The sequence below is a fragment of the Bombina bombina genome, chromosome 3 (genome assembly GCF_027579735.1).
Source record: "Bombina bombina isolate aBomBom1 chromosome 3, aBomBom1.pri, whole genome shotgun sequence".
NCBI lineage: Eukaryota > Metazoa > Chordata > Amphibia > Anura > Bombinatoridae > Bombina > Bombina bombina.
Genome location: NC_069501.1, coordinates 201,774,257 through 201,918,435, shown reverse-complemented (window position 1 = coordinate 201,918,435; position 144,179 = coordinate 201,774,257).

Sequence of the window (144,179 nt, the reverse complement as noted above, 5' to 3'; positions counted from 1 at the left end):
GGGTCTGTTTTCTTTAGAAAAAAGGCGCTTGAGAGGTGACATGATTACTTTATATAAATATATTCAAGGCCCATATACAGAGATGGCAGAAGCTCTGTTTATGCAAAGAAAATTGTTTCTGACAAGAGGTCACAATTTAAGGTCGGAGGAAAGGAGACTTAATCTCCTGCAGCGGAAACGTTTTTTCACTGTAAGAGCAATAAAACTGTGGAACTCATTACCAAAGGAGGTAGTGAATGCCAATACCCTAGATACATTTAAGAATAGTATGGATACATTTCTGTATATAAACAAAATTCATAGATATGATTGCTAGTAATAAATGGGTCACCTTTTAGTGCGGTTATTTAAGCTTAACTGGAGCTTTTTGTAAGTATTTTAGATTTGTATAGGCTGAACTCGATGGAATTTTTTCAACCTTATCTACTATGTTACTATGCTATAGCTATTTCACATTTATTCATCTCGTGTCTATCTCACATCTATCCATCTCCTATCTATTGTGTCATATTTATCTATCTCATATCTATCTATCTATCTATCTATCTATCTCATATCTATCTATTTATCTAGTATCTATCTCATATCTATTTATCTTGTATCTATCTCGTATCTATTTATCTAGTATCTATCTATCTATCAATCTATCAATCTATCTAGTATCTATTTATCTATCTAGTATCAATCTATCTAGTATCAATCAATCAATCAATCAATCAATCAATCAATCAATCAATCTATCTATCTATCTATCATCTATTTCATATCTATCTATTTATCTCATATCTATCTATCTATCTATCTATCTATCTATCTATCTATCTATCTATCTATCTATCTATCAACATGTATCCATCTGTCCAGTTTTTATCTTTTATCTACCTGTCTTGTATGTATCTATCTACCTACTCATCTTCCCTCATTTCAGTGTGTAATACTTTTATGGATAAACTTTTCATAACTTAATATTTTTTAGAAAATCATCATATTTGAAATGTTGACAAGCACATTGTAATATTGATTTTTTTTTTTATTTGTAATCTCAGTCAAATAGATTTCCATGAATAAAAGGTAAGATGATCATAATTGATCAAGGATGCTAAAGCAAAGTAAATATTTTGTTTGTATGAAACCCCCATTGTGATAGAAACATTTATGTGACAAAGATGAAAGGAGGATGTTTAAACTGTCTCAACTATTTGAGTGGCTATAATTTATTATTACACTGTGATCATTACATCTTCATGATAAAACATCTTGACATTGAGTATTTCTTTTAAGCTTATGGATGACAAAGTAAAGTATAAAATGTAAGTAAATTCAGTAGTACACGTATAATTTAAAATGTGAAACAGTTTGACAGTTGCAAAAAAACAAACAAACCTTGCCTGTTAAAGGGATATAAGACTCTTTTTCCTTTCATGATGCAGATAGACCATACAATTTTAAACAACTTTCCAATTTACTACTATTATCTAATTTGTTTAATTCTCTTGTTGAAGGATCAGTAATGCAAAAATGGGAGCTAGCTGAAAGCCAATGACAAGAAGCATATATGTGCCACCTCCAACCAACAGCTTCCGAGCCTACCTAGGTATAATTTTCAATGAAGGATAGAGATATAGGGGTAGATTTATTAAGCAGCAGAGGCTACTTTCTATGGCCATCATTTCAGGCTCTCCTGAAATGGAAGCTTTTAGGTGGCGGACTGAAATCATCCCAACCCAATAAGATTGGGATGATTGACACCCCCTGTTAGAGGCTGATTGGCGGCTGGTGAGCATGGGGCAGCATTGCACAAATATTTCACTAGAAATGCTTGTGCAATGTTAAATGCAGACAGCGTATGCTGTCAGAATTTAGTGAGGTCGAGCAGACATGATTCGCTACAGTGAATCCTTTCAGCTCGAACCTTTAATAAATCTACCCCATAGAATTATTAAATAGTAAATAAGCAAATCTAGACATGTGTGCCTGATTGCTATACCCCAGAAATACTCTGTATACACTGTCATCAATGCATCAGAGAACTCTGGGTAAGATATGCAAAATAGATATTCAATAGCTCAAGTTTTTTGCTTCCAATCAGTTTTAAACACAGCAATTTCCTAATTGGGGTAGGGGGCAGCAAGAAAATCACTTCTGAACACAGATGGCAGTGCTGGTGGGGGCCCAAAAGTGTTGCAGTTCTGAAAATCAGAAAAATGGTCACAACAGATAAAGGGATGATTAGGAACCATACAATAAAAATCTGCCGACAGAGCATGCTAAAGTGAATTAGGTCTGTAATTGTCTATTATAGTGCCTTGCTAGACAGCACCAAAACAATCAGTATGTGGACTACCACGACATGCCAGTAATGTAATACTGTAATACAGTTGTAGGTCCCATGACTAACAAAAGGTTATATCTCCATTTCGGTGAAGATAACATGCCAGTAATGTAATACTGTAATACAGTTGTCGGTCCCATGACTAACAAAAGGTTATATCTCCATTTCGGTGAAGATAACATGCCAGTAATGTAATACTGTAATACAGTTGTAGGTCCCATGACTAACAAAAGGTTATATCTCCATTTCGGTGAAGATAACATGCCAGTAATGTAATACTGTAATACAGTTGTAGGTCCCATGACTAACAAAAGGTTATATCTCCATTTCGGTGAAGATAACATGCCAGTAATGTAATACTGTAATACAGTTGTAGGTCCCATGACTAACAAAAGGTTATATCTCCATTTCGGTGAAGATAACATGCCAGTAATGTAATACTGTAATACAGTTGTAGGTCCCATGACTAACAAAAGGTTATATCTCCATTTTGGTGAAGATAACATGCCAGTAATGTAATACTGTAATACAGTTGTAGGTCCCATGACTAACAAAAGGTTATATCTCCATTTCGGTGAAGATAACATGCCAGTAATGTAATACTGTAATACAGTTGTAGGTCCCATGACTAACAAAAGGTTATATCTCCATTTCGGTGAAGATAACATGCCACCATGAACACCTCTTGCTCAGGATCAACCACTATGAATTTAGGTTGATCAAAGAAATTCATCAAACCTGTAATCTAACAGAAATTGGTAAATTAATGTATTTTTGGGGAAGTAAAGTACCCCGTGGAGTTAGTACTGTGTATGGATCGCTGCTCTGTAGAAGTGCCTGGTACATGAATAGTGTTATTGGATGTGATACATATCTCAGTGGAGTGGCCAGCTGATGGGGTGTTACTTGCAGGAGAAATGTCTTCATAAACAAATGAGTTATGTGTGAGAGTAACCTCATTGCTCTCATTTATGCAGGGGGAGAGTTTGAGGCCTGCAAGCTCTGTTGCAGGGGATTCATTATTAATGCAGGAATGCTGAAAAGAAGATAGAATCCAAGTTTTTCAGTTGGGTTGCTTTTTAATGTATGTAATGCATAACATAAAAATATGTAAGGATTATTAGTGTATTTAACTAAAAAATCACACTGGTTACATTTATTGTAAATATAGTAGTGCTTTTCATCGACACATGGAATAGGAGTGTGTATTATTGTATAACTTGATAATAAGGAACACATTTTCCTTTCTGGTATCACATTAAAAAAAAAAAAGAAAGAAAAGAAATTAAACTGCTCATTTTTTGCTAGGAAGAAAGGATAAGATCCTGAAAAATATTAGAATTAATCTTTTTCTATCACTGATTTTACATAACCAATCAACCCTAAAGTTGTACAAAAAATACCATTACCAACTGTAGCTAATCCCTGGCCTATGTTAGATATTACATTGCCTAAAGTTGGCATTATATAGCTTAGAGACTTACATAAAGTCTTAATCCAAGCAGGAAAATCTCCATCATGCAAATCTACTCTCAATGTCGCATGAACCCTTTTATCAAATTCTTCTACTGCCTAGTGGGAGGAGCCTAATGTCACTTGCATGTTATGCAAATGAGCCTAGAAAGAAATTATGTATAATATTTGCAATGTAATATGGGGTGTCTGTATTGCTAAATGTTCACATATTTCAATATAGGTGATGTTAATATTATTTCATAAGATTCTACTGTCTGATTCACAGTTACTATTGTAGCTTGTAACATAGGAATATTACAATCATCTTCACTAGTTATTATAACATAAGATCTATTATTAATTGGCTCGATGTGAGTATATGGTACAGATATTATTGTAATATTTTTTTATCAATAACACAGGGTTTTTGCTTTAACATATTATAACACACCAAATATCCTAAATCAATAAATGTATCTGTACCAATATATTCCGAACTATCACACGACTTATATGTACTGTTATGGTTGTTGAAGCTGTAATAAAGCCATATGGTAAGATGAATTCATTAAATGTCAAAAATTTACAATTTCCCAGTGTAGTATAAACCTCTCCTGGTATTATAAAACATAGACAATCTTCTGGGTTATCTGTTAACCTGTGCTATATAACTCCCTTATATTATAAAAAAAATGATTTTAAAAAATAGATCATAATTTCTGTTTGCTTAACTCTTAAACCCAGTTGTATAGAAATATCAGTAACATTTACCAAAGCTGTATCAATGTGTTCCCCTTGGAGGGCTAATCTCAAAGCAGTCAAATAATTAAAGGGATACTGAACCCAATTTTTTTCTTTCATGATTCAGATAGGTTTTAAATTCTCAATAGTGACAATTCCGTCTTTGCCTTGTTTTTTACAATCAAGCGTGGTACTTGCTGTGGCAATTTTTACAGGATATAACCATGTAAACCTTATACAAGCATCAACTCATACTAGAACATATTTGTATCCATGTGAAAGAGGTAAAGGTCCTGGAAGCCCTTTTATTTCTCGATTTGCTTTATCCAGATTTCTGGCTTTATTTTCTGTTCAGTTTGGTAAAAGTTTATATATCACTTCTTTCTATGGTCTGTTATTTTGTTATGTTTCTGTAAGATTGCTTTTTTTTAGGTGAAACGTTGTTTCTTCTTATTGTCTTGTTACTACAATAATTAATTGGTGTGGCCTATTTGTTTTTAATTCTGTCACAGCTTTTAGTGTTATATTGTCACTACCAGGGATTTTTGGACTTTCAGTTTGTTTATTTTTCCCCTTCTGCAGGGTTTTTAATGTTATTTTCTTTACCTGTTAAAAGGGACAGTTTACTCCAGAATTGTTGTTGTTTAAACAGATAGATAATACATTTATTACCCATATGCCTAACCAACACTGTGATAGTAATAAACTTTTTAACTCAGTGACTACCTTGTATCTAAGCCTCTGCAGACTGCCCCTTATCCCAGTGCTTTTGAAAGACATGCATTTTAGCCAATCTGTGCTGACTCCTAAAAACCCCAGGAGAGTGAGCACAATGTTATCTATATGACACACGGGAACTAGCACTGTCTAACTGTGGATCAACTGTCAAAATGCACTGAGATAAGTGGTTTTAAACGGTTTAGAAATCAGTTTGAGCCTACGTAGGTTTAACTTTCAAAAAAGAATACCAAGAGAAAAAAAGCAAATTTGATGATAAAAGGAAATTGAAAGGTTGTTTAAAATGTCATGCCCTATCTGGATCATGCAGGTTTAATTTTGACTTGACTGTCCCTTTAATTGTGGAAAATAGTTCCTATGGTGTATGAGAGAAAGTTTTTCTCAGACTAAATTTTCCTTAGCAGAAATATTTTTTCTATTGACTTGGGGATAGAATCAGTTCTTTGTTTCTGAACTATTCATTCAGTTTCTGAGTTTCTTTTTTTAGGCTTGCTAGTCTGTTATTTCAAGGTCTGGAAGCCCTTTTATTTCTCAATTTGCTTTATCCAGATTTCTGGCTTTATTTTATGTTCAGTTTGGGTAAACGTTTATATATCACTTCTTTATGTCCTTATTTTGTTATGTTTCTGTAAGATTGCTACTTTTTAGGTGGAACATTGTTGTTTCTTCTTATTGTCTTGTTACTACAATGATTAATTGGTGTAGCCTATTTGTCTTGAATTCTGTCACAGCTTTTTAGTGTTATATTGTCACTACCAAGGATTTTTGGACTTTCAGTTTGTTTGTTCCTTTTTGCTGGTTCTATGTTTTTCTATTGGGGTTATGGATTTAGTGTCTCAGTGAAAGATGTTTTTTAGATTCCTCCCTTATTATCTCTGTTTGTGAATACACATAAAATAGAAGTGCTATGGGGATTGTCTCATTTGCATTATATAGTCTAATATACAATGCTGTTGGTGATAATGTATACTGAAAGAGCTTTAGTACTACTCTGTTTTATTAACTGCTTGTAATATTACATTGTGCATCCTCTTCCTGAGTTGTCCATTGATCATTCAGTAATCCAATAATACTACTTAATTGCTTTTCAAATCCCCAAAAAATGAACAGTTTGCCTAGCAAGTTGAGATTTCTTAAGGGATACAACATAACCTGCATCATGTAATATTGTCAATCTCTTATCCAAGATCTCTATGTGTTCATCTTCACTATCATCCACATACATCATCCACATATATTTCAGCTTCTGGAAATTGAGATATGAATTTCACTATATCTGAAGTAAATAATGCACTCAAATTCAGAAATCCTTGAGGAAATCGGGAGAAAACAAATGTTTTGCCCCTCCATGTAAAACTTGTTATCCAATAACTTCCTGGAGTAATAGGATGACTCCAAGATCCATTAGCTAAGTCTAACTTTGTTTTATAAGTTTTCCTTTGCAAAATTTGAAATATAGATGGTGCATGTGTATTTTGTGCTACTACCCTTGGTGTTACTGTGTTACCTTCCCTATAATCTAACACCGCCATCCAACTTCCGTCTGGTTTTGGCATCGGATAGATCGCTGAGTTCTTCTGACTGTATTGTTAGTTTAGTACTCATTGTTTAAGTAAATCGTCAATGACTTTCTGTATATATGTAATAGCTACACTATTAATTTTACACTGTGCTTGTTTCTTAGAAACTGCTGTTCCTGTAGCTATATGATGACTGATTCCTTTACGATGTTCATCCTGTTTTTCCCATTTCTGAAATCTTTTAACATGTTTCTTCAGGTATAATTCTAACCTCCTAAGATTAGATAGTGCAGTAATATTTAATTGCATTTTTATCAAAGCATCTACATCTATTTGTGTAGTTAACGGAATTTCATCTGCTTGCTGCAACAAAATAGTGTCCTATATCATTATAAGCGATTTGTAAAAGAGAAACAAGTGTAGGATGTTGAACTAATTCTAATTGCACTTTTTTACCATTTTATTTTCTTGAGTATTATATGTGGGATAAGTACCTTAACCTTCTAAAGTATCTATAGTTATATTTCCTAATGGTTCATCTTTTAAGATATGTGGCTGTACTTGTTTCTGCTTGTGTTTGTGTATATATATTCATAAGTCTTTCCCTTATATTGTATGTTTATTTTTACTTCATTCAACTTTAGGATCTTTTGAGATGTTTGGTAAAGATTTCTTTATTTTCCCTACTTTCTTAGTAGTAGCTGGGGTAATAGAAACTGCATCTCGTTCTTCAGTACGAGTTTTATTATTATTATCTGATATTGGAGAGCGCCAACAGATTCTGCAGCACTCTTGATTTCTATCTTGTCCCCCTGTTTCTCAATATATCACATTACCATTTCCAAATCCATCTATCATTAGTTCTTATAAATGGCATCAATGCCCTGCAAGTTGTTTCTTCAGAGGGTAAATCTGAAGATTTGCTTTGTCTTGTTTTTTTAATAAACTGAGCTCTGTTTCACCATGGCTGGAAAACCTTTTCTTCTTTCCTTTCTTTCTCTCAGACATTTGAAGCTCCAATTGCTGCTCTAGTTAGGTCATTTTCTTGCAAGTATGTCTTAATATTCCAGGCATTCTTTGTGCTCGCTCTCCTACAGGTATACAGCTTATTTGTCTCTCTATAGCTAAAATTAAGCCTTGCCGTCTAACATTTGGCTTTAAACATATCATGATTATTGTCTGTAAATCTCAATCCTAGTAAATATGCTGCTACAAGGTCACTATTCTTTTTCACCATTCCTAAAGTATCATGAGTCTTTTCATATAATGCGCTAGTCACTGATTTCCAGGGGGAATATATAAGGTTGAAAAGAGACTGCTCAGAGGCTGATGCTTTTCAGAGGGAAGGTCTGGAACTTAAACAAAGGTTCCTAGACAGAGGTTATAATAGTGAGGTCATAGACAGAGCTATAGTACAAGTAGTAGATTTAGAGAGGAAGCTTTTGTTGATGATGACAAAAAGTATAAGAGAAGACACAATAGAGATAGACCAACTTTTATTACTAATTACAGTAGTCAGTATGGGTAAAGTGTTAAGATAGTGAAAAAACATTTTTCCATTCTCAAAGGGGATAATGTTCTGTAAGATAATGTGAAGGAAGGATGCTGTTTTGTTTGTAAACGCAATCGTACCTTAGGCAATTATATTTCACCAAGTGTTGTTAGCACCAAAAAGTCCAAGAGGAGCAGTTGGCTCCTATGTGAAGGACATTATAAGTGCAATAATGCAAAATGTAAAGCCTGTGGTCATGCTGTAATTTCGAAACAGTTCCAATCCCATGTGTCGCAAAGAGTATATGAAGCTGTGAGCTGTACTAATTGTCAGTGTAAATATGTGATCTATATAGTTCAATGTACAGTGTAAGATGCAGTATGTGGGTATGACCACTAGGGAAGTGAGAGCAAGGATAAGAAAGCATTTAAATGATATCTCCACCTCTACCCCCTGTTCTGCACTAGCTGAACATTTTATAGATAAACATAATGAAGATGTGAGATCATTTAAATGGCAAGTGATTGAGAAAGTCAGCCTAACTGAGAGAGGAGGAAACCTAGATGTGCTGTTGTCTAAACGGGAAGCATTTTGGATTTTTTCTTTACAAACGAGATTGACGTTTGGTTTTAATACTGAAGCAGGTTTAATCAATGTATGGAGATAACTTGAAATAAATATTGTTTCTTTTAGAAATCTCCAAAAAAAAACAACACTCCTCCTTATATCTAATGCAATCTTTTACTGTCCATACTGTATGCTTTGATCCAAGCTTTACCTTAATAAGATAAGAATGTACCCTAATACGCGTCAAGCCCCTTGTCCCAATACTTGCAAGTGTGTTTTTATCCTATGTCTATGCTGTCAATGCTGTAAATAAAGTCCTTTTTTGAACATTCCTGAAGCACCACTTTTCTAAGTTTTTAATGAATTCCAGTGCCTTGCCTCAACTAAAGAAATTTACAAACCACAAGGTAGTATAGCATCTCTTTTTTGGTGAATTAGGAGTTGGATTAACTCCATTTAATGCATGTGATTTACAACAGTAATTATTTTGCCACAATGCTATGTGTTTTGGATTTTGTGGTGCTTTTCCAATTGTTGCTTTTATATTTGACATAAGAATTCTTGCAACTTGTGCTAGAGGAAATTGTAATCCTGACATTCCACCTGAAATTCCAGTTATTCCACTATTCAAAACCTGTGTAAGAATATGACCTAAAATCTTAAATTTTCCCTTTAAGGTTATCTCTCTCAATTTGTTCATTATTTGCAATTGGTAGTGTTTCATTTTCCTTTACTGGACTGTACAAACTAGATATACTGATACCCACATTTAAATTTTCGCTATAGGGCCATGTCTTTGTATTCCTGCAGGAATAACAGGAGGTCTGCCTAGTATCTCTGTTACATTTTCATAAAAAACATTTATAATTCTATGTGTCGTTGGATTATAATCCTTTTGTATGGTGCGATTGGTTGGCTGTTGCAAAGCTACGCCAGCAACATTTGTTAAAAACACAAATTAAACTATACCTAGCCCCTAAGGCTATAATTAATTAATTATTTTAACAAGTATATAAAAAATATTTTCTCTCAATCATCCAGGGATTATTATTATTATTATCATGTATTTGTATAGTACCAAATTCCGTACAGGGATGCCAAATTATAGTGGTTCACACCTTTTATCTTAGAGAAAAGTTATTTTGAAATTTACAGATAAAATATAATAAAAGAAGGCGCCAACATAGTGCACAATCAGTAAGGTATGACACGCCACTGTTGCAAGTGTTATTGTACTTACAAGACAGCAGATACTTGAGAAGTGTCACAATCGCCTCCTGGACTCTTAGAGTCGTCCAGCTAACTCCCACTCCTGTGTTATCTGGATACCGGATCCGTATCTATCACGTCCTCTCCTGTATACAACCAGTGCTCTCCTGGGCTGTATCTAGCACATCAAGCCAGTGTGTGTATCCAGCAGGGCTCCAAAGACGGCAAACAAGCAGAATAAGCACACTAATCAGACCCAGACTGATAACTGAGACAAGTGTGCAAATAAGGCAAAGTGTCCGTGGTTAAAATAATTAAAACAAAGTTCGTGGCACAAAGTCTTAAAAACAGTAACAAGACTTTATTAGCACAACGTTTCTCGGTCGTACGTGACCGTTTCCTCAGGTGCATATACATAAAATGAAGTAGCCACGAACTTATAACACCGTGTTTGGCGTCTTCAAACATTAACTGCACTTGCGCGTAGGTATGTCAATATTCTGGAGTTCCGATTGGAGTTTTAAACACCAATCAGGTATTGTATAGTAAACAGACCTCCATAATCTCGGAGGTAAATATATTAACATTTACAACATTGTAATGGCCAATATATCCGTATTTATGACAGCCATATCGGTTACGTAAAACTAATTATGTGTTGTTATGCTGATAGAACTCCAAAAAGAGACATCTACTGCTGCAGCGTAGTCCTGAATAAAAACATTAAAAACATTATAAAACATATAGAAAAATCATAAAATACAATATCTAATACGTACTTATACAAATGTGAAAATGTGACAATTAATCCCCAAATCTCAATGTCATACACGGTTTGGGGACCATAGAGCCATATAAAAATACAATAAGTAATGATGACCAATTCATACAATTGTTTAACAAAATACCAGATAAAATTTATAAACATATACAATTATATATTGCACAACTATATATAATAATAATTCATAACGATAATATGAACCTAATGTGACGAATCTCACTATAATGGAGACAGTGTGATAGTTGATGATACAAGGTGAACTACCAGACACCAATAATCACAATGCATATAAAAAATACATATAAAAAAAATACACACTCTGACGAGTGAGGTCATAGATAGATCATGACCAATAGATAGGTATAGCCCTGTGAAACATAAGATTCACAAGGACTATAAAAGCATATGTGGAGGGGGACGATGACCTACAAAGGTGTATATAAATATAAGATCAAAAACCTCAATATATATGGTGTGTGATAGGGTAAACAAAGTGGGGTGTTAATAGAATGCTGCCATATCAAAGTGGGGTTTCAATTGAATGCTGCCATATCAATATTTGCATTTAGGCCATAGGGAGACAAGGTTCAAAGTTTCCAGATCCAAAATGTCTCCCTCTGCCTCAAATGCAAATATCTATTCCTACCCCATTTGGGGGGTTACCATTTCCAATGGAAAAATACAGATTGAATCTGATTAACCTAGATGGCATTGATTAGCATGTCTTGGAACACTGTGATTTAAAATGTTCTTCGCAATGTTTCTTTTATGTTCCCCCCATCTTTTCTTTAGGCTTCACAGGCAATCAGTGCAGGGCTGCCTGGGCTCTTGTGCTTGTCAGACAGTCTGGGTTCCACTCAGTTGGAAGGGTTAAAAGTAATTCCTATGAATCTGAATCAATCTAAGATTTTAGAGGGAAAACTGCGCCAAATAAAAGTAAAACCTTTTATTCAGTCAGGTTAATAAAACATGCAACATGTTTCTCAGACATGCAAGTCAGTACCCAAGATGGCGGCAAATATGTAGCGGGGAGGGATCATGGAGGTTGGGGGCTAAGGTGGGATGCTACACTGCAGAATATATATATATATTTAAAAATAAAAAAATAAAAAAAATAAAAAAATCCTTTTATTTTAGTACTGGCAGACTTTCTGCCAGTTCTTCAGATGGTGGGACAATTATGGGGTGGGGGAGGGAAGAGAGCTGTTTAAGAGGGGTCAGGTAGATATCAGTGGGTAGCATGTGTCAAGTGGGAGGCTGATCTCTACACTAAAGCTAAAATTAACACTACAAGCTCCCTAATTAACCCCTTCACTGCTGGGCATAATAAACATGTGGTGCGCAGTGGCATTTAGCGGCCTTCTAATTGCCAAAGCCATATATATGTCTGATATTTCTGAACAAAGGGGATCCCAGAGAAGCATTTACAACCATTTCTGCCATAATTGCACAAGCTGTTTGTAAAAATTTCAGTGAGAAACCTAAAGTTTGTGAAAAAGTTTGTGAAAAAGTGAAAAAAAAGATTTAGTTGATCGCATTTGGCGGCGAAATGGAGGCATGAAATATACAAAAACAGGCCTAGAAAAAATGGTTTAGAAATAGCAAAGTGCTACTTGTATTTATTGCCCTATAACTTGCAAAAAAAGCAAAGAGCATGTAAACATTGGGTATTTCTAAACTCAGGAAAACATTTAGAAACTATTTAGCATGGGTGTTTTTTGATGGTTGTAGATGTATAACAGAGTTTGGGGGTCAAAGTTAGAAAAAGTGTTTTTTTGTTGTTTTTTTCATCATATTTTATATTTTTTTATAGTATATTATAAGATATGATGAAACTAATTTGTATCTTAGAAAGTCAATTTAATAGCGAGAAAAACTGTGTGTGGGTACAGTAAATGAGTAAGAGGAAAATTACAGCTAAACACAAACACCGCAGAAATGTAAAAATAGCTCTGGTCCAAAACGGTAAGAAAATTAAAAAGTGCTGTGGTCACTACGGGGTTAAAGCACCTTCCATTACTACCCAGCACATGCACAACCTTAACAATACAATTATCTCTAAGCAAACTCAGCAATGGTTAAATCCCACAAATAAAACATACATAGACAACTGACAACACTGATGCACTCCAGACTCAATCACCACTTCATCAGTCAGAAAACCATTCACTACAGACTTTCTTACACACTAAACTTAAAACCATGTATCACTCTATAAAAGGCCTTCAAAACCAACAGCCACAACAGCAACAGACTGCTTCCGATCTTTACATAACCACAAAACATCTCTCAAACAAAAAACAAACCCTGCAATCTTCCTCCCAGGAACTGCACACACTTGTTCTTTAACAACTATTCTATCAATCACACCTTTTAACCTATTCACAATCACCTTCATTTTTTTATAATCTATATTCAATAATGATATAGGTCTTGCAATGCAAAGATCCTTTCGACCCCCTTTCTTATATAAAAAAACCAAAACAGCTTCTCTCATTGATAAAGACATCTTACCATTATCTAAAACTTACGTAAAAACATCAAAAACATCCTTTTTAATCAAATCCCAAAAAGCTAAATAAAGTTCAGCAGTCAAACCATCACCCCGGGAAATTTTCCTTTCTTCATCCCATTAACTACCTCCTCAATATCAGACAAAGTCAGATATTTTTCCAAATCAATACATTCACCCTCAGTCAATCTATTTCCAATCCTCCCTAAAACAATTTCATCAACACAAAGACTTCTACCACCCTCTAAATACAAATTATTATAGAACTTCAAAACTTTCCCCAAAACTAAATTTTTACCACTAACTTCTCTACTATCCATAACACTCAGCACACCCTCTTTACTGCCAAACACTCTCTTGAAAAAATACCTAGTACACTTCTCACCTTTCTCTTTTCCTTCCATTCTTTCACACATAATACTTCTACCCTTCACATCCATATATCTTGTAATCACTTCTTTTGCAGCTTCCAGTTCATCACTTACTTCTAAACATAAATCCCTAAAAATCTTTCAAATATTGCAATATAACTTGCCCCCTTTTATAACCCTTATGTTCATTACATACTTTCTCACAACTCCTTAAAATAAAAAATAAATATTTGATTCAAATGTAACCCATTCCCACAATCCAAAATAGAATCAAATTCCCACTTTTTACTCCTCATCCATACAAACTTTACATATGTTTGTTTAACACATTCATCCTCCAACAAATCATTATTTAACTTCCATACCCCCTTACCATCTCCGCATTCACATCAACACTCACTGTACATTCAATACAGGTGCGATCCATGAAGGGCATTCTTGTCAAAACAAAATCATTGACCAAAAAATGTCTAGAAATAAAAATAAAAACCAATACGTAATTTGAAATTTCCACACACACTAAAAAAAGTAAAAACTTCATCAGAAGAATTACTAATTCTGAAGTCATCTCTTAAACCAAAATGTATTAAAAATTTCTAACAAATCTTAACTTGACTCATTTAAAGTAAGATCCGTCTGTCCCTCTCTACCACCAGCATCTAAAATACTATTGAAATCACTCATAACTTAAGTAGGTTCCCTCAGACCAAGGAAAAACTAAGCTTCACAAATAACTAATTTATCTTATTCTAAGGTGAAACATAAACATTAACAATATGAAAAACAAAAAACCATACCGCAAAACAAAAAATAAACAAAAAACTAACAAAACCCTCTCCTTAACAAAATGCTCAATCCTAAGAATCTTTAAACTATACCCTCTAAACAAAATTTCCACCCAATAATTACGATCCTTACTAAAGGAACAAAAAGCAGGACCTACATCCCACTCAGCTGCATATAAAAAAAATATTATTATTAACAGATTATAACATTTGAAGAATTCTGGCTCTCATGGTAACACTTTGTACATTACGAACATTTAAGGAGATAACCTTCAGCATCTAAAAGAGAAACAAAAACAAACATAGAACACAATCAAGTAGGATAAGAAACATCAGATCTCTTCTTTTTTCTAGCAGACTAAGATGGTCTACCTTTTTTGGATTTTACAGGCTGAAAACCCTGGGATGACACTTTCGGTTTTTCAGCAATCACTCCAAAAGTAACAGAAAATCGTCTTAAAAGCTGATTTATCCAGGATGGAGTTTCACCAACAGAAGAAGAAGTATATGACAATGTATCAGGGTCCTCAGAGTCCCCAGCTTCAGGACTCTTAAACTCCTCAATTTTACTAGAAAAGTCACTCTCCCCCAGAACCTCCTTTCTCTTTAGAAATTTTTGTACGACATCCATAGGTTCATCTTCTCCACGATCGACAGCAGGCAGAAGATATGAGACATTTTATTTAAAAGGACATAAAAACAATATATTATGATGCATTTAATGCAAAAATCTGTCTAAGAATAATATATAGATGTGTTTTTTAATGATATTAATTGTTTAAATAATGAAGAAATATATATAGAGTTTGAGTTTCTATAAAGTAATAAATGATGCCATTTCGAAATATTGCATCTGCTTATCTCTTATGCTAAGGTACATTTAGGGCAACAATAAAGCATTATTAGAGTAAACAATTTGAACAGTATCAGACTTTCAATTATATTATTTAAAACAATTCAGGGACAAATTACGAGTGGTATGCTATTTCGTACAAATAATATTGGTTTTATCGTGGCCGTTTGTGTGCGTCAGAAGGAGCACTCGTGTTACAAGTTGAAAGTAGATGTGAATTTTTGAGCACTATCGTGATTAACGCTAGAATGATTACCACAACCTCAGCTCTGGTTAATTGTTACACAAGACAAAAATGTATCACAAAACACATCAAAAATACATTGAAAACTAAAGTTACACTCATAATAACACTATCTGCTAAAAAAATATTTAAAAAAATATGGTACAAAAAAGTTATAAGGGCTTAAAGATATAAGGTCTCAGGTGATAGAAAAAAAAGGACTGCAAAGGGTTTTAAAGTAGAGATACATATACACTCATTGGCTACTTTATTAGGTATACCTTTTCAATTGCTTGGTAACACAAATTGCTATCAGCCAATCACACTGCAGCAACTCAATGCATTAAGGCATCTAGACGTGGTGAAGACAACTTGCTGAAGTTCAAACCAAGCATCAGAATAGGGAAGAAAGGGGATTTAAGTGATTTTGAACGTGGCATGGTTGTTGGTGCCAGGCGGGCTGGTCTGAGTATTTCAAAACAGCTGATCTACTGGGATTTTCACTCACAACCAAGTCTATGATTTACAGAGAATGGTCCGAAAAAGAGAAAATATTTAGTGAGTGGCAGCTGTGTGGACGAAAATGTCTTGTTGATGTCATAGGAGAATGGGCAGACTGGTTTGAGATGATAGAAAGGCAACAGTAACTCAAATAACCACTCGTTACAACCAAGGTATGCAGAATACCATCTCTGAACATTGAAGCAGATGGGCTACAGCAGTAGAAGACCACACCGGGTGCCATTCCTGTCAGCTAAGAACAGGAAAATGAGGCTACTGATCGCACAGGCTCACCAAAATTGGATAATAGAAGATTGGAAAAACATTGCCTGGTCTGAGGAGTCTTAATTTCATCTGCAACATACAGATGGTAGGGTCATAATTTGGTGTAAACATCATGATGATAGAAAGGCAACAGTAACTCAAATAAACATTCGTTACAACCAAAGTATGCAGAATACCATCTCTGAACTTTGAAGCAGATGGGCTACAGCAGAAGAAGACCACACCGGGTGCCATTCCTGTCAGCTAAGAACAGGAAAATGAGGCTACTGATCACACAGGCTCACCAAAATTGGATAATAGAAGATTGAAAAAATATTGCCTGGTCTGAAGAGTCTTAATTTCATCTGCAACATACAGATGGTAGGGTCAGAATTTGGTGTAAACATCATGAAAGCATGGATCCATACTGCCTTGTATTAACGGTTCAGGCTGGTGGTGGTGGTGTAATGGTGTGGGGAATATTTTCTATGCACACTATGGGCCCCTTAGAACCAATTGAGCATCATTTAAATGCCACAGCCTACCTGACTATTGTTGCTGACTATGTCCATCCCTTTATGACTACAGTGTACCCATCTTCTGATGGCTACTTCCAGCAGGATAATGCATCATATCACAAAGTTCAAATCATCTTAAACTGAGAGTTCACTGTACTCCAATGGCCTCCACAGTCACCAGATCTCCAAAAGATCACCTTTGGGATGTGGTGGAACGGGAGATTTGCATCATGGATGAGCAACCGACAAATCTGCAGCAACTGCGTGATGCTATCCTGTCAATATGAACCAAAAGGTCTGAGGAATGTTTCCAACACCTTGTTGAATCTATTCCACAAATAATTAAGGCAGTTCTGAAGGCAAAAGGGGGTCCGACCCGGTACTAGCAAGGTGTACCTAATAAAGTGTCCGGTGAGTGTATATACATGTCTAAATCTGTATATATGTGTGTACAGGTCTATTTATGTATTTATGTATTTATATGTGTATATATGTTTTTACAGAAATATAAACACATACATACATATGTACACATACTCTATAGACATGTGCATTGCATCCCTTTTCAGTCAAGTAGATGAAAACATGTTAAAGCATATTTATGCAATATTAATTTTTAATAAAGTGTTATTTATTGTAAATCTCTCTCTCTCTCTCTCTCTCTCTCTCTCTCTCTCTCTCTCTCTCTCTCTCTCTCTCTCTCTCTCTCTCTCTCTCCCATACATAGAATAGGACATATCCTGTCATGTGAAGAACATTAGAATGTGAAATATTAATATGTTCATGTTGAGCACTTGAGAAAATACAATTAGATTTGTACACGAGTAGGGTGTCCCCCCCCCCCACTTTTCTTACTTCATTGATTTCTATGGGGGGGGGGGGGATACGTTAATATGGTCATGATATTCTAACTTTAGCTTTTTATGCGCGCTGGGTTAGCACTCGTGCAAAAACTTTTTACTTTCAACTTGTAATAGGCGCTACCTACCAGCCCAAAAAGCTTACTTCTAGTGCAGTTAATGCACAAGTGGGAGAGCAAAATACATCTTCGCTCATAATCTATCCCAAATGATTAGAAAATAATTTGTTTCCTATCAGTGGGTCAGAATTTTCTCTGCCTGTGTCTTTGTTTTAGTTTTTCTTGTTTTAAAATGCAAAAAAAGTCTAGATTTATTTAAAAAAAAAAAAACTTTTATTTTTTTGGTTACAGTACTGTGTTATCTTTCTGTAAGCACTATGTATATATATATATATATATATATATATATATATATATATATATATATATATATATATATATATATATATATATTATTAAAACAAATATGTATAACTTCCTTTAGCTTGCATGTAAAAGCTTTATTATGACATGTAAATATTACCTAAATTACATAAGATATTGTTGTTTACATTTGATCCCATTCTCTCAAAGCTGCTTAATCTGAAATACAAACATGTTGTGGCCCCAAGCAGTTTTTTTCTACCTGTGTAGCAGTGTTAGGCTTGTGAAGTCTGGAGACTCTTCTCTCATGAGCGTATATTACAGGATAAGGAGATAAAATAAATAAATAAAATATATTGGATTTTTTTCCACTACATATGATTAGATATTTTATATTGTACCATAAATAAAATTAACTCATTTGAATTTTTGTTAACATATATTGTATAGCTGTAACAATAATGCTACCCAGCGAAGAATGAACTGTTTCTATCATATTAGAATGTTTTAAGCATCTGCTGCTAGTAGCACTTACATAACTCATGCAACCTCGTATGAGGGCAACACACAATGTCAGGGCTTCTTAACCTATTTATTGAAACTTTACCAATTTACAGACAAATCTATCTGTTATAGAGAAAAATACCGGATTTTTAGTCTTAATATGAGAAAATATTGCCATAGAGTTTATTACAGGTTGACCTGGAATTATAAGTACACTGAAGAGACAAACATATCTAACCAGCATGTGACAAATCCATCCTCTTTTATAACAGTATAAAGTGTTTTATACTCAGATATAAATATACCACTTACGTCAGTATCTTTCTATAAAAAAGAAAAAAAAGAAATAGAATGTCTGTCACTTGCAGCAACATATATAAGATTCTCTTCTGTAGTTTGATGTATAATCCTTGACCCATTTTTACAAAATATGCACTTTTCCAACTGTCTGTCAGATTTCCTAGTGCTCTCTTGGTCTATTCAGTGTTGTAAGCTACTCAGGATCTTACATCTTACATTTCTTGCTTCATGACATACAAAAAAAATAAATCAGTTTAATTGCTTAAGAAATGTAGCTAAACATTGTCTGGCTGTTAGCTAAATAATAATAAAGACTATATATATATATATATATATATATATATATATATATATATATATATATATATATATATATATATATATATATATATATATATATATATATATATATATTATATTATATTTATTTATAATCCAACAATGTTGACAAATTTAAACAATTGACATTTTGCCTTTTCAATGCACCTCGCAGGGTATCTTAGGTACGTTACAATAAACAAATCATGTCATATTTATAAAAATATACAAAACAGAGTGACTCACCCAGGTCCTTCTTGGACCATAATATCAATACAATATAAATCCAACAAGTGCTTATTTGGCTATGATACAGAGAAAAAGTGATAAGGACTCTATGTAGCGTTTTACTCCTTAAACCAAAGTACACTGTTGGGGTATTTTATTTAAATAAAACAAAGAACACAGAACAAAAAAATATATATATTCTCTCCTCTTAATTGTTTTTCTCTCTCCAGTACAATGGGAAGGTATAAGATTGAATTAATTGCAAGAAGAAGCATGAATTACGAAACAGAAAACTGACCTGTAGTGGAGACTCCATAGGTAATGACAGGAATCAAATAATCAAATAATCATTTGGTACCACATGTTTTGGATAAAAGTTGATATAGACGGAGAGCCCTTACGTATCCATGATTTAAGAATGGCATGCCTAGCCATCATTAATTAATCAATCAAGTGTTTATTTTAAAAGGGGAGGAACTCTTGATCAAAAAAAATATTTGTCTAGAATTAAATTTGATATTTATGGTAAGAAATGTATTCAACCAATAAGCAACCTTATGCCAAAACCTTTGTAATTTTGGGCAGGACCAGAAGACATGGATAATGTCTACATTAAGTGCTAAACACCTAGTACAACAATTAAATTGTTGGTTAGAGCATTTAGACATAATGTTTGGGGTGATATAAGATCTGTTCAGGAGTCTAACATGCAATTCTCTCAATGAACATAAGCGGGTGTACTTGAATATTAAAGAGAAGCTCTCTTTAAATTCGTCAAACCGGAGATCACTTACATCTGTCAGTCATTTGTTATAGAGCTTTTGAAGATTGGGTTTAGCAAGTACGGTAGCAAGTAGTCTATAGAGTGGGGCGATGGCATGCAACCCTGCTTGATATATATTTATGACTGAGTCCAGCACATATAAAAGACTATTAAGGTCACTAGGCACAAAGTATAATGATATAGCTTCTTCAGTCCCCCCGTCACACATTACCAGTACTATACAACATTATTTAATGAATATATAAATACATAATCATCAACCTATAATGGATATAAAAATATAAGTACATGATAAACTTAAGTCTATACTTTAAAACGTCTAAGCATATGCATCTCTGGGAAACACCATTTATTTCAGTGTGCACTTCCTAAAGTTACAATTTAATAGCTTCATTACCATGACTCTAAAGCCGTAAACCAATACATGTAATGTGTACCAAATCCCTCCCAGAATTCAATCAAGCACAGCAATCCCTTATCAACATATTTTCCTCTTCCCCCTGTCCTCAGTCTGTGTGATATCCCTTTAAGACTTTCTGACTATCAGCACTTCCTCCTATTTAAGGAAGTGCTTCTCCATTACTCAGTGCCTGAAAATTAAAGTGGATTCTCTCATCCTTTGCTATTGCTCATTTCAAGCAATTTATTTTCCCTTTCAGGTCTAAAGTATTTAATAATTTTTGAAGACTGTTTGTACTCAAAGTTTGCTGCACTTCTTTCCTGATTCCTTTTTTGGGACCGTTACTTCTAATCATATTCCTACGCTTCCGGAACTCTATCACTCACAGCTGAAGCCGCACTCACACATGCTGCTACCGGACGCCGCTTTCTAATATTCTCCGGTTTAGTATATACTCTGCTGCTAATACCGCTCTCCACGCTTCACCATCGTTTCTGGGGAAATCTGGTCTTATCACCACGCTGGTATTGGTATCGTATTGTATACGAAGTTTAAGGTTTACAAATATAACGCTAAGTGTCATTACTTACCTGAGCTGTATTTTCACTGAATTAACCTCCTCCTTGCTGCTCAATATTGCGTGTGTGTTGGATCATTGTATATATATTTTAGAGTGTTTGTGTGAGTGCGTGAAACTAAAGGAAAGTTATTTGAACATTACTTTACTAAGATTTGAACTTTATCAACTTATTTCATATCCTGAATTTAAAGGAATTTTTTCTCATTTTTTCTTTGATCATAAACGAATCATTGTTTATAGAGTAGAAGCTATATAAGCTTCTCACATAAGAATTATTATTAACATTCATAGAGGTAGAGTCCATACTTTCATTTCTATTACTAAAGTAAATGCTCACCTTGTGCATGCGAGTATATTAAGTTATATATATTTGCTGTTTACAAGAATAGAGCTACATTCCCTTTATTTTATTTTTCTCTAAAGTTTGTGAGACAAATTTATTCACACATATCACAGAATTTTCAGGCCATAAAAAGAAAAGTTTTTTTTTTTTTATTTTTTGGAATATGGATCCTAATGAAATTAAAAATGAATTTTCTAATATTCATCAGAAATTAGAATATCTTGCTAGAGCATTAACAGAGGTACAAACTGAAAATAAAGCTCTCAAAACTATAATAAAAGATTGTATGTCAGGGAAAGAAACAGGAATTGCTGAACCTCACATACAATACCCACAACCATTTTCTGGAAAACGCAGCGAATTCAGGGATTTTAAAAGTGCATGTAAACTTCTTTTCTCACTTAGACCTAAAACATATCATAGTGAAAGGATAAAGGTCTGTACCACTATTTCCTTCCTACAGGGGGAGCCACGCTCCTGGGCCAATAGATTTTTTGAAAGTGAACATTCAATATTGGATTCGCTTGAAGAATTTTTTTTTAGCTATGACTGCCTTGTATGAGGATTCCCACACTCAAATAACAGCTGAAAACAAATTAAGATCTATGAAACAAGGGAAAAGAAACATTGAAGAATATATTACTGAATTTCAAATGTGGATAGATGACTCTCAATGGAACGAGATCAGTTTAAAGAATCAATTCAGATTGGGTCTCTCTGAATCCCTTAAAGATGAATTGTCACGTCTAGAGATGCCTGACACACTGAATGGGTTGATGAAATTAAGCACCACCTTGGACCAAAGGTTACGTGAAAGAAAGGCTGAAAAAGCTTCCTATGAAGTGGTACCCAGACGTTCATATCCCTGTTTTACAACCATGGAAAAAGCTGTTTCAAACCAGGTTCCTATGGAAATTGGAACTATAAGGGGTCCTCTAACCCCAGAGGAAAAAATTAGACGTAGAGTAGAAAATCTCTGTCTTTATTGTGGACAAAAAGACCACTCCGTCACAAATTGTCCATCTCTATTGAGACAGAAAAAGGGTAAGGGTAGTTTCAAAAACAATATTTTTCACATTTCTCAAAACCCCCATCTCACTCTCACTTTTTCTTTACAGTGAGATCAAAAAAACGTGCGCTCTAACGCTTTGATTGATTCTGGGGCGTCAGGAAACTATATAGACATAGCATATGTTAAGCTCAATAAAATTCCAACTGTTGTCAAGACACATCCTGTTTCTGTTAAACTTATTGATGGTTCTATTATACAACAGGGCCCCATTACTCATCAGACAATCCCTTTACTCATAACAACTGACCAAGGACATTCTGAATATATTACTTTTGACCTCATACCTATCTACATGCATATTATTATCTTAGGTTTCAACTGGTTACAAATACATAATCCTCATATTGACTGGTCATCACAACAAATAAAATTTGACTCTGATTATTGTATAAAGACTTGTTTTCCCTATCAGGTAATCTCTACTATAGAACATGAGCTACCACAAATTTATCAGGACCTGGCAGAGGTATTTGACCTCAAGGAGGCAGAAAATCTCCCACCACATAGGGAATTTGACTGTCCCATTGATTTAATACCGGGATCTCAGATACCACATGGTAAGATTTACCCTCTTTCGCAAGAAGAATTGGTATATCTAAGATCATATTTAGATGAAAACTTGCGAAAAGGGTTCATCTCACACTCAACATCCCCTGCTGCTGCAGGATTATTTTTAGTACGTAACAAAGATGGGACAATAAGACCCATTATAGACTACAGGGCATTGAATGAAATAACAATTAAAAATAGGTATCCTTTACCTCTCATACCAGAGTTACTCGAAAGATTAAATGAGGCCACAATCTACTCGAAATTAGATCTAAAGGGCGCTTATAATCTTATTCGCATAAAGGAAGGGCACGAATGGAAAACCGCGTTCAGAACCCGCTATGGTCTTTTCCAGTATAACGTAATGCCCTTTGGTTTGAGCAATGCTCCCGCAACCTTCCAACATTTTATCAACGAGATTTTTCATGATCTAATGGATATCTGTGTCATCATATATCTAGATGATATTCTGATTTATTCGAAATCTCCCATAGAACATGAAAAACATGTTAGGTGGGTTCTTACTCGACTCAAGGAGCATAAGTTATATGCTAAGCTAGAAAAATGTGTTTTTCATGTCTCAAAAATAAAATTTTTGGGTTATATAATTACCCCAAACAAAATAGAAATGGATCCTGAAAAAGTATCCGCTATTAAAGACTGGCCTAAACCCACTACAGTAAAAGCATTACAGCGATTTATTGGTTTCGCAAATTATTACCGTAAATTTATAAAAAACTTCTCCTCAGTGATAAAACCATTAACACAATTAACTAGCATAAAACAGCGATTTAAGTGGTCTGAACAAGCCCAGAAGACTTTTGATAGTCTTAAGGAAATGTTCACAACAGCTCCAATACTAACACTGCCTAAATTTGATCAACAGTTCCTGTTGGAAGTTGATGCATCTAATACAGGCATAGGGGCTGTTCTTTCCCAACAAAATAAGGAGACAGGTGAAGTTCATCCCATTGCGTTCTATTCAAGAACGTTGACTTGTGCTGAAGCTAACTATAGTGTTGGAGACAAAGAACTCCTTGCTATTAAGTGTTCTCTAGAACAATGGAGACACCTACTAGAAGGATCAGTAATTCCATTCCTTATATATACTGATCATAAAAATTTAGAATACTTAAAAAAGAATAAGACTTTAACAGCAAGGCAAGCAAGATGGTCACTCTTTCTAGATCGCTTTAACTTTCTAATAACTTATAAACCTGGGAGTCAAAACACAAAGGCAGATGCACTTTCACGTATTTATGAGTTACTTCCACATGAACAACCTAACTTCACTATTCCACCAGAAAAGATAATAGGTACTTTAACACCTTTAGAAGAAGAGATTTACAACGCTCTAAAACATGATTCAATACCATTACAAAATTGTTCCAAAGATCCTACTACAGGTCTTTTTTATCATGAAGAAAAGTTATACATACCTGAGAAAATAAGATCTTCCATTCTCACACATACCCATGATGACACCATATCTGGTCACCCAGGGATACAGAAAACCATTGAACTTACCCGTCGTAAGTTTTGGTGGCCAGGAATGAATAAATACATTTATGATTATGTCTCTAGGTGTGAGAATTGTGCTAGAAATAAAATTGAACATAAAAAACCCATAGGGTTACTTAGACCTCTGCCCATTCCAGATAAACCATGGAGTACTATTGCCATGGATTTTATAGTTGAGTTACCTGCATCACAACAATATAACACTATCATGGTAGTAGTCGACCATTTAACAAGACTGGCTCATTTTATTCCACTTAAGGGATTACCAACTGCCATGACTACAGCTAAAGTATTTCTTGATCAGGTTGTAAGACTACATGGTTTACCCTCTAATATTATTACTGACAGGGGTACCCAATTCACCTCTTCGTTCTGGAGATCTTTGTGTAAATTACTGAAAATTGATCATCGCTACACTACTGCTTTTCATCCTCAGACAAATGGCTTGACAGAAAGACTCAACCAGACTATTGAACACTTTTTACGTTCTTATATTTCACATTTACAAGATGACTGGCTAATTTACCTTCCTATGGCTGAATTTACTCATAATAATTCATTCTGTTCCTCAACCAAAACATCCCCCTTCTTCGCAACTTATGGGTACCATCCTAATACTATAACCTTGTCCCACAAAACAGTAAATTCCCCTTCAGCTTTAGATTTTTCTTCCAAGCTTCAAGATCGATTAAGAGTATTGAAAAAACATCTAGCTGAAGCTAAGGAATACCAAAAGAAATACTATGATCGGAAACATTCAATTGGACCTGAATATAAAATAGGTGACCTAGTATTACTCTCTACTAAAAACCTCAAACTTCAGGTCCCTAGCAAGAAATTGGCTAACCAATTTCTGGGACCTTACCCTGTGGAGCAGGTAATAAATCCCAATGTGGTCAAACTCACGTTACCCAAGGACTACAAGTTTCATCCCACTTTTCATATTTCATTACTAAAACCTTTTGATTCAATGACACGTACGACAGTTGATCTTCCACCTCCTATCTCAGTGGATCTTCCAGAGGAATTTGAAGTTGAATCTATATTGGATTCTAGGATTCGACGACAAAGATTAGAATATCTTATCAGATGGAAGGGTTATGGTCCAGAGGATGATTCCTGGCATCTTCATTCGGAAGTTCATGCCCCTCGTCTGGTGAAGTCATTCCATCATCGTTACCCCCTTAAACCTGGTCTGGAATCCCCGGGGGTGATTCCCTGAGAAGGGGGGGATGTGATATCCCTTTAAGACTTTCTGACTATCAGCACTTCCTCCTATTTAAGGAAGTGCTTCTCCATTACTCAGTGCCTGAAAATTAAAGTGGATTCTCTCATCCTTTGCTATTGCTCATTTCAAGCAATTTATTTTCCCTTTCAGGTCTAAAGTATTTAATAATTTTTGAAGACTGTTTGTACTCAAAGTTTGCTGCACTTCTTTCCTGATTCCTTTTTTGGGACCGTTACTTCTAATCATATTCCTACGCTTCCGGAACTCTATCACTCACAGCTGAAGCCGCACTCACACATGCTGCTACCGGACGCCGCTTTCTAATATTCTCCGGTTTAGTATATACTCTGCTGCTAATACCGCTCTCCACGCTTCACCATCGTTTCTGGGGAAATCTGGTCTTATCACCACGCTGGTATTGGTATCGTATTGTATACGAAGTTTAAGGTTTACAAATATAACGCTAAGTGTCATTACTTACCTGAGCTGTATTTTCACTGAATTAACCTCCTCCTTGCTGCTCAATATTGCGTGTGTGTTGGATCATTGTATATATATTTTAGAGTGTTTGTGTGAGTGCGTGAAACTAAAGGAAAGTTATTTGAACATTACTTTACTAAGATTTGAACTTTATCAACTTATTTCATATCCTGAATTTAAAGGAATTTTTTCTCATTTTTTCTTTGATCATAAACGAATCATTGTTTATAGAGTAGAAGCTATATAAGCTTCTCACATAAGAATTATTATTAACATTCATAGAGGTAGAGTCCATACTTTCATTTCTATTACTAAAGTAAATGCTCACCTTGTGCATGCGAGTATATTAAGTTATATATATTTGCTGTTTACAAGAATAGAGCTACATTCCCTTTATTTTATTTTTCTCTAAAGTTTGTGAGACAAATTTATTCACACATATCACAGTCTGTTTACATATATGGACATTCAATATTATTTTTTTAAATTAATGCTGCAGAAATGAATCACTTTATTGCATACTTTCTGCATAGAAAATATACATGTTAAAAAATAAACATTGTTTTACAGAGCTAATTGCCTGGCCAATTAGGGAGAGATCTAAACAAGTCCCTTCATATATTAACCAATCATTTTGCAGCATGTAAGAGTGTCAGAGTTTTGCATGCCACAGAATGCAGGAAAGGCTCTCTTGGGGAGAGGAAACATCACTATTTTGAGAGTAAACTTACAGGAAGAGCAGGCAAAATAAATAATGAAGGTGTGTTGCAATTTTTAAAAATAAAATATGCATAATGAAATATTTTGGGCTAGATTACAAGTGAAGAGCAATCAACAGCGCAGGCTGACCTACCATGCGCAAAGAATATCATGCAACCGACCAACCAAGTAGGTGGTAACAAATGTTAAGCAGAGAATCTATTTTAGCATGCCCAATACTTTTAATGTATAGTGCAGGGAGGGCTATTAGTGATCATATTACAAGTGGTGAGTTAAAAAAACCCATAATTTATGTTTACCTACTAAAAAATGTTTTTTCCGAATCATAATAGTCCATAGGGCTCCATAACATGTGGGATATATTTCCCTCCACTAGGAGAAAGCCAGGAACACTACATATATCTGATTTTTTTGGTACAATATATATCTATACATTATATAAATCTATACATCATATATATATATATATATATATATATATATATATACATACAGTATATACATAAATATACACACACATACATATACACACACACGGTTATTTATATATATATATAACAGTACTGTGCAAAAGTCTTAGGCCACCATTAGATTTGTTTTTTTTATCAATTTAATATCAATTTAATAACAATATATAATTATTTCTCAGTCTATTAGAATACAACCAGAAAATACAGGATATTTGTATGCAATAATAAAAAACAGGAAATAAAATCTGAAAACAAACAGAAATAGCAGGAACATGGCTCTCGTAAACCTATATTGGAATGGAACCATAATTAATGTCATTGCTGACACTTGTATTTTTCCTACTATTTAATGTCAAAATTATTGCTGTGAAAAAAGTCTCTTACACCAGGTTTGTGCAAGATATGCTTGAGCATTACATACATATATGGTATGAGTTTAATTCATTGGAAGCTTGCTAATAAGACCAACTTTCAATCACATCATTCCATTCACAATTCCAAAAATAACAGAATTTGACGGACATAAAATCATAATTTTTGTGCTTGGGATCATTATCATGCTGAAAAATAAAACCATTCCCAATCGGGCATGGATTGGCATGATGAATTAAAATCATTTCGGATAATATCACCAACACCGCTGGCAGAAATGCAGCCTCAAACCAGGACAGACCCTCCCCCATGTTTCACAGAAGGCTGCAAGCATTTATTGCTATGCTAATACACAAGTATAATTTTTTTTCCAGTAATGTGCACTACAAAAAAAAAAAAAAAATCTGCACTAAAAAAGGTTAAACTTTAAAGTTATGTGAATTTAAAAAAAAGAGTATGCAGGCCACAGGCTAGGCGCCAAAAGCAATAAAATAAAGTAACCATGAAGTTTAAAACTAACTGAAATTAAATTAGAAATGTTTCTGCACACAAAGGGTTGAAGCTTCATTAAAAAAAAAAATAAGCCCCTCAAAAAGCAAGATGGCCTTCCTATCAGTCACAGGCTATGCCCCCACAGAATTATTATTATTATTATTATTATTATTATTATTATTATTATTAATAATAATTTCAATGTATGGCCCAGCAGAAAATGTATACATGCAATTTTTAAATAAAATTCTAACTGACTGCAATAAAATAGAATCCTTTTTCTACACACAAAGGGTTAAATATTAATTATAATTTTTTTGTATCCCCAAAAAGCAAGGAGCCCAGTATTATATTGCAGTTCACTGCTAGAAAATAAAATTGGTTTTCTGCACACAAAAGGTTAAAGTTTAATTTGAATCAAGACAGTAGAGTCACATCGTATGGCCCCACAGCAAAAGTATATGTGCAGCTTTTAAATTAAAGGTTAATGGACTGAAATAAAATAGAACTATATTTCTGTAAACAAAGGGTTAAAGTTAAATTCTAAATTTTTCGTATCCCCAAAAAAACAAGGAGCCCAGTACAACTTTTAAATTAAAGTTTAACTGGCAACAATAAAATATAACTGGTTTTATGCATAAAAAAGGTTAAAGTCTAATTCTAAGTTTTTGCACCCCCCCCAAAAAAAACAAGGAGGCCATTAAAGTCTAAGCTCCACAGCAAAAAGTATATGTGCATCTTTTAAATTGTAGTTTAACTGACTACAATAAAATAGAACTATATTTCTGCACAAAAAAGTTAAAGTTTTATTCTACATTTTTGCACCCCCAAAAAAGAAAAGGAGGCCAGTACAGTTGCAGGCTATGGCCCCACAGCAAAAATATGCGTGCAGCTTTTAACTAAGAAGTTTAACTGACTGCAATAAAATAGAACTTGTTTTCTGCACACAAATGGTAAAAGCTTAATGCTAAATTGTTTGCACCCCAAAAAGGCAAATAAGCTCTAAGGTTAGGATTACTTTTTGCAGATAGGAGCTCATTTGCAGCAATATTTGAGGTATCAAGAGACACATAAGCCTCCTTTTTGGCCTTACCCCCCTTATGCATCATAAACTTTACTTCTGAGTACTAGGGTCAGCAATGCCAGCAAGCTACAAGCCCAGAGTTAGCAAGCAGTTCAGTGATGCAGATAAGATACAGTTCAAAGTCAGGGACACCACAGCAAAGGTGCTCACAGGGTACAGGTACTGGATACAAATACAGTCCAGAGGTAAAGGCCTGAGTCAAGATTACTGTGGCAGCAGTCAGTGGAGACTCCTCCATATGCGCCTAGCCGCACGTGAACCTCCAGCCAAAAGAAGAGAAGAAATTTTATTTTTTTTGGCTGAATAAATATAATTTTTCCAATAGCCCTTTATTGGAAAATTTATATTTATACAGCCAAAAATGTTCCAGTCCAGTTTTGTTGCAAAAAAGACAAAACATTTTTTGCCATTTTAAATTCTATCACACTGCACGTGCGATAGATAGAAGTATAGGGCTGTGCTTTTGATTAAAACATCATCAACATAAGATAAGGTCCCCCTTTCCAGTGCATCAGGCATAGCCTTATGCATGAATACAGCAAATTCATGTCCGGAATTTATGTATCCAAAAGGAAGTCTTTGAAATGCATATTGGACCTTTTAGAAGGAGAATGCCAGCTTATATTGGTCCTCTTCATGTACCTTTATGGTCCAATATCCCTGTGCACAATCAATGGCAGTGAATATTTTGGATCCCTGCATCTGCACTAGGCACTGGTCAATGTATGGTACAGGCCAACCAGACATGTACACTCGTTTGTTTAGCTGTCTTAAATCAGCACACAAATGCCATTGTCCATTGGGCTTAAGGACACCTAGAATAGGATTATTATAAGAGCTGTGCACCTGTCGTATGATACCCCTTTCTTCCATGTTCCTTATGATTTCTGCGAGAGAATCATATGAGGCTAAAGGAAGTCTGTATTGTTTAACAAAGACAGGTGGTGCATTGGGATCTGTTTGTATTCTTGCAATGTGCAAGTCTGTAGTACCACAATCGTAAGAATCCCTAGCAAAAATATCCTTGTACTCCATCAGGAGTTCTCGCAGCTGTTGGCGTTCATCATCGCTGGAACAGCCATTAGCTAAGGATATTTGCTCTTCAACTATTTGCTGAAATCCTGGAAAGATTTAAGGCTGTCCTATTTCATAGGCTACTTCCAACCTAGAGGTGAGATCCCCTTGATTATAATTTACATTGCTCCCATGACTCTGGGTATTGGGGTAATCTTGCTGTTTGATTGGCTGATCAAACACTAGAGAGGCTTCTTCAATTTTACAGATGCCTTCCTCTGAGCTGAAGGGATAAATAGACTGAACATTAAATAGACCCTCTGGCATAGATGCAAAGGATTGTTCTATTAATTGTTCTTCAGTTAGGTATCCTTCAGGTATTAGCCCAATTACATCATTCTGGAATCCAAAAGTGTAATAACTTGATTCCAGTGCATATCCTATGGTAGTTCCCTTGGATAATGTTATATCCTGTGGGGTCATGTTATGTACAATAATATGTATTGGAGCAGTTCCAATATTCACCATAGGAGTGTAGGTTACTGTGACACCCAGATTTTGTATTCTATGGCAGAGGCAAATCAGTGTTTCAGAAGTTTTTAATTTCTGACCTCTCTTTACCTGTAAGGGTAAAAAATTTATCAGCCCCAGCAGGAATTATAACTAATGCTAGATATCTGCATATTCACAGCATATGGCAATTGCTGGTTTGATTTCAGGGCTGCATTTCCATCTTGAAATACTTCAGGGTCCCCCTTTAACCTGCTCCAGAGACAAGAGTTAATCAAATCTATTTGTATGGCATATCTATGTAAGATATCATTGCCAATGTATATTTGATTATGGGGAGTATTTAAAACTAAAAACAGGTGCTTCACTGACTTATTTCCTATAGAGATAGATAATAAGCACTTAGCTGTGATGTTATAGCTTTCAGACCTGCTATCCAGGTTGTGGACACAGTGGTCTTGGGGAGAAAGATATTTAATCACTTTAGGTTCAGCTATTTGCACTAATAAACCTTTGCTTATATAGCTAGCTTCCTGTTTTAAGTTTAATTTAGCATACTTGGTTTTACCAAGGTCATGCACTTGTATAGGTATAAATAGATCCTCTTTAACTCTCTCAATCCCTGTGAGGTATTGAGCGTGGCCTCCCCCCTTAGGGATTTTATAATCCCCCTTGTGGAGTGATATGGTTAATACATTGCCCTCTAGGGAAATATTCGCTATCTTTCCAGGCGAAATTTTAAAAGTATTACCATCAGAGCCACTTAAAGGAGTCTGATCATCTTTTTGTAGAATAGTGATTTCAGGTACAGAGTTATTCCTGAAATGAATCTCCACAGCATCTGGTTTCTCTTCCACCACGTGACAGCTATGTCGGGCGTGAGATATACCAGACTTTTCATAATTTATAGGCCTTTTAACTTGTGACCAAATTACATTATTTATGCAATCAATTATGGTGCTTAATCGCTTCAGGAGATCACTACCAATAATTAAACGATCAGTAGGCAGATCCACTATAATGACAGGGTGTCTTATGACCCTGTTCCCCAATTTAAATTTTAACCAGGCCGTACCGTAGACTTTTAGAGAATCACCCCCAACTCCTATTAGAGAACCATCAAATTCTCTTATTTTAGGTTTGTGGGGTGTTAGCTCATTTAGCTGTGTGTAGTACCTGTGGGATAAGATAGTTGCCTGAGATCCGTTGTCAATTAATCCCATGATAGGGTTGGAGACTGAATCTTGCAGTTCAACTAATACATAATACCTTCCTGCATTTTCTACCATTTCACACATAAAGTTGGCATTCTCATACATCTGTGGGCTTCGCCATGTGTTACCTGAATTTGCCACGTTTTCCTGTGCAGAGGAAGCTTCATACCTACCGGCCTCCTCCATGACAGGGTCAGCTGGATTCTTGTGTACTGTATCTGTGGAAATAAGGTTAAGAGAGTTCTGCAAAGGAAGGGATTTGTTAATTTTTCCCGGATGAGGTTTGCTTGTCATCACGGCTAAATCGTCCGTTTCCGGTCTGTGGGGAGAGAACATGATTAGTATCATTGACATTTATTATTTCATTTTGTATATCTCTCCCCTCCCTTTCAGGTGATACCGCAGTATTTATGATTGTGCCTGTGGTCCACTGCTGACCACTGGCTGTACCCCTAAAAAAGTATTGTTCGGTTGCTGAGCCGTAAATTTTTGACTCATATTAGCGACTTGTTCGCTCAACCGAATTAGCTGGGTACTAAGCTGATCTACTTGATTGTACAAGTTACCCCTACTTCTGGGCCTATCTCTTGATGCCCCATAATAATGATTCTTGGACCATTGGTTCCCCTCAGAATTAGAGCTGCTATTTCTATCCTGGCATGGTTGCCCCTGGGGTTCAATTTGTTCTGCATTATTATTTTGGGGAGCATTATTTACTTGGGGTTTCTGGTTATCCTGAGAATACCTTCACCGTCTATTGTATCTACCTTTGCGGGGGTACCCATTATTCTGTGGTTATTCTCTTTGGGCTTAATTATTCGCCTGAGTATGTCCCCCGCTTTGGCTATAGTCTCTTTGCGCCTCATCCCGTGTTGGGGGAAGGGTAGAGTTAAACCTCTGTGGAGATGGCCCGTTTTCTCTGGCCACTTCCGTGTAGGTTTTCTTTTCAGACTCCAAATTTAGGGGTTTAGGTGACACCCTAGTTTCGGCCACTATTTTAGGATTGGGCTTTTTCTCCCTTTTATCCCCCTGTTCACTGGACTGCTGAATAGAGTATAATTTTGTACTCTCTTTGATCAGCCATTCCAATGAACAGTTCTCCTTAAAATCTCTAGCTAAGTTGATTTTGATGGGTGTGGGTAGCGCTTCAAAAAATATATTCACAAACGCTGAACCTTCAAATACGGGATCATCTTCAGCCATGCTGTACGCATTCTTCAATATAGAAAGGAATTCGATTGGACTTTGATTTGCACTACATTTTAAACCATATACAGCTATTCTCGCTGCCGTTTTAGTGCGATGTTGTCCGAATTATTTTCTGCATTGTCATTTTGTTTCACTCCAGGAACGAATATTCATATCCTTTAGTGAAGCAAAGAATTTGTGATGCTTACTTTCAAATACCAAGGGTAGAAATTCAATTTTTAACTGCTCACTTGTAACACTCATTATAGATAATGCTTTTTCAAAGGCCTCTAAGTGGTCAATTATGGAAGTGGCCCCCCTTTAGAAAACTGTATTCTTTAGGAATTTAATTATTGTGGGGGTGTCATACACTTTATTTGATATATCACTGGATCTTACTGGGGACTTATTGTTTGAGCCAGATTGTCTTTCATCTGAAGCGTAATAATTTTCTGGTCCCCCAGAGTTATGTAGTTGCCTAGGGGAAAAAGTTACCTCTGGGCCTGAATTAGGGCTATAGTTTGGGTATCTTTGTCTATCCTCCCGCCTGGGATCTTGACTCTCATTTCTGTCCCAGTCCTTATAGCTGCTAATTTGTCTCTGTAATTTATTTATTGCCTGTTCGTATGCTTTTTCAGCCTCATGATATCTAGCTTTTAAAGTTTTATTTTCATCTTGGCACTTTTTATATTCTTCTTTGAAAGCTTTAAAATCAGCCATTAGTTCCTGATTATATTTATCTAAGTCAGAAGCCTTTTGGCTAGCATGGAAAACCTCTGTCTTTGCCTGAATAAAGGCATCTTGAAATTCTCGTAATGAATTATTTTCATCCCTTAGCCGCCCTAATTGTCTGTTCTAACCTGCCATTTGGTTAGACATCTCACAGCTCAAATACATTAGGATCGACCAAGTTTCGAAAATTAATTCATCATGCCCCCTAAGTTCCGTGCATCTATTAAGTTGCAGTAACATTTGGTACAATTCCCCATCTTCAAACCACATATCTTTAACTAAATCTTTGGCCTTATCTTTACACTCATTAATATACCTGGAGACATCGTCCCCAATATCAAGTCTAGTCATGATGTGATTCATGGCGTCTAATTTGAGCATTTTTTTTCTGAATCACTTCATTGACGGAGGACCTTGGGGAGGACACAATTTCATCTTGCACAGAAACGCTAGCATTACTTTTTGCTGAAGACATCGTTATTTGAGTGTTGTACTTAATACGATAAAACGCTAATACAATTTTGACCAATAAGAGAGAGGGAAAAAAAATTATATCTTCAAAATATCAATATCAATTTTGAAATATGACAAAATTAATATTTTTATTAATCTTGAAATCTGAAAAATCAATATTTTTATGAATTTTGAAATATGAAAAAATAATATTTTTTATTAATTTGAAATATGAAAAATAAATATTTTTATGAGTTTTGAAATATGAAAAAATTAATATTTTTATTAATTTTGAAATGTGAAAAATTTATATTTTTGATTATTTTTTTTAATATGAAAAATCAATATTTTTATTATTTTTTAAAAAAAATATTTTTTAATAATATTTCAAAATATTAATATTAATCTTGAACACGAAAATCAATATTTCAATTTTCAAAAAAAAAAAAAAACTTTTATATTTTCAAAATATCAATTTGAAATATGAAATTTTTTCTCTCTTCTATAATAATTTCTATTTACCACAAATATACTATATCAATATGATAATTATTTATAATATCTCAGCAGTGCCTCCAAATAATATGTCAGTATATTTATAGAAATCTTAGCAGTATTCTCCAAACAATGTGTGAGTATATGTCAGGGAATATATTTAACAATCTTTCTTTAGACTGAACCCACAATCAATATACTTCTACTAAGACAAAAAAATTAATATAAGTATCAGAATTCTTTATTATTAGTAAATAACTATGAACATGTTGATACATAAATATTTGTAATAATTAGAATATGAGTCAATATTATATGCGTTAAAACAAAAACTATTTAAAATATGCTATCCTGCTTACAAAGCCCAGAAAAATTTACCTTAAAAAATCAGCCTTATTTACAAATAGCCTTTCATTCAGTTGCATTTAAAATATTACAATGAGATTTAAAATAGCAGCTACAAACATTCAGCAATGCGATTTACAGTGCTAATTTAAACAATAGTACAGTATACACTTCTATTAAAACATCAGAAATTGTATATATTATTTATACAAAAACCCAATTCTGAGTTATAACTATATATTTGTACAGATAAAACAATTTAGCAGTAAGGATTTGTTTAACCATACACAGTAAAATGCAGACTGCTCTCTTAATCTATTGAATACAAATTGACTATGTTCTTACCAATAAGCTTTGTTTCAAGTTTTTAAAAATTAGAACAATTATACTTTACCAATTTGAACCAATTTGTAGTGGTCTTTAGGTCATCTCATTTAAAGGAAAGTTATTGCATAGATCAGGGATAAGCTTCCAGTTCCTTGCTGAAGTGAAATGTATTTCCAGGCAGCGAAAATTAAAAACACTTTTGTCTCAGCAAGTCACAAAAAAACTGTCCCCTTTGCATTGACTAATCCTGTTTTTATAATCATTGATGACCTGTTTCGTTCACGCCTTTTTTGCTTGTCCCTTCTCATTGGTTCACCCTGTGAATGCAGGTTGCCAAGGAGATGCATTCTTTAACAGCCAATTAACTCCTGGCTGTAATACCTGTGTTGCAACACCGTACCTTGTCCATCGGGTGGCAGTATTACAAACAGACACAGCAATACATGCAGCATGACAAACAAATACAGCTATACAATTAAAATCTTTCTTTAAAATGTGTAATAACTGCCATAATTTCTTGCATGAACCCCTCAGAATATCAATCATAGATGAGGTAAATTTACATCACCTCTCTGATCATTTTGATATCAAACATGTTATATTATTTATATTAAATAATTTATATTGCTAACTATTTATTTATTTTTCCTATTAAACATACCACAATTTACTTCATTAGCAAATTTCTCTTGTTAGCATTTCTATTTCATTATCAGATGTCAATATTTCATAGTCATATCACATCAAAGTAACTTCCATATATCCATCTCACTATATTTCAAGAGATGTATTTAAAACTTTATAAACATTTATTGCTCATTCATATGATATGACTTATTTCATCCCATGTATCGTCCTGTATGTGTCATCTTTTAGTTCCACCTGGAAAAATAGGAAAGCATGTTATATATACATGTAATTCAAATATGGTATTATAAAAATTGTTATTTAATCTATAATAATTCTGAATTTATTTCCTATATAAATGTGTCATGCAGCAGTTATTTATTTAATATAAAACATACTATTTCAACATATATATACATATATGGGCTATTTGAATCATTCCAAACATATATGGAAAACTGGCATTGTTCCCTTTGCAAAATGTATTTAATTCTATTTGTGTCATCTTCCCCCCAGCTGTATGTCTGCAGCACATGTCTTTCTTTGAATCCGCAAAGATTTAGGTGACAAATTCCAGAGGGCTCCCGAGCATATTCTCCACCCAAAACACAGATCATTTATTCTAAATAATCAAAGGGGTTTCCTGTAAGTACTATGCTTATCCAACTATTTTAGATTTTATCCTTTCATCACCAAATGTCTTGGAGTTATAGTTCCTTTAGGAAAATGTGTGTGTGCTTTACACAGCAGGAGGGTGTGCTACAAAGCTATGCTGATTTTCAATCCTGATAAATGTGCATTCACCCAGCTAAACCCATATGGTAGGGGGTTGGGACCCACAGTGGATTAGAAGCTGTGTTCAACAAACTCATGTTCAATTAATCCTGAGGTCTCATCTAACATATACAGTGTATAATATATATATATATATATATATATATATATATATATATATATATATATATATATATACATATATATGTATACATATGTAATATTCATCATAATATTCATATACTCTGACAACACTAAAAATAAGAAAGATCTTTCTAAGAGATGGGAAGGGGGTCAATTAGTAAATATGATTAACTTTCCAAAAAATGACAACCATTCATTAAATAAGTTGAAAAAAAAATGGAGAAATTATCCTTAAAGGGACAGACAAGGGTGAAGCAACCCCATAGACATGGACAAGTCATATTATGTAGAGGAAATCAAGACACAACTCAGTGATTCAGAGACTTACAGAAAAATCAGTGCTAACCCATTCTGTAAGATCCAGAGCGAGATACAGTCCATATTGAAAGTAGCAGTAGAACAGGGCACTATAGATAAAACATTGGCAGAATATCTTTATGTTGTGACCCCACGTAACCAAATATTTTATACGGTCCCCAAGGTCCATAAAGACATTAAAAAAAAACAAGGAGACCCATTGTCTCAAGTGTCGACTCAGTGTTTACAAACATTTCTATATTCATAGACAGAATATTGCAGCCTGAGGTAGATAGGATGTCTAGTTACTTAAAGGACACTAGTCATTTTTTGGAAAAGGCAAGACAACTAGAGTTTCCATCATATAGATACCTGTTGTTCACCATGGACTTCAAAAGTCTTTATACCTCTATAAAAAAATGAATCAGGTATAGCTATTATTAAAAAGACACTCATGGTGAACAACAGATATACACAAAGTGATTTTATTGAGCAATTGCTTAAGTTGATATTATATTGGAATTATTTCCTTTTCCAAGATGAGTGGTTTGTGCAGATAAAAGGCATGGCTATGGGTTCCAATGCTGCCGCATCATACGCCAATCTCTTCATGAATGAGTTTGATTAGAGAATAGTGTATGAAAATAAGTAATTTAGAAAACATGGTGCAGTGTGGTGGCGCTACATCGACAACGTGTTTGGCGTGTGGTGGGGTAACATTGGAACTCTCAATAACTTTGTTGGTGACATTATTGAAATATGACAGCTTTCACCCCAAGAAACTAATTGATTCATTACCTACGAGTCAACTACTTAGAGTGAAAAGGATAGTAAGTAGTGAAACTGACTGTGAATTGAGGATGAAGGAGATGGTGGAGAAATTCTTAGATAGAGGGTATCCCTTTAATCTTATTAACAAAAAAATGGAGGAGATAAAACATCCAGTCCCAAAACAACAAAAAAAACCCGATATAGGTAACAGAATTGTCTTTGTGTCCCAGTACAGCCCACTTAGTGAAAGAATTTCCAAAATAATACGTAAAAATTGTCATGTCCTCAGGGAGTGCAAACAACAGGTAGCCCCCACTTATGGCATATAGGTGCGTAAAAAGCATCAGGGACCATTTGGTTAAAACGGATGTAGGACCCAGTAAGGGGTATAAACAAACATACATGGGCAGTAAACAGAGGGGTAGCTTACCTAGGGACCAAATTTGTTTCATCCACATAGTGGCAAGAGATATGATATAAATGGGTTTTATACCTGTGAAACCACACATGTGGTGTATCTAATAAAATGCCCATGTTCCCTAGTATATTTAGGAGAGACCACACAGAAAGTTAGAGAGTGTATGAGCCAGCATCCCTCCAACATCAGACGCAAGAACTTCCCCTGTCCAAGCACTCCCTGGTAATCAATGTAAAAATCATGCTGTTGGGGTCCATTCACTAACCCCATATAGTATCAGCGAATAAAGTAGCAGCACCAAAATGTAGAGATTTAGTAACTTGTAATTAGAGACATACCAATGACATGACATGTTTTTTTGGTATGTCTCTAATTAAAAGTTACTAAATCTCTACATTTTGGTGCTGCTACCTTCTTTATTCGCAAGCACTCCCTGGAGCAGGGCCATGGCATTAGCCAACTAAGATGGCAAGTCATTGATCAAATAAAGAATTTATTCTTTTTGTGGTGTGCTTAACAAAAAACCCTCTTTTTGTATTTCTTGAATAGGGAGTTGACCAAATCCCCTCCTTTGGTTAATGCACACCACCCAGCCCAGGTGTGTTCCAGACAATTTAATTTTGGTATACATTTAAAGCTAGGGAATTTCACTCAGTGTGGGAATTCTGTATTTGAACATTAGAAATGAATTATTCCGCCTAGCTAAGCTAAACTGATTAGTGTTAGGACCAGTCTATTGTGGGACACCTTGTAAGTGGTGACTGGCTTAGCAGAATATGATCATATTGTGTGACTAAGATCCCATATTTATTAAAAATGTAAAAGCATATTTAATAAATATAAGTCAATAAGAATTTATGTGAGATGTTTATCCCAATCTTATTTGAACTATGTAAGTATATTTAGCAGACAGAAGTATATATACATATGCTATAAATATGTGGACTTAAGTGGTTGGATGTGCACCTATACTTTTTTGTTGTTTTTGTAATTGTTTTGGTCACTTTGGTAGCACTCCCACAATATGTGTGTTAAGATATAAACAGTCTTTTTGTGGTGTGCTTAACCAAAACCCCTCTTTTTGTGTATGTGTATATATATATATATATATATATATATATATATATATATATATATATATATACCTGCATATATCTGTGTTTATATATATATATATATATATATATATATTGTTTTTTTATGTTTTGTAAAGTAAAACACTTTTTTTTGGGGGGGGGGGGGGTTCATGAAACCTCTGCAGAGCAGGTGAGGTGTTTGGCCAGACAGGTTAGCAGATTCATTAAACAGAAATGCAGAGAGGTCTGTAACACATTGTAAAGCAATGCTAAGTTCTCACTGGCGATCAGAGGGTCCCATCATGTGTGACTGTAAGTACAATATCTAATAATTAACTGAGAACCCAGAGTGACATGTAAATGCTTGTAAACTAGAACATCCTAAACGGTTAAGACAAGTCTATAGGAGGACAATAGTGAACTATTAGTGATATAGACAGGATAACTTTATAATAATTAGTATATGTTCAAGTGTAATGCTAACGAGTGAGTCTTTGCACAGAGGACAATCCAGGGTCTCATAACAAACTTAAAGGGACATGAAACCCAAAATTTATTTCATGATTTAAAAAGAGCATGCAATTTGAAACAGCTTTCTAATTTACTTCTATTATCTAATTAGCTAGAGAGATGTTTAAGAATGATTTAATAAAACTTGAGGGGGGAAATGAATAACCCCCACCCCCCTGGAGTTAGCTCCTTTACCTTTATTTTGTCATTTGAAGTAGCTATTTTTGCCGGTTAAAGCCACCACCTATACAGATAATATGAATACTGCTGTATTGCACTATCTCCACTGCTATAGTTGAAACCAATTAGAAAATACTTGCTAGGTGGTATTTAGCCCCAGTTCATGTATTGTGAACCCCTTTTTGAATAACCCACGAGCCTCCACCTGCAGTAGGGCAGGTGACTTACAAACCAGCTCAGAAAAACTATTGCCTAGATTTAGAGTTCTGCGGTAGCTGTCAAAAGCAGCGTTAAGGGGTCCTAACGCTGCTTTTGGCTGCCCGCTGGTATTTAGAGTCGTGTAGGTAAGGGTCTAACGCTCACTTTCAAGCCGCAACTTTTCCATACCGCAGATCCCCTTACGCCAATTGCGTATCCTATCTTTTCAATGGGATCTTCCTAACGCCGGTATTTAGAGTCTTGGCTGAAGTGAGCAGTAGACCATCTACCGACAAGACTCCAGCCGCAAAAAAAAGTCAGTAGTTAAGAGCTTTCTGGGCTAACGCCGGTTTATAAAGCTCTTAACTACTGTGCTCTAAAGTACACTAACACCCATAAACTACCTATGTACCCCTAAACCGAGGTCCCCCCACATTGCCCCCACTATATAATTTTTTTTAACCCCTAATCTGCCGACCGTACACTGCTGCCACCTACATTATCCCTATGAACCCCTAATCTGCTGCCCCTAACATCGCCGACACCTACATAATATTTATTAATCCCTAATCTGCCCCCCCCAACTTCGCCGCTACCTTACCTACACTTATTAACCCCTAATCTGCTGACCGGACCTCGCCGCTACTCTAATAAATGTATTAACCCCTAAAGCTAAGTCTAACCCTAACCCTAACACCCCCCTAAATTAAATATAATTTTAATCTAACGAAATAAATTAAATCTTATTAACTAAAGTATTCCTATTTAAAACTAAATACTTACCTGTAAAATAAACCCTAATATAGCTGCAATATAATGAATAATTATATTGTAGCTATTTTATGATTTATATTTATTTTACAGGCAACTTTGTATTTATTTTAACTAGGTACAATAGCTATTAAATAGTTAAAAACTATTTAATAGCTACCTAGTTAAAATAATTACAAAATTACCTGTAAAATAAATCCTAACCTAAGTTACAATTAAACCTAACACTACACTATCATTAAATTAATTACATAAATTACCTACAATTACCTACAATTAAATAAACTAAACTAAATTACAAAAAAACAAACACTAAATTACAAAAAATAAAAAAAGATTACAAGAATATTAGGCTAATTACACCTACTCTAAGCCCCCTAATAAAATAATAATAAAAAATAATAAAAGTCCCTACCCTATTCTAAATTAAAAAGTAACCAGCTCTTTTACCAGCCCTTAAAAGGGCTTTTTGCTGGGCATGCCCCAAAGTAATCAGCTCTTTTGCCTGTAAAAAAAAAACACAATACTCCCCCAACATTACAACCCACCACCCACATACCCCTACTCTAACCCAAACCCCCCTTAAATAAACCTAACACTACCCCCCTGAAGATCTCCCTACCTTGAGTCTTCTTCACCCAACTGGGCCGAAGTCTTCATCCGATGGGGCAGAAGAGGACATCCAGACTGGCAGAAGTCTTCATCCTATCCGGGCAGAAGAGGACATCCGGATAGGCAGACATCTTTATCCAAGCAGCATCTTCTATCTTCATCCATCCGACGAGGAGCGGCTCCATCTTCAAGACCTCCGGCGCGGAACATCCTTCTTCTCCGACAACTACCCGACAAATGAAGGTTCCTTTAAGTGACGTAATCCAAGATGGCGTCCCTCGAATTCCAATTGGCTGATAGGATTCTATCAGCCAATCGGAATTAAGGTAGGAAAAATCTGATTGGCTAATTGAATCAGCCAATCAGATTCAAGTTCAATCCGATTGGCTGATCCAATCAGCCAATCAGATTGAGCTCACATTCTATTGGCTGATCGGAACAGCCAATAGAATGCGAGCTCAATCTGATTGGCTGATTGGATCAGCCAATCAGATTTTTCCTACCTTAATTCTGATTGGCTGATCGGATCAGCCAATAGAATGTGAGCTCAATCTGATTGGCTGATTGGATCAGCCAATCGGATTGAACTTGAATCTGATTGGCTGATTCAATTAGCCAATCAGATTTTTCCTACCTTAATTCCGATTGGCTGATAGAATCCTATCAGCCAATCGGAATTTGAGGGACGCCATCTTGGATGACATCACTTAAAGGAACCTTCATTCATCGGGTAGTCGTCGGAGAAGAAAGATGTTCTTCGCCGGAGGTCTTGAAGATGGAGCCGATCCTCGTCGGATGGATGAAGATAGAAGATGCCGCTTGGATGAAGATGTCTGCCGGTCCGGATGTCCTCTTCTGCCCAGATAGGATGAAGACTTCTGCCGGTATGGATGTCCTCTTCTGCCCCACCGGATGAAGACTTCGGCCCGTTTGAGTGAAGACGACTCAAGGTAGGGAGATCTTCAGGGGGGTAGGGTTAGGTTTATTTAAGGGGGGTTTGGGTTAGAGTAGGGGTATGTGGGTGGTGGGTTGTAATGTTGGGGGAGTATTGTGTTTTTTTTTTACAGGCAAAAGAGCTGATTACTTTGGGGCATGCCCAGCAAAAAGCCCTTTTAAGGGCTGGTAAAAGAGCTGGTTACTTTTTAATTTAGAATAGGGTAGGGACTTTTATTATTTTTTATTATTATTTTATTAGGGGGCTTAGAGTAGGTGTAATTAGCCTAATATTCTTGTAATCTTTTTTTATTTTTTGTAATTTAGTGTTTTTTTTTTTTTGTAATTTAGTTTAGTTTATTTAATTGTAGATAATTGTAGGTAATTTATGTAATTAATTTAATGATAGTGTAGTGTTAGGTTTAATTGTAACTTAGCTTAGGATTTATTTTACAGGTAATTTTGTAATTATTTTAACTAGGTAGCTATTAAATAGTAAATAACTATTTAATAGCTATTGTACCTAGTTAAAATAAATACAAAGTTGCCTGTAAAATAAATATAAATCCTAAAATAGCTACAAAACAATTATTCGTTATATTGTAGCTATATTAGGGTTTATTTTACAGGTAAGTATTTAGTTTTAAATAGGAATACTTTAGTTAATAAGATTTAATTTATTTCTTTAGATTAAAATTATATTTAATTTAGGGGGGTGTTAGGGTTAGACTTAGCTTTAGGGGTTAATACATTTATTAGAGTAGCGGCGAGGTCCGGTCGGCAGATTAGGGGTTAATAAGTGTAGTTAGGTAGCGGCGACGTTGGGGGGGGCAGATTAGGGGTTAATAAATATTATGTAGGTGTCGGTGATGTTAGGGGCAGCAGATTAGGGGTACATAGGTATAATGTAGGTTGCGGTGGTGTCCGGAGCGGCAGATTAGGGGTTAATTGTGCAATGCAGGGGTCAGCGATAGCGAGGACAGCAGATTAGGGGTTAATAAATGTAAGGTTAGGGGTGTTTACACTCGGGGTTAATGTTAGGGTGTTAGGTGCAGACTTAGAAAGTGTTTCCCCATAGGAAACAATGGGGCTGCGTTAGGAGCTGAACACTGCTTTTTTGCAGGTGTTAGGTTTTTTTTCAGCCCAAACTGGCCCATTGTTTCTTATGGGGGAATCGTGCACGAGCACGTTTTTCAAGCTAGCCGCTACCGTAAGCAACGCTGGTATTGAGAGTTGAAGTGGTGGTAAATATGCCTTTACGCTCCCTTTTTGGAGCCTAACGCAGCCCTTCAGAGAACTCTAAATACCAGCGTTGTTTAGAAACAGCGCTAGAAAAAAAAGACGCGTAGCTAACGCACCCCTTCGGCCGCAAAACTCTAAATCTAGGCGTATGGTAATAGTCAGGGGACAAGAAAGCAACAAAGTCAGAAAGATGCAGAGAGTGACACGAAAGCAGCAGCGATAATTCAAGGAACTAGCAAAGGTGAAGTCCAGGAACAAAGCAGTGAAGAGACAGGAGGTCACAGATCAAACAACAAAGAGTTCTTGCAGGAAACATTTACAATGCCAGAGTACAGATGACTGAGTGTGGCTGCCTTATATAGCAACGTTATGTAATGAAATGCACCTGGTAAAAACAAGTTTGTGCAAACATTAATCAGGTACTCTAGAAGCAGACTCCTAAATCTGGTGTTTTTTATCCGGTTCTGAATAGCTCAGTAAGTTGCTTAATAAACTAAAGACCAAAAGACACAGGTTCAAATCCAACCCAGAAACTATTTACAGACACACCACACAAGACAAACATAGAACAACATACAGAAAACCTGGATCAGTTAAAGGGACAGTCTACACCAGAAATTTTATTGTTTAAAAAGACAGATAATCCCTTTATTACCCATTCCCTAGTTGTGCACAACCAACACAGTTATATAAATATACTTTTTACCTCTGTGATTACCTTCTATATAGTCCTTTGCAAACTGCCCCCTTATTTCAGTTCTTTTGACAGACATCCATTTTAGCCAATCAGAGCTGGCTCATCTGAACTCCACTTTCGTGAGCACAGTGTTATCTATATGACACACATGAACTAACACCCTCTAGTGGTGAAAAACTTTCAAAATATCCTGAGAGAAGAGGGCTTAGAAATTAGCATATGAACCTCCTAGGTTTAGCTTTCAACTAAGAATATCAAGAGAACAAAGCAAAATTGATGATAAAAGTAAATTTGAAAATTGTTTAAAATTACATTCTTTATATGAATCATGAAAGTTTATTTTGGACTAGACTGTCCCTTCAATTGCTAGTCCATGAAAAAGTGAAGCAGGCAAAGCATGTTAAGCTTTTTCATAAGCCAAATCTTATTTACAAACCATAGTACCATCCAAAGCCAAGGCAAACTCAGAAGACTTAGAGTAAGTAGCAAAAGGTAAAGGAACTGGAGGGGGTAATTATGCCACAAACCATGGTTGGTATACTGTAGTCTTTATGTGTTACCTGTGATGATACTACAGAAGCGTGAGAGGTTCTTCCTGAAACTGTGGCACATTTCTTGCAAAACCGTGCAGAACAGGAAAAGTCAGTGAGTGGTGTTTTATTACAAACTGCATGAATGGGTCTTGGAGATTTCACTGGACAAAGGTGATCAATTGTCCAGAATCTTCACAATAAAAACAAATTATTCTACATTTAATTTCAGAGCGAGAGTGATGATCAAGGTAAACTGCAAGGCCTGGTGGCACGCCCTTTTACAACCTTGATCTTTAGAGCAGAAACAGTTCTTTGAATTGTGCCCACAAATTTTTTGGAAACAAAATCAGTAGATGCCACAGATGTCTGGGGACTTGACAATAAAGGTTGAAACCAAGAAGAAAACATATCTGGGAGATCCTGTATTGCCTAGAAAATTTGCAAGACTTGCTGCATCAATACTGGAAAATCTTGCACCGCTGTACTTAACCCCTTAGTGACCAGAGCACTTTTCCATTTTCTGTCCGTTTGGGACCAAGGCTATTTTTACATTTCTGCAGTGTTTGTGTTTAGCTGAAATTTTCCTCTTACTCATTTACTGTACCCACACATATTATATACCGTTTTTCTCGCCATTAAATGGACTTTCTAAAAATACCATTATTTTCATCATATCTTATCATTTACTATAAAAAAATTTATAAAATATGAGGAAAAATGGAAAAAAACACACTTTTTCTAACTTTGAACCCCAAAATCTGTTACATATCTACAACCACCAAAAAACACCCATGCTAAATAGTTTCTAAATTTTGTCCTGAGTTTAGAAATACCCAATGTTTACATCTTCTTTGCTTTTTTTGTAACTTATAGGGCCATAAATACAAGTAGCACTTTGCTATTTTCAAAACATATTTTTTTCAAAATTAGCGCTAGTTACATTGGGACACTGATATCTTTCAGGAATCCCTGAATATCCATTGACATATATATATTTTTTTTTAGAAGACATCCCAAAGTATTGATCTAGGCCCATTTTGGTATATTTCATGCCACCATTTCACCGCCAAATGCGATCAAATACAAAAAATTGTTCACTTTTTCACAAATTTTTTCACAAACTTTCAATTTCTCACTGAAATTATTTACAAACTGCTTGTGCAATTATGGCATAAATGGTTGTAAATTCTTCTCTGGGATCCCCTTTGTTCAGAAATAGCAGACATATATGGCTTTGGCATTGCTTTTTGGTAATTAGAAGGCCGCTAAATGCCACTGCGCACCACACGAGTATTATGCCCAGCAGTGAAGGGGTTAATTAGGGAGCATGTAAGGAGCTTTTTGGGGTATTTTTAGCTTTAGTGTAGTGTAGTAGACAACCCCAAGTATTGATCTAGGCCCATTTTGGTATATTTCATGCCACCATTTCACCGCCAAATGCGATCAAATTAAAAAAAACATTACATTTTTCACAATTTTAGGTTTGTCACTGAAATCATTTACAATCAGCTTGTGCAATTATGGCACAAATGGTTGTAAATGCTTCTCTGGGATCCCCTTTGTTCAGAAATAGCAGACATATATGACTTTGGCGTTGCTTTTTGGTAATTAGAATGCTGCTAAATGGCGCTGCGCATCACACGTGTATTATGGCTAGCAGTGAAGGGGTTAATTAGGTAGCTTGTAGGGAGCTTGCAGGGTTAATTTTAGCTTTAGTGTAGAGATCAGCCTCCCACCTGAAACATCAGACCCCCTGATCCCTCCCAAACATCTCTCTTCCCTCCCCTACCCCACAAATGTCCCCGCCATCTTAAGTACTGGCAGAAACTCTGCCAGTACTAAAATAAAAGGAAAATTTGTGCATTTTTGTGCATTTTGTTTTAGCATATTTACATATGCTTCTGTGTAGGATCCCCCTTAGCCCCCAACCTCACTGATCCCCCACCCAACAGCTCTCTAACCCTCCCCCTCTGACATAATGTGCGCCATCTTGGGTACTGGCAGCTGTCTGCCAGTACCCATTTTAGTGAAAATATGTGTTTTTATTAAAAAAAAATCCTTTTTCTGTAGTGTAGCTTCCCCCCCCCAATACCAACCCCCCACCCCTTCCAGATCGCTTAAATGCTTTATTTTTAAAATGTTTATTTCATTTTTTTAATACACTTACTCTTTACTTTTTTTCTGTAGTGTAGCGGTTCCCACCCGCTCCCGCCCCGTGCACGCGCCCGCCCGCCACCCACCGTGCACGCGCGCGCGCCCGTGCGCGCCCCCGAAGGCCCCGCCCCAGATCCCGCCCCCCTCCACCTTCCAGATCACACCGATGGCCGCCCACCCGCCTCCCAAGTCGGCTCCCACCCACCAACGATACCGGCCATCGATGTCCGGTGCAGAGAGGGCCACAGAGTGGCTCTCTCTGCATCGGATGGCCAGAAAGTGTTATTGCAGGATGCCTCGATGTCGAGGCATCACTGCAATAACCGGAAAGCAGCTGGAAGCGAGCAGGATCGCTTCCAGCTGCTTTCCAGACTGAGGACGTGCAGGGTACGTCCTCAGGCGTTAACTGCCTTTTTTTAGAGGACGTACCCTGCACGTCCTCGGTCATTAAGGGGTTAAAAGCAAGATCTGCTTTGCTATCACATCCATTTGTGAAAGTGGACAGAGCACTGAATACTACTAAGAGTTCCATACGGCTAGATTTAGAGTTTTGTCGGTAACGACCCGCGTAGCTAACGCTGGCTTTTTTCTGGCCGCACCTTTAAAATAACTGTGGTATTGAGAGTCCACAGAATGGCTGCGTTAGCCTCCAAAAAAGGAGCGTAGAGCATATTTAACGCAACTTCAACTCTCAATACCAGAGTTGCTTACGGACGCGGCCAGCCTTAAAAACGTGCTCGTGCACGATTCCCCCATAGAAAACAATGGGGCTGTTTGAGCTGAAAAAAAATCTAACACCTGCAAAAAAGCCGTGTTCAGCTCCTAACGCAGCCCCATTGTTGTCTATGGGGAAACACTTCCTACGTCTGCACCTAACACCCTAACATGTACCCCGAGTCTAAACACCCCTAACCTTACACTTATTAACCCCTATTCTGCCGCCCCCGCTATTGCTGACCCCTGCATATTATTTTTAACCCCTAATCTGCCGCTCCGTAAACCGCCACTACTTACATTATCCCTATGTACCCCTAATCTGCTGCCCCTAACACCGCCGACCCCTATATTATATTTATTAACCCCTAATCTGCCCCCCACAATGTCGCCTCCACCTGCCTACACTTATTAACCCCTAATCTGCCGACCTGACTGCACCGCTATTATAATAAAGTTATTAACCCCTAATCCGCCTCACACCCGCCTCAATAACCCTATAATAAATAGTATTAACCCCTAATCTGCCCTCCCTAACATCACCGACACCTAACTTCAAGTATTAACCCCTAATCTGCCGACCGGAGCTCACGGCTATTCTAATAAATGTATTAATCCCTAAAGCTAAGTCTAACCATAACACTAACACCCCCCTAAATTAAATATAATTTAAATCTAACGAAATTAATTAACTTTTATTAAATAAATTATTCCTATTTAAAGCTAAATACTTACCTGTAAAATAAATCCTAATATAGCTACAATATAAATTATAATTATATTATATCTATTTTAGGATTTATATTTATTTTACAGGTAACTTTGTATTTATTTTAACCAGGTACAATAGCTATTAAATAGTTAAGAACTATTTAATAGCTAAAATAGTTAAAATAATTACAAATTTACCTGTAAAATAAATCCTAACCTAAGTTACATTTAAACCTAACACTACACTATCAATAAATAAATTAAATTAAATACCTACAATTACACCTAACACTACACTATCAATAAATGAATTAAAAACAATATCTACAAATAAATACAATTAAATAAACTAAGGCCTAGATTTGGAGTTTGGCGTTAGCCGTGAAAACCAGCGTTAGAGGCTCCTAACGCTGGTTTTAGGCTAACTCCGGTATTTGGAGTCACTCAAAAAAGGGTCTAACGCTCACTTTTCAGCCGCGACTTTTCCATACCGCAGATCCCCCTACGCCATTTGCGTATCCTATCTTTTCAATGGGATTTTTCTAACTCCGGTATTTAGAGTCGTGTCTGAAGTGAGCGTTAGAAATCTAACGACAAAACTCCAGCCGCAGAAAAAAAGTCAGTAGTTAAGAGCTTTCTGGGCTAACGCCGGTTTATAAAGCTCCTAACTACTGTACTCTAAAGTACACTAACACCCATAAACTACCTATGTACCCCTAAACCGAGGTCCCCCCACATCGCCTCCACTCAATTAAATTTTTTAACCCCTAATCTGCCGACCGCCACCTACGTTATACTTATGTACCCCTAATCTGCTGCCCCTAACACCGCCGACCCCTGTATTATATTTATTAACCCCTAATCTGCCCCCCACAACGTCGCCGCCAGCTACCTACAATAATTAACCCCTAATCTGCCGACTGCAAAGCGCCGACACCTACATTATAGCTATGTACCAATAATCTGCTGCCCCTAACACCGCCGACCCCTATATTATATTTATTAACCCCTAATCTGCCCCCCTCAACGTCGCCTCCACCTGCCTACACTTATTAACCCCTAATCTGCCGAGCGGACCGCACCGCTACTATAATAAAGTTATTAACCCCTAATCCGCCTCACTAACCCTATAATAAATAGTATTAACCTCTAATCTGCCCTCCCTAACATCGCCGACACCTAACTTCAATTATTAACCCCTAAACTGCCGACCGGAGCTCACCGCTATTCTAATAAATGTATTAACCCCTAAAGCTAAGTCTAACCCTAACACTAACACCCCCCTAAATTAAATATAATTTTAATCTAACGAAATTAATGAACTCTTATTAAATAAATTATTCCTATTTAAAGCTAAATACTTACCTGTAAAATAAACCCTAATATAGCTACAATATAAATTATAATTACATTGTAGCTATTTTAGGATTAATATTTATTTTACAGGCAACTTTGTAATTATTTTAACCAGGTGCAATAGCTATTAAATAGTTAAGAACTATTTAATAGTTACCTAGTTAAAATAATTACAAAATTACCTGTAAAATAAATCCTAACCTAAGTTACAATTAAACCTAACACTACACTATCAATACATTAATTAAATACAATACCTACAATTACCTACAATTAAACCTAACACTACACTATCAATAAATTAATTAAATACAATATCTACAAATAACTACAATGAAATAAACTAACTAAAGTACAAAAAATAAAAAAGAACTAAGTTACAAAAAATAAAAAAATATTTACAAACATAAGAAAAATATTAAAACAATTTTAAACTAATTACACCTACTCTAAGCCCCCTAATAAAATAACAAAGCCCCCCAAAATAAAAAATGCCCTACCCTATTCTAAATTACTAAAGTTAAAAGCTCTTTTACCTTACCAGCCCTGAACAGGGCCCTTTTCGGGTCATGCCCCAAGAAGTTCAGCTCTTTTGCCTGTAAAAAAAAAACATACAATACCCCCCCCAACATTACAACCCACCACCCACATACCCCTAATCTAACCCAAACCCCCCTTAAATAAACCTAACACTAAGCCCCTGAAGATCTTCCTACCTTGTCTTCACCATACCAGGTTCACCGATCGGTCCAGAAGAGCTCCTCCGATGTCCTGATCCAAGCCCAAGCGGGGGGCTAAAGATGTCCATGATCCGGTAGAAGTCTTCATCCAAGCGGGGCAGAAGAGGTCTTCCATCCGATTGAAGTCTTCATCCAAGCGGGGCAGAAGAGGTCTTCCATCCGATTGAAGTCTTCATCCAGGCGGCATCTTCTATCGACATCCATCTGGAGCGGAGCGGCAGCATCCTGAAGAACTCCGACGCGGAACATCCATCCTGGCTGACGACTGAACGATGAATGACGGTTCCTTTAAATGACGTCATCCAAGATGGCGTCCCTCGAATTCCGATTGGCTGATAGGATTCTATCAGCCAATCGGAATTAAGGTAGGAATATTCTGATTGGCTGATGGAATCAGCCAATCAGAATCAAGTTCAATCCGATTGGCTGATCCGATCAGCCAATCAGATTGAGCTTGCATTCTATTGGCTGATCGGAACAGCCAATAGAATGCGAGCTCAATCTGATTGGCTGAGGGACGCCATCTTGGATTACGTCATTTAAAGGAACCGTCATTCGTCGTTCAGTCGTCGGCCAGGATGGATGTTCCGCATCGGAGGTCTTCAGGATGCTGCCGCTCCGCTCCAGATGGATGTCGATAGAAGATGCCGCCTGGATGAAGACTTCAATCGGAGGGAAGACCTCTTCTGCCCCGCTTGGATGAAGACTTCTACCGGATCATGGACATCTTCAGCCCCCCGCTTGGGCTTGGATTAGGACATCGGAGGAGCTCTTCTGGACCGATCGGTGAACCTGGTATGGTGAAGACAAGGTAGGAAGATCTTCAGGGGCTTAGTGTTAGGTTTATTTAAGGGGGGTTTGGGTTAGATTAGGGGTATGTGGGTGGTGGGTTGTAATGTTGGGGGGGGTATTGTATGTTTTTTTTTACAGGCAAAAGAGCTGAACTTCTTGGGGCATGCCCCGCAAAGGGCCCTGTTCAGGGCTGGTAAGGTAAAAGAGCTTTTAACTTTAGTAATTTAGAATAGGGTAGGGCATTTTTTATTTTGGGGGGCTTTGTTATTTTATTAGGGGGCTTAGAGTAGGTGTAATTAGTTTAAAATTTTTGTAATATTTTTCTTATGTTTGTAAATATTTTTTTATTTTTTGTAACTTAGTTCTTTCTTATTTTTTGTACTTAGGTTAGTTTATTTCATTGTAGTTATTTGTAGATATTGTATTTAATTAATGTATTGATAGTGTAGTGTTAGGGTTAATTGTAGATAATTGTAGGTATTTTATTTAATTAATTTAATGATAGTATAGTGTTAGGTTTAATTGTAACTTAGGTTAGGATTTATTTTACAGGTAATTTTGTTATTATTTTAACTAGGTTACTATTAAATAGTTCTTAACTATTTAATAGCTATTGTACCTGGTTAAAATAATTACAAAGTTGCCTGTAAAATAAATATTAATCCTAAAATAGCTACAATTTAATTATAATTTATATTGTAGCAATATTAGGGTTTATTTTACAGGTAAGTATTTAGCTTTAAATAGGAATAATTTATTTAATAAGAGTTAATTTATTTCGTTAGATTAAAATTATATTTAATTTAGGGGGGTGTTAGTGTTAGGGTTAGACTTAGCTTTAGGGGTTAATACATTTATTAGAATAGCGGTGTGTTCCGGTCGGCAGATTAGGGGTTAATGTTTGAAGTTAGGTGTCAGCGATGTTAGGGAGGGCAGATTAGGGGTTAATACTATTTATAATAGGGTTAGTGAGGCGGATTAGGGGTTAATAACTTTATTATAGTAGCGGTGCGGTCCACTCGGCAGATTAGGGGTTAATAAGTGTAGGCAGGTGGAGGCGACGTTGTGGGAGGCAGATTAGGGGTTAATAAATATAATATAGGGGTCAGCGGTGTTAGGGGCAGCAGATTAGGGGTACATAAGGATAATGTAAGTAGCGGCGGTTTACGGAGCGGCAGATTAGGGGTTAAAAATAATATGCAGGGGTCAGCGATTAGGGGTTAATAAGTGTAAGGTTAGGGGTGTTTAGACTCGAGGTACATGTTAGGGTGTTAGGTGCAGACTTAGGAGGTGTTTACGCATAGCAAACAATAGGGCTGTGTTAGGAGCTGAATGCAGCTTTTTTTTCAGCTCAAACAGCCCTATTGTTTCCTATGGGGGAATCGTGCACGAGCACGTTTTTGAGGCTGGCCGCGTCCGTAAGCAACTCTGGTATCGAGAGTTGGAGTGGCGTTAAAAATTCTCTACGCTCCTTTTTTGGAGCCTAACGCAGCGATTCTGTGGACTCTCAATACCAGTTATTTTTATGGTGCGGCCAGAAAAAAGCTGGCGTTAGCTACGCGGGTCCTTACCGACAAAACTCTAAATCTAGCCGTTACTAAAGTACAAAAAATAAAAAAGAACTAAGTTACAAAAAATAAAAAAATATTTACAAACATAAGAAAAATATTACATCAATTTTAACCTAATTACACCTACTCTAAGCCCCCTAATAAAATAACAAAGCCCCCCAAAATAAAAAATACCCTATTCTAAATTACAAAAGTTCAAAGCTCTTTTACCTTACCAGCCCTGAACAGGGCCCTTTGCGGGGCATGCCCCAAAGAATTGAGCTGTTTTGCCTGTAAAAAAACACATACAATACCCCCCCCCAACATTACAACCCACCACCCACATACCCCTAATCTAACCCAAACCCCCCTTAAATAAACCTAACACTAAGCCCCTGAAGATCTTCCTACCTTATCTTCACCATACCAGGTTCACCGATCGATCCAGAAGAGCTCCTCCGATGTCCTGATCCAAGCCCAAGCAGGGGGCTGAAGATGTCCATGATCCGGCTGAAGTCATCATCCAAGCGGGAGCTGAAGAGGTCCATGATCCGGCTGAAGTCTTCATCCAAGCGGGATCTGAAGAGGTCCATGATCCGGCTGAAGTCTTCTATCAAAGGCATCTTCAATCTTCTTTCTTCCGTATCCATCTTGCAGACCTCCGACGCGGAACATCCTGCTGGCCCGACGGACTACCGACGAATGAAGGCTCCTTTAAAGGACATCATCCAAGATGGCGTCCCTCGAATTCCGATTGGCTGATAGGATTCTATCAGCCAATCGGAATTAAGGTAGTGAAAATTCTGATTGGCTGATGGAATCAGCCAATCAGAATCAAGTTCAATCCGATTGGCTGATCCGATCAGCCAATCAGATTGAGCTTGCATTCTATTGGCTGTTCCGATCAGTTAATTTTCCTTCATGGTCGTATTTAGGGATGGGTGAACGTGTTTTTATTCAAATTCGAATGTTAGAATGAATGTTATTATAGAAATTCGATTTACATAATAGAATGTTGATAAGAACGAATATTCTTAAAAATTCTATTATCGAATGTTATTTACAGTTTTCGAATGTCACTTTTTCGAATTCAAATGCGACATTAGAATTCGATTGTGACATTCGAATCGGAATGTCACATTCAAATTCAAATATTACATTTATAGAACACGGTATTAGACTAGAAATGCCATTCTGAATTTGAATGTTACATTCAAATTCAAAAGTAGCATTCAAATTCGAATATTACATTTATTAAACAGTTGTAGACTAGAAATTCTATTTCAAATTCGAATGTCATATTCAAATTTGAATATTGCATTTGAAAAACACAGTATTAGACTAGAAATACTATTTCGAATGTGAAAAAATTTGAAAACAAAAATTTGAAAATAGAATGTTATATAAACATTCAAAATTTAATTTGAACAAACAAATGTATCAAAATTCGTTTTAAATTTTGAATATTTAGAAACATTTGCCATTCCTCCCTAGTCGTATTCATTTCAAATAATTTTTTTAGAAATTTTAACTAAAATTTTCATTTTGAGCTACAGTGCAGATTTAGGCCATTGTGAAACTGTAATCATCTTTTTTAGCTTTAGTTTTGTCATCTATGTTCTTTTTTTAATTCTTTTATTTATGCATTTAATTTTTAACTTAGTACTGAAAACAAAAAATGCCCCTTTATGAGACACCAAGTGTAAATTAAACCACCAGCAGTCGCTAGCAACAATGCAAGAAAAGGTAAGACAAACTTTTTAAAATTACAACTCGTATAACAACTTAGTAAAAAACAAAGAATTTTTTTTTTTTTTACTATTACAAAAATGTCCCTTTAAGAGACACAGTGCAAATGAAACCACCAGCAGCTGCTAGCAGAAATGCAACCAAAGGTAAAAAACATTTTTAACTTATAACTAATGCAAATTAATAAAAGACAGAGAACTAGTTTTTTTAAAATATTAACCTAGTACTGAAACAAAAAAATGTCCCTTTAAGAGACGCTAGCAGCCGCTAGAACTTTTTAAACTTAAAACTTATATAAATAACCTGTTTTAAAACTCAAACTATTAGTACTAAACTGCTGTACTAACTTTTTAAAATGAAATACTTAACAATTTACAAACACAAATATTGAAATTTACAACTAATCTGCAGTCCTGCAGATAAAAATAGTTAAAATAATTAAATTATAACTGTAGATTAGAGATAAATAAATAAATACACAAACACACAAGGTGCTGGTATATTATAATCTCTTTAAAGCTGGCAGTGGCACAAGCAATAGCAAATGTCTCACAGTAAGGGGTCCCAATCAAACAGGTGATTCTAGAACACTGATACACAGATCTGAGGCTGAAAAACATTAAGCAGTAAGTTAAAACTCCCTCTTTCACTACACTCCCTCCCCCTGAGAATGCTGAATGGCCAGAAAAACGTCACAAACCTTCACTGACAGGCTGATGGAACCTGTCAATCTATTTACTGCTTCTTCCTGGTTTTCATCCATTGGTTGAAGCCTGCATCATAAAAACAGCATCCGAAAACTAAAAAAGAAAACAATGCACATTTATTTTCTTATTTGTTTCATTTTGGTTTTTGGATGTTTCCGTTTTCAGTATACAAAGAAAATAACAAAAGTTTAATTTTCGCTATTTTCTTTAATTCTTTTGAAAACTAATGCACATCCCTAATTGCTATTTCACATGTTCTTAACAAATATTTGATAATTACACTATCAGTGGGAATGCTGATTGGATAAAGTATAAACTGTAACACTAATAACATTGTTATTTATGGGCAATATATCACATAAAGTGGATCCACAATGCAGACATTGAGGAACGTGGAAGGAACCAGGGTATTGGTATATGAGCTTTCTGGGCAGCTCCTAAAGACCGAGCCTGCTGTTTCTGCACATTCTAATGCAACATTAAATGCGAGCACCAATTTTGTTGCTTTTAAGGGTTCCTGTGTTGTGAGACTACACCATTGGGGCGCCCTCTTTTTATTTTGTCTATTCAAGATTTTATTGTCTTCCTTGTGTGGAGCGATTGTTTTGAAGAGAAGGCAGCCTAAGGTCCTCCAGACACTTGTACCCTTCCTTTAGAGAGGAATACGAACAACATGACTTTATTGTGGAATGCTGTGTTAATTACCTTTATTCTATAAGCATTTGGCAAATCCAGTTTGGAATTTTTTTCCTTTGGTTTGTTTGTAAAAAAATGGAAATATAAATGTTATTTTGTGTCAAAATAGAAATGTTTCTTATAGGCATATGAAAATTGTGCTTTGGTAATAGTTGAATAAACTCTGGTATTAATAATAATAATAATAATAATAATAATAATAATAATAATAATACTAATAATAATAATATTGTTTAACAATTTATAATTCCTATATTAAAAGACACATAAGAAAAATACATTTAATTAGCAAATGTATTTAACAGAGTGTGACGTGAATACAAAAAAAATCTTTCAATGTTTGAAATCAAATTATCCCATATAAGTTGTGCCCTAGAGACTTGTTAGCCAGGTTAGAAAGCCCTGTTTGTTCAATATTCTGCTCTCTGGGCTGAAAATACATGAGACCTCATTTACTTTAACCAGAAAAAAAGGTGTAAAAAAAATGAAACACGGTTAAGAAAATGTATTATAGAAATCTATAAGAAATATAAGAAATTACAGACAAATTACTTTGAGTTTGGAAGTTATACTTGGGAAGAAAAATGTATATATATATATATATATATATATATATATATATATATATATATATGCAGGGAGTGCAGAATTATTAGGCAAGTTGTATTTTTGAGGATTAATTTTATTATTGAACAACAACCATATTCTCAATGAACCCAAAAAACTCATTAATATCAAAGCTGAATAGTTTTGGAAGTAGTTTTTAGTTTGTTTTTAGTTATAGCTATTTTAGGGGGATATCTGTGTGTGCAGGTGACTATTACTGTGCATAATTATTAGGCAACTTAACAAAAAACAAATATATACCCATGTCAATTATTTATTTTTACCAGTGAAACCAATATAACATCTCAACATTCACAAATATACATTTCTGACATTCAAAAACAAAACAAAAACAAATCAGTGACCAATATAGCCACCTTTCTTTGCAGGGACACTGAAAAGCCTGCCATCCATTGATTCTGTCAGTGTTTTGATCTGTTCACCATAAACATTGCGTGCAGCAGCAACCACAGCCTCCCAGATATTGTTCAGAGAGGTGTACTGTTTTCCCTCCTTGTAAATCTCACATTTGATGATGGACCACAGGTTCTCAATGGGGTTCAGATCAGGTGAACAAGGAGGCCATGTCATTAGATTTTCTTCTTTTATACCCTTTCTTGCCAGCCACGCTGTGGAGTACTTGGACGCGTGTGATGGAGCATTGTCCTGCATGAAAATCATGTTTTTCTTGAAGGATGCAGACTTCTTCCTGTACCACTGCTTGAAGAAGGTGTCTTCCAGAAACTGGCAGTAGGACTGGGAGTTGAGCTTGACTCCATCCTCAACCCGAAAAGGCCCCACAAGCTCATCTTTGATGATACCAGCCCAAACCAGTACTCCACCTCCACCTTGCTGGCGTCTGAGTCGGACTGGAGCTCTCTGCCCTTTACCAATCCAGCCACGGGCCCATCAAGACTCACTCTCATTTCATCAGTCCATAAAACCTTAGAAAAATCAGTCTTGAGATATTTCTTGGCCCAGTCTTGACGTTTCAGCTTGTGTGTCTTGTTCAGTGGTGGTCGTCTTTCAGCCTTTCTTACCTTGGCCATGTCTCTGAGTATTGCACACCTTGTGCTTTTGGGCACTCCAGTGATGTTGCAGCTCTGAAATATGGCCAAACTGGTGGCAAGTGGCATCTTGGCAGCTGCACGTTTGACTTTTCTCAGTTCATGGGCAGTTATTTTGTGCCTTGGTTTTTCCACACGCTTCTTGCGACCCTGTTGACTTTTTTGAATGAAACGCTTGATTGTTCGATGATCACGCTTCAGAAGCTTTGCAATTTTAAGAGTGCTGCATCCCTCTGCAAGATATCTCACTATTTTTGACTTTTCTGAGCCTGTCAAGTCCTTCTTTTGACCCATTTTACCAAAGGAAAGGAAGTTGCCTAATAATTATGAACACCTGATATAGGGTGTTGATGTCATTAGACCACACCCCTTCTCATTACAGAGATGCACATCACCTAATATGCTTAATTGGTAGTAGGCTTTCGAGCCTATACAGCTTGGAGTAAGACAACATGCATAAAGAGGATGATGTGGTCAAAATACTCATTTGCCTAATAATTCTGCACTCCCTGTATATATATATTTATTTATTTAATTTCCTTTGTTCCAATGTCTTTGTGTTTTTGTTTTTAAACTCTATAGCTTTCAAAAGGATCTGCCATGGATCATGTTGAAAATAATGCTGTTGGAAATGGAAACATCAAGCAATTACTTCATCATATTCCCTATTTATATTGTTATGAAAAGTATGAAAGTCTCTAGTGACAAGATAGCTCTACAAACAACATAAGATACCAAGATGCTACCAATTTAAAGAGGTTTCTTACTTGTTGTTGCTTACTTGTGAAGGACTACTTATTTTATTGTATATGACAAAAATATATAAATTAGAAACTGATTCATTTCTAAAAAATAAAAAGGTTAGCTTAGACACACTTGCTAAATTCATTGTCAGGACTATCAAAATAGGTAGATGCCTAGGGGCATTCATATTTCAGATGACAGGGGAGTAGTATACTACTTAAAAACATACCAAGCAATGGATTTCTTGGCTACTAAATGCTGTTTCTTCCAGAATCAGATGTTTTTGTAATGATTTTATTGAATGTAGAGGATTGGAAAATGTATTTGTAATATCAAATGTCATCATTTTATCAAACATTCAACAATAATTTATAACAGAGGAATGCAGCCAATATTTTCCATTGTAAATAAATGTATTGAAAGTGAAACTTTCACCCAGAGGGCACACAGCAAAGGTGGAGGGTGGTGACCTAATGTAGTTTGATAGTAAGGCAGTGGTAAAAAGAGAGATGGAATTAGTCTGTAAGGCTGCCAATAAAGCTGAAAGATAATAAAAGATGTATGTTTTAATTAATTAGAAGAGCATGTATACAAGTTCCTTATCAAGTGCCAGTCCTCTAGGGGGAATAAACACTGATATTTCATCCAAACTCAAACAACCTGGTAGGATAACATTAAAATGATCATTGTGAAACACAATGTGTAAAATAGCTCAAGAACATGATGCTTTCCTTTAAAACATTATTATTGTCACATTTTGTACAAAATAAAGCAAATATGTGGAAACAGAACATGAACTTTATTATAGTTAGGAGAAAAGGTAAAGTATAACTGCAAATATGCTAATAATTCCTTAGTAAAGGCAAAACCCCATTCCCCTATGGCTTACAGACAAGCAGCCAGAAGAACAGATTTGCTGAAGAAGACATAAGCTGGTGCTGTGGGGAAAGATAAGACAATGGCAAGTAAACACAGGCTTGTTGGTGGGATACCAGGGGATATGGTTGTTGTTGGAAGTCTAGATGTCATGAACGTTCTGTTAAAGGGATAGGAAAGACAACATTAAACTTGCGTGATTCAGATAGAGCATGCCATTTTAAGACACTTTTAAATTCATTTCTAAAATAACAAATAAAAAGCTCAAGTGCCCTGATGTCAAAAACAAATAATTTTGTTATAAAATGTCTCAATGAAAAGGATATAGATTGCATAAAATTATGCTTGCCGCTAGTGATGATCCTTGTTGGAGTCGCTGCTTTCTTAGAGCTCAGCACTGGAGGCTGGAAGATTGCGAGACAAAAGACAGAAAAAAGAACAGAGCAGACTCCTCTAAGTGTAGTAGTTAAAAACAGTTTATATACATTTATTGTAGCACACTAAATTCCCTTCTATTTTCAAATGTGCTTCATTCTCATAGTATCCCTTGTTAAAAAATGCTGTTCTATAAGCAATACTCTGAATTTCCTTTAGGAATATAAGAACCATAATATAACATCAGAAAGTGAATAAGAAACAAAATAATAAGTCAAGTGATGTTATCAGCCACCAATACAATGACAATGTGTTAACGTCTTCTTCCATAGACTTCAATGGAGTGAGCTGTTAACCTCCCCCCCCCCCCCCGAAAAAAAAAACAATTTTCGAACTTCATGGCAAAATATTTTTTTTCTGATGACATGAATATATGTCTGTTTGCTTAAATACCTGTTAAATAAATTATTATTAAGTAACGTAGCTGAATCAGTGCTAAACCACCTCAAGGTAAGCAAACCCCAGTCTCTTTTCTTAACTGCACATGTGTTGCTCATGCTTTATGCGTGTATTAGTTTGTAATTGGATAGCAAGATTTATTTTGTTATGGGGGAAAGGAAATCAGAGAAAAGATAAAAAAACAAACAATAAGCTAATTTCACAAAACAAAGCTGCATTATTCACTGCAAAATATGTCTCAGATATGAAGGTACATTATCGTGCAGTTTACATTTTGTCTTTAATGTCCCTTTAAAAAACTTTCCAAACTACTTCCATTATCAAATTATGTACACAGCTCCTACTAGGCATGTGCAACAGTTTGCAGTACATAAGTATAAAAGTCTGTGATTGGCTGATGGCTGTCACATGATACAGGGGGCAAGGAAATGGAAGGAAATATTTACATTTGTCATAAAATTATCTACTGCTTATTTGAGGTGCTGTTACATTGTCTTTTTATTACGCTTTTGTTGATGATGCAGTTACACTATATTTAATGGCCATTTAAACGAAAGGCTTGAAAAATATTTGCAACCCCATTTCTACTGTTAATGGAGATTTCTTCATCACAAAACCAATTTACTGGCTGCATTACAAAGCCCCTTTTTTCTGCTAAGGCTTTTCACTAAAAAAACAAAACATGAAGTGTCCGATGTGTACTAATAATAAGTAATTATGTTAGTGCTTTTGACAGCAAAATTGTAAAATATATACAGGTAGCCCTCAGTTTACGCCGGGGTTAGGTTCCAGAAGGAATGGTTGTAAATCGAAACTGTTGTAAATTGAAACCCAGTTTATAATGTAAGTCAATGGGAAGTGAGGGAGGTTCCAGGCCCCTCTCAAAATTGTCATAAGTAACACCTAATGCATTATTTTTAAAGCTTTGAAATGAAGACTTTAAATGCTAAACAGCATTATAAACCTAATAAAATAATCAAACAACACAGACTTTACTAGCATTTTTCTGCAAACAGTTCTTTCTATGCATATCAATCTGGACTGATTTATAGACAGAAAGATCTTGTTCCTTTGCAAGATGCTCGATAGCGCAGGTCTGGTTAAACTGATTAATTTCAGCTTGCTTGGCTTGCATATCTTTGCTGCAACACATTTATTATGAATTATTTTTGGTAGAGGAACAGAGTAATGCAGATAACATCAAGTCAGATTTCTACTTATTAGCATTTCTATTTATTACCATTATTTACACATTGACAAGGTTTTCTGCTATATTCCTGTTAAAAATTACATTGATACCCTTTTAAACATTATAATACAATAAATAACTATGAAGAATATTACAGTGTTTATATGGAACAGTCATTAGTTTAGAATGTCAGAAAAGTTTCCCATAAATGAATCATATTTTTATGATTAATAAAGAAGTCAGGGCTAGTGTCACATAGGTACATTTTTTTTTTATTCTAACTTTTCTCTCCATCATATTAGCTATATAGTTTTAGTGCATAATAAAAGTACAAAACATTTGCTTTGAAAGGGTATCCTCTGTAATGCTATATTCTTAAACAGTAGCTGTGCAATTAAAAAAAAGGCTACAAGTTTTGTAAATAATATTTCAAAGTTCAGATTACAAGTATAAATGTCAGAATCTGTTTTATAAATGAATAATGCATCAATAGAAAGTAAACAGTTCATACTGACAACAGAGTATGACACATTATTAAATTGACATATTTACAATGCAGTAGAAAGCTACTGAGACTTTTTTCAGTTATCTAATTATCTCTGACCTATCATACAAGCAAGTCCACCAATTTTAGCAAAACATATTTTGACTGCATTTTTTGTTTAACTTAGTTAAGTATTTCTAGTTTAATTGAATAACATTTGATTTTAAAGCAATGTCTTGATACAATAACTGCTTCTTGATTAGTTTCACGGTATACTACAATATTGTCATTAGATATTCTGAATAATATTTGTGTCATGAATGTCATTGGCACCTTGGTGTGTTTTTCTGTTGAAGCCCACTCATTTGCTTTTTAAATATATGCAGAAGTAATCGGCAGAGTACTTTTTTATGCAGTGACTGCTGTCATGCTATTCTGCTACGACCTTGTTTGTCATAGTTTGCATGATTAATAACAAAATAACTTCTATTTCAGTTTTTGTGAAACAGCTTCATTCATTTTAATAACTAAAGGCCACATCATGAGTGGAGATCAAAATTGCGCTTTCGCAAGCTCTATATTTGCTCTACACTCGTAATACCAGGGCACGCAATGGTATAAGAAGTGGCCCGCAATGCGAACGCAACCTCATTCTTATGCCAACAGACACTGCAAGATTGAATTTAGCGCATCGAAGAAGGTAAGTCGCACAGCAAATCTAAATATATATGTATATAAGCATATACATATTTATTTATAGAGAATACACAGTCCCCCTAGACCGCAATGTAAAGGCACTTTTCCGTGCTGTTTTTTTTCTAGCACCCCAGATTGACCAACTTTAACCCCTCATTTCTGCTTTTGCAGTAATTTTAATAAAAAATAAAAATGCTACAATTTTGTATTTAATAAAAACTACACTACACTATATTTTGAGGCAATTGGGACACATTTTGAATATTGACCTCTGGTTCATTTTTTGGAGCGCTAACTTGTAATGGCTGGTTATTAATTAGCACTCCACTTCTAATCTAACCCTAATTGTTTAGATTTTCTGCAGTAGTAAAAATTTGTATCACTTCACTAGAATTCCAAAAAAGGGCTACATTACGAGTAGTGCACAATAGTTTAAAATCCGCTCTTATTACAAGTGGAAAGTAAATGCAAATGTGTGAGCGCAATCACGATTTACTCTAGAATCATTGCCATGACTTCAGAGCTCTGGTTAAAGGGTTATGAAACCCACAATTTTTCTTTTGTGGTTCAGATAGAACATGCAATGTTAAGCAACTTTCTAATATATTCCTATTATCAAATTTTCTTTGTTATCTTGGTATCTTTATTTGAATAGCAGGAATGTAAGCTTAGGAGCCAGCCCATTTTTGGTTCAGCACCTGGGTAGTGTTGCTGATTGGTGGATACATGTAACAAACTAGTAGATTGCCTAAAATCCTTAATAGCCTTGCTATAAAACTTTAAAGCTATAACTACATCAAGTTATGTAAAAGTCTTTCCTTAGAATTCTGAGGATTAGGACAAAGAAGGTACCACAATTTCTCAATTGAAGTTATCTGAGGAAACTACCATTGGGAAAGGAAATCTAATTTAGTTCTTAAATAGAATGCATAGGTTCAAAAACTTGCAAGACTCTTAAAAGCAAATTAAAGGGACATTAAACAGTAAATAAATGCTAGATAGAATGATGCATTCAAAGAAAAGATTAGTCCATGACTAACATGTAGATGTATTTTTTAAAGTTTCATTAGTTGTTTAAAAAGTGACAAAATAAGTGTAAAGTTTTAGTGTCTATAAAACACTAAGAGCTGCCATGTTGTAACTTGTGTTACCTTCTCTGCTGTGGCCAATTATGGTCAGTTATAAATAGGTCACTAGAGTGTGCAGCCAATGGCTGTGCTGGATTTAACAGTGTTCTGCACTTCCATTTCTAACAGGAACTGAAAAGCTCACAATTTCAGAATGGAATTACAGGCAAAGAGGACAAAGTAAATAATAAAAGTATATTGCAGAGTTGTTTTATTATATACAATTTATCATTTTATATTACCATCTCAAAGTGTTTAATGTCCCTTTAAGGTCCCAAGGGGGAGAATTAAAGGGACAGTAAAGTCAAAATTAAACTTTTATGATTCAGATAGAGCATGCAATTTTAAAAAAACTTTTCAATTTTCTTCTGTTCTCTTGGTATCTTTTATTGAAGAGTAAAACTAGGTAAGCTCATAAGAGCTCAGGAATGTGCACGTGTCTTTAGTACTGTATGGCAGCAGTGTTTTGCGACATTGTATAACAAAGTTACAAATGATGTTGCAAAACACTGCTACCATACGGCTAGATTTAGAGTTTTGTCGGTAACGACCCGCGTAGCTAACGCTGGCTTTTTTTCTCCTGCACCTTTTAAATACCGCTGGTATTTAGAGTTCACAGAAGGGCTGCGTTAGGCTCCAAAAAGGGAGCGTATAGCATATTTACCACCATTGCAACTCTCAATACCAGCGGTGCTTACGGACGCGACCAGCTTCAAAAACGTGCTCGTGCACGATTCCCCCATAGAAAACAATGGGGCAGTTTGAGCTGAAAAAAAACCTAACACTAGCAAAAAAGCAGCGTTCAGCTCCTAACGCAGCCCCATTGTTTCCTATGGGGAAACACTTCCTATGTCTGCACCTAACACCCTAACATGTTCCCCGAGTCTAAACACCCCTAACCTTACACTTATTAACCCCTAATCTGCCGCCCCGCTATCGCTGACCCCTGCATATTTTTTTTAACCCCTAATCTGCCGCTCCGTACACTGCCGCAACCTACATTATACCTATGTACCCCTAATCTGCTGCCCCTAACACCGCCGACCTCTATATTATATTTCTTAACCCCTAATCTGCCCCCCACAATGTCGCCACCAGCTACCTACAATAATTAACCCCTAATCTGCTGACCGGACTTCACCGCTACTATAATAAATGTATTAACCCCTAAAGCTAAGTCTAACCCTAACACTAACACCCCCCTAAGTTAAATATAATTTAAATCTAACGAAATAAATTAACTCTTATTAAATAACTTATTCCTATTTAAAGCTAAATACTTACCTGTAAAATAAACCCTAATATAGCTACAATATAAATTATAATTATATTATAGCTATTTTAGGATTTATATTTATTTTACAGGCAACTTTGTATTTATTTTAACCAGGTACAATAGCTATTAAATAGTTAATAACTATTTAATAGCTACCTAGTTAAAATAATTACAAAATTACCTGTAAAATAAATCCTAACCTAAGTTACAATTAAACCTAACACTACACTATCAATAAATTAATTACATGAAATACCTACAAATAAATACAATTAAATAAACTAACTAAAGTACAAAAAATAAAAAATGCTAAGTTACAAAAAATAAAAAATTAATTACAAATATAATAAAAATATTACAAAAATTTTAAGCTAATTACACCTACTCTAAGCCCCCTAATAAAATAACAAAGCCCCCCCAAAATAAAAAAATGCCCTACCCTATTCTAAAATTAAAATAGAAAAGCTCTTTTACCTTACCAGCCCTTAAAAGGGCTTTTTGCTGGGAATGCCCCAAAGAATTCAGCTCTTTTTCCTGTAAAAAAAAACATACAATACCCCCCCAACATTACAACCCACCACCCACATACCCCTAATCTAACCCAAACCCCCTTAAATAAACCTAACACTAAGCCCCTGAAGATCTCCCTACCTTGTCTTCACCATGCCAGGTATCAACGATCGTTCCAGGCTCCGAAGTCTTCATCCAAGCCCAAGCGGGGGCTGGGGATCCATCATCCGGCTGAAGTCTTCTATCAAGCGGCAAGAAGAAGTCCAGAAGAGGCTCCAAAGTCTTCATCCTATCCGGGCAGAAGAGGAGATCCGGACCGGCAACCATCTTCATTCAAGCGGCATCTTCTATCTTCATCCGATGACGAGTGGCTCCATCTTGAAGACCTCCAGCGCGGATCCATCCTCTTCTTCCGACGTCCTAAGTCTGAACGAAGGTTCCTTTAAATGACGTCATCCAAGATGGCGTCCCTCGAATTCCGATTGGCTGATAGGATTCTATCAGCCAATCGGAATTAAGGTAGGAAAAATCTGATTGGCTGATGGAATCAGCCAATCAGATTCAAGTTCAATCCGATTGGCTGATCCAATCAGCCAATCAGATTGAGCTCGCATTCTATTGGCTGATCGGAACAGCCAATCAGATTTTCCCTACCTTAATTCCGATTGGCTGATAGAATCCTATCAGCCAATCGGAATTCGAGGGACGCCATCTTGGATGACGTCATTTAAAGGAACCTTCATTCGGACTTAGGACGTCGGAAGAAGAGGATGGATCCGCGCTGGAGGTCTTCAAGATGGAGCCGCTTGTCATCGGATGAAGATAGAAGACTTCAGCCGGATGATGGATCTCCAGCCCCCGCTTGGGCTTGGATGAAGACTTCAGAGCCTGGAACGATCGTTGATACCTGGCATGGTGAAGACAAGGTAGGAAGATCTTAAGGGGCTTAGTGTTAGGTTTATTTAAGGGGGGTTTGGGTTAGATTAGGGGTATGTGGGTGGTGGGTTGTAATGTTGGGGGGGTATTGTATGTTTTTTTTTTACAGGCAAAAGAGCTGAATTCTTTGGGGCATGCCCCACAAAAAGCCCTTTTAAGGGCTGGTAAGGTAAAAGAGCTTTTCTATTTTAATTTTAGAATAGGGTAGGGCATTTTTTTATTTTGGGGGGCTTTGTTATTTTATTAGAGGGCTTAGAGTAGGTGTAATTAGCTTAAAATTGTTGTAATATTTTTATTATGTTTGTAATTAATTTTTTTATTTTTTGTAACTTAGCTTTTTTTATTTTTTGTACTTTCGTTAGTTTATTTAATTGTATTTATCTGTAGGTATTGTATTTAATTAATTTATTGATAGTGTAGTGTTAGGTTTAATTGTAGATAATTGTAGGTATTTGTATTTAATTAATTTATTGATAGTGTAGTGTTAGGTTTAATTGTAACTTAGGTTAGGATTTATTTTACAGGTAATTTTGTAAATATTTTAACTAGGTAGCTATTAAATAGTTATTAACTATTTAATAGCTATTGTACCTGGTTAAAATAAATACAAAGTTGCCTGTAAAATAAATATAAATCCTAAAATAGCTACAATATAATTATAATTTATATTGTAGCTATATTAGGGTTTATTTTACAGGTAAGTATTTAGCTTTAAATAGGAATAATTTATTTAATAAGAGTTAATTTATTTCGTTAGATTTAAATTATATTTAACTTAGGGGGGTGTTAGGGTTAGACTTAGCTTTAGGGGTTAATAAATTTATTAGAGTAGCAGTGAGGTCCGTTTGGCATATTAGGGGTTAATACTTGAAGTTAGGTGTCGGCAATGTTAGGGAGGGCAGATTAGGGGTTAATACTATTTATTATAGGGTTAGTGAGGCGGGAGTGAGGCGGATTAGGGGTTAATAACTTTATTATAGTAGCAGTGAGGTCCGGTCGGCAGATTAGGGGTTAATAATTGTAGTTAAGGTTGCAGCGACGTTGGGGGCGGCAGATTAGGGGTTAATAAATATAATATAGGGGTCGGCGGTGTTAGGGGCAGCAGATTAGGGGTACATAGGGATAACGTAGGTGGCGGCGGTGTGCGGTCGGCAGATTAGGGGTTAAAAAATTTAAATAGAGTGGTGGCGATGTGGGGGGCCTCGGTTTAGGGGTACATAGGTAGTTTATGAGTGTTAGTGTACTTTAGAGCACAGTAGTTAAGAGCTTTATGAACCGGCGTTAGCCCAGAAAGCTCTTAACTCCTGACTTTTTTCTGCGGCTGGAGTTTTGTCGTTAGATTTCTAACGCTCACTTCAGCCAAGACTCTAAATACCAGCGTTAGAAAGATCCCATTGAAAATATAGGATACGCAAATGGCGTAGGGGGATCTGCGGTATGGAAAAGTCGCGGCTGCAAATTGAGCGTTAGACCCTTTCCTGACTGACTCTAAATACCAGCGGTAGCCCAAAACCAACGTTAGGAGCCTCTAACGCTGGTTTTGACGGCTAACGCCAAACTCTAAATCTAGCCGATAGACTACTAAATATATGTGCACACTCCTGAGCTCTTATGAGCCTACCTAATTTTACTCTTCAATAAAAGATACCAACAGAACAAAGCAAATGTGTTAATGGTAGTAAATTGGAAAGTTGTTCAAAATTGCATGTTCTATCTGAATCATACAAACAGTTCAGGGTGTCGTCCTCCTATGTAGGTGCGCTCAGGGAACAAACAAAGATGGTGGTCGACGGCTTCCAAAATCGTAGAAACCAGGCTGCTCTTCCGATGTAAACAGGGTAAGTGGTATCTATAGCGAAGGAAAGAAGGCGCCGAATAGGGTGATATCGCTAGAAACAAATACAGAGGCAAAGTGACAAAGACTATTACTCACAAGCCAGGCGGCACTGAATTGTGCCTTCACAAGTGGACTGGGACCTCAGCATCGCCCGGAAGACCATCCAAGGCAAAATCTAATCGAAGGATCAGGAACACGCTGCCGACAGCCAATCAGGGCCCAACGCGGCAACACACCTTCCTTTCAAACCTACGGGTCTCTACACTCCCAGCTGGGGATAGATGATACACCACAGGTGCCGGGAATTTGCTCCGATTCCTCGGTAGTGATAAAGGAAATATAATATTGGATAAAGGGGAGAACGAACTCCAGCAGGATATAAAAACAAGTTTATTAAAATGTTTTTTTAAAAAGCAACGCGTTTCTCGGCTACACAGAGCCGTTTCATCAGGCTATAATACATCTTCTAAACAGCCTGCTGCTTATAAACCTCCTCTATCCAATTAAAACAGTCCTAGTACACACACCCAATTAGTGGATTCTCTGTAACTTAATACTCTTGTTAACTCTTGAGTGCTTGGAAATAATATAGTGCTATCGTATTAAAAGCAAAACATATATAAATAAATGCATTTCATACAAATAATCTGTAACAATCAATTTCGTCTAATACACAAAATGTTATAAAATGGATAAAATAGAATTACTTACACATTAGTATATAAAATTGTAAAAATACCTTGAAGCACAGACTTCCACCCATATCAGTTCATATACCATCTATTTATATATCATTTACAGCACTTGGTGGATCTAACCAATACTTCCATTATCATTATATTTAAACAGTAAGACTGGCACCTTATATACCCATGTGTTGAAGGAACCTAAAACTGATAAACAAATTACTATTTATATGTAAGAGTCCTATTTTTTAGTTGATTATAATATTTTAATTTGTTTTAATTTGTTTTAAATTGTTTTAATTTGATCATTTTAACAACACTATACATGATGATTACTTTGGACTCCCTAAAGCCTACTCATATACATACAGTTGTTTTATGTGCCAACCATTCCCATATCAATCCTAGGTATAATCTATTCTATTTCTCTTATTACTACAAATTATATATTTGTGTATTCGCTTGTAATAAGTAAAGATATTACTCGACAACTGGGGTGTCCCACCTGATAGGTGCCGATTGATATTCCCTAGAACTTTAGCTCTATATACAGAGGTCACTATAGACCAGTCTTATTGAATGAACCCCGCTGCCATTAGAATGTACTTAAAGGCTACCATTTTTTAGTCTTGAAATGCAGCAAGATCAATATTCATATTTAGGCCTGAGGGATACAACGTTTGAAGTCTATAAATCCAAAACGTCTCCCTCTGTCTTAGCCTAAAAAAGCGATTGTAGAAATCAGATCTAGGGATATATTCTATAGGTGTAATTTTCATACAATGCAAATTCCCACTGTGTTTTAGATTACAATGTCTGGACACACTATGTAGCTTAAAGTTAGCCTTAATGTTTCTAAAATGTTCAGACCATCTCAAACTCAGACGCCTACAGGTACGCCCCACATACTGGCTCCCACAAATACAAGACAGAAGGTAGACTACGTAATTAGATGCACAAGTCATCCGGCTCCCCATTTTGTATGTTCTGGATGTTACAGTGGACTGAAAAGTGTTCACATTGTGTGTTATATACTTACACATTTTACATTTCTTATTATGGCATTTATAACTACCCTTTCTTTGTGTCCCGCAAGTTGTATTATTTTTTCTAACGCTTCCTACATTAGATAAGTTATTTCTATCTGTGTTTTTATTTTTATTCTTCACTATTTTACTGGGTGCCAGAATTCTTTTTAGATTGGGTGCTCTTTTGTAGACAATCTTAGGTGTAGGGTCTAACATTGGGCCCAATATAGGGTCTTTCAATAGAATTTTCCAGTGCTTGTTAATACTCTTCTTAATCACATCATAGTTGCTATTGTATTCTGTGATGAAGAGTGGCTGGTTCCTATTATTATCCTGATACTGTGTATTCACTTGCTTTTTTTCAAAGTATTTATTTCTATCATCCTTCTTTGCTCTTTCGTAGGCACTATTAACAATTTCTTCTGGGTATCTTTTTTCTTTAAATCTATCCTTTAAGATTTTGCTCTGTATTTCCTAATCTTGTGGACTACTACAATTTCTTCGAACCCGTTTGAACTGACCGTATGGTACGTTCCTTTTCCAGGGGAGATAGTGGTTGCTTCTATAATCTAAGTAGCTATTACAATCTACTTGTTTAAAGTGGGTATTAGTAATAATCTTATCATCATCAAAGGATAGATTGAGATCCAGAAAAACAACCATTTTTGTGTCAATTGTACAAGTAAATTTAAGACCTTTATTGTTGTTATTGAGGTGTCTCACAAACTCCTCAGCTGATGACCTATCGCCCCTCCATACTACTACCAAATCATCTATAAACCGGCCATAGTATACCAGGCTCGCCCCAAATCTGGAGTCATATATATATTCCTGTTCAAATGACCCCATAAAAAGATTGGCGTAACTTGGGGCGAACCTGGTACCCATGGCCGTCCCTTTGACCTGGAGAAAATACTCATCCTGAAAGATAAAATAATTATGATGTAAAATAAATGATATTAATGAAATGATAAATTGTTTTTGAGAATCTGGCAGGTATAGATCTGTTTCAAGAAATCCATATACGGCCTTTATTCCTAAATCATGTATAATGTTGGAATATAGAGCTTGGACATCACACGTGATCCAAATCAGGTCACGTGTGATGTGAATCTGTTCAAGTTTACTGATTAGATCTGATGAATCTCGTATATAGGAGTCCAGGCCAACGACATATTTCTGTAAGAAGAAATCCATGTATGAGGAAGCATTGTCTGTTAAACTGCCAATTCCTGATATTATCGGGCGGCCAGGGGGACATCTAGGGTCCTTATGCAATTTTGGCAAGTGATAGTAGAATGCACGATTAGGTTCTGTGGGAACAAGGTATTCTTTTTCTTTCTTATTCACAATACCTTCCTTAAAGGCGCATTCGACTATATCTCGCAAAGCTGCCAAATATTTCAAGGTGGGGTCAGATTTTAATTTGATGTAGTAGGTTTTGTCATTCAGGATCTTTTCTGCCTCCGCCAAATAGTCAGTCAGATCCTGAATGACAACTCCTCCGCCCTTATCGGCCTGTCTGATGACAATAGATTTGTCATTCTTTAGGGTTTCCAATGCTTGTTTCTCATTCCTATATAGGTTACCCCTTTTGTTCTTATCTATACCTTTGGGGATCCGATCAAATTCGTCACTCACAAGTTGTCTAAATATTTCTATATGGGAATTGTTTACTGGTTTTGGAGCATAGTTAGATTTGTTCCTGAATGATGTGTGGATAAATCCTTCACACAATTGATCCACTAAAGATTCAGGTTCAAAAACCGGGAGAATTTGATTATTGAGCCTAGGGTCCATATTATCTGTTAGAATTGGTAGACTAGATTCCTCTTTTAATCTTTTCTCTGCAAAATATTTTTGCATAGAAAGCTTCTGGGTAAACCTGTTCAAATCCACAAAAAGGGAAAATACATTGTGCGAATTAGACGGGCTGAAAGACAATCCCTTCCCTAAAACCCTCACCTCATCGTTGGTTAGGTGATGGGAAGACAAATTAAAGATTCCACTGCTCAGAGCCCGTAATCTAGCACTGGAAAATTCTATTGAAAGACCCTATATTGGGCCCAATGTTAGACCCTACACCTAAGATTGTCTACAAAAGAGCACCCAATTTAAAAAGAATTCTGGCACCTAGTAAAATAGTGAAGAATAAAAATAAAAACACAGATAGAAATAACTTATCTAATGTAGGAAGCGTTAGAAAAAATAATACAACTTGCGGGACACAAAGAAAGGGTAGTTATAAATGCCATAATAAGAAATGTAAAATGTGTAAGTATATAACACACAATGTGAACACTTTTCAGTCCACTGTAACATCCAGAACATACAAAATGGGGAGCCGGATGACTTGTGCATCTAATTACGTAGTCTACCTTCTGTCTTGTATTTGTGGGAGCCAGTATGTGGGGCGTACCTGTAGGCGTCTGAGTTTGAGATGGTCTGAACATTTTAGAAACATTAAGGCTAACTTTAAGCTACATAGTGTGTCCAGACATTGTAATCTAAAACACAGTGGGAATTTGCATTGTATGAAAATTACACCTATAGAATATATCCCTAGATCTGATTTCTACAATCGCTTTTTTAGGCTAAGACAGAGGGAGACGTTTTGGATTTATAGACTTCAAATGTTGTATCCCTCAGGCCTAAATATGAATATTGATCTTGCTGCATTTCAAGACAAAAAATGGTAGCCTTTAAGTACATTCTAATGGCAGCAGGGTTCATTCAATAAGACTGGTCTATAGTGACCTCTGTATATAGAGCTAAAGTTCTAGGGAATATCAATCGGCACCTATCAGGTGGGACACCCCAGTTGTCGAGTAATATCTTTACTTATTACAAGCGAATACACAAATATATAATTTGTAGTAATAAGAGAAATAGAATAGATTATACCTAGGATTGATATGGGAATGGTTGGCACATAAAACAACTGTATGTATATGAGTAGGCTTTAGGGAGTCCAAAGTAATCATCATGTATAGTGTTGTTAAAATGATCAAATTAAAACAATTTAAAACAAATTAAAACAAATTAAAATATTATAATCAACTAAAAAATAGGACTCTTACATATAAATAGTAATTTGTTTATCAGTTTTAGGTTCCTTCAACACATGGGTATATAAGGTGCCAGTCTTACTGTTTAAATATAATGATAATGCAAGTATTGGTTAGATCCACCAAGTGCTGTAAATGATATATAAATAGATGGTATATGAACTGATATGGGTGGAAGTCTGTGCTTCAAGGTATTTTTACAATTTTATATACTAATGTGTAAGTAATTCTATTTTATCCATTTTATAACATTTTGTGTATTAGACGAAATTGATTGTTACAGATTATTTGTATGAAATGCATTTATTTATATATGTTTTGCTTTTAATAAGATAGCACTATATTATTTCCAAGCACTCAAGGGTTAACAAGAGTATTAAGTTACAGAGAATCCACTAATTGGGTGTGTGTACTAGGACTGTTTTAATTGGATAGAGGAGGTTTATAAGCAGCAGGCTGTTTAGAAGATGTATTATAGCCTGATGAAACGGCTCTGTGTAGCCGAGAAACGCGTTGCTTTTTAAAAAAACATTTTAATAAACTTGTTTTTATATCCTGCTGGAGTTCGTTCTCCCCTTTATCCAATATTATATTTCCTTTATCACTACCGAGGAATCGGAGCAAATTCCCGGCACCTGTGGTATATCATCTATCCCCAGCTGGGAGTGTAGAGACCCGTAGGTTTGAAAGGAAGGTGTGTTGCCGCGTTGGGCCCTGATTGGCTGTCGGCAGCGTATTCCTGATCCTTCGATTGGATTTTGCCTTGGATGGTCTTCCGGGCGACGATGAGGTCCCGGTCCGCTTGTGAAGGCACAATTCAGTGCCGCCTGGCTTGTGAGTAATAGTCTTTGTCACTTTGCCTCTGTATTTGTTTCTAGCGATATCACCCTATTTGGCGCCTTCTTTCCTTCGCTATAGATACCACTATCTGAATCATGAAAGTTTAATTTTGACTTTACTGTCCCTTTAAACTTAATAACTGGTTTCAATCTGACTAAAACCTGAACAAAACTGTCAACATCATGGAGTTTAGCAATCTTTTTATGATATAAATCCAAAAGAGCAGAAATTTGATCCTTTAAAGAGCTAGCAGATTAGCCCTTGTCTAAACCTTCTTGGAAAAATTGCAGCATTCTGGGAATTTTGATAGCATGCCAATTAAACTGAGTTTTTAAAACCAAAAAAGAAAAACTTTCCAAAAAAATGTGATAGATCTTCCTTGTGATAAGTGTTCTAGCCTGAATTAAGGTATTTAATGTTGCTGTTTCAAAATTATGCATTCAATCTCTAAGCCGTCAAGTTGGAGACTCGAGATCTTGATGACAAAATGGACCTTGAGATAAAAGGTTGTGACGAAGAGGAAGAGACCATGGAGGAGAGTTAGATATTTGTATTTTGTGAAGATGGCACTATTAAGATTACTGGCGATAGCTCTTGCTTGATTTGAACTATCACTCTTGGAAGAAAAACAGTTGGAGGAAATATGTATGCCAGGCATTGTTTAAATATTCCCCTCGATCAAGGGATTGACAAATCAGAAAATACACTCCAGTTGGAATAATACAGCAATTGGTTTTGGTTTTTCCTTGATGATTAATATATGTTCATACATGATGATTGAAAATTAAGATGAGACTCTTCCTTCAAAAGGGGTCATCTCTAGAGATCCCTGAAGATCAAATTTAGCTCTAACACATTTATTATTATCCAAACTTCCTGCACTCTCGTGGACCCCATACTGCACCTCAACCTGAGAGGCTTAAGTCTGTTGTGATTATTGTCCAGGTGGTTTGTCCACCACAAAAGAAAATGCCTTGTTATGGTATCCAATAGAATCTTCTTAGGAAGCTGATTGTAATCCAATCCTTGCACCATTGAATCAACATGCAAAGTTGAAGAGGTCTCATTTGAATCTGAGCAAACGGAATGGTCACCAGACCTAGTATTTCCATACAGAGAGCTACAGTAGGGTTGGGAGATGACTTAAGATTCAAACAAAATTACTAACTTTAATTTCTTCTTATCACTCCCAGAAAGGAGGCCTTCGTCTGTGGAGACAAAGAGCAATTTAGAACAATGATTCTCCAACTATGTTGTTGAAGAAACGAAGAAAGATTGTTGGTATGATAAATTGTTAAAGGTAAAAATGGAGCCTGAACCAAGATATCATCCAGGTATGGAGCCACCGATATACCCTAAGCATTGATTACAGATAACAGGGTTCCTAGAACCTTTCTGAAAATTTTGAGAGCAGTAGCCAGACCAACTGGTAGTGCTACAAACAGAAGATTTTTGTCCAGGTAAGCAGATCTGAGAAACAGAATATGCTCTTTGTGAATAAGGTAATAAAGGTAGGCATTCTTCAAATCTATTGTCGTCACAACCAGTAGCAGTTTATATAAAAGACCACAATTGCAGAATAGCTTTTTTGCAACAGTTGTTAGAGAGGTTGCAGTAACTTAATATTAAAGTACTTATATTAAGTCTCTGTGAAATAACTGGTGAGTACTTTGCAGATATATATGTGTATGCTGAGAGTGAAAGCAAACAGGAACTGATATCCAGTTTATACACTCCCTGCAATTGCTTTAAGTGGTAAAGCTGAATATACAGCTCCTAGGAGAGAAGCAGCTTATTATAAGAGGGTGTGACAGAGGCTCAGGAGCTGAGTTGGTAAGCTGGAAACAAACTGATAATGCAGCATACAATGAACAGTTCTTTAGGAAAGGCTCACCTCTGAATAACAGGATCTGTTTGTTACTGTTAATGCTTGTCCTCTTACTGAACAGCAGGCAGTTTAGAGAGAAATGATGTGGAGCTGAGATTGCAATTTTAGTAAACATCATAGGAGGCTGAGATAGGAGAGGTTGGATAGACTGCTGAGTGAAATGACAAAGGCAAAGGTGAAAAATGGCAAAGGAGGGATTGTTCAAAAGGAAGAATACTTCCAGGACGTTTTGGAAGACTCATTCTTTTGTGAAGAAGAATAAGAGGATTTTTGGTTCCTAGAATGACGAAAGGAAACAATTAGTAGCCCTTCCATTCCCCTTGGATTTCTTGTCCTGAGGGAGAAACGCACCTTTACATTCAGTCACGGTAAAAATAATAGCATCTAGACCAGGCCAAATAATTTCTTACCATGAAAGTGAAGAGTCAAAAGGCTGGTCTTAGAAGCCATGTCAGCTAACCAAGATTGAAGCCATAATCCCTTCTAGTCAAAACAGCTAGCGCCATATTCTTGGCATTAATCCTGATAATGTAAACAATTGCATCACAGATGAATACATTAGCTGACCTTAACAGATCTAGGCAATGTTAAAAATCCTCATCCATAGAGTTGTCAGTAATCTGATCAGACAAACTGTTACACCATAGAGTAGAGGATGCCACGACACAGGCAATACTAAAATCCGGTCTGAATAAAAAAAAATATATATATATTTATATATATATAGTAGCACAGGAGAGCACTCTCACTTAGTCAAACAGCCGCCAGGGTGCTAGTGTGGTGTAGATACAGTAAAACAAAAAACTTGCACTCTCTGGTCTTTTTTAGAAACAATATTTTACTGTGGAAAGTGACGTTTCGGAGACAAAGTATCCCCTTCCTCAGAATCTGGTCTGAATAAAATACCAACTTGCTGAAAAGCCTTTATATGGTAGGACTTTAATTTACTGTCAATATGACGTTTGAAAGAAATACTGTCCTCCAAAGAAATTGTAGTACGCTTAGTCAAGGTAGAAATGGCTCCCTCTACCTTAGGGATGGTCTACCAAAGTTCCAAATTCGAGGATTGTAAAGGAAACTTAATTTTAAATTCCAAAGCTGGACTGTAAGGAATACCAGGCCTAGCCCATTATTTGTTAATTATTTCAGTAATAACATCTTGTACAGAAAGAAATTCAGAAGCCTTAGGAGCAGGCTTGAAATTAGATTGAATTGTTTAACAGACTTTTGCTCAGCTAGTTTAGAATCTTGTACTCCTAACGTACATAATACTTCTTTCAGTAATGTACAAAGGTGTTCCAATTTAACCATGAAAGAAGTCCTTCAGGATATCTTTAGATTACAAATGGCATGCTTAATATTTGTTTTCATTTGCATGCAAATATCGATAAAATGGTAGGTTAGGGAAAATTCAAAGGGTTTGTGGCATTTAAGCCAAGTGCTGAATTAGGCACTATTATATTAGATAGAATCAGTTAAAATTAACACTTTATTTAATATTTATACAAAGACAGACAATTCACTTAAATTGGATCACACTAAAGAAACAGGTTGTCATCAATTTTTTCTATGTATGAGTCATTGTGAGTGATCCAACTAAAACATAATAAAACCAAAAGGTTAAAAATAAGGGCAATGTGCTCTAGTGACAACTAGTGAAGTTGTGATAGAATGAGTCTAGATGTGGTAATCTGGGATATATTAGAACCAAGCGCAAAACACACAGGCTATGCGTTCAAAGGCGTCCTCCTACCTGCGTACTGCTGGGATTTAACTCCTTAATACTACTTAATCCCTATCAGTAAGTAACACAACATTCATACAGTATCAATATGTCTGTAGTTATATAAATATACATATGTGTGTGTGTGTTCTGTGTACTGTATATACATATATAAACACATAAATGCACATGTTTATACATGTACATATATATATATATATATATATATATATATATTTATACACACACATACACACACACATATATGATTTTTGTATTGCTGCATTCTCCCTATTTGGGAATCACTGTGTGTTAACACAGTATGAAGCAAAAAATCTGAGATGTTGGATATCTAATTTGCCAATCTTACCCAGAATCCTGTTGTGCGTTGGTAACAGTGTATATGGAGTGATACTGGGTAAAAGCAAGCAAGGATACTTGCCTAGATGTGCTAATTTCCTATGCAACAATTTATATTGATTTACTTTTGAGGCATGGAGGATTTTAATCTCAGACTTTTATCTACATCATACTTTAATTATATGTGCAAATGCAATTGCAATAAGACAGGACTGCTGACACGCACACTGAAGACAGGTAACTTCATTTTTTGAGACCTTAAAAACGTGTATGACACGTATATACACCTATCGTTACTACAGAGGAGGAATAATTGCAACCGCAATAAAAATTCACTTTGCCACACTGGAAACAAAGTAACCGGTATACTCAGAGTGACGTATCACATACAGCTAGACTTGACAGCCAGTCACGTACCGGCTATCACCAGATCACAAAGAGGCTGAATCCTGTACATAAACCACAAATTGAGCACCTTAGAACGAACTCTGCTACAACGGACAATTGTATTTGCACATATAAGGAGTTTAAGAAAGCAACCAAACACCACAGTGAGTTGTCCTGATACGGACAAATGATTTTTCATACTGTTATAAGGTACCTATAAACTAAGACTGTTTTGATAAAAGATATCTACTTATTACTTATTATATAGGGAGACGTCCCTATTTCTCATGAGAAACTTTTTATTGATAATAATTTTGAAAAACTGCATAGCGGAATTGTTTTTATAATAAAAATATATTTGTATAGATCTAACCTTTCATACTGCATAGTGATATTTATTGATCCATACACTAATATCCACATAAGAACTTTATACTTAGATTAAGATCATTGTTGAGATATAGCGATTCACAAGCTTTCAATCTACACATATGCACTAAGAATTTTCTACCTCAGATTAATATATCTTACCTTGTTTTTAACATATCCCCTAAATTAGAGGGATTTTCCTTGAATCTTGGATCCAAAACATCCTGTATATCTGTTCTTTAAATAAAGAATAGAATATCACCTTAGTTTTTTTTAGCGCCTGTTCTAAATCTTTTCTTTTTAGTGTTACCTTTACCATCATACTTGGGAGGAGTGTGATTCTCTAAGAACGTGGCATAGGTAATTATTACTAGCACCTTAGACTATCTCGCCACAAAAACTTAAAGTGCAGTCTCTCAGCTTTAATTTGAAGGAATTCATATCCAAATTCGAGGAAGGGTTTAGAAATTACAGTTTCTTAATATCCAGCCTCCTGTTTTTCCTCAAAGGACCAAAAGTAATTGGACAATTGACTCTAAAGCTGTTTCATGGAAAGGTGTGGGCTATTCCTTCATTATTTCATCATCAATTAAGCAGGTAAAAGGTCTGGAGTACCAAGTGTGGCATTCACATTTGGAAGCTATTGCTGTGAACCCACAACATGCGTTCAAAGAAGCTCTCAATGCAAGTGAAACAGGCCGTCCTTAGGCTGCAAAAAAAAAAAAAAAGAAGAAATCGATCAGAGAGATAGCAGGAACATTAGAAGTTGCCAAATCAACAGTTTGGTACAAACTGCAACACAACACATCTCAACCCGATGACGCATGCATTTTACTTGCTGAAGACAGAACTTAAAGGGACAGTCTGTTTAAAAAGATAGCTAATCCCTTTATAACCCATTCCCCAGTTTTGCATAACAAACACAGTTATATTAATATACGTTTCACCTATGTGATTACCTTGTTTCTGAGCCTCAGCAGACTGCCCCTTATCTCAGTGCTTTTGACAGACATGTAGTTTTGCCAATCATTGCAGACTCCTAAATAACTCCACAGGAGTGAGCACAATGTTATCTATATGACACTGTCTAACTGTGAAAAACTTTCAAAATGCTCTGAGCTAAGAAGCAGTTTTCAACGGTTTAGAAATAATTTTGAGCCTACCTAGATTTAGTTTTTCAAAAATACCACCAAGGGAACAAAGCAAATTTAATGATAAAAGTCAATTGGAAAGTTGTTTAAAATTGCATGCCCTATCTGAATCATGAAAGTTTAATTTTGACTAGTCTGTCCCTTTAAGGCAGAAAGACCTACGAACAAACAACAACTGAAGACAGCTGCAGTAAAGGCCGGGCAAAGCATCACAAAGGAGGAAACACAGCATTTGGTGATGCCCATGCGTTCCAGAGTTCAAGCAGTCATTGTCTGCAAAGGATTCTTGACAAAGTTAAAAATTAACATTTTATTTATGATTGTGTTAATTTGTCCAATTACATTTGAGCCCCTGAAAAAAAGGGGACTGTGTATGAAAATCGTTGCAATTCTTAAATGTTTCATATAATATTTTTGTTCAACCCCTTGAATTAAAGATGAAAGTCTGCACTTCAATTGTATCTTGGTTATTTCATTTTAAATCCATTGTGGTGGTGTACAGAGCAAGAATTAGGAAAATTGTGTCAGTGTCCAATTATTTATATATGTCAAAGCCCTTTGCAGCCCTTTTTTTCAAACAACTTATACCATCTATCTTTGAGCCCTTATAACTTTTTTTTATTAATTTTTGTTTTTAAATAATTTTAAATAATTTTTATCAGGCAGTGTTTATATGAGAATAACGGTACTTTTATATCTATTAATGTTGTGTTTAGTACAGCTTTTTTTCTTCCCCTAACCTCTGAAGTTGCACTAACCTAACGAGTATAAATCACGATTGTAAACTTCTAATACGTGCGCTATTTCTGTTGTACGCAAAAAGCTGAGAAAAACACAATATCTCTCATGCGCAACAGTTGGCGCGCCACCCGTAATCTAGCTCAAAATCTTTAAAACCTGGAGCAAAATCTGACAAACTCACTTGTAATGAGAAGACATAGGGAAGACTGACTCCTATAGAGGCAAGCACAGCATGAGATTGATTGGCACGCATCAGATGATCTATACAAGAATTACCAAGTTGTGTTGGGAATATATAACAGTAATAAATTTGCACATTACATATTTAATGCAAAATCAGAGGATCGACTCTCTAAAGGATGAAAGTGAACAGGATTGGGGACAGTGACAGTATACTCCATAGTATGTAATTTAGTAATATGCAACAGATTAAATCTGAATGGAATTCAGAGCAATATTAATTCAGGAATTTTTACTTAAAGAATAACATAAGAGAGCTAACAGGTAGAAGAAACTGAAGGTCCTTACAGTGCAATGACTAGTCAAAATATAACTAAACGATAGCCCAAAGATATATAAATAATTTGACAGTATGTAGAAAGAAAGTAATTAAACTCTTTAAATAGTTGCCAATCTTACCCCCTCAAAGTAAAAGAAGGAAAGTTTAGGAGTGCAGGAGATGAGATGCGGAAACAGTCAATCTCCTCAGATCAGTAGCATGCTCACATTACAGGGCGGGAGAATAGCGCAGGAAAACATTCACTTGAACACTATCAACTAATTTTCAGTACTCAAACATTTGTATGACAGAACGAAGGGCACTGCCCAGAGAATGCAGTGAGATTCGGTAATGCGCTGGGGATAAATGCAGGAAAAATATTAACCTGAGCGTTGTCAACTAAGTCTTATTACTCAAAAAAATGTATATGGCAAAATGAAGTAAGCTATCCCAAGTCAGCAGCATAGTTCCCTGGAGACATTAGCTGCAACTCTTAGTCAGTGAGAGGGCACAGATAGGATTGCGCTTGACCAGTGCTATAGTTGGAATACAAAATGCAAAAATCCCCAAAGTTGTGTTCCATACAAAAATACACTTGTCAAAGCGTTATGAGCCACCCCCCCTCCTCCAGCAGAGCCCAATCCGATTATACAGAAGACATGCATAATCTAATTAAATGTAGTGGTGTAGTGTAGTCCCCTGGCTATGATGTACTGTGTAAAAAACTGTACTTACTAATAGCCGGTGGGCTATGTGAATGCAAAATGAGAATATCTACTTACCTGAAACTGTACCCACTCTACTGAACTCACCACAGAGGATCACTGTAAGGAGTGTCTCCATAAACCAATGTGAGGAGGCTTAGGAACTGGTGCCCACGACAACTGTAGCAGGCTTGTGTTTAACTCCTACACCAGGAGTAATTATGTCACTAACTTATACTCCAATATCCTTCTGTCAGTAACAGATCTCTGAAGGGTAAATGAGCCTCAAATCGGTCTAAGGACCTCTCTCAATTAAGATTCTGTGGCACCTCTGTTCTTCACCTTCCTCCTGGAACACAAAGATTAGACCGGCTTATCAGTGAGGTGGGAGGGATAGTTTTTGGGAATCTTTGCCTCCTCCTAGTGGCCAGACGTTGAATCCCAAGAGTAATGGACTTGTGAACTCTCACCACCTTCCAAAATAAAAGCATTACCCAGGGGGCAGCTACGGGTGCAGGTAAAAGACATTTATAGCAGTTAAAAATATGATTTAAAAATATTTTTTAAAACCGTTTCATACAGGTGGTGTGGTTAGATTGCAGTTAAGAATTAGATACTGCAAGCTTTGGATTAAAGGGTCAGTATACTGTAAAATTATTCTCCTTAATGTGTTTTCAATTACTTGTTATAACTGCTGCATAATATAAATGTATGGGAAATTGGTTGTTTAGCTTTATTTTTTGTATGAAATAGGTGGTTTTGTTCTTTGAAACCACAATACATAAAAATGTGTTGAGCTTGCAGGGAAATAAGTTCTCCATATTTTATCACATATGCTTATATTAGCTCTGTCTGTATACCAAAGCCCAATACTTATGGCTTGATGATCTAATCCTCTGCGCTCTAGCAAGATGATCTATCAAATCTCATCTGTATCGCAAGGTCCCTCGAAGACTTTTAAAAAGGAGATTTTTCCATTGAGAGTTGTTTATCTCTCTATGCAGAGTTCTGGATGTGAAGAAGAGACACCTACACTTCAAAATAATACTCAAAACAATTACCCAAAGATTTGGCGAGATTTCTCTCCATGCTGGTGAGTTTTTGATCACCAAGCCCTTACAGAGCATAACTGAAAATTAATATTTTATTACTTATCTCTCCTACCTTCTACTGGGAGTGTAGTTTGTTCTGATGGCTATATTTCACAGCTTTTTTATAGCCTATACTTTCAGTAGAAATTTTCAGCATATGTACAGATACAACAGGCAACATAAGCTATTTTAATGCCAATATAAAGGTAAATGATATATTTGGAAACAATTTAATGCACTCCAGAATGTAAAATGGATCATTCAGAACAAATTAAAGGGGAGAAAATTTTAGAGTAATCTGTCCCTTTTATGCGGACTGTCCCTTTAAAATAAATCAAATATGTTATTTTATCTTTAATTGTAACTCTTTCTACATTCAAAATCCAAGATATGTAAGTTAATTTCATACCATACAAATTGTCTAAGTCAAAACCTTAGTTTCTTGTAACAGGAAGCTGTCACATTTGTAAGTACTGAATAAAATGTCTAACAAAATTCTATGATTATGTAAATGAGCTCCTTAGAATATTAATGAATTAGGGAACTGTCTCCACCAAATATAACGCTATCACCCTAGTGACATATACAGAAACAAGCATTTAACATAAATCAAATGCATTTTAATCTATCAATTTCAGCTGTGATCATTTTCAGCAGGCTTTTTTTCCAACTAATATATTTTACAAAAATACTAAACTTGGGCTCTGTTCCAATCTGTTAGATAAACCCTTCAGGTTTTTGAAGCCTTTCAACCTGAAAGAAAACTGTATTTTCTAACCGCTAGATTTAGAGTTTTGTTGGTAAAGACTCGCGTAGCTAACGCTGCTTTTTTTTCCAGTGCACCCTTAGGACAACGCTGGTATTTAGAGTTGTCTGAGTGGCTGCGTTAGGCTAAGAAAAGGGAGTGTTGAGCATAATTTACCTTCCCTTCAACTCTCAATACCAGCGTTGCCTACGGTAGCGGTAAGCTGGAAAAACATGCTCGTGCACGATATCCCCATAGGATACAATGGGGCTGAGCTGGCTGGAAAAAACCTAACACCTGCAAAAAAGCAGCGTTCAGCTCCTAGCGCAGCCCCATTGTTTCCTATGGGGAAACACTCTCTAAGTTTCAGCCTAACACGCTAACATGAACCCCGAGTTTAAACACCCCTAACCTTATTAACCCCTAATCTGCCGTCCCCGCTATCCTTGACACCTGCATAATGTTATTAACCCCTAATCTGCCAACCGGACATCGCCGCCACCTACATTACCCCTATGAACCCCTAATCTGCTGCCCCTAACATCGCCGACACCTATATTATATTTATTACCCCCTAATCTGCCCCCCCCCCCCATATCGCCGCTACCTTACCTACACTTATTCACCCCTAATCTGCCGACCGGACCTCGCCGGCACTATACTAAAAGTATTAACCCCTAAACTGCCGCACTACCGCCTCGCAAACACTATAATAAATTGTATTAACTCCTAATCTGCCCTCCCTAACATCGCCGCCACCTACCTACAGTTATTAACCCCTAATCTCCCGCCCTCAACGTTGCCGCTACTACAGGGAGTGCAGAATTATTAGGCAAGTTGTATTTTTGAGGATTAATTTTATTATTGAACAACAACCATGTTCTCAATGAACCCAAAAAACTCATTAATATCAAAGCTGAATAGTTTTGGAAGTAGTTTTTAGTTTGTTTTTAGTTATAGCTATTTTAGGGGGATATCTGTGTGTGCAGGTGACTATTACTGTGCATAATTATTAGGCAACTTAACAAAAAACAAATATATACCTATTTCAATTATTTATTTTTACTAGTGAAACCAATATAACATCTCAACATTCACAAATATACATTTCTGACATTCAAAAACAAAACAAAAACAAATCAGTGACCAATATAGCCACCTTTCTTTGCAAGGACACTCAAAAGCCCGCCATCCATGGATTCTGTCAGTGTTTTGATCTGTTCACCATCAACATTGCGTGCAGCAGCAACCACAGCCTCCCAGACACTGTTCAGAGAGGTGTACTGTTTTCCCTCCTTGTAAATCTCACATTTGATGATGGACCACAGGTTCTCAATGGGGTTCAGATCAGGTGAACAAGGAGGCCATGTCATTAGATTTTCTTCTTTTATACCCTTTCTTGCCAGCCACGCTGTGGAGTACTTGGATGCTTGTGATGGAGCATTGTCCTGCATGAAAATCATGTTTTTCTTGAAGGATGCAGACTTCTTCCTGTACCACTGCTTGAAGAAGGTGTCTTCCAGAAACTGGCAGTAGGACTGGGAGTTGAGCTTGACTCCATCCTCAACCCAAAAAGGCCCCACAAGCTCATCTTTGATGATACCAGCCCAAACCAGTACTCCACCTCCACCTTGCTGGCATCTGAGTCGGACTGGAGCTCTCTGCCCTTTACCAATCCAGCCACGGGCCCATCCATCTGGCCCATCAAGACTCACTCTCATTTCATCAGTCCATAAAACCTTAGAAAAATCAGTCTTGAGATATTTCTTGGCCCAGTCTTGACGTTTCAGCTTGTGTGTCTTGTTCAGTGGTGGTCGTCTTTCAGCCTTTCTTACCTTGGCCATGTCTCTGAGTATTGCACACCTTGTGCTTTTGGGCACTCCAGTGATGTTGCAGCTCTGAAATATGGTCAAACTGGTGGCAAGTGGCATCTTGGCAGCTGCACGCTTGACTTTTCTCAGTTCATGGGCAGTTATTTTGCGCCTTGGTTTTTCCACACGCTTCTTGCGACCCTGTTGACTATTTTGAATGAAACGCTTGATTGTTCGATGATCACGCTTCAGAAGCTTTGCAATTTTAAGAGTGCTGCATCCCTCTGCAAGATATCTCACTATTTTTGACTTTTCTGAGCCTGTCAAGTCCTTCTTTTGACCCATTTTGCCAAAGGAAAGGAAGTTGCCTAATAATTATGCACACCTGATATAGGGTGTTGATGTCATTAGACCACACCCCTTCTCATTACAGAGATGCACATCACCTAATATGCTTAATTGGTAGTAGGCTTTCGAGCCTATACAGCTTGGAGTAAGACAACATGCATAAAGAGGATGATGTGGTCAAAATACTAATTTGCCTAATAATTCTGCACTCCCTGTATAATAAAGTTATTAACCCCTAAACCGAAGGCTAACCCTACCACCCCCTAACTTAAATATAATTTAAATTAAACGAAATAATATTCCTATAATTAAATAAATTATTCCTATTTAAAACTAAATACTTACCTATAAAATAAACCCTAATATAGCTACAATATAACTAATAATTACATTGTAGCTATTTTAGGATTTATATTTATTTTACAGGCAACTTTGTATTTATTTTAACTAGGTGCAATAGCTATTAAATAGTTCATAACTATTTAATAGCTACCTAGTTAAAATAAGTACAAAATTACCTGTAAAATAAATCCTAACCTAAGTTACAAATACACCTAACACTACACTATTATTAAATTAATTAAATAAATTAGCTACAATTAGCTAAACTAAAATACAATTAAATAAACTAATCTATAATACAAAACAAAACAAAAACTAAATTACAAAAAATAAAAAAAAATTACAAGAAGTTTAAACTAATTACACCTAATCTAAGCCCCCTAATAAAATAAAAAATCCCCCTAAAATAAAAAAATGCTCTACCCTATTCTTAATTACAAAAGTAATCAGCTCTTTTACCAGCCCTTAAAAGGGCTTTTGCGGGGCATTGCCCCAAAGTAATCAGCTCTTTTACCTGTAAAAAAAATACAACCCCCCCAACATTAAAACCCATGTATTGAGCTCGCATTCTATTGGCTGATTGGAACAGCCAATAGAATGTGAGCTCAATACGATTGGCTGATTGGATCAGCCAATTGGATTGAACTTCAATCTGATTGGCTGATTGGATCAGCCAATCAGATTTTTCCTACCTTAATTCCGATTGGCTGATAGAATCCTATCAGCCAATCGGAATTGAAGGGACGCCATCTTGGATGACGTCCCTTAAAGGAACCTTCATTTGTCGTTCAGTCGTCGGTTGAAGAGGATGGCTCCGCGTCGGCTCCTTTGAAGATGGCTCCGCTCTGCTCCGGATGGATGAAGATTGAAGATGCCGCCTGGATGAAGACTTCTACCGGATGAAGGACCTCCTCTGCGCACCTTGGATGAAGATTTCGGCCTAGTTGGGTGAAGACGGCTCAAGGTAGGATGATCTTCAGGGGGTTAGCATTAGTTTTTTTTAAGGTGGGTTTGGGTGGGTTAGAGTAGGGGTATGTGGGTGGTGAGTTTTAATGTTGGGGGGGTTGTATTTTTTTTTACAGGTAAAAGAGCTGATTACTTTGGGGCAATGCCCCGCAAAAAGCCCTTTTAAGGGCTGGTAAAAGAGCTGATTACTTTGTAATTTAGAATAGGGTAGGGCATTTTTTTATTTTGGGGGGATTTTTTATTTTAGTAGGGGACTTAGATTAGGTGTAATTAGTTTAAACTTCTTGTAATTTTTTTTGTAATTTAGTGTTTTTTTTGTATTATAGAATAGTTTATTTAATTGTATTTTAGTTTTGCTAATTGTAGTTAATTTATTTAATTAATTTAATGATAGTGTAGTGTTAGGTGTATTTGTAACTTAGGTTAGGGTTTATTTTACAGGTAATTTTGTACTTATTTTAACTAGGTAGCTATTAAATAGTTATGAACTATTTAATAGCTATTGTACCTAGTTAAAATAAATACAAAGTTGCCTGTAAAATAAATATAAATCCTAAAATAGCTACAATGTATTTATTAGTTATATTGTAGCTATATTAGGGTTTATTTTATAGGTAAGTATTTAGTTTTAAATAGGAATAATTTATTTAATTATAGGAATGTTATTTCGTTTAATTTAAATTATATTTAAGTTAGGGGGTGTTAGGGTTAGGGTTAGACTTTGGTTTAGGGGTTAATAACTTTATTATAGTAGCAACGACGTTGCGGGCGGGAGATTAGGGGTTAATAATTGTAGGTAGGTGGCGGCGATGTTAGGGAGGGCAGATTAGGGGTAAATAAAATTTATTATAGTGTTTGCGAGGCGGGAGTGCGGCGGTTTAGGGGTTAATACATTTATTATAGTGGCGGCGAGGTCCGGTCGGCAGATTAGGGGTTAATAAGTGTAGGTAGGTGGCGGCGACGTTGGGGGGGGCAGATTAGGGGGTAATAAATATAATATAGGTGTCGGCGATGTTAGGGCAGTAGATTAGGGGTTCATAGCTATAATGTAGGTGGCGGCGGTGTCTGGTAGGCAGATTAGGGTTTAAAATGTTTTATTAGAGGGTTGGCGATGTGGGGGTGGCTCGGTTTAGGGGTACATAGGTAGTTTATGGGTGTTAGTGTACTTTGTAGCACAGTAGTTAGGATCTTTATGTTCTGGCATTAGCCCATAAAGCTCTTAACTACAGACTTTTTTTGGCAGTAGGAGTTTTGTCGGTAGAGGCTCTACCGCTCACTTCTTCCAAGACTCCAAATACCAGCGTTAGGCAAATCCCATAGAAAAGATAGGATACGCAATTGATGTAAGGGGATCTGCGGTAGCCTGGAGTTGCGGAAAGGAAGTGAGCGGTAGACCCTTTCCTGGCTGACTCCAAATACCAGCGGGCGGTTAAAAGCAGCGTTAGGACCCCTTAATGCTGTTTTTGATGGCTAACGCCAAACTCTAAATCTAGCCGTAATTGTTTACAAGTGATTTTGCCCAGTATAATCTGCTAGGTACCTGTATTTAGCACTGAGACAGCTCATCAACTATATTCCAATGCATCTGTAAACACTTCTTGCACCAAAGATCTGTATCACCAGTTCTTTAAATAACCTCTCAAAATAATAGAGAAACTTGATTAATGGGACATGGATGTTGTTTAGTGTCTCTTCCATTAAAATCCACAATGTAAAATCTGTAACATAGTTTTTCGTCATGCAGAAAACTACCTAAACCATTTGTTGCATTTGCAGGTAACATAATCTGTTTGTTTTTTATTTTTCAAAAGTTTTATTAACTTCAAAGAATACAACAACCAAACAAAAATAAAAAGTAATTTCACATACAATGATGAAAACATATTGAAGTAAGGTGCATACAATATTTTGAGATGTTAGCTAACAAGGGGGTTGATCACAATCCTTTAGAAAAATATATCAAATGATTATCAACAGTATATTTTGTAGATAAATAATTTGATACATTTTTCTAAAGGCTTGTGATCGATCTCCTAGGACTAGTAATAACTATTGCAAATCAAAATGTAAATACAGTCATAAAATGTCTCCAAAACTGGTAACCCAACAAAAAAATATATCAAAAGTGCTCAACATGATGAGTCTAAAAATAAAGAGGTCTTGAGTTCCAACATATATATTAAAACCACAAGGGTAGTGATAAAGAACGGGGAACATTATCAAACTATTGAGTAATGGGACCAACAGAGATAAAAATTCAATGATGATAATAAAATCACAATGAAAGATTAAAATAACTGTGATAGTAGATATCAGATCATAACAGATGGTCTTATGTAAGGATAAGGAGAAGGGCAATAAAATAAAATAAAAAAGTAGTTAAAAGATTTAAGGCCTCCCCTAAAGGAGGTAGAACAAAAAAGAGAAGTAAGTGAGTGATCAAATAAGAATACACAATTTGCGTTTTAGCCTCTTGAGGGAGTGTGGGACAAGCACAATTTATTCACAAAAGCAAGAAGTGTTTTATGTCCTTTTAAGCAGTGTTTGGTGAAGTCATGTTAACCCCCTCAGTCCCTGAAAACTTTCTGTAGCTCCCTGTTATATGCTAGGGAAAATGATTCACAAATAGGTTTCAGGTTGTTAGCACCAAGGAGAGCACTAAGGTAACTATCAGTACTAAATAAATGGAGGACACAGGAAATTTGTAAAATAGTTAATTTTTATTGACAACTTATGCTAAACAAAGCAATGATTATACATAACCCAATACTTAGCTGTTATTTATAATGGCGTGTTAGTTGCTAAAGATGGCATGTACTGACATGGAAGAAAATAACAGCCATCACTCAAAGAAAGAACTCCATCTCATCAGGTGACACTTTGTAGAAGATGTTCAGACAAGTCTCATCTCAACAGTAAAAGTCCAGGTTCAACACATTGATAATACCCAGAAGCAACACCAACCCAAACTTTCAATCTGCATCTTTCTCTGCCTGCATGTTGTCAAAGAGACCATTGACAATCAGCCACAGCTTTCCCCCCTTCCACAGTATCAGGGAACTAACTTTCCTTTTTTTTTTTTACAAGTCTGTGAACAAAATATTAACTAGCAGTGAGGTAGCTACTTCACTTCCAGTTGTTTAAAAACATTATGGACCAGATTATGAGTGGAGCGCTAACAGTTATGCGCCAGTGATAAGGGGTATAATAATTCAAGTCAACGCTCCTCGATTTAGCGCATCTTCAGAGATCTGGCTAAACTGTTTCACGAAACAATGATGTAGCATAAAACACATCAAAAATATATTACAAAGTACACTAACACTCATAACACCTTCTAATAAAAAGTATTCAAAAAATTATGCATACATGTGTCAGGATGCCAGGAATCAGACTGAGACGAGAAGTGCAAAAATAATCACACCTTTATTAATAGAAAAAAATAATAAAAAGTTCACAAATCAAATAACAAGCCAGGGATCAAAACCAGAGCTGGTAGTCAGACAAGCCGAGTCAGGAGCCAAAGCAAATAGTCAGACGAGCCGAGTCAGGAGCCAAAGTGAGTAGTCAGATGAGCCGGAATCAGGAACAAGGAGAACAACAGAGTCAGGAACAAGCCAGGGATCAGGAACCAGGAGGGACGTCAGACAGCCAGGTAATACACAGGAGCTCTCACAAACAGGTCTGAGACAACGCAAGGGCAAAGCATACTGAACAGAGACCCTTTAAATAATAAGTGATGACATCACAATTCTGAGACTGCATCCTGTCTCACACGGATGATGTACACCAGTCTGGCCATAAAAGGAAGTGCAGGAAATGAGCAGCATCACACAGTATGCACCAGAGTCAACAAGAGAGGTGAGTAAAATGGCTGCCAGCAGCACATGGCAAACAAAACAGGGAAAAAACCCTGACAGTACCCTCTCCTCAGTGACCCCTCTCCCACGGGAGGACAAAAGGCTTATTGGGGAAACGGGCATGGAAGGCACGGAGGAGAGCGGGAGCATGAACATCAGAGGAGGGAACCCATGAACGCTCCTCCGGACCGTAGCCTCTCCAGTGAACCAAATACTGTACGCAGCCCCTAGACATACGAGAGTCAATATTGCTGCTGACCTCATACTCCTCATGGTTGTCAACAAAGATAGGACGGGGATGAGGCAACACAGGTGGTAAATTGATTACAAACCAATGGTTTCAAGAGGGAGGCATGAAAAACATTGGAGATGCACATTGCAGGAGGAAGGTCAAGAGCATATGCCACAGGATTGACCAGTCGGAGTATTCAAAAAGGACCAACATAACGGGGAGCCAGTTTATTGGAAGGCACACAAAGGATCAAGTCAGCCAAACTCTCTCACCAACCTGGTAGGAAGGAACGGACAGACACCTATGATCAGCCTGGAACTTTTGGTGCTGCATAGAATGATGAAGGCAATCCTGAATCTGCACCCACGTGGAACGGAGTTGCCGGAGATGCTCCTCCAAAGCCGGAATACCCTGAGACATGAATGAATCAGGCAACAAGGATGGTTAAAACCCATAATTCGCCATGAACGGGGATAACTTGGAGGAAGCATTAATAGCACTATTACGAGAAAACTCTGCCCAAGGTAACAGTTCAGACTAATTATTGAGGTGATCTGAGACATAGCAATGGAGGAACTGTTCCAGAGCTTGATTAGACCGTTCCGCAGCCCCATTGGATTGAGGGTGATATGCTGAGGAGAAGGAAAGCTGGATTCCCATTTGAGCACAAAAGAAACGCCAAAATCTGGAGACAAACTGGCTACCCTGGTCCGACACTATTTCCTTGGGTAACCCATGTAAACGGAAGACTTTTCGGGCAAGCTCCTGAGCGGTAGGCAACTTATTCAAGGGAATGCTTTGTGACATTTTAGAAAAATGGTCAACCACCATAAGGATAACAGTATTGCCATTGGAAACAGGGAGCTCAACAATGAAGTCCATGGAAAGATGTGTCCAAGGACGCTCACTATTAGCAATAGGTTAAAAAGACCCACAGGAAGACTGTGAGTAGTCTTACTCTGTGCACAAACTGAGCAGGAGGCAACATAAGCAGCAACATCAGAACGAAGACCTGGCCACCAGAATTGTTGAGTGACAGACCAAATCATTTGGTTCATGCCTGGGTGACCTGCAGCTTTAGGATAGTGGTAAGTGTGCAAAAGTTTAGTTCGAAGATTCTCAGGAACAAAAAACTTACCACTAGGTTTCTCCGGAGGTGCATTGGTTTGTGCAGCCAGGATCTCCTCCCCCAAGGGAGAAGTCAAATTAGTACATATGGTAGCCAAAATATGGTCAGGAGGAATAACTGTAGTAGGTACAGACTCCTCCTTGGACAGAGGCGAAAATTTTCGAGAGAGGGCATCAGCCCTAACATTCTTACTACCAGTCACAACATAACATACACACCCCCTGCCTATAATTCTGTGACTGGCTAAGAGCTTGACCTAAACACGCCTCCCAACTCACACCCCTTTAGTACGTAGAAGAGCTCTATACATCAGAGCTTGTTGTAATGACTGACAGATCCAAGAACGAATTGGATCCATTTGAATCGTGGGTGGCAACCAATCAGGGTTTAGAGGTGGGCCAATTAGCATTACAAGTAACGCTGAGTAGCAGCGGCCCGCACCCCCTCTGAGGAAGCGTTCTGTGAAACACGCATCAGGGGTCCAGCAGGAGCAGCTGTGTCTCTCCTGTCTGTCACTTTTAAACTTGCTTGCCTAAGTTCAAATAAGAATTTGTGCCTTAAAACTTTTTATAATTCATGGTGTCCACTAATATTACGAGTTAATATTTAAAAGTAATTTAGCCCTCGGATTGTAAGGGCTTAGCTTACTCTAGATTATTCTTTTGTGGGCCCATGTTGATTAATACTTTTGGCTTATTCAGTGAATCAATAATTATTTATGACTGGGCTTAAGTGTTTTTAACTTTTTTCTTGCTACTACTGTGTGAATGCATGTTCCTAGTATAATGAATAAAGACTTAAAGTATGAATGATATGGAACTTTTTAATATATAGAGTAACCTTATATCCAATTCATCATTTGGAGTTAATAATAATACTATTTTTGTGGAACTCTTTGCTATGAATTCTAATGTATTCTCTGTACAATTAGTATTTCTAGTTGGTTAATTCTTACTACCAGGCAGGTAGGAGACCACATAATTAAACCGAGACAAAAATAGCACCCATCTGGCCTGTCGGGGCGACAGACATTTTGCTTCAGATAGATAAGTTAAATTCTTGTGGTGAGTAAGAATGAGCACTGGCACGCTAGTACCCCCGTTGGAGACAATTTCTTAGAGAAGAAACCACACGGATGCAAGGAACCGTCAGGCATAGGACATTGAGACAAGAGGGCACATACTCCAGTCTCAGATGCATCGACCGCAAGAACGAAAGGCAGGACAGGGTTAGAATTCAAGAACTGGAGCGGCAGCAAAAGCAGTCTTAAGACTATCAAAGGCCTTAATGGCAGTTGTTGACCAATGGAGTGGATCATTCTCTTTACGGGTCATGTCTGTGATAGGTTTGACCAAGGAAGAATAGTTTTTAATAAACTTTCTATAGTAATTGGCGAACCCCAAAAAACGTTGAATAGGCCGAAGACCAACTGGGCGAGGCCACTGCAGAACTGCAGATAACTTGTCAGGATCCATGGAGAACCCTGCAACAGAGATAACATAACCTAGGAAGGTTACTTGAGTCTGATGGAACTCACATTTCTCAAGTTTACAAAACAGGCCATTCTCACGTAGTCTCTGAAGAACCCGTGTAACATCAGAACAATGAGCCTCAAGTGTGGGTGAGTGTATGAGGATGTCGTCTAAGTACACCACAACACACTGTTGCAACATATCTCATAGGACATCATTAATAAATTCCTGGAAAACAGCAGGAGCATTACATAGGCCAAAGGGCATTACAAGATACTCATAATGCTCGCTCCTGGTGTTAAATGCTGTTTTCCATTTGTGGCTCTCCTTGATCCTAATGAGATTGTACGCTCCTTTCAAATCAAGTTTAGTAAAGACCGTAGCTCCCTTGAGTCAAAGAGTTCTGTAATGAGTGGAATAGGGTAAGCATATAACCCCTATTATCGATGCATGGTCTTAATTTGCCACCCTTTTTCTTCACAAAGAAGAAGAGAGCCCCTGCAGGAGAGCAGGATTTGTGGATGATCCCTGTGACAGAGCATCAGCAACATACTCCTCCATAGCACAATTCCCGCAACAGACAGAGGGTAAATCTGACCCCGAGGAGGAATGGCTCCGGGTTGCAGGTCTATGGCACAATCGTAAGACTGGTGAGGAGGCAACATACTGGCACGCACCTTGTCAAAAACATTTAGGAACTCTCGGGACTCCTCGGGCAATTGAGATACTGAAGAAGTGCTCAAGACTTTAACTGGTTTCTGAAGACAAGTGGAAATACATTGCAGAGACCACGACAAAATGTCTGAGCTGCGCCAGTCAAGACTGGGATTGTGCTTTTGGAGTCAGGGATAACCCAGAACAACCAGAAAATGCAGAGAGTTTATCACCTGGAACTGGAGGGTTTCAAAATGGAAAGCCCCAACAGCTATGGATAACGGGGCAGTTTCGTGAGTAACGAGTGCGGGCTGAAGGGGCCTGCCATCAATGGCCTCAATAGCAAGTGGAATAGACCGAGGCAAAACAGGAATGGAGTGCTTTGATACAAAAGCACTGTCAATAAAATACATAACTGTGCATGAGTGACCTGCTCACAGAGAGGGCGCTTAAGAGTAGTGGTTCATAAAACGAAAGCAAAAAAAAATAAACAAATATTGCGTCACAGACCCCTAATAACAGATAAATGACATAAAAGTGTACTATATCACCAATTAGCTTATAACAATAATTTTGTAACAATAAAAACCTTCAAAAAGTTCACTTGTAATTCAAAAAGGTATGAATGTCCTCTGAAAGTAATTCCTTCCAAAAAGAAATGATTGCTGGGGTGGATGCCTCCTCCTCACTGTCTGGTCCAGGTAAAACTAGAGAAAATGAAGAAGAATAGAGGGGCGCCTCATGTGTGGTATCATCAAGGACACAACCAAAAAAACACAACTCAGGCCAAATGAGTACTCACATATTCCCGAAGCACATTCATGTGCTGGTAGAGACAGCCTGCAGAATTATAGAGGTGTGACAGCTCACCCACTAAAGGCGCTCTTAACGAGAGGTGTTGGTAATACTCACGGAGCACACCAATGTGCTTGTGGAAGCATGCTGCAGATTGATGTAGGTGTGGCAGCTCACCCAAACAAGTGGTATCTTAGTAGTGATGTCGCAGGTATGCAGAAATCCCAATTGGCTCACTCAGGTATTGAGCTGATCTCTTGTATGTGGGCATAGGCAGATGGTGGGTAGAATAAAATCCACTCAAAGAGTAAAAAATATATATATTCAAATTTATTAAAAACACAAAGTCTTAAAAACAACAACAACACAATAGTTGCTGATAAAAGTAGTTAATGGGGTGTCAAATGGTCCCTCAATACTGCAACGCGTTTCTCGGTTCACAGACCGTTTCATCAGGTATAAAAACATGCCTGATAAAACGGTCTGTGAAACGAGAAACACGTTGCAGTATTGGGGGACCATTTGACACCCCATTATCCACTTTTATCAGCAACTATTGTGTTGTTGTTGTTTTTAAGACTTTGTGTTTTTAATAAATTTGGATATATATATTTTTTACTCTTTGAGTGGATTTTATTCTACCCACCATCTGCCTATACCCACATACAAGAGATCAGCTCAATACCTGAGTGAGCCAATTGGGATTTCTGCATACCTGCGACATCATTATTGTCATTGTCCAAGAAGTGACTCTGAGCAGTCGCATTTTTCTAGTGCTCCGGGAGAAAAGCTAATAACTTGCCAGTTATTGCTAGATTTGCATAGCATCAAGAGCCCCACGACTGGATTCGTGAATATTAAAGAATATTAACACTAATTATATCAGATTGCTGTATTAATGACCCCAGGGTCGGAAAAGGACACCTGAGGCCTGTAGTCGTGGCAAACTTACAGGCGGCGCCTCCCCCTCGGATTCTCTGGGGTGTATGACCGGAGCTGTTCACATAACTATCTACTGCTGACACACAAGAGTGTTTGCAACTTCATACAACGTTGCTGTTGAAGGTGGACAGCTACGCAACATAATAGAAAATTGAAAGGCTACCGAATATCACAGCTACCATGAGAGGTAATCCACTTCCTGACAAATGGGACGTAATTCTCATAAGATTAGAGGGACTATTTCAACCTCTCATAGAGAAAGCGTTGTCTGAGAGTGAACTGCAGCTTCTTATAGACAGACTACCTATGGATACATCTCCGGTGAAAACTATGCAGGAAACTATGGGCCATAGACCTGAATCTCACACGAAGCCTGCGAAAGTGGTAACCCTAGGCACACAGATAAAATGGAAGCCTTCACAGCGAACTGATACCCTACTACCTATACTCCTACCAATAAAACAGAGCGAATGGGCAGACGACGCTTACCAGGATTCTCCTAATACAGAGCTCCTTTCCCCAATGCAGAGAGATGTGCTGCTGCAGTGCAACCATCAAATTAAGATGGCGCCTGGAAAAATGGACACATCAAGCCGCAGTGGCGGAGGCTGCAAAGAAGGAGCAAAAGAGCCACATTGCCATCATCTGATGATTGCACACCTATTATACCTGAGCGGGTACAAGCGGGGACCAGCGGAACTGCCCTGTGGCCTGGGGGGGAGCTCCGGGGTCCGAGAACCTCGACTTCTCAAGTCTCCCGCTATTTGGTGATCCTCCAGAAATCTTCAAGACCTGTTCCCAGCAAACTGAAGTAGCGCACAGTGATCCCGGAACCATCTACAAAAAAAATCCTCCAAAATACTGGAACAAGATCGAGCAGGGTTAGCAGGAAAAAGCTTCAGCCTTACTTTGACTACACCGGGCTCAAGATCTATGACAGGACATCTATCATAGGGATCAGTTGTTACCTAGCAAAATCTATGCCAGACAAGCAGAGACAAGACCTATGGGACTATAGCTAAGTACTATAAGCTTACCACATTCTAAGTTAAAAAAAAAAAAAAAAAAAAAAAAGGTTTTGTTCTGTTTGGGAATGTTGTTCTATATGCAAATAGGCCCTAAGAATTGTTCATGTGGCATTAGCTGTTTAATATTGTTTACCTCACTTTTTATGCTAAAATCATATAAGATATGCAGAGTCAAGAATCCTAGGACTGTAGCTAAGTGCTATAATCTTGCTATATTTTAAGTTTTAAAACAAAAAACAAACAAAAAAAAAACAACAGAAAAGTCTTATTTTGTCTTGGAATGTTGTTCTTTATGCACATAGGATCTGAGAATTGTCTATGTGACATTGTCAGATAAATTTTGCATATCTCAATTTTTATGTATATAAATTTACTATAGAACCAAATACACATTAGATGGGTAAAGAAAAGTAGAATCATCAGTAGGGTTACTGCATCACACGCATTTATTTTAACTGTAGCTCCCAACTAGTATGTCGCTAGGCAAAGTGCCCACATCCTTCCTCAAACTATGTAAATAGGTGTGTGCCTTGGGGGTTAGTGGGGGACCCCTGGGTAGACACTACTCAAGCCATACAGAAGATGGGACATACGAATTCACAAAAAGATCTTTCAATGTGTGGTGTAGACTCATACATGCTGTCTTGTCTGGCGGTCTGCGGCCGGGACTGCGAGGTGGACACAACATGTACAGCATTTTGCACCCATGATAATATAGCCAACTTTCAGGCATATATATATAATTTATTAAGATAGCAAGTCACCCATAGTTAACCACCCTTCTCCTTTTAGTCTATTTTTACAAACATGGTAACCCAATCTTCACTTTCAAATTGAGCCCACAGATCAGCTCGTATAAATGGGAAGTTTGTTTTTCCGAAAGGGATATGCACTACTTTCCTAGGAAAAATGCAGCAGGTGTAGTTTCTAATTTGTACACTATTAGGTCACAATAGTGAATCTTACTAATCTATATTGCAACTGTTCAATGGTTAAATAGAATGTGTCAAATTGTTCTGCACACACACTATGTTCAGCTCTGGTCTTAGTATCTGGACCATAACTTGTTTATATCACACCTACAATGATCTCATTTATGTCAGATACTTTTTTGTTTTTTTTTGCATTATAATATCCCCTGGACTTTAGCTATATCACTTGAAAGGCCCAAGAGTGACCTAATATATTACATATGGGGAAGAAAAATGAGGACTTTACATTAAAATACCTACTCTTGTTATAAAAGGAAGATATTATCTTGTACACTGTTTATAACTGTTGTATGTTTTCTATCCTCAATAAAAATATTATAAAAATAAAAAGTCCACAAGTCAAATAACAAGCCAGGAATCAAAACCAGAGCTGGTAGTCAGACGAGCCGAGTCAGGAGCCAAAGCAAGTAGTCAGACGAGCCGGAATCAGGAGCAAGGAGAACAACAGGGTCATGAACAAGCCAGGAATCAGGAACCAGGAGGGACGTCAGACAGCCAGGTAATACACAGGAGTTCTCACAAACAGGTCTGAGACAACGCAAGGGCAAAGCATACTGAACAGAGGCCTTTCAAATAATAAGTGATGACATCACAATTCTGAGACTTCATCCTGTCTCACATGGATGATGTACACCAGTCTGGCCATAAAAGAAAGGGCAGGAAATGAGCAGCATCACACAGTATGCACCAGAGTCAGCAAGAGAGGTGAGTAAAATGGCTGCCAGCAGCACATGGCAAACAAAACAGGGAAAGAACCCGACAACATGTCTAAAGACGTATATGTATGTGTTATATACTGTATATAAATGTGTGTGTGTGTACATATGTATTCATTTATCTATTTATATATGTATTTATAGACATACTGTATATACGCATATAAACACATAAATACATATGTACACACATATATATATATATATATATATATATATATATATATATATATATATGTTTGTGTGTGTGTGTGCATTGGAGCCCTTTGCAACTAAGTAGAAGAAAACATGAAAAAACATATTTATGCAGTATTCATTTTTAATAAAGGTTTTAAAGTGAATGTAATTTTTTTGTTAATTCTTCTTCCCTATAAATTCTCAAACAAAAGACTAGTTAAACTGCCGCATTTTTTTTTAACAAAATCGTATAATTTCACTTTATATTTTATATTTCAACTTATCTCCATTTTTCAATACAACTCCTCTCATCCAGTTCTTCCTGTATTTCTACCGCATTATGTATCGAGCGGCCGCTCTATTATGTAGTTGAAAAGCGCTTTCACGAGGAGTACTCTGCACATGCGTTTACCGCGGTCGTGCTAATATGCGCATGAGTTCCATAATGCTTATGCAACCGTTATCGGCACAGCAATTTTCAGTGCGCATGCGTCCTTACAGCGTATCTTGCAAATGAGTGCTGATAATTTCTGCGCATGCGCGAGTTGTGGACGTGCATTACTTCTGAATCCGGTCATGGACGTGCATTGCTTCTGAATCGGTCATCAGTTTGGGAACTCATGCACACTAACATTGTGTGACGTTTAAGAAAAGGGGCTGGACGCTGCAGGGGGAAAAGCAGATTAGTTTAATGAAGTGTCAATCAAAGTAGAAATGAGGGACAAAATGGCAGGTGGAGGAAGCAAGTAAAAGAATTGTCGGTAAATAACTCTATAATTCAATTTCAGGTTAGTTTATAAAAAAAAGATGAATTAAAGTACACTTTATTTATGGTGATACACAATATGAGAATGAGCGATCCCATTGAGTTTACATCCACTTTAACTATGTATTGGATATGGGTGTTAATATATTGACTTCTATGAGAGAATAGGTTAACACGAGCACAATATTCTAAGTTTGGCTTTTTGCACTTGTCTGGTTAACGTGTGAACAAAAACAGTTTACTTTCAACTCATAATATGAGTGCAACCCGACGTGCACAAAAAGCTTACTTCTAGCGCAGTTAATGCTCGAGTGGGAGCGTTAAATAATGCTCCACTTGTAATATGGCCCTATATTATTTAATCATAATAAAGTTAGTTTTTCCTAGTGCTATGCAATACTAAAAGCCTATATTGTTTAAGCTGTGCATGGAGCAGGAAAGTAAGCATAGCCTTATTTCCAAGTCCTTAGCTGGCCTTCAATCATGGGGCCTATTTATTATGGTGCGAACGGACATGATCCAATATAGCAGATCATGTCCGCCGCACATCGATAAATGCAGACAGCATACGCTCTCAGCATTTATCCTTGCACCAGCAGTTCCTGTGAACTGCTGGTGCAATGCCGCCCCCTGCAGATTCGCGGCCAATAGGCCCCTAGCAGGGGGTGTCAATCAACACGATCGTATTAGATCGGGTTGATTTCTGTCGATTTCTGTTCGCCCCCTCAGAGCAGGCAAACAGGTTATGGAGCAGCGGTCCATACGGAGCTTGATAAATATGCCCCCATATGTGTTTTCTAAAAGTAATGTTTTCATATAAACTGCCAATACATTTACTGTTTGATTAATTATTTGTGCATGAATTATGAAAAGTTTCCAATCCCTTACACAGGTTCACCTCGTTTCTTATAGAATTCCGGACCATGCATCTGTGAGGTTATTTTATCTCACAGCTCAGAGGACAAGAAACATCTGCATGAGGCCCATAACGTATTGGATGTATAATATTATTGATATGAACACATCTGTACCAGTGCTAGTTTTGATAATTTATTTAAGAGATATTTATTATTGCCTCAAAAGTCATGCTTTGAAAAACCTTTACTTAGTGTTATTGTTTTTTTATTGTTAACCATTTTTCAATGATTAGAACCCCAAGAAATAATTTTTTTTTTCCTGTATTCATATAAAGCTTTCAAACTATTAGTTGTTGTCTGTTTCACTTTTAATATACTGAACTATTAGCAAATATCTCACTAATTTCCTGATGACACTCTGTTGACTTATTATGAAACTTTTATCAGAGGGTTTATCAGTTCAATACAATTTAATTTCCTTTTTCAAAGTATCTAAACTCTTCAGATCTTATTGTTAATCTAATCATTCTCTGTGTTATTTTCATTATATCTCCTCTTATTATTGAGATAGCTGTAATTTACAAAATAAGATAATCCTATTTTTTATTTAAAGATAGCTGATAATAGCCGATATGAGTAATGAATCTCTATAAAGAAAGAAGATTAAAGAAAGAAGATTATTAAAGAAAGAAGATTATTAAAGAAAGAAGATTAACTGCAAAAATTAAATAAAAAAAAAACCTTCCTGTAAATTTGGTTTTAAACTGCATTTTTATACTATATTTAAGTGAATAGCCACAAAATGCACTTTTACGCCACAAAAATAAAACATTACAGAGTTTCTATAGGTTAAAATGTTTTAACTGACAATTTATTTGTTTACCTAACAAACGGCCAGATTACGAGTTTTGCGTTATGAGCGGCTCGGTACTAACTTGCAAGTTATTTCCACCGCTCACCTCCCTATAGCGCTGCTATTACAGGTTTGCAAAAACCCGGCGTTAGCAGGCAATATGGCAGCTTTGAGTTCCATACTGCACCCAAATACCAGCGCTGCTTTGAGCTGGTTTTACGTGCTTGTGCTTCCCCATAGACATCAATGGGGAGAGCCGGCTAAAAAAAAGCCTATAATCTGCAATAAAGGAGTGTAAAGCTCCGTAATGCAGCCCCATTGATTCCTATGGGGAAAGAAAATTTGTGGTTAAACCTAACACCCTAACATAAACCCCAAGCCTAAACAACCCTAATCTGCTGCTCCTGACATCGCCAACACCTACATTACACTTATTAACCCCTAATCTGCTGCCCCCGACATTGCTGACACCTACATTACACTTATTAACCCCTAATCTGCTGCCCCCAATGTCGTCGCTACCTACATACATTTATTAACCCCTAATTTGCTGCCCCCAATGTTGCTGCAACCTACATTACACTTATTAATCCCTAATCTGCCGCCCCCAATATCGTCGCTACCTACCTACACTTATTAACCCCTAATCTGCCGCCCCCAACATTGCCGCCACTATACTAAAGTTATTAACCCATAAACCTAACGCTAAGTCTAACCCTAACGTAACCCAAACCCTAACACCCACTAACTTTAACATAATTAAAATAAATCTAAATAAAAATTACAATTAATACCTAAATAATTCCTATTTAAAACTAAATACTTACCTATAAAATAAAACCTAAGCTAGCTACAATATAACTAATAGTTACATTGTAGCTAGCTTAGGTTTTATTTTTATTTTACAGCTAAGTTTGTATTTATTTTAACTAGGTAGACTAGTTAGTAAATAGTTATTAAAAATACATACAAATGTTCCTGTAAAATAAAACCTAACCTGTCTTACACTAACACCTAACATTACACTACAATTAAATAATATACATTAATTAAATACAATTAACTAACTGCTAAATGACGAGTCTTGGGTTAGCCTTAAAAAGCAGCGTTGAGAGGTCCCAAAGCTGCTTTTTAACGCCCACTGGTATTAGTCTTGCAGGTGCAGGTGTACCGCTCACTTTTTCGGCCAGACTCGAAAATATTGCAAATCCACTTACGTCAATTGCGTATCCTATTTTTTCAATGGGACTTGCATAGCGCCAGTATTACGAGTCTTCCAAAAAATGAGCGGTACACCCTCTCCTGTCAAGCCTGGTACCGCATTTTAAAGTCAGTAATTAAGAGTTTTATGGTCTAACGCCGTAGCATAAAACTCTTAACTAAAGTGCTAAAAAGTTCACCCATAAACTACCTATTAACCCCTAAACCGAGCCCCTCCCACATCACAAACACTAAAATACATTTTTTAACCCCTAGTCTGCCGAACCAGACATCACCGCCACTATAATAAATGTATTAACCCCTAAACCGCCATACTCCCGCCTCGCAAACACTAGTTAAATTTTATTAACCCCTAATCTGCCGTCCCTAACATCGCCAACACCTACCTACATTTATTAACCCCTAATCTTCCGCCCCCAACGTCGCCACCACTATATTAAAGTTATTAACCCCTAAATCTAAGTCTAACCCTAACACCCCCTAACTTAAATATAATTTAAATAAATCTAAATAAAATTACTATAATTAACTATATTATTCCTATTTAAAACTAAATACTTACCTATAAAATAAACCCAAAGCTAGCTACAATATAACTAATAGTTACATTGTAGCTAGCTTATGATTTATTTTAATTTTACAGGCAACTTTGTATTTATTCTAACTGGGTAGAATAGTTATTAAATAGTTATTAACTATTTAATAGCTACCTAGTTAAAATAAAACCTAACCTAAGTTACAATTACACCTAACACTACACTATAATTAAATTAATTCCATAAATTAACTACAATTAAATACAATTATCTAAAGTACGAAAAAAACAAACACTAAATTACAGAAAATAATAAAATAATTACAAGTTTTTAAAACGAATTACACCTAATCTAATCCCCCTAATAAAATAAAAAAGCCCCCCAAAATAATAAAAAGCCCTACCCTATACTAAATTACAAATAGCCCTTAAAAGGGCCTTTGGCGGGGCATTGCCCCAAAGTAATCAGCTCTTTTACCTGTAAAAAAAAGTACAATACACCCCCCCAACTCTAAAACCCACCAAATCCCCCCTTAATAAAACCTAACACTAACCCCTTGAAGATCACCCTACCTTGAGAAGTCTTCACCCAACCGGGCCGAAGTACTCAATGAAGCCGTGCGAAGTGGTCCTGCAGATGGGCAGAAGTCTTCATCCAAGCCGGGAAAAAGAGGTCCTCCAGACGGGCAGAAGCCTTCATCCAGACGGCATCTTCTATCTTCATCCATCCAGCGCGGAGCGGGTCCATTATTCAAGACATCCGACGAGGAGCATTCTCTTCTTTCTTCATCCGACGACTGAATGAAGGTTCCTTTAAATGAAGTCATCCAAGATGGCGTCCCTTCAATTCCGATTGGCTGATAGAATTCTATCAGCCAATCAGAATTAAGGTAGAAACTTCAATCCTATTGGCTGATTAGAACAGCCAATAGGATTGAGGTCGCATTATATTGGCTGTTCCAATCAGCCAATAGGATTGAAGTTCAATCCTATTGGCTGCTTGCATCAGCCAATAGGATTTTTCTACCTTAATTCCAATTGGCTGATAGAATTCTATCAGCCAATCGGAATTGAAGGGACGCCATCTTGGATGATGTCATTTAAAGGAACCTTCATTCAGTCGTCGGATGAAGAAAGAAGAGGATGCACCACGTCGGATGTCTTGAAGATGGACCCGCTCCGCGCCGGATGGATGAAGATAGAAGATGCCGTCTGGATGAAGACTTCTGCCCGTCTGGAGGACCTCTTCTTCCCGGCTTGGATGAAGATTTATGCCCGTCTGGAGGACCACTTTGCCCGGCTTTGTTGAGGACTTTGGCCCGGTTGGGTGAAGGCTTCTCAAGGTAGGGTGATCTTCAAGGGGTTAGTGTTAGGTTTTATTAAGGGGGGATTGGGTGGGTTTTAGAGTAAGGTTGGGTGTGTGGGTGGTGGGTTTTAATGTTGGGGGGTATTGTACTTTTTTTTACAGGTAAAAGAGCTGATTACTTTGGGGCAATGCCCCGCAAAAGGCCCTTTTAAGGGCTATTTGTAATTTTGTATAGGGTAGGGCTTTTTATTATTTTGGGGGGCTTTTATATTTTATTAGGGGGATTAGATTAGGTGTAATTTGTTTAAAAAACTTGTAATTATTTTATTATTTTCTGTAATTTAGTGTGTTTTTTTCCGTACTTTAGATAATTGTATTTAATTGTAGTTAATTTAGGGAATTAATTTAATTATAGTGTAGTGTTAGGTGTAATTGTAACTTAGGCTAGGTTTTATTTTACAGGTAAATTTGTCTTTATTTTAACTAGGTAGCTATTAAATAGTTAATAACTATTTAATAACTATTCTACCTAGTTAAAATAAATACAAAGTTGCCTGTAAAATAAAAATAAATCCTAAGCTAGCTACAATGTAACTATTAGTTATATTGTAGCTAGCTTAGAGTTTATTTTATAGGTAAGTATTTAGTTTTAAATAGGAATAATTTAGTTAATTGCAGTTATTTTATTTATATTTATTTAAATTATATTTAAGTTAGGGGGGGTGTTAGGGTTAAGGTTAGACTTAGATTTAGAGGTTAATAACTTTTATATAATATATAACTTTAACTTTAATATAGTGGCGGCGACGTTGGGGGTGGCAGATTAGGGGTTAATAAGTGTAGGTAGGTGGCGGCGACATTGGGGGCAGCAGAGTAGGGGTTAATAAATAAAATGTAGGTTCATAAGTATAATGTAGATGGTGGCGGTGTCCGGAGCGGAAGATTAGGGGTTAATAATATAATGCAGGTGTCAGCGATGTTGGGGGCGGCAGATTACGGGTTAATAAGTGTAAGATTAGGGGTGTTTAGACTCGGGGTTCATGTTAGGGTGTTAGCTGTAGACATAACTTTTATTTCCCCATAGGAATCAATGGGGCTGCATTAGGAGCTGAACGCTGCTTTTTTGCAGTTGTTAGTTTTTCAGCCGGCCCTGCCTCATTGATTCCTATGGGGAATTCGTGCCAGAGCATGTTTAGCCAGCTCACCGCTAACATAAGCAGCACTGGTATTGAGGTGAGACGTGGAGCTAAATTTTGCTCTCCGCTCACTTTTCCACGACTAACGCCGGGTTTGTAAAAGCCGTAATACCAGCGCTGTTTGTAAGTGAGCGGTGAGCATAAACTGCTCATTAGCACTGCACACCATTACCAACAAAACTCGTAATCTAGGCATAAATTACAATAAAAATAAACACTAAATTACACAAAATAAAAAATAAATTATCAAATATTTAAACTAATTACACCTAATCTAATAGCCCTATCAAAATAAAAAAGCCCACCCAAAATAAAAAAAACCTAGCCTAAACTAAACTGCCAATAGCCCTTAAAAGGTCCTTTTGCGGGGCATTGACCCAAAGAAATCAGCTCTTTTACCTGTAAAAAAAAAAATATAAATCCCCCAACAGTAAATCCCACCACCCACACAACCAAACCCCCAAATAAAATCCTATCTAAAAAACCTAAGCTCCCCATTGCCCTGAAAAGGGCATTTGGATGAGCATTTCCCTTTAAAGGGCATTTAGCTCTTTTCCATTGCCCAAACCCTAAGATAAAAATAAAACCCACCCAATAAACCCTTAAAAAAAAACTAACACTAATCCCCGAAGATCCACTTACAGTTTTTGAAGACCGGACATCCATCCTCATCAAGCCGGGAGAAGTCTTCATCCAAGCGGGCAGAAGTCTTCAATGAAGCCGGGAGAAGTCTTCATCCAAGCGGCAAGAAGTGTTCCTCCAGACGGGCAGAAGTCTTCATCCAGACGTCATCTATCTTTATCCTTCCGACGAAGAGCGGCTCCATCTTCAAAACATCCGGCGCGGAGCATCCTCTTCTGTCGACGGCTACTCAAGAATAAAGGTTCCTTTAAGGGACGTCATCCAAGATGGCGTCCCTTGAATTCAGCCAATCGGAATTAAAGTTGAAAAAACATCAGCCAATAGGATTGAACTCACATTCTATTGGCTGATTGTAGTGTAATGTTAGGTGTTAGTGTAAGACAGGTTAGGTTTTACTTTACAGGTACATTTGTATTTATTTTGACTAGGTAGCTAGTAAATAGTTAATAACTATTTACTAACTAGTCTACCTACTTACTTAACTTGTAATTATTTTATTATTTTCTGTAATTTAGTGTTTGTTTTTTTCGTACTTTAGATAATTGTATTTAATTGTATTTAATTGTAGTTAATTTATGGAATTAATTTAATTATACTGTAGTGTTAGGTGTAATTGTAACTTAGGTAAGGTTTTATTTTAACTAGGTAGCTATTAAATAGTTAATAACTATTTAATAACTATTCTACCTAGTTAAAATAAATACAAACGTGCCTGTGAAATAAAAATAAAACCTTAGATAGCTACAATGTAACTATTAGTTATATTGTAGCTAGCTTAGGGTTTATTTTACAGGTAAGATTTAGTTTTAAATAGGAATTATTTAGTTGATGATAGTAATTTTTATTTAGATTTATTTTAATTTTATTAAAGTTAGGGGTGTTAGGGTTAGACTTAGGGTTAGGTTTAGGGGTTAATAATAGTATACTTTAGTATAGTGGCGGCGGTGATGTTGGTGCGGCAGATTAGGGTTAATAATATTTAACTAGTGTTTGCAATGTGGGAGTGTGGCGGTTTAGGGGTTAATATGTTTATTATAGTGGTGGCGATGTCCGGAGTGGCAGATTAGGGGTTAATAATTTATTTTAGTGTTTGCGATGCGGGAGGTCCTCGGTTTAGGGGTTAATAGGTAGTTTATGGGTGTTAGTATACTTTATAACACTTTAGTTATGAGTTTTATGCTACAGGGGCGCGATCCGATATACTGCGTAGTTTGCGGCGGAAGCGAGGGAACCCCCGCCGCCCGTAGTTTCAGCTCGCAACTCGAGCTATCCAATATACCCCGCCGGCAATTGCTAAAGTGCCGTAAGTCAGATAAACTAGCGATGTCCAGAAATTTGCGTAAGTACAAATTTCTGGAGTCGCCAGTGACTTACGGCACTTTAGAAACTGCCGGCACCTACAAAAATGGACTAAAGTATTAAATCTCCCGTACTGTCTAACACGCCTCCCAAGCATAGCCCGACACGTCTAACCCTCTATGTATTAACCCCTAAACCGCCGCTCCCGGACCCCACCGCACCTAATAAAGTTATTAACCCCTAAACCGCCCTTCCCGGACCCGCCACACCTAATAAAGTTATTAACCCCTAAACCGCCGCTCCCGGACCCCGCTGCCACCTACATTAACTACCCCCTAATGTGAGCCCCTTACACCGTCGCCACCTACATTAACTACCCCCTGATGTGAGCCCCTTACTCCGCCGCCACCTACATTAACTACCCCCTAATGTGAGCTCCTACCCCGCCGCCAGCTATATTAAAATTATTAACCCCTAATCTAATCCCCCTACCATGCCGCCAGCTATATTAAAATTATTAACCCCTAATCTAATCCCCCTACCCCGCCGCCAGCTATATTAAATACATTAACCCCTAATCTAATCCCCCTAAAGTAATCAGCTCTTTTACCTGTAACCTGACCCCCCTACACTGCCGCCACCTATATTAAATATATTAACCCCAATCTAATCCCCCTATACCGCCGCCACCTATATTAAATTAATTAACCCCTAAAATACTAAAATATCCCTACCACTAAACCTAAGTCTAACCCTACAAATAGCCCTGAAAAGGGCTTTTTGCATGGCATTGCCCCAAAGTAAACAGCTCTTAACGACAAATGAAGTCTCCTTTAAATGACATCATCCAAGATGGCGTCCCTCAAATTCTGATTGGCTGATAGGATTCTATCAGCCAATCGGAATTAAGGTAAGAAAATCTGATTGGCTGATTCAATCAGCCAATCAGATTGAGCTCGCATTCTATTGGCTGTTCCGATCGGGGGGGGGGAATTCAAGGGACGCCATCTTGGATGACATTATTTAAAGGAAACTTCATTCATCGTTCAGTCGTCGGGCCAGCTGGATGTTCCGTGTCGGAGGTCGGAAGAAGCCGGAAGAAAGAAGATTGAAGATGCCGCTTGGAGGAAGACTTCGCCCCGATGGAGGACCTCTTCTTTGCCGCTTGGATGAAGACATCACCGGGATGGAAGACCTCTTCTTTGCTGCTTGGATGAAGACATCGCCAGGATGGAAGACCTCTTCTTTGCCGCTTGGATGAAGACATCGCCGGGATGGAGGACCACATCTGGATGAAGAGTTCGGCCCAGCTGGGTGAAGACGACTCAAGGTAGGGAGATTTTCTGGGGGTTAGTGTTAGGTTTTTTAAGGGGGGTTTGGGTGGGTTTAGAGTAGGGGTATGTGGGTGGTGGGTTGTAATGTTGGGGGGTAGCATTGTGTTTTTTTTTTACAGGCAAAAGAGCTGATTACTTTGGGGCATGCCCGCAAAAAGCCCTTTTAAGGGCTGGTAAAAGAGCTGGTTACTTTTTAATTTAGAATAGGGTAGGGCATTTTTTTATTTTGGGGGGCTTTATTATTTTATTAGGGGGCTTAGAATAGGTGTAATTAGCTTAAAATTCTTGCAATCATTTTTTATTTTTTGTAATTTAGTGTTTGTTTGTTTTTGTAATTTAGTTTAGTGTATTTAATTGTAGTTTAGTTTAGATATTTGTAGTGTATTTAATTTATTGATAGTTTAGGTGTATTTGTAACTTAGGTTAGTTTTTTTTTTACAGGTAAAATGGTAATTATTTTAACAAGGTAGCTATTAAATAGTTATTAACTATTTAATAGCTATTGTACCTGGTTAAAATAAATACCAAGTTACCTGTAAAATAAATATAAACCCTAAAATAGCTACAATGTAATTATTAATTATATTGTAGCTATCTTAGGGTTTATTTTATAGGTAAGTATTTAGTTTTAAAAAGGAATAATTTAGTTAATATTATTAATATTATTTAGATTTATTTTAATAATAATTAAGTTGTGGTGTGGTGTTAGAGTTAGATAGGGTTAATATAGTTAATATATAAAATAACTATATTAACTATATTAATCCTAATAAAATTCGGGTTAATATAGTTAATATAGGTGGCGGCGGTGTAGGGGTATTAGATTAGGGGGTAATACATTTATTATAGGTGGCGGCGGTGTAGGGGGATTAGATTACATTACAGGCAAAAAAGCGGATTACTTTGTGACAATGCCCCGCAAAAAGCCCTTTTAAGGGCTGATAAAAGAGCTGGTTACTTTAGGGCAATGGCCCAAAAAAAGCTCTTTTAAGGGCTGGCAATAGAGCTGTTTACTTTGGGGCAATGCCACGCAAAAAGCCCTTTTCAGGGCTATTTGTAGGGTTAGACTTAGGTTTAGTGGTAGGGATATTTTAGTATTTTAGGGGTTAATTAATTTAATATAGGTGGCGGTGGTATAGGGGGATTAGATTAGAGGTTAATTAATTTAATATAGGTGGCGGCGGTATAGGGGGATTAGATTAGGGGTTAATAATTTAATATAGGTGGGGGCGGTATAGGGGGGTCAGATTAGGGGTTAATAATTTAATATAGCTGGCAGCGGTGTAGGGGGCTCACATTAGGGGTTAATATAGTTTAAAAAGGTGGCGGCGGTGTAGGGGGCTCACATTAGGGGGTAAAAAATGTAATGTAGCTAGCGGCGGTGTAGGGGGCTCAGATTAGGGGGTGATATAGATAATGTAGCTGGCAGCGGGGTCCGGGAGCGGCGGGGCTAGGGGTTAAACACTTTATTAGGGGTTGCGGAGGGGGATCGCGGTTCACAGGTAGATAGACATTGCACATGTCTTAGGTGTTAGGTTTTATTTAGCAGTTTGCGGTTGACAGGTAGATAGACATTGCGCATGTGTTAGGTGGTAGGTTTTATTTTGCAGGTAGTTTAGGGAGTTACGGGGCTCCAATACACAGCGTAAGGCTTACTACGTCTGCAATGTGTGGCAAGGTGAAAATGGAGTAAGATTTCTCCATTTTCTCTACGTAAGTCCTTAGCTGTATTTTGGTCTATGGGCCAAAAAACTACGGCCGAAGGCAGAAATATACAAGCGTAACTTCTTACGCCGTATATGTGATACCAAACCAGCGCAAAATTTGGCGTCGCCAGCTTTTACGGGCGACGCTGCATATCAGATCGAGGCCCTGATTTGTAACATAAAACCAATAACTGCTGACTTTAGATGGCGGAACGAATCTTGACGGTAAAGGCTGTACCGCTCACTTTTTGGCTCGTAATACCGGCACTATGGAAGTCCCATTGAAAAAGGACTTTTTGAAAGTTGCGTTAGTTACGTTGCATTACGGCCAAAAAAGTGTGCGGTACAGCTATACCTGCAAGGCTTGTAATAGCAGCGGTAGTGAAAAAGCAGCTTAATGAGGCTTTTTCACTCATAACGCAAAACTCGTAATCTAGCTGAAAGCTAACAATAGGATTTACGCCATTTTTTATTAAATATTTTATACTACTCTACTATTTGTTTAATGTCATTCAGAATTGTGAATGAATATATACTAGTGATAAGTTACAGGACATTTTCTTTTGGTTAAATGAATAAAAATCTATACATAGTAGAAGTTTTGTGGCCATTTCAGGTACGTGCATGGAAGCAAAAAAACAAGCAGCCAATAGATAGGGAAACATTATTTTACATTTATGTGAAGGAGGGTAAAATCCATTGATGTTAACTAAGTAATTCAGGATTCAGAATCAGGAAATGGTGAGGATAATGACTGATTATAACTATCTGCAAACTCAGGATTCAGGTACACACTACAACCACACTAATATGCACACATGTCCCTTGATGAAGAACTTATCATGATAAATGATGATCACACAAATTCTAAAGCTTTGTTAGCTGATCAAGACCTCATTTATGCTCATTATAAATTCCCCCAACTCTGAAAATGTCTTTGACATCCTCTGATGGTTTGTTTCTCCATAAAGGCCAGATTTATGTTCCTATCTTCCTCTGTTTCCAGATACTACAGGCTCACCATTACTGCTCACAATGCCAATTGCTTCGTATGGGGGTATCAAACAAATGTTGGAGGCAGTGTTTTGGTCCTTTTGGTGGCCAAAGCTTCATACTGAAGCCCATCAGTTTGTCTCTTCATGTGAAATATGTGCCCATGAGAAGAATATTACTTTGGTCCCTGCTGGGTCTCTCCAACCTTTGCCTGTTCCTGAAAGACCTTGGTCTGCATGTGTCTTTGGATTTTATAACTCCAATGGCCATGATACCATTCTTATGTTAGTGGATCACTTGACTAACGGCTAGATTAAGAGTTTTTCATTTTGAGCTGTACGGTGCTAACGAGCAGTTTTCCCTCACCGCTCACTTACATGCAGCACTGGTATTACGAGTTTTTACAAACCCGTCGTTAAAAGACAAGAAGTGAGCGTTGAGCAAAATTTTGCTCATTACCGCACTCCAATACCAGCGCTGCTTAAGTCAGCGGTGAGCTGGTCGTACGTGCTCATGCACGATTTCCCCATAGGAGTAAACGGGGAGAGCCGACTGAGAAAAAGTCTAACACCTGCAAAAAAGCAGCGTAAAACTCAGTAACGCAGCCCCATTGATTCCTATGGGGAAATAAAAGTTATGTTTACACCTAACACCCTAACATGAACCCCGAGTCTAAACACCCCTAATCTTATACTTATTAACCCTTAATCTGCCTCCCCCGACATCGCCGCCACCTGCATTACATTTATTAACCCTAATCTTCCTCTCCGGACACCGCCGCCACCTACATTATACTTATGAACCCCTAATCTGCTGCCCCCAACATCGCCGCCACCTATATTATATTTGTTAACACCTAATCTGCCACCCCCAATTTCGCCGCCACCTACCTACATTTATTAACCTCTAATCTGCCGCCCCCAACGTCGCTGCCACTATAATAAACATATTAACCCCTAAACCGCCACACTCCCGCCTCACAAACATTAGTTAAATATTATTAACCCCTAATCTGCTGTCCCTAACATTGACGCCACCTACCTACATTTATTAACCCTGAATCTGCTGTCCCCAACGTTGCTGCCACTATATTAAATTTATTAACCCCTAAATCTAAGTCTAACCCTAACACCCTCTAAATTAAATATAATTAAAATAAATCTAAAGAAAATTACTATTACCTAAATTACTATTACCTAAATTATTCCTATTTAAAACTAAATACTTGCCTATACAATAAACCCTAAGATAGCTACAATATAACTAATAGATACATTGTAGCTAGCTTAGGATTTATTTTTATTTTACAGGCAAGTTTGTATTTATTTTAACTAGGTAGAATAGTTATTAAATAGTTATTAACTATTTAATAACTACCTAGCTAAAATAAATACAAAAGTACCTGTAAAATAAAGCCTAACCTAAGTTACACTAACACCTAACACTACACTATAATTAAATAAATTAACTAAATACAACCCCCCCACTAAATGACAGAAAATAATAACAAATTACAAGATATTTAAACTAATTACACCTAATCTAATAGCCCTATCAAAATAAAAAAAGACCCACAAAAATAAAAAAATCCTAGCCTAAACTAAACTACCAATAGCCCTTAAAAGGGCCTTTTGCGGGGAATTGACCCAAAGTAATCAGCTCTTTTACCTGTAAAAAAAAATACAAACAACTACCCCAAACAGTAAAACCCCCCACCCACACAACCAACCCCCCAAATAAAATACTATCTAAAAAATCCAAAGCTCCCCATTGCCCTAAAAAGGGCATTTGGATGGGCATTGCCCTTAAAAGGGCAGTTAGCTCTTTTGCAAGCCCAAACCCTAACCTAAAAATAAAACCCACCCAATACACCCTTAAAATAACCTAACACTAACCCCCTGAAGATCGACTTACTGGAAGAAGTCTTCATCCAAGCCGGGCCGAAGTACTCAATGAAGCCGGGAGAAGTCTTCATCCAAGCCGGGCGAACAGCCAATAGAATGCAAGCTCAATCCTATTAGCTGATTGGATCAGCCAATATGATTGAACTTCAATCCTACTGGCTGATTGTGTCAGCCAATAGGATTTTTTCTACCTTAATTCCGATTGGCTGATAGAATTCCATCTTGGATGACGTCACTTAAAGGTACCTTCATTCCTCTTTAGTAGTCGGATGAAGAGGATGCTCCTCATCGGATGTCTTGAATATGGACCCGCTCCGCGCCGAGTGGTTGAAGATAGAAGATGCCGTCTGGATGAAGACTTCTGCGCGTCTGGAGCGCCACTTCGTCCGGCTTGGATGAAGACTTCTCCCGGCTTCGTTGAGGACTTTGGCCCGGCTTGGATGAAGACTTCTCCCGGTAAGTCGATCTTCAGGGGGTTAGTGTTAGGTTTTTTTAAGGGTGTATTGGGTGGGTTTTATTTTTAGGTTAGGGTTTGGGATTGCAAAAGAGCTAACTGCTCTTTTAAGGGCAATGTCCATCCAAATGCCCTTTTCAGAGCAATGGGGAGCTTAGGTTTTTTTAGATAGTATTTTATTTGGGGCGTTGGTTGTATGGGTGGTGGATTTTACTATTGGGGGTGTTGTTTGTATTTTTTTTTACAGGTAAAAGAGCTGATTACTTTTTGGCAATGCCCCGCAAAAGGCCCTTTTAAGGGCTATTGGTAGTTTAGTTTAGGCTAGGGTTTTTTTTGGGGGGGGGGGCTTTTTTTATTTTGATAGGGCTATTAGATTAGGTGTAATTAGTTTAAATATCTTGTCATTTGTTTATTATTTTCTGTAATTTAGTGTGTTTTTTGTTGTACTTTAGCTAATTTAATTTAATTGATTTAATTGTTGTTAATTTAGTTAATTTATTTAATTATAGTGTAGTGTTAGGTGTTAGTGTTGGAAAAAGACAATAGATAGAGGCGCCAATGGTGCAGATCATTAGGTGTAACTTAGTTTAGGTTTTATTTTACAGGTACTTCTGTATTTATTTTAGCTAGGTAGTTATTAAATAGTTAATAACTATTTAATAACTATTCTACCTAGTTAAATTAGCGGCAGATTAGAGATTAAAAATAAAATTTTAGTGTTTGCGATGAGGGAGGGCCTCGGTTTTAGCGAGTTTTATGTTATGGCGTTCTACCATAAAACTCTGACTTTTAAATGTGTTAGGACACTTGACGGGGTAGGGTGTACCGCTCACTTTTTGGCCTCCTAGGGCAGACTCGTAATACCGGCGCTATGGAAGTCCCATAGAAAAAAGACTTCACGAAGTTTATGTAAGTCGTTTTGCGGTAAGGCTAAAGAAGTGTGCGGTGACCCTAAACCTTCAAGACTCGTAATAGCAGCAGGCGTAAAAAAGCTGCGTTAGGTCCCCTTAACGCTGCTTTTTTACCCTAATGCACAACTCGTAATCTAGCCGTATGTTAGCACACTTTGAAGTGTCCCCCATTCTCCCAGAAGGTAGCACTCCCAAACAAGTAATATATTTCTAGGTGCCTCAGCAAATAAACATACTAAAAAAGACTTAATCCCTTGCACCCTACTCGATTGACACCCCTTCACAGAAGCTGCAGACCAATCAATTCCAGTCTGGCGCTGAGTTCCATGAGCCTGGCTAGGCCGGCGATGTTTTCCTTTTCTACTTGACAAAATATCAATTGTCATGTACAATGTAGATTATTTAAAGTATTGAGATATCTTAAAAGGTAATAGTTGCTTGCTATTATTTTAAACATAAATATATATTTGAAAATTTATGTTTGTTTCAAATAATATTAAGCAACTATTAAATCCATTTTAAGATATCTACAATACTTTAAACAGTATGCATTGTACATGGCAAATCATATCATTTCAACATTGACACCTAATCTGCCATACACTAAAACTAACTGCAGAAGTTAACGGCCTACACATAAATATTCAATATTTAAAATATCACATTGTTATGTAGAATGCCTAATGTTTAAATATTTGCATATAAATTAAAATTTAAATAATGTTGCTTGTTGTGTTTATTATTTCTAATTAAAGACAGTATAGTAATATTATAGGTCTACATAACTGCATGCCTTTTATGTAAAAATATAATTTAATGATATTGACTACTATAACATAAATATATACTGTTAACATATATATCTATGTTATCACTAATAAACACAACAAACTATCATAAATACAATTTTAATGTATATGCAATACTTAAATCATTATGCAATATACATGTATAACTGTTTAAATATTAAATATCAATGCAAGGCCTGACTATATTATATCTATAATCTTAAAATGCATGGTATTGATAATTCATATTAGTTTAAAAATTGGATATATAAATTCAAATGTAGATATTCTTGCTTGATGCATTTATTATTGTAAATATAAATATATTATGTTATAATAGACAGTTGCATTATAATTATGGTATTACATAACTGCATGCCTGTTATGCAATAAAACGATTAATACTAATGCCTTTTGTAACATGAATATACATTTTAAAATACATATTTATGTTTAAAATAAAAAACAACAAGAAAAAAAAACCATATTAATTTATATACAATAGTTAAAAGAATATTCATCATACATTAGAATGCAGAATTTAATTTTCTTTTCTAGATAAATGCACTGTTAACCCCTAAGCTGCCCTAACCTAATCACTGAATCAGCTAATCAACCCCAATACATGTATGAGGTTTGGTTAGGAGATTAATGGTGAACATCAATAATGACCTAATCAACCCCCATACAGCTATGGGGGGTGGTTAGGATATTAAGGCCTACAAAATACTAACTAACAATAATCACCTAATCAACCCCAATACAGGTATAGGGTGGTTAGGAGATTAAGGCCAACAAAATACTAAAAAAAAAAACCTAAACCCTAACACTAAAATAAATTTCAATAGCCCGTAAAGGGGCCTTTTGTAAAACATTGCCCTAAAGTGATCAGCTCTTTTTGAAAAATAAAAATGACAAACACCCATCCATATTACAGGTAACCCCCCAAAACAACAAAAACTAACTCAAAAAACCTAAGCTAGAAAATAAGAAAAATAAAACAAAAAAACACTTTTCACTAGTCTTTAAAAAAAATGTCACCCCAACAATCCGGCTCCTCTTTATCCGACGTTGGGCCCTCCTCATCCCAGCTCCAAATGCTGGGGGCCCATCTTTGCGATGGCAGAGGCAGACTTCATGGCCTCTTCCGCCTCCTCCACTTTGCAATCTTCATCAATGACAGGGCCCACTTCATCCAAGCTCCAGGAGCCAGGGGCCCATCTTTGCAGCACTGGAGTCTGATTTTGGCAGCCTCTTCCACCGCCTCCTTAATCTTCATCAATGATGGGGCCCTCATCATCCCAGCTTCTGGCATTGTGGCCTCTTCCATTGCCTCTGCTCCACAATTTTTGGCTCTCTTCTGGGACCCATGGTCTTCATGTGGTTGCCGCCACACACTGAAATCCCAAAAGCGTGGAAGCCCGCTATATAGGGGTGCCACTTAATTCAGAATTGGCATTTTAAATTAGTCAATAACTATTGGCTGAATTGATTTAGCCAATAGCAAGAACTTTTTTTCAATTTAAATTCTAATTATCCTTTTCTATTGGATGAAAAGAATTATTGGGGTAAATATAGGCACCTGGAGCCTGGATGAAGAAGGCCCAATGTCAGATCAAGATGAGCCGGATTTCCCATAAACTGTGAGTACCACTTTTGAGGTTAGTTAGGGCTTTTTTGGGGTGGCTTTTTTATTTTTAAGAATAGTGTTTTTTTTTCTAGCCTAGGTTGTTTTTTTTAACTCAGTTTTTGTTATTTTTTTTGGGGGGGGGGTTACTTGTAATGTAGATGTGGGGTTCTGGAGCTTTTTTTTTTCTTTTCAAAAAGAGCTGAACACAAAATGCCCTTTTAAGGGCTATTTTTTTTTTACTGTTAGGCTTTAGGTTTTTATTTTATTTTGGTAGGTTTTTTATTTTATGGGGCATGTAGTTTAGTGTTAGGTATAATGGTGGGTTTTTTATTTTGGATACTGAAGTTTTTTTAGGTGTTAGGTTAGTTTGCGTTTGTGGTATTTAGCGGGATAGGGGTTAATAGCATAGTACTTGTGGTGCGTATATGGTGGTATAGAGGTTTATAGTTAGAGAGATAGGGGTTAATAGTTTATTACAGTGGGTATGTGTCTAGGGGTTTATAGTTAGAGACATAGGGGTTAATAGTTTATTGCTGTTGGTATGTGGTGGCATAGTGGTTAATAGTTCGATACTAGTGGTGAGTATGTGGCAGCATAGCGGTTAATAATTACATCATAGCAGTGCATATGTGGCGGCATAAGGGTTTATAGTTAAATACATAGGGGTTAATAGTTTATTGCGGTAGGTATTTGTCAGCATAGGGGTTTATAGTAGAGACATAGGGGTTAATAGTAAGTTTATTGCAGTGGGTATGTGGCAGCATAGGGGTTAATAGTTAGATACTAGTGGTGGGTATGTAGCAGCATAGGGGTTAATAGTTGGATACTAGCGGTGGGTATCTGGCGGCATAGGGGTTAATAGGATAGTACTTGCACTGAGTATGTGGTGGTTTAAATGTTTATTAGTGCTGTGTTAGTTTGCGATCATTGGGTACTACAATTTAGAAGCATTAGGATTAGTGGTTAGGCAGACAGCAATTATATTCCAGGGATCCTTTACTATACATCACCAATATGAAAATGTAAAACTTTTATTTGTCATTCCAAGTGTAAATAGCATCTATAAATATGGGAGTCCAATATCTTCTCAAACTCAAAAACATCACACCCTTAAATGAACATTAAACACTAAATACATTTTATAAGCACAGTACTGAGGTTGTTCCCCTTATTGTCATCGGTGCCCCCATATTGAAATCTATCTTGAAATCTATCCTTTCACAGTAACAGAAGGTGGAGGTGTCTGTCTGTCTATCTATAAAACATGAAATATGCACTCTCTGGTTCAACTGCAAAAACTTCAACACATAAACAAATAGTGACCTTTAAGGGTTAATTAGTCCCTTTCTCACTATTTGTTTATGTATTGACGTTTCCATAAATTGAACTTTTGATATTTGAAAAAGACCAGAGAGTTCATTTTTCCTGTTTAGTTGTTGGACCTAAAGCATGATGCAGCATGGATAATGTGGACTTTTGGGGGCCGATTTATCATCGGTCTGTCCGACATGATCCACTGTCAGCATTTATCATTGCACAAGCTGAACTGCTTGTGCAATGCCGTCCCCTGCAGATTCGTGGCCACTAGCAGGAGGTGTCAATCAGCCCGATCGTATAGGATCGGGTGAATTGATGTCCGCAGCCTCAGATCAGGCAGACCAGTTATGAAGCAGCGGTATTCGGAGCTTGATAACTCAGCCCCTTGGTGTAAGAAAAGGGTTCTACCATTTGTATATCTATCTAACTATCTTAATGTTATTAATTTAATTATGAAGATGTGTTAACAGTGATATAAAGGGATATGATATATTACAAGGTGTTTAACTGGGAAGGGCTTAAAGTTGATGGATAGATAGATGATAGATAGATAGATAGATAGATAGATAGATAGATAGATAGATAGATAATGTTTGTGTGTGGTTTTGTATGTGTAGAAATGTGTATATTTGTGTACATATGTATTCAATTAATCAACACATTTGTATGAATCAATATTCTACTATTGCTCAAATGCAGCATGTGTCATAAGATAATCAGTGCTTAATGAAGTATCAAAATGATAGCTTCAGAATTTATAAAATAACACACATTCTGTTTAATTTTAACAAAGTATGATATATGTAATTACATAAAAAGTAGTATTTGACATTCTTTAAGGCAGTGTTTTGCCATGTTATTGTATAACTGAAAAGTAGTTACAGTTGTAAACAAAATTATGTAACCCCCATTGCAAATAAGGTTTATTTTGTCAAAATTTACAGACTTTCAGCTGTTTGCAATGAACAAATCAAACAAAAGCAATTGAAATAGCTCAACACATTGAATGCTTCAAGTGGTTCCCCCAAATTCAACTGAAAATGCAACTTTTATTTAATTCTGCAGTCTCAAAATGATTCAACCCCCTGAGAAGAATCCTTCAAAACAGCACAAATATGCAAAATAGGTGTTGTCTCAAGCACACCTGATGCAACTTATCAATCGCTTTATTAGTTGCACCAGGTGTGCTTGAGCTAGAACACATGAAATACCTGAACTGGATAGAGGTTTGTTAAGTCTTATGTTTGACTGCATGCTAGAAATATGGCTAAGTCAAAAGAATGGTCCAAAAAGTTAAGAGAAGAGATCATCGCCCTTTACAAACAAGGAACAGGATACAAAAAGATAGCAAAGGCACAGAATGTTCTTAGAGACACCGTTGGAATAAGGACAGGGCAGAAAAAGGAAGCTATTAAAAGCTGCAACCAGATTTCTGAAAAGTCAGGTTGAGAAAAACCCTCAAGTGACTGCAAAAGACCTGCAGCAAGACTTGGTGGCAACAGGCACTGATGTTTCAGTTTGCACAGTAAGGTGCGTACTAAACCCAGAACTCCAAGACGTACACCAATACTAAAAGCACAAGAAAAGTCGGCTCCAATATGCTCTCAAGCATATTGGGATTCAGTTCTGTGGAGCAATGAAAAAAAATGGAAATTTTCGGCCCGATGGATCAGCGGTATGTCTGATGGAAAAAGAATGAAGCATACACTGAAAAGAACACTCTGCATACAGTTAAGCATGGTGGTGGCTCTGTGGTGCTCGAGCTTCTGGGGCTGCTTTGCATCCTCTGGCACACGAAACCTGCAGCGTGTGGAAGGCAAGATGGATTCATTGAAGTATCAGGAAATCCTAGGAGAAAACGTCATGCCATCTGTGAGGAAGCTGAAGCTTTGCGTCATTGGCCCTTCTAACAGGACAATGATCCCAAGCATTCCTCAAATTCCACCAAGGCTTGGTTGCAGAAGAAGTCCTGGAAGATTCTACAGTGGCTATCCCAGTCACTTGACTTAAACCCCATAGAAAAATGCCTGGTGGGATTTGAAGAAGGTGGTTGCAGCACGCAAACCCAAGAATATTACTGAACTGGAGGCCATTGTTCATGAGGAATGGGCTAAGATTCCTCAGAAACACTGCCAGACGCTGGTGTCTGGCTATGCATCTTGTTTGCAGCAGGTCATAACAGCAAGAGGGTGCTTAACTAAGTACTAAAGATGCTTGCCATGAAGGGGTTGAATATTTTTGAGACGGCAGAAATAATTAAAGTTGCATTTTCAGTTGAATTTGGGGAACCCACTTGAAGCATTCATTGTGTTGAGTTATTTAAATTGCTTTTGTTTGATTTGTTCTTTGCAAACAACTGAAAGTCTGTAAATTTTGGATCGGTGGGGCGCCTTCCTTGAACCCCCCCAGGCAGAGGCAAAGGGAGGTTCAAGGAAGCTGTTTAGAAGGGAGGTGGGAGGGTAATGAGGGAAATCCTACTCTGCAGAAAATTAAATAAAAATAAAAAAACACTAAAACTTCGCATTGGCAGACTGTCTACCAGTACCTAAGATGTGGTGACCAGTGGGGGAGGGAGGAAATATAGCTGTTTAGGAGGGAGGGAATAGAGCTGTTTAGGAGAGATCTGATAGGGATCAGGGGGTGGGAGGTATCAGGTGGGAGGGTAAGCTCTACACTACAGGTAAACTTAACCTACAAGCTACCTGATTAACCCATTCACTTCCGGCAATTTCTGAAGTTTGGTACACAGCTGCAATTAGTGGCCTTCTAATTAACTCACATGACTGCATATGGGGTATGTAAATAATTTCAGTGAGAACCCCAAAGTTTGTGAAAAAGTGATCAATTTTTTTAATTATTCTTTAAAAAAAAAATATGCAAAAAGAAATTTAAAACCTTTTCAAAAACCTAATAATACTTAAAATACATAGGGGCATATGTATTAAGCTCCGTATGGAGCTTGATGCCCCGTGTGTTTCTGGTGAATCTTCAGGCTTACCAGAAACAGCAGTTATGAAGCAGCGGTCACAAAGACCGCTGCTCCATAACCTGTCCGCCTGCTCTGAGCAGGCGGACAGACATTGCCGGAAATCAACCCGATCGAGTATGATCGGGTTGATTGATACCATAAGATACATATAAATAAAACATTGTGTACCAGATTACAAGTGCAGCGTTATTCAATGCTCCCACTCAAGAGTTGCGCTCGTTTTATGAGTTTAAAGTAAATTGTTATCGCTCACGCGTTAATCCGACAAGTGTAAAAACCAGAGCTTACAGTATCACGCACGCGATAACCTATTCCCCCATAGTATATGGAGTAATTGTTTTTTCTATTTATTTATATATACATATTTCTATAAATATCTGATTTTTTTGCACAAATTTATATCTATACCTATATTATTCTGCTATGTGCAGCTCATTGGAATGTCAAATATTTACAGTAAATACATAGTTAAAACATTTATTAAATATGGATATTGGATAAATATGTTTTTTCGTGTTTTCATCTACTTAACTGCAAAGGGCTCCAATGCACTTCTATATATGTCTATATGTGTGTACATATGTATATATGTTTATATACATATATATATATATGTCTGTAAATACATATATACACATATAAATGCATAAATACATATGTACACACACACACACACACACATATATAGATAGATAGATAGATAGATAGATAGATAGATAGATAGATAGATAGATAGATAGATAGATAGATAGATAGGTAGATAGATAGATAGATAGATAGATGATAGATAGATAGATAGATAGATAGATAGATAGATAGATGATGATAGATAGATACATAGATAGATAGATAGATAGATAGATAGATAGATAGATAGATAGATAGATAACTAGATAGATACTGTATATATAGATCCTTAGACATGTATATGTATGTATCTCAATGTTGAAGCCCTTTTTCTAACACCTAAGACCTCAAATCTTTGATCCCTTATACCTCTTTTGTGCAATATATTTTTTTTTATAATTGTTATTAGATAGTGTTATTATGAGTGTAGCTGTACTTTTTATTGTATTTTTTATGTGTTTTGTCACACTTTTTTGTTTTGCGAAACAGTTACCAGAGCTCTGAGAGCGTGGTAATCATTCTAGCATTAATAGCGATTGTGCTAAGGCGATTGTGCTTACTTTCAAATTGTAATACAAGCGGAAAATTGGATGCATGCAAACACCTGCAATAAACCCCTTATCACTCACATGTAACTGTTAATGCGCCACTTGTAATCTGGCCCTTTATTTACATGTAACCCCACATGTTTAATAGTAAGTTGTTTTTTTCTCTTTATTAGCAAGTTATATCGCAGACATTGCAAATATATAGACGTTCTGTGGGAGTTTGATGGTCGTTCCTTGGGAGTAACCTATATTTTAATAGGGAAACATCACAGTGAGTGTGTAATATTCAAAACACTGCCCTCCATGTTCTATGCCTTTTCAGTCATATCAGTCATGCCAGCTTTTCAGTGGCGAGAATTTACAGTGTGTGAAATAGAGTTAGCGTACAACTTTGATATTACAACACCATGGTAAACTGCGTTATCCAGAGAAGGGTTACTGCTGCTGACTTTGCTCAAGTTCTACCGTTACTTTCAATGCATATCACTAATTTTCAGAGGTTTTACAAAATTAAAGTTATAGTTTGAGATTGAGCACAAAGACCGCCGCACCATAACTTGTCCACCTGTTTTGAGGCCGTGGACAGAAATCAATTCGATCGAATAGCGTATGCTGTCGGCATTTATCGATGTGCTGCGGATATGATACGCTACTTCGTATCATGTTCACTCACACATTGATAAATATGCCACTAAGGGTTAAAAAAAAAGTTTCACTAAACACATCCAAAATACATAAAGTATTCTGCACATATATACACTTTTTAATAAAAAATATCATATAAGTATAAATAAAAATGTTTTAAAGGGTTAAAAGGGATATTGTAAATGGAAAAGTGTTTGACTGGGAAGGGCCCCAATGTGTGTGCATCTATCTATCTATCTATCTATCTATCTATCTATCTATCTATCTATCATCTATCTATCTATCTACATCTGCATATATTTATTTAGATTATAGGTACAGATAGATATTTTACAAAAATATATACATACATTATATATATATATATATATATATATATATATAGATATATATTAGAAAATAAAAAGAACATTTTGTTCTATGTAAAGAACATTAGTATATAAAGTACTAGGCGATAAGCCTGCATACAGGGCAGTCTATGTTTAAAAAAAATACAAACCCCAAAGCTAATAAAAAATGTCTAAAAAACCTAAGCTACCCATTGCCCCTAAAAGTGGCATTTGTATTTGCATTTCCCTTAAAAAGGCATTCAGCTCTTTTACTGCCCATAAAAGGGTAATCAGCTCTTTTACAGCCCAAAAAACCCTAATCTAAATAAAAAAGCCACCCCAAAAAAAAAAAAAAGACTAAGACTAAGCCCCAAATAGATACTCACCGTTCCTGAAGTCCGGTGGTGAAGGTCTTCTTCCAGGCGGCTCCATTATTGTCTATCTTCATTCAAAGCAAAGGGGGTGCGGAGCGGAGGTGTGGAGTGGTCTTCCCCTATAGGTGGATCCGGAGCAGCGGTCCTCAGCAGCGGTTCTCAGCACCGGTCCTCAGTGGCGGTCTTCAGTGGCGGTCTTCATCGGCGGTGGTCCTCAGTGGCGTGGGGGCTCCTCTTCATGGAAGGTACCACGTTTAGATTGGGGTACCTTGCATTCCTTTTGGCTGAATTTTTTAAATCAGCCAATAGGATTAGAGATACTGAAATTCTATTGGCTGTTCCTAAGTCAATAGGAATGAAGGGTAGCCCAATCAAAATACGGTACCTTGCATTCAATCTTCAGTGTGCGGCGGACGATCACATGAAGAGGAGCCTCCACGGCGCTGAGGATCCGATCATCGTGGAAGCCACTATTTGGGGCTTAGGGGCCAAAGTATCAAACTCCGAATGGAGCCTGATGCCCCTGCTTCCGCGTGAGCCTACAGGCTTGCCAGAAACAGAAGTTATGAAGCAGCGGTCTAAAGACCACTGATCCATAACTTGTCCACCTGCTCTGAGGCCGCGGACAGAAATGAACCCGATCGAATACGATTGGGTTGATTGACACCTCCTGCTAGCTCAATGATAAATGCCAAAAGCATCTGCTGTCGGCATTTATCGATGTGCAGCAGACATGATACACTACATCGTATCATGTCCGCTCACACTATGATAAATCTACCCCTTAGTCTTAGGCTTTTTTTTTTGGGTGGGGGGGGTGGCTTTTTTTTTTAGGTTAGGGTTTTTTGGGCTGTAAAAGAGCTGATTGCCCATTTAATGGCAGTAAAAGAGCTCTCATTCTATTGGCTAATTCGAATTAAACAATAGAATGAGAGCTGCTTAAATCATATTGGCTGATTTGAATAGCCAATAGGATTTTAGCAGCCCTAATTCCTTTTGGCTGATTCCAATTTTTCAGCCAATAGGAATGCAAGGGATGCCATCTTGCATTGAAGATTTAGTTTACTGCGGCGACCATAAGAAGAGGAGCTCCGCGTCGGATGGCTTCAGGATGGACCCGCTCTGCGCCGGCTGGATGAAGATCGAAGAGGCCGTCTGGATGAAGACTTCTTGCTGCATGGATGAGGACTTTGCCGGCTGGATGAAGATAGAAGAGGCCGTCTGGATGAAGACTTCTTGCCGCATGGATGAGGACTTCGCCGGCTGGATGGATCCTTCAAGCGGGACTTCAACAACTGTAAGTGGGTGGTCTTGGGGTTAGTGTTAGGTTTTTTTAAAGAGATTTTTGGGTGGGTTTTTTTAGTTTAGGGTCTGGGCAGTAAAAGAGTTAAATGCCCTTTTAAGGGCAATGCCCATACAAATGCCCTTTTCAGGGCAATGGTTAACTTAGGTTATTATAGAGGGTTTTTATTTGGGGGGGTTGGTTGGGTGATGGGTTTTACTGTTGGGGGGGTTGTATTTTTTTTTACAGGTAAAAGAGCTGAGATTTTTGGGGCAATGCCCCACAAAAGGTCCTTTTAAGGGCCATTGGTAGTTTATTGTAGGCTAGGCTTTTTTTTATTTCGGGTAGGCTTTTTTATTTTGATAGGGCTATTAGATTAGGTGTAATTCTTTTTCAATTTTTGATAATTTGTTATTTTGAGTAATGTTTATTTTTAGGGGGTGTTTTTTAAAAGTAAAAGAGCTGTTTATCTAAGGGTAATGCCCTACAAAAGGCCCTTTTAAGGGCCCTTGGTAGTTTTGGGGGGTGGGTGTTTGTATAGTGTTAGGGGGTGTTTATATTATTTTTAAAGTAAAAGAGCTGTTTATCTCAGGACAATAAGGGCCCTTTTAAGGACCCCCCAAAAGGCCCTTTTAAGGGCCCTTGGTAGTTTATTCTAGAAATTACAGAAATAGTACAGCGCTACAATCTAAAGGTTGAACTAAGCCACTCTCCTACCACCTCCCCAGGATGGTTATAATAAAAACCACAAATGAGAGGGCGCTAAAAGCTAAGAAAAACCAACACACTTAATCAAATATAGTAACAGTGTAATAAATAATGAGAGATATAACACAGCATAAGATGTATATATATTTATTTCAAGGAAGAATTAATACAACATTACAAGGGACGTCTCCCTTACATGTAATACATTGAATTTGCAATAACAGAAAAATAAAAAATAAAAATTAAAAATTAAATAAATGAAAAAAGAAAAATAAGGATAATAACTATTTGGAATACCACCCTAAAAAATATATAAAACCATGAAAAAAAGGGGGTACTAGCTATAAAAAATGCCAATATAAAAAGCACAAATGTTCATAGTAATTGCAATTGTATCCGGTCTTGGGCTGAATGCAGATATAAAAGTGACGATGTTGCTAGTATAAAAGTAACGATGTTGCTATTGCTCCATATCTTTGTGTCAAATCATAGGATATTTGTAACATATGTCAGATTTGCAAAATACCATAATCAGATATGTGCGCTGTGGAACGCCTTGATATATACAGAGTGAACAGCAATAAAGTCTCTGTGTCAAGGGAGATAATCTTAAATCACTTGAGAATGAATAATAGTGATTCCGTAATGTAAACAATGTAAACATTAATATAAACAAGCCGGTCACTGATTCTTATATTGTGCACACTGCTCACCTTGAGATCAGGCTGTTTAGCGATTACTCACACTCTAGCAGGCCACTCTGGTTCGTTACAGGAACCTTTTCCTCGCCAGGCGCGTTATCACTCTGGTCAGCGTCTCGCTGAGATTCACACCTGCGTCGGCTGTAAACAGCAGGATTCCGGCAAGAGGGAAGATGCGCTGAACCAATGAAACAAAACAACCCCCGCTCTAAGCGTATGTCACGCGCGGGTATACGACTAGGTACCTAGTTTAAAAGTTCTTGACAAGATCAGCAACTTTCTTTCTACGCGTTTCACCCGTGTATTTGGGCTTTTTCAAGATCAAGATCAGTTTATTCTAGAGTAGGTTATTTTTATTTTGGGGTGTTTTTTTACGGGTATTAGAATAGGATTAATCTTTATTTTTTTGATAATTTAGTTTGTTCTTTTTTTATGATAGTTTTTTTATTTTTTGTAATGGTATTTTTTTTTTGGTAATGTTAGGTGTTAGTGTAAGGCAGGTTAGGTTTTATTTCACAGGTAAGTTTGTATTTATTTTAACTAGGTAGTTAGTAAATAGTTAATAACTATTTACTAACTAGTCTACCTAGCTAAAATAAATACAAACTTACCTGTGAAATAAAAATAAAATCTAAGGTAGCTACAATATAACTATTAGTTATATTGTAGCTAGCTTAGGTTTTATTTCACAGGTAAGTGTTTAGTTTTAAATAGGTATTATTTAGTTAATAATTGTAAATTTAATTTAGATCTAATTTAATTATGTTAAAGTTGGGGGGGGGGGTTAGGTTTAGGGGTTAATATAGTTTAATTTAGCTTGTTGCCATGTGGGGGGGGGCTGGCGGTTTAGGGATTAATAGGTTTATTTAGTTAATAATTTTAAATTTAATTTAGCTATATTATTATTATATTTAAATTAGGGTTGTTAGGGTTAGGGTTACGTTAAGGTTAGGGTTACATTAGGGATAGGTATAGGGGTTAATATAGTTTAATTTAGCTTGTTGCGATGTAGGGGCTGGCGGTTTAGGGGTTAATAGGTTTATTTAGTTAATAATTGTACATTTAATTTAGCTATATTTTTATTATGTTTAAGTTAGTGGTGTTAGGGTTACGTTAGGGTCAGGTTTAGGGGTTAATATAGTTTAATTTAGCTTGTTGCGATGTGGGGGGCTGGTGGTTTAGGGGTTAATAAATGTAGTACAGTGGCGGCAACATCGGAAGTGGCAGATTAGGGGTTAATAAGTTTATTTATGTGGTGGCGATATCAGGGGCGGCAGATTAGGGGTTATTAACTTAGGCAGGCATCGGCGATGTTGGGGGCAGCAGATTAGGGGTGTTTAGACGTAGGGTTTATGTTAGGGTGTTAGGTTTAAACAGTATTTTAATTTCCCCATAGACATCAATGGGACTGCGTTACGGAACTTTTGTTTTCGCGCTTCAGGTCTTAGTTTTTTTTTTGCCAGCTCTCACCATTGATGTCTATGGGGAAATCATGCACGAGCACGTCGAACACAGTGCTCTGATTGTGTGCAGTATGGAGCTGAATGCAACCATATCGCATGCAAAAGGCATATGTTTGCAAACTTGTAATAGCAGCGCTATAGAAAATTAAGTAACGTAACTTGTTGCGTTCGTTAATTTCTCTATAGCGCTCAAAACTTGTAATCTAGCTGTTAGTTATTTGCGTTGTGGGGGTTGGCGGTTTAGGAGTTAATAGGTTAATTAAAGGGCCATAATACCCAAATGTTTAAACACTTGAAAGTGATGGAGCATAGCTGTAAAAAAATGACTAGAAAATATCACCTGAACATCTCTATGTAAAAAAGAAAGATATTTTACCTCAAAAGTTTCTCAGTAGCCACATCCCATTGTAAAGGACTTCTAAGCAGCATATTAGTATGTCTGTCTCGGGACAGCTAAGGGAGTGAGCTTACGTGCACTCTCATCTTATTTCCCTATTCAGTTTAAAGGAAGTTTGCTATGAAATCTCATGAGAGTTAAGTGAAATCTCATGAGATCACAGTAAAAGAGTTCATGACCTCAGCACTGCTGATGCTGATTGGCTGCTGTTCATTTCTTCATTTATTTTTTTTTACCTGCAGCTGGGCTGCAGCTGAGTATAACTTTTTACACAGAATTTACTCTGCTGAGCTGAGGAGATTGTGAGGTAAAATATCTTCCTTTTTTTACATAGAGATGCTCAGGTGATATTTTCCGGTCAACTTTTTACAGTTATGGTGCATCAGTTTCAAGTGATTTAGCATATGAGTATTATGTCCCTTTAAGTTTATTGCAGTGTGGGGGTTTGGCGGTTTAGGGGTTAATAGGTTAATTAGGTTTAATGCGATGTGGGGGGTTGGCAGTTTAGGAGTTAATAGGTTAATTAGGTTTATTGCGATGTGGGGGGTTGGTGGTTTAGGGGTTAATATTTTAATTATGCTATTTGCATTGTTTAATTTGCGGATTAGGGGTTAATTACTTTATTATTTTGCAATGTGAGGGTTGGAAATTTAGATGTTTGTTAATACTTCATGCGGGCGGTTAGGTTTTTTTATTATTTCATGTGGGCGGTTACGTGTTTTTTGTTATTTCGTGCGGTTACTTGTTTTTTCATAATTTTTCATGCCAGCGGTTGCCTGTTTTTTTTCTTAATGCTTCATTTGCCTACGCTGCATTCAGGTGGATTCAGAAAATACCAGGGTGGTGAAAGAATCCAGATGGATTCTTTTGGCTGCCTCGCGCAGCGAACATTCTTTTAGCTGCCTCGTGCAGCCAACATTACTTTGAGGATGCGTGCACAACTGGCAACGGACGCATTACAAATGCAATTATAGTATAGATTAGTAACTTACTTCAGGTGTAGGGTTAGTGTGCAATCACTAACTGTTAGTTTTTTTTTTAACAACGCACCCCAATACAAGGCTAAGGGGGAGAAGAGTTAAAGGGACATTAAACCCATTTTTTTTCTTTCATGATTCAGATAGCGAATGCCATTTTAAACAACTTTCTAATTTATTTCTATTATCTAATTAGCTTCATTCTCTTGATATTCTGTGCTGAAAAGCATATCTAGATAGGCGCAGTAGCTTCTGATTGGTGGCTGCATATATTTGTCTCATGTGATTGGCTCACCCATGTGCATTGCTATTTATTTAACAAAGGATATCAAAAGAATGAAGCAAATTCTATAATAGAAGTAAATGGGAATGTTGATTAAAATTGTATTCTCTGTCTGAATCATGAAAGCATTTTTTGGGTTTAATGTTCCTTTAAGTGCAAAGACCTAAGTTAGAGTACATCAGTCTTTCAATGCGTGCTAACTTTTTACTTTCTAACCCGCCCGTAATCATTTTTTACTTTGATTACAGATAGCCTGCAAGCGAAAAATGTACTTAGAGCTCCACTTGTAATCTGGCTAATACGTTTTTCAGGGCACCCTCAAATAAGTCTAATATGTGAGGGATTGGGTAAATCTGTATTATCTGGCATCCAGATGTTAGCCTTCCCTAGCATATTACTTTAAAGTTGTAGTATGAACACAAAAATAAAAATGCTATAGATTAAACTTGAGCAGTGTTAGTGCACAATTGGCGCACAATAGAAATAATATTTTTGCACTCTATTTGTAATCTAGGCATTTGTGAGGTAAATATCTTCATTTTTTCATAGAGTTGTTTAATGTGATATTTCCTACTTAGCTTTAGATTTTATAAATATGCTGCACTACTTTCAAGTGATTGAGTATACAGGTAATATGTCCCTTTACATCTATAAAATATAGGACTAGATAACAAGTGGATCTGTATTTTCCATTTTTGCTAAATCGAAAACTCTGCTAGGATTTTTTTTTTCCACTAGTCGGGTTGCGCTGGTATTACAGGTTGAAAGTAAACTGTTTTTACTTGTGCAAAAAGTCGAAAATCTTGGTTGCGTTTATGCATTCCCCCATAGAAATCAATGGAGAAAAAACACCATACCATATTCGTAATAGCGCTAACCCAACATGAAATTATGCATATTTAATTTTCCAATGTTATTTTTGTAATGGATTATGTTCTATTTATTCATAAATACATATTTCTACATATATCTGATGTTTATTTAAACAAATATATATTTATACCTATATAAATCGATGATTATATATAGGTATAGAGATATATATATACAGTATATATATATATATATATATATATATAGATATAGATATATATAGGAATATCTATTTATAAATACTTAGAACATAATCTGCTATGTACAGAACATTGGAATGTGAAATATTTACAGTAAATAAATGGTGTTGGGGCTCCTCTTCATGGAAGGTACCATGTTCAGATTGGGGTACCTTGAATTCCTTTTGGCTGAATTTTTCAAATCAGCCAATAGGATTAGAGCTACTGAAATTCTATTGGCTGTTCCTAAGTCAATAGGAATGAAAGGTACCCTAATAAAAATGTGGTATCTTGCATTCAATCTTCAGTGTGCGGCGGACGATCACATGAAGAGGAGCCTCCACGCCGCTGAGGATCCGAGCATCGGGGAAGCCACTATTTGGGGCTTAGGGGCCAAATTATCAAGCTCCGAATGGAGCCTGATGCCCCTGCTTCCGCGCGATCCTACAGGCTCACCGGAAACAGAAGTTATGAAGGAGCGGTCTAAAGACCACTGATCCATAACTTGTCCACCTGCTCTGAGGCCGCGGATAGAAATGAACCCGATCGAATACGATCGGGTTGATTGACACCTCCTGCTAGCGCAATGATAAATGCCAAAATCATCTGCTGTCGGCATTTATCGATGTACAGCAGACATGATACACTGCATCGTATCATGTCCGCTCACACTATGATAAATCTACCCCTTAGTCTTAGGCTTTTTTTTGGGGGGGGGTGGCTTTTTTTTTAGGTTAGGGTTTTTTGGGCTGTAAAAGAGCTGATTGCCCTTTTAATGGCAGTAAAAGAGCTCTCATTCTATTGGCTAATTCGAATTAACCAATAGAATGAGAGCTGCATGAATCATATTGGCTGATTTGAATAGCCAATAGGATTTTAGCAGCCCTAATTCCTTTTGGCTGATTCAAATTTTTCAGCCAATAGGAATGCAAGGGATGCCATCTTGCATTGAAGATTTAGTTTACTGTGGTGACCGTAAGAAGAGGAGCTCAGCATTGAATGGTTTCAGGATGGACCCGCTCTGCGCCGGCTGGATGAAGATCGAAGAGGCCGTCTGGATGAAGACTTCTTGCTGCATGGATGAGGACTTCGCCGGCTGGATGAAGATAGAAGAGGCCGTCTGGATGAAGACTTCTTGCTGCATGGATGATGACTTCGCCGGCTAGATGGATCCTTCAAGCGGGACTTCAACAACTGTAAGTGTATCGTCTTGGGGTTAGTGTTAGGTTTTTTTAAGGGTTTTTTGGGTGTGTTTTTTTTAGTTTAGGGTCTGGGCAGTAAAAGAGCTAAATGCCCTTTTAAGGGCAATGCCCATACAAATGCCCTTTTCAGGGCAATGGTTAGCTTAGGTTATTATAGAGGGTTTTTATTTGGGGGGGATGGTTGTGTGGTGGGTTTTACTGTAGGGGGGGTTGTATTTTTTTACAGGTAAAAGAGCTGAGATTTTTGGGGCAATGCCCCACAAAAGGTCCTTTTAAGGGCCATTGGTAGTTTATTGTAGGCTAGTTTTTTTATTTCGGGTAGACTTTTTTATTTGGATAGGGCTATTAGATTAGGTGTAATTCTTTTTTATTTTTGATAATTTGTTATTTTGAGTAATGTATATTTTTAGGGGGTGTTTTTTTTTAAAGTAAAAGAGCTGTTTATCTCAGGGCAATGCCCTACAAAAGGCCCTTTTAAGGGCCCTTGGTAGTTTGGGGGGTGGGGGGTTTGTATAGTGTTAGGGGGTGTTTGTATTGTTTTTAAAGTAAAAAAGCTGTTTATCTCAGGGCAATAAGGGCCCTTTTAAGGACCACCCAAAAGGCCCTTTTAAGGGCCCTTGGTAGTATATTCTAGAGTAGTTTTTTTTTTATTTTGGGGTGTTTTTTAAGGGTATTAGAATAGGATTAATCTTTATTTTTTTGATAATTTAGTTTTTTGTTTTTTTATGATAGTTTTTTTTATTTTTTGTAATGGTAGTTTTTTTTTTTTTTGGTAATGTTAGGTTTTAGTGTAAGGCAGGTTAGGTTTTATTTCACAGGTAAGTTTGTATTTATTTTAACTAGGTAGTTAGTAAATAGTTAATAACTATTTACTAACTAGTCTACCTAGCAAAAATAAATACAAACTTACCTGTGAAATAAAAATAAAATCTAAGGTAGCTACAATATAACTATTAGTTATATTGTAGCTAGCTTAGGTTTTATTTCACAGGTAAGTATTTATTTTTAAATAGGTATTATTTAGTTAATAATTGTAAATTTAATTTAGATCTAATTTAATTATGTTAAAGTTAGGGGGGGTTAGGTTTAGGGGTTAATATAGTTTAATTTAGCTTGTTGCCATATGGGGGGGGGGCTGGCAGTTTAGGGATTAATAGGTTTATTTAGTTAATAATTGTAAATTTAATTTAGCTATATTATTATTATATTTAAATTAGGGGTGTTAGGGTTAGGGTTACGTTAAGGTTAGGGTTACGTTAGGGTTAGGTATAGGGGCTAATATAGTTTAATTTAGCTTGTTGCGATGTGGGGGCTGGCGGTTTAGGGGTTAATAGGTTTATTTAGTTAATAATTGTAAATTTAATTTAGCTATATTTTTATTATATTTAAGTTAGTGTTGTTAGGGTTAGGGTTACGTTAGGGTCAGGTTTAGGGGTTAATATAGTTTAATTTAGCTTGTTGCGATGTGGGGGGCTGGTGGTTTAGGGGTTAATAAATGTAGTACAGTGGCGGCAACATCGGAAGTAGCAGATTAGGGGTTAATAAGTTTATTTATGTGGTGGCGATATCGGGGGCGGCAGATTAGGGGTTATTAACTTAGGCAGGCATCGGCGATGTTGGGGGCAGCAGATTAGGGGTGTTTAGACGTAGGGTTTATGTTAGGGTGTTAGGTTTAAACAGTATTTTAATTTCCCCATAGACATCAATGGGACTGCGTTACGGAACTTTTGTTTCCGCGCTTCAGGTGTTAGTTTTTTTTTTGCCGGCTCTCCCCATTGATGTCTATGGGGAAATTGTGCACGAGCACGTCAAACACAGTGCTCTGATTGTATGCAGTATGGAGCTCAACGCAACCTTATCGCATGCAAAAGGCATATGTTTGCAAACTAGTAATAGCAGCGCTATAGAAAATTAAATAACGTAACTTGCTGCGTTCGTTAATTTCTCTATAGCGCTCAAAACTTGTAATCTAGCTGTTAGTTATTTGCGTTGTGGGGGTTGGCAGTTTAGGAGTTAATAGGTTAATTAAAGGGCCATAATACCCAAATGTTTAAACACTTGAAAGTGATGCAGCATAGCTGTAAAAAAATGACTAGAAAATATCACCTGAACATCTCTATGTTAGGTTTAATGCGATGTGGGAGGTTGGTGGTTTAGGAGTTAATAGGTTAATTAGGTTTATTGCGATGTGGGGGGTTGGTGGTTAAGGGGTTAATATTTTAATTATGCTATTTGCATTGTTTAATTTGTGGATTAGGGGTTAATTACTTTATTATTTTGCTATGTGAGGGTTGGCAATTTAGGTGTTTGTTAATACTTCATGCGGGCGGTTAGGTTTTTTTATTATTTCATGCGGGCGGTTACGTGTTTTTTGTTATTTCATGAGGTTACGTGTTTTTTCATAATTTTTCATGCCAGCGGTTGCCTGTTTTTTTTCTTAATGCTTCATTTGCCTACGCTGCATTCAGGTGGATTCAGAAAATACCAGGGTGGTGAAAGAATCCAGATGGATTCTTTTGGCTGCCTCGCGCAGCCAACATTCTTTTAGCTGCCTCGTTCAGCCAACATTCCTTTGAGGATGCGTGCGCAACTGGCAACGGACGCATTACAAACGCAATTATAGTATAGATTAGTAACTTACTTCAGGTGTAGGGTTAGTGTGCAATCACTAACTGTTAGTTTTTTTTTAACAACCCCATACAAGGCTAAGGGGGAGAAGAGTTAAAGGGACATTAAACCCATTTTTTTTCTTTCATGATTCAGATAGCGAATGCCATTTTAAACAACTTTCTAATTTATTTCTATTATCAAATTAGCTTCATTCTCTTGATATTCTGTGCTGAAAAGAATATCTAGATAGGCTCAGTAGCTTCTGATTGGTGGCTGCATATATTTGTCTCATGTGATTGGCTCACCCATGTGCATTGCTATTTATTTAACAAAGGATATCTAAAGAATGAAGCAAATTCGATAATAGAAGTAAATGGGAATGTTGTTTAAAATTGTATTCTCTGTCTGAATCATGAAAGCGTTTTTTGGGTTTAATGTCCCTTTAAGTGCAAAGACCTAAGTTAGAGTACATCAGTCTTTCAATGCGTGCTAACTTTTTACTTTCTAACCCGCCCGTAATCATTTTTTACTTTGATTACAGATAGCCTGCAAGCGAAAAATGTACTTAGAGCTCCACTTGTAATCTGGCTAATACGTTTTTCAGGGCACCCTCAAATAAGTCTAATATGTGAGGGATTGGGTAAATCTGTGTTATCTGGCATCCAGATGTTAGCCTTCCCTAGCATATTACTTTAAAGTTGTAGTATGAACACAAAAATAAAAATTCTATAGATTAAACTTGAGCAGTGTTAGTGCACAATTGGCGCACAATAGAAATAATATTTTTGCACTCTATTTGTAATCTAGGCATTTGTGAGCTAAATATCTTCTTTTTTTCATAGAGTTGTTTAATGTGATATTTCCTACTTAGCTTTAGATTTTATAAATATGCTGCACTACTTTCAAGTAATTGAGTATACAGGTAATATGTCCCTTTACATCTATAAAATATAGGACTAGATAACAAGTGAACCTGTATTTTGCATTTTTGCTAAAGCAAAAACTCTGCTAGGATTTTTTTTTTTTCACTAGTCGGGTTGCGCTGGTATTACAGGTTGAAAGTAAACTGTTTTTTCTCCAGCAGTAACCCAACTTGTGCAAAAAGTCGAAAATCTTGGTTGCGTTTATGCATTCCCCCATAGAAATCAATGGAGAAAAAACACCATACCATATTCGCAATAGCGCTAACCCAACATGAAATTATGCATATTTAATTTTCCAATGTTATTTTCGTAATGAATTATGTTCTATTTATTCATAAATACATATTTCTACATATATCTGATGTTTATTTAAACAAATATATATTTATACCTATATAAATCGATGATTATATATAGGTATATATATATATATATATATATATATATATATATATATATATAAATATCTATTTAGAAATACTTAGAACATAATCTGCTATGTACGGAACATTGGAATGTGAAATATTTACTGTAAATAAATGGTTAAAAAGTTTATTAAATATGAATATTGCATAAATATCCTTTTACATGTTCTCATCTACTTAACAAGAAAAGGCTCCAATGCATATATATATATATATATATATATATATATATATATATATATATATATATATATATATATATATATACATATATATATATTTTATTATATCTTTTCATGTGTCAAGAGAAGAAGGGGAAAATATATCCCCGAAACGTCAACAAATTTGACCTCTAATTTGAAGCAAATCCTGGCTTGTTGCTGTTTTGTTGGATGTCTGTTAATTACAAGTTGAATAGCTGGGTGGTTGACTCTATGAGGGCGGATTCATACTGGGACTATATATATACAGGTATATGCATAATAGATATATACAGATATATATAGGACTGTCTATTTAGAAATACATAGAACATATTCCGCTATGTGCAGAACATTGGAATATGAAATATTTACATTTAATACATAGTTAAAACCTTTATTAAAAATTAATATTGCATAAATATGTTTTGAAGTGGTTTCATCTACTTAACGGCACAGGGCTTCAATGCACTTAAATATATGTCTATGTATGTGTACATATGCATGTATGTGTTTATATATGTATATATGTCTGTAATACATTTATACACATATAAATACATAAATACATATGTATACATATATAGACATTTATATATACAGGGAGTGCAGAATTATTAGGCAAGTTGTATTTTTGAGGATTCATTTTATTATTGAACAACAACCATGTTCTTAATGAACCCAAAAAACTCATTAATATCAAAGCTGAATAGTTTTGGAAGTAGTTTTTAGTTTTTTTTTAGTTATAGCTATTTTAGGGGGATATCTGTGTGTGCAGGTGACTATTACTGTGCATAATTATTAGGCAACTTAACAAAAAACAAATATATACCCATTTCAATTATTTATTTTTACCAGTGAAACCAATATAACATCTCAACATTCACAAATATACATTTCTGACATTCAAAAACAAAACAAAAACAAATCAGTGACCAATAAAGCCACCTTTCTTTGCAAGGACACTCAAAAGCCTGCCATCCATGGATTCTGTCAGTGTTTTGATCTGTTCACCATCAACATTGTGTGCAGCAGCAACCACAGCCTCCCAGACACTGTTCAGAGAGGTGTACTGTTTTCCCTCCTTGTAAATCTCACATTTGATGATGGACCACAGGTTCTCAATGGGGTTCAGATCAGGTGAACAAGGAGGCCATGTCATTAGATTTTCTTCTTTTATACCCTTTCTTGCCAGCCACGCTGTGGAGTACTTGGACGCGTGTGATGGAGCATTGTCCTGCATGAAAATCATGTTTTTCTTGAAGGATGCAGACTTCTTCCTGTACCACTGCTTGAAGAAGGTGTCTTCCAGAAACTGGCAGTAGGACTGGGAGTTGAGCTTGACTCCATCCTCAACCCGAAAAGGCCCCACAAGCTCATCTTTGATGATACCAGCCCAAACCAGTACTCCACCTCCACCTTGCTGGCGTCTGAGTCGGACTGGAGCTCTCTGCCCTTTACCAATCCAGCCACGGGCCCATCCATCTGGCCCATCAAGACTCACTCTCATTTCATCAGTCCATAAAACCTTAGAAAAATCAGTCTTGAGATATTTCTTGGCCCAGTCTTGACGTTTCAGCTTGTGTGTCTTGTTCAGTGGTGGTCGTCTTTCAGCCTTTCTTACCTTGGCCATGTCTCTGAGTATTGCACACCTTGTGCTTTTGGGCACTCCAGTGATGTTGCAGCTCTGAAATATGGCCAAACTGGTGGCAAGTGGCATCTTGGCAGCTGCACGCTTGACTTTTCTCAGTTCATGGGCAGTTATTTTGCGCCTTCGTTTTTCCACACGCTTCTTGCGACCCTGTTGACTATTTTGAATGAAACGCTTGATTGTTCGATGATCACGCTTCAGAAGCTTTGCAATTTTAAGAGTGCTGCATCCCTCTGCAAGATATCTCACTATTTTTGACTTTCCTGAGCCTGTCAAGTCCTTCTTTTGACCCATTTTGCCAAAGGAAAGGAAGTTGCCTAATAATTATGCACACCTGATATAGGGTGTTGATGTCATTAGACCACACCCCTTCTCATTACAGAGATGCACATCACCTAATATGCTTAATTGGTAGTAGGCTTTCGAGCCTATACAGCTTGGAGTAAGACAACATGCATAAAGAGGATGATGTGGTCAAAATACTAATTTGCCTAATAATTCTGCACTCCCTGTACTTACATATACATCTTTAGACATGTGTATGTATGTATCTCTTTGTTAAAACTATTGTATTTGCTTGCCTTTTTTTTTTTTTCTAACACCTGAGAGCTCATGTTTTTGAGCCCTTATAACTTTTGTGTGCAATATTTTTTATTTTACAACCTCAACTCCGAAAAAGTTAGGACAGTATGGAAAATGCAAAAAAAAAAAAGAGTCATTTGAAAATTCAATTCAACATGTCCTATATTGAAAACACATTATTAACACATTATTTGATGTTTTACTTTGTGAATTTAATGTATTTTTGAAAATATACACTCATTTTAAATCTGATGACTACAACACACTCCAAATATTATATTGTATGGTGTTTACACTAAACTATAAAAACAAGTATATGTTTGTATGTCACAGTATAACATTAAAACAGTTGTAAATAGATCATGTATAGTTCAATCAAATTCTATTTTTGTTACTCCCCATAAATCTGGTATATAAGCTCATGTAAAATATTTATCACTTGGTAAACTGTACGATAGTAGATTTTATTAGATGCACAGTAGCTTTGCTAATGGTATTTTAGTAATATACTGGACTACATATCAATTCAGTGTTTTTTTGTGTGTGAAGTACCCATATAGACAATTATTTTTTATTTTATTTTATTTTTTTAGCAAACCATTAACTTTATATTGGACTTTAGAGATACTAAAAAAATAGGTAAAGTTAGGCTGTTTCCTGCACTGTGCTTATTGAACTACAGCATAGGAATTTCCCCAATATAAAACGGGTAACTCGCATTCAATCTTCAGTGTGCAGTGGACGATTGCCTGAAGAGGACCTCCACGTCGGATGACCACGCTGCCGTCAATACACCTCCACTTGGCGCTGCCTCCGATCTGCGCCACCGGGATAAAGATTGAAGATGGCCTCGTGCTGGAAGAAGACCTTTGCCGCCTGGATGAAGACTTTGCTCCGTATGGAAGAAGATGGATGTTCTGGACTTCAGGAATGGTGAGTAATTTTTTTGGGCTTAGTGTTAGATTTTTTTTTGTTTTTTGGTGTGGGTTTTCTTGTTAGATTAGGGCTTTTTTATTTTCATGGGCACTAAAAGAGCTGATTGCCCTTTTAAGGGCAATGCCCATACAAATGCCCCTTTAGGAGCAATGGGAAGATTTTTTTTTTAGTTAGGTCTTATTTATTTGGGGGGGGGGGGTTGGGTGAGTGGGGGGTTGTACTGTTAGGGGGGCTTTGCATTTTTTAATTTTTTTTAAAAAAAGAGCTGATTTCTTTATGGTATTGCCCTACAAAAGGCAATTTAAAGGGATATTGGTAGTTTATTGTTAGATTTGGGGGTATCTTTATTTTTGGGGTAGTTTTTTTTTTGTTTTTAAGGGGAGATTAGAATAGGAATAACTTTTTTATTTTGGATAATTTATGGCTAGATTACGAGTTTTGCGTTATGAGTGAAAAAGCCTCATAACGCTGCTTTTTCACTACCGCTGGTATTACGAGTCTTGCAGGTATAGGTGTACCGCACACTTTTTTGGCCATAATGCAACGTAACTATCGCCCCTTTCAAAAAGACCTTTTTCAATGGGACTTCCATAGTGCCGGTATTATGAGTTTTGCCTGGGAGGCCAAAAAGTGAGCGGTACAGCCTATACCATCAAGATTCGTACCGCCATCTAAAGTCAGTAGTTATGGGTTTTACGTTACAAATCTGTAGCATAAAACTCATAACTAAAGTGTTACAAAGTACACTAACACCCATAAACTAATTATTAACCCCTAAACCGAGGCCCTCCTGTATCGCAAATACTAAAATAAAATTATTAACCCCTAATCTGCAGCTCCGGACATCTCTGCCACTATAATAAACATATTAATCCCTAAACCGCATCACAAACACTATATATTATTAACCCCTAATCCGCCACCCCCAACGTCACCACCGCCAATATACTAAAGTTATTAACCCCTAAACCTAACCCTAAGTCTAACCCTAACACCCCTAACTTTAATATAATTAAAATAACTCTAAATAAAAATTACTATCATTAACTAAATAATTCCTATTTAAAACTAAATAATTTTACCTGAAAAATAAACCCTAAGCTAGCTACAATATAACTAATAGTTACATTGTAGCAATTTTAAGGTTTTATTTTTATTTAACAGCTAAGTTTGTATTTATTTTAACTAGGTAGACTAGTTAGTAAATAGTTATTAACTATTTGCTAGCTACCTAGTTAAAATAAATATAAATTTACCTGTAAAATAAAACCTAACCTGTCTTACACTAACACCTAACATTACACTACAATTAAATTAATTACATTAATTAAATACAATTAACTAAATTACAAAAAATAAACACTAAATTACACAAAATAAAAAATAAATGATCAAATATTTAAACTAATTACACCTAATCTAATAGTCCTATCAAAATAAAAAAGCCCGCCCAAAATAAAAAAAAACCCTAGCCTAAACTTAACTGCCAATAGCCCTTAAAAGGGCCTTTTGCGGTGCATTGCCCCAAAGAAATCAGCTCTTTTACCTGTAAAAAGAAAAATACAAACAACCCCCCAAATACAACCAAACCCCCCAAATAAAATCCTATCTAAAAAACCTAAGCTCCCCATTGCCCTGAAAAGGGCATTTGGATGGGCATTACTCATCCAAATGCCATCAAGTTGGGAGAAGTCTTCATTTAAGCGGGCAGAAGTCCTCAACGAAGCTGGGAGAAGTCTTCATCCAAGCAGAAAGAAGTGGTCCTCCAGACAGGCAGAAGTCTTGATCTAGATGGCATCTTCTATCTTCATCCTTCCGACGCGAAGCGGCTCCATCTTCAAGACATCCGGCGCAGAGCATCCTCTTCTATTGACGGCTACTGAAGAATGAAGGTTCCTTTAAGGGACGTCATCCAAAATGGCGTACCTTGAATTCTAATTGGCTGATAGAATTCTATCAGCCAATCGGAATTAAAGGTGAAAAAATCTATTGGCTGATGCAATCAGCTAATAGGATTGAGGTTCAAGCCTATTGGCTGATCCAATCAGCCAATAGGATTGAGCTTGCATTCTATTGGCTGATTGGAACAGCCAATAGAATGCGAGCTCAATCCTATTGGCTGATTTAGATAGGATTTTATTTGGGGGGTTTGGTTGTGTGGGCAGTGGATTTTACTGTTGAGGGGTTGTTTGTATTTTTTTTTTACAGGTAAAAGAGCTTATTTCTTTGGGGCAATGCCCCGCAAAAGGCCATTTTAAAAGCTATTGGCAGTTTAGTTTAGGCTAGGGGTTTTTTATTTTGTGGGGGCTTTTTTTATTTTGATAGGGCTGTTTGTAATTAGTTTAAATATATTTTTTATTTTGTGTAATTTAGTGTTTATTTTTTTTTGTAATTTAGTTAATTGTATTTAATTAGTAATAATTTAATTGTAGTGTAATGTTAGGTGTTAGTGTAAGACAGGTTAGGTTTTATTTTACAGGTAAATTTGTATTTATTTTAACTAGGTAGCTAGTAAATAGTTAATAACTATTTACTAACTAGTCTACCTAGTTAAAATAAATACAAACTTAGCTGTGAAATAAAAATAAAAGCTAAGATAGCTACAATATAAATATTAGTTATATTGTAGCTAGCTTAGAGTTTATTTTATAGGTAAGTATTTAGTTTTAAATAGGAATTATTTAGGTATTAATTGTAATTTTTATTTAGATTTATTTTATTACAAAAAATAAACACTAAATTACACAAAATAAAAAATAAATGATCAAATATTTAAACTAATTACACCTAATCTAATAGTCCTATCAAAATAAAAAAGCCCGCCCAAAATAAAAAAAAACCCTAGCCTAAACTTAACTGCCAATAGCCCTTAAAAGGGCCTTTTGCGGTGCATTGCCCCAAAGAAATCAGCTCTTTTACCTGTAAAAAGAAAAATACAAACAACCCCCCAAATACAACCAAACCCCCCAAATAAAATCCTATCTAAAAAACCTAAGCTCCCCATTGCCCTGAAAAGGGCATTTGGATGGGCATTACTCATCCAAATGCCATCAAGTTGGGAGAAGTCTTCATTTAAGCGGGCAGAAGTCCTCAACGAAGCTGGGAGAAGTCTTCATCCAAGCAGAAAGAAGTGGTCCTCCAGACAGGCAGAAGTCTTGATCTAGATGGCATCTTCTATCTTCATCCTTCCGACGCGAAGCGGCTCCATCTTCAAGACATCCGGCGCAGAGCATCCTCTTCTATTGACGGCTACTGAAGAATGAAGGTTCCTTTAAGGGACGTCATCCAAAATGGCGTACCTTGAATTCTAATTGGCTGATAGAATTCTATCAGCCAATCGGAATTAAAGGTGAAAAAATCCTATTGGCTGATGCAATCAGCTAATAGGATTGAGGTTCAAGCCTATTGGCTGATCCAATCAGCCAATAGGATTGAGCTTGCATTCTATTGGCTGATTGGAACAGCCAATAGAATGCGAGCTCAATCCTATTGGCTGATTTAGATAGGATTTTATTTGGGGGGTTTGGTTGTGTGGGCAGTGGATTTTACTGTTGAGGGGTTGTTTGTATTTTTTTTTTACAGGTAAAAGAGCTTATTTCTTTGGGGCAATGCCCCGCAAAAGGCCATTTTAAAAGCTATTGGCAGTTTAGTTTAGGCTAGGGGTTTTTTATTTTGTGGGGGCTTTTTTTATTTTGATAGGGCTGTTTGTAATTAGTTTAAATATATTTTTTATTTTGTGTAATTTAGTGTTTATTTTTTTTTGTAATTTAGTTAATTGTATTTAATTAGTAATAATTTAATTGTAGTGTAATGTTAGGTGTTAGTGTAAGACAGGTTAGGTTTTATTTTACAGGTAAATTTGTATTTATTTTAAC